The sequence below is a fragment of the Phyllostomus discolor genome, chromosome 12, assembly GCF_004126475.2.
Source record: "Phyllostomus discolor isolate MPI-MPIP mPhyDis1 chromosome 12, mPhyDis1.pri.v3, whole genome shotgun sequence".
NCBI classification, from domain to species: Eukaryota; Metazoa; Chordata; class Mammalia; order Chiroptera; family Phyllostomidae; genus Phyllostomus; species Phyllostomus discolor.
This window is the reverse complement of record NC_040914.2, coordinates 26676402-26820580: the sequence shown is the minus strand read 5'-3', so window position 1 is coordinate 26820580 and position 144179 is coordinate 26676402. Positions and strand designations below refer to the sequence as shown.

Below are 144179 nucleotides of genomic sequence, written 5' to 3'. Positions count from 1 at the left end.
GCTTCACATGTATTCACGTCCCAGCAGAAGCCTGTTGTCATCTGTCATGGAACTGATGTTGGTCCTTCTATTTTTCATGGGCCTAGTGCTGTGACTGGAGGCCCAGACAACATGAAGCTCAGTTCTGTCCAATAGAATGTTCTGGAACAAGGGATTGTTCTGTGTCTGCATGTTCAACATGGCAGCCACTGGCTACAGGTGGCGGTTGAGCACTTGAAGTGCAACCTGTGTGTGGAGCAGTTGAACTTTTCATTTAAAAGCTGTAAGTGCCTTGTAGCTGCCATACCAGACAGTGTGTCTCTAGAATGTCATTAGTTTTCAGTTTCGGCCCATCAGAAGACACCATGTGACTCACAGATTGATGTACATTAAAATGGTCATCACATGGAAGTCCAGGTTTCCATTCATCTGTGAAGGTTTAGATATATCCTCAAAACACAGCATGCCTAAGAAAGATTACTTACTATGCAGTTAACAAGTAGAGTGTGCAGAAATTAACCAAAATGTGATGTAACACCTGAAAGCTGTAAATGGTCAAAAATGCTCCTCACTGGAGCTGGTCCTTGTGCACATCACTTTGGGACCCTTGGTGTGGTTTTTGTTAACCTGGTGAGCATAAGCAGGCACATATGTCTTTACTTTGACAGAAAATGTTTATTGAACACAACATATATCAAATTCCAGTAGGACCCGTACATAATTATAAACTTGTAAAGTACGAGATGTAAACTCTGGTGTTCCACCTTAGAATTCCCCATCTATTGCTCCTCCCAATATTTCCTCCAAGGGTGAAGTGTGTTTCCCTTCACTGTTGGAGCCCTCTCCCTTAGATGAAAACATATATGAAGTTTTTACAATTATGGAATGAAAAATTCTCTAAATAAGACTCAAAGGAATAAAACCATAAAGGAAAACACAAAACTCTTGAATGTCAACCACACGCTCCGGTGACACAAACTCACGTCCATAACTGAACGCAAAGGTGCATAAAAATGTTGACAGAGGAAGGTAACATGTGTCAGTGTTCTTCCGCCAAAGACCCGGAGGAGCACAGGGGGCAGACAGCGGGCTGTGTGCATCGGTCTTGCAAGAGGGAGCGCACCATGGGGAGTGCCAACCTGGGGAGGTGGGCAGCTTCAAGGGACCAGGTGAGACAGGGTGTGTCCAGGATGTGGGCTCTGGTCTGGGACCTTGGGAGGATCTGTGGGTGCAAGGGCCCCTCTAGATTGGCGTCGTTAGGACATGGGGGCAAGCCTGTGATTGGGCATCTTGGGAAATACCTACAGACCCAGCAGACTGGAGCGAGGGTGAGGGGTGATAGGAGAGAGGCTGCCTTCCCTTCTGTTAGCCGGCCCCTGAGCTGCTTGGTAGTGTGTGAGCTGCACTGTGTCTCGTTCCTGTCTGTGCTGAGACAACACGCAGTGTGGTGTAGTGTCTCACGTCACCGATGTCTCGGGATGTCCTTGTCTGATGCAGATGTTCTGTGAGACCACGTGTTTCCCACCGGAGAATAACCTGGCCCAGCAGTGAACACCAGGGTGACTCCAGGCAACACTGGGTCTCGCTCTGAGCACCAGACCAGTTCCAATGTTGAGACTGTGTTTCCTTCCTTCTTAAGTTCCATATTTAAAAATAGTTACAATCCAGTCCAATTAAAGAATACTAGAAAACAATTTGGAAAAGAAGAAATGCAAATGTTAAACAGCTATATTTGTAATAAATACATGTAAACAAAAATGAGAATGTGGATTAAGAAAAATAAGAATAAAAAATAAAGTCTATCATTTGGGCAAAGATGAATGAAAATGAAGAGCCCATCAGCCAGAGGGTGGGGAACACATTCTGTTGTGAAGGTTGAAGGGGTTGAAAACAGGGCTAAAACTCCTGAAGGATGCTTTTATAAAAGGTCTCAGCAATTTAAATGTGTTTACAATGGTCCAGAATTATTCTTCTGGGAATTTATCCTAAGAAGATAATCACAGTGTCCTTGTGTATGTATATTGAAGATGTTTCTTGTGTTTTTACAATAGCAAAAGGATGGAATATCTGTGCTCCAATCAACGGAATGATGGTAACTTTGGACAGAAGAACGCTTATGTGCCTCAGGCAGTGACATCACTGATCTATATAGAGGGTCATGTGCAATCTTCAGAGCAAACCCATGAGGTACACGATATGGGATCCTTGTGGGGCACAGAGGAAAGGAGACAGAGAGGATCGGGGGTGGTGGAGCTGCAGTGAACATGCACGGTGTTTTCTCTGGGGGCCTCGATGACTCATTTTCACTGGGTCCCTTGGCAGCTGTTGTCACCAGACAGTCCTGGGCCTGAGCGGTTCTGCTTCAGGCCAGACTGTGGTGTGTGGTGTGTGGGTGCTTGACTTCTTCTGGATAAGATTTCACAGCCCGAGTCCAGGGGATTTTGAAAGCATGTTTATTAAAGTTGGGACAGTGACACTAAGGAAGGACTTAGGACAGAAGAAGTCACTCGAGACAGCCTAGACAGGGCTGCTCTGGTTCCTGGGAATGTTACAGGAAAGGAGTGAGTCAAAACCAGGTTTCAATAAGCTCACTGGGAAGTAAAACTCCCAGAGACAGAAGTGAGCATAGAAGGGGCAGCTGTCAGCTCACTGGAGAGTCAGGGAAAGAGGGACCTTAAACTCAGGACAGGAGATAAACCTGAGACAAGCTGCCACTGCCCTCTGCTCCCCTGACTGATAATCTCAAGGGCACATTAGAGCTCAGGACAGAAAGAAGTTCATGTGTGACAGGGGGGGTGTGGTGCACTCTAGAACAAGCTTCCCAGGTCTCTGTCTGGAGGGCTTTTATCTCTCTTCTGGGTGAGAATCTAGGGGAGGGTATCAGCAGAATATTTATCAGCTTTCCAGGGGTGTTTTTAATACACTGATGCATGAAAATGGGCACATGGCGGGGAGGGTTGGGGATTATCCTCTGGTCAGCTCCACTGTTTTACTTTTTCATAGGTGTGTCTGGCTCTAATGTTTTTGTTGTTGTTGTTATTTTCTCCCTTGACTTCTTCTGTTCTTAGTTTCATCTGGTACAAAGGGCATTAATTGGGTCTCTCTTGTCTATTTTTCCCTGATCAGGGTGATTTAAGCTGTGTATTCTCTGGTTTAGGTAGAGTGGTACAAACCATTTTTTCTCAAATGTCCTTGGTTAGGGGAGATAAGGTCTTGTGATTCACCAGTGGGCTGTAATTTTTTCAGAGCATTTGGCTTTGCCTAATTTTCTTGCCTCATTTTCCCCATTCTTCTTGCCTAGGACTTTTCCTAGCTTACTATGTTGCCTCACTATGAGTCTGCATGCCATGCAAGTGAACTGTTGCAATGTTACAGAATGTTCTGTGATAGGAGGCTGCTCAGGTCAGTGCTCTGGAGGACATCAAGGGGCTGTGTACCTTAGCCATCCAGACCACAGTCAAGTTCATCACCCAGCATGGGTTCCAAGGCCTCTATTTTGTCAGGATTAGTTTGAGTCTGGAGACAGAATCGATAGCCAGAGTTGGACCCTGGCTCTGTGACTCTGGCCCTGTGGTGGGGGAGATGGGCCATTATAGAGATGGCACAGAGAGATGTAATCATGACCCAGGGTTGTGAGGGATTTTGTTCAGGGTGGAGGAGCTCCATGGCTCCTGCCCTACAAAGCTGCACCCAGGTTGCAAGGGACCAACTTCTTTCTCTCACTAACAGTGACTCCAGGGCACAGGGACCTGCAGGGACCCTCCTGAAACACCTGCTACACTTCCCCCTCAAACTTGCCCAGCCCATGCATGAGGGGCTGCTGAGGACCAGGCAGGCTCAGCACAGTCCCACCCAGGGTGCTGCCCACCCTTAGCTCTGAGTCCCTCTTGGGCTGACCCCTCCTGGTTCTGCCCTGAGAGTGGACACAAGGCAGCCCTCACCTGGCTGGTCTGAGCTCCACAGCTCTGTGCAGGGATTCCTCAGGCAGGGCGGCTCCTGATCCCAGTTACAGGGACAGAGTGTGTGGTCCTGACCTCCTCACACAGATGCCACTATCATGTCATCTGTTCTGTCAGTGACACAGTGTGCATGGGGAAGCTGGGGCATCTCTAAGGTAGAGAAAACTTGCCCCATGCAGATCACCCTCAAGCACATCTAATGACTGGGGACAGTGATGGCCATTACACAGATACCCTCAGGAGCAGCAGAGAGTAGGCTGAGAAAGTGTCCCCTGCTCCCTGGGGAGGAACTGAGTTAGAGTCACATGTCATTGAATACAGGCACATCTGGGCCAGGAGCTCATGTTATGGTCTTTCTCACTGGCCCCTTTCCTTCAGCTCCTACTCTTCTTGGAACCCCGTCCCCAAGTCCCTCTTACTGGTCAACTCAGCACTTTTTTAAAACTTAAAACAATTATTTTAATTTTTTCTTTTTCCGTCACCATTTATCCCCCTATACACTCTCCCACCTCCAACCATCCCTCCCCCACACAATTACCACACTGTTGTCTGTGTCCGTGAGTTAATTCTTTTAAGTTTTCAATTACACTTAACATACAACATTATATTAGTTTTAGCTGTAAAAGAGAGTGATTAAACATACATATTAAGCTTATTAAATAATCTCCCCATTATATCTAGTACCCATCTGACACTGTATGTAGTCACAACAATATTATTCACTATGTTCCCTGTGCTGTACTCTACACCCTACTTATAAGTGTCCAGGGCTGATACAGGACAACCATCATATTTTCACTGACTTGGGTGGAAGTTATAAGATGGGCTAAGGAGGGTGAAGGTAGAAGTGGTGAAGAGCACAGCAGGACAATCTCAGAATATCTCCCCGGAAATTACTAATGAATGACATTAATCAAATGGTGAATTTATAACAAGGAGAACTGGCTGTCACCAACTTGGGAGAGTAATCAAGGTGAATGTCACCACTGTCAGGACAGGGAGGTACAGTGTCCAATCCCTGTTCTTTCCTCTTCCACAGTCCTGGCTCCCTTGTGGCTTCTTCCACACTCACAGATTTAAATGTCATTCTCGTAGCATCACCTCCACATCTATGTCTCCAGCCCAGACATTTCTCCTCAAGGTCCCCACACTCATCTGTCCAACCTGACACCTCACTGGTGTTTCTAACACATATCTCACCTTGACCTCCTCTTCAGGTGAATGCTAGAAATACCCACCCCTCCCCTTCACATGCTCCTGCCAGAGGCTTCCCCCTCTCTGCTAATAAAACCCCATCTTTCTGCTGGCACAGTACAAATGTGGGGTGCCCTTGATTCCTTTCCCACACCCTAGGTTGAATCCGTAGGAAATGCTGTGAAATACATCTTCCAAATGCATTCAGTGTCCAGTCCCTTCTCACTGTGTCCACCACTCACAGCCTTGTCAGAACACCCAGCACCTGCAGCCTGGAACCATGGGAGCTTCCCCACACCTTACCCTCCTGCCTTTCTGGTCCTTTGTCTCCTGATTCTGTTCTCAGCCCAGCAACCAGACTGACCCTGTGACCCGAGGGCTCTCTGTTGGGGAGGAACTCTCAGAGGAAGCCACCAAGGCCATGGGCTCCTTGCCCATGACCTTCCAGGACTCAGCATCTGCAGAATGAGAGCAGTGTCTGCAGTGGACTAAGGACAGTGGATGCTAGAATAGTCCCTGCTTCAGCAGGTGTTCTTCATTTTTGGATTGGTCAGCTGTCTGTACCCTACATGGACACCCCTGAGGACTATAAGAGTGGGTCCTGGGAGCTTGGGGTGGCTCCTAGGCAACAAAGTGGCAATTGGTTAGCATCAGGGGACTAAACCATGAAAGCTAGAGGCTCCAAAAGGTCACATTCAGATGTGCAGGAAGAAACCCTGAATAGTGCATGGAGCACAGGTGGTCCAAAGGGAACATCACTGGGGAGCCGTGAGGTCCCCTTGTCCTGTGTCACACAGTCTGTCTTACCTGGGTCGTCTCCACACCTCATGGTAAGTTTATGAATATAAAGTGACTAGAAAAGCTTAACAAACAGGGTGAAGGCACAGACAGAATAACCACTAGTAGAAACATACAACTTGGCATTTTTAATTCAAATCACTTCTGTTTAGTTTATATATATATATATAGAGAGAGAGAGGGAGAGAGAGAGAGAGCCAATTTTAATATAATGTAGGCATGTTCTGATCCTGGATACCCAAGGGGAGGCTGCAATGACTATTTTAGCAGCAGGTCCCGTAGAAAGCAACTCTGTCACGCTGGGAAAGAAAGTTGTCATGAACAAATGCAGGTCAGCCTCAGAAGTGTCACATTCTCCCACATCCACCACATGCTCAGAATGGAACACCTGAGAATCCTGAAAACCCAGTTTGTCTCTCAACCCAACCCCCCCCCCCCCACAATTCCTGCCCTCAGGGTCTCACCATTAGGAGCTGTGAGAGACACATCAGAGCCCTGGGCACTGTCACTGCCTGGGGAAGATACAACAGCAGAGTTATGGGGTGGGGGAGCCCCCCTCATAGACTCCAGCCCACACAGATAGGGTCCCAGACATCACCTCCCAACACCCCGACTTACAGGCAGCCTGAGCATAGTTCTTCCTGCTTCTGTCTGTGGGAAGAAAACGTTCTATGAGAAGTCAGGGGGAAGGCTGGATTCTGGGACCCTAAAAGAACTCTATATCCCTGAAGTGCAGGGAGATTTCCAGAACTGTGACTAAATACCCAAGTTAGGATCATGAAATATAGGGACAGTACATGCACGGGGACTGTACCAATTGCCCTTCTGGACATCCATCCTGAGCAGTGACCGTCCTTCTGACCTGTGACAGCTGGGAATTAGTCCCCATCACTAGAATCATCAGGTGATAAATGTGTCCCTCACTTTCCCAGGGGCCTCACTAAAGAGTCAGTGTTAGGAAACAGGCCCCAGATATACAAGCACCTGTGTGGGGATACGACGATGCCTATTAAGGAGGCAGAGCAAACTTCCACCTGGGCTTGACCCCCAGGGGGATAGGAAACTCAGTACCACCCCTTGCCCACCTGAGCACTTCCTCTTCCACAGCACAGCTCCAGCAGCCACAGCTCCAAGGAGACCCAGGGCAGCAGAGATGCCCATGATGATGATGGTGGTCTGAGGAGGGGGATCTGGAGGGGAAGGTGAGAGGTCAACCTTAGGCCTGAGTCTTGACCTGCTCAGGGACACCCTGAGGGGAGGCTCTGTGCCCACACCCCCTCCTCACCCCATCTCAGGGTCAGGGGCTCAGGCAGCCCCTGGTGCTGCACATGGCATGTGTATCTCTGCTCCTCTCCCGGGGGCACAGTCAGAGCTGCCCACTTCTGGAAGGTCCCGTCCCCTGCAGGCCTGGTCTCCACAAGCTCCATGTCCTCGGTCAGGTCCTCCCCTTCACGCTGCCAGGTCAGGGTGATGTCCGAAGGGTAGAAGCCCAGGGCCCAGCACTTCAGGGTGACTTCATGGCCAGAGATGGGGTGGTGGGTCAAGTGTGTCTTTGGAGGGTCTGAGGGAGGGTGAGAAAATTCAGGAACTTTGCATGGTCATGGGACACTCCAGCAGTGCTCATGTGACCACCCTGAGAGTGGACAGGACAGCTGGGCTAGGGAAGGAAGAGCAACACCCAGACACCAACCTGGACAGAGGTTTCTGAGATAATCTCTTATTTCTTGGAAAGTTCTAGAAAAAAGCTGAGAACTTAGGGTAGGAGTGTCCAGGTGTCCAAGGGGAGACACAGACTCAGGTGGAGGCTGAAAGTCTCAGAAAAGGAGTCAGGCCTCCAGAGAGGGTCTCAGCCTGAGAACCAGGGAGAGTCCTGGTGCACCAGGTGCTGCAGGGTGTGAGGGAACTGCTGTGGGCTGTTTCAGGGAGAGGCTGAGTCCATTATTGTTTTTTAGAGAGAGCTGGACCTGCGGGTGGGTCACAGAATAAGGAAATCTGGGGAACTCTTCCCTCTCTCGAGGAGGAGGGACATTCTACGGAGTCCCATTTCCCTCCTCTCCTTGTAGGAAGCCACCCCAGCCCACAGATCCTCTCCTTGGGGAGGTCCACATCCTGGTACCTGCTCGCAGCAGGGTCTCCTTCCCCTTCTCCAGGTATATGTGGAGCCAGTGCACGCATTCACCCTCCAGGTAGACCTTCGCATCCTTTGCGTTGGAGACCTGCACCAACTCACGCCAGGTGACCTGGGCCGCTGTGTCCTCCGCGGTCCAGGAGCTCAGGTCCTCGTTCAGGGCGAGGTATTCGGTGCCATCGTAGAGGAACCGACGGTACCCGCTGAGAAAGCGCCCGTCGGACCCCGCGGTGCAGCCCCTCATTTCCTGGAAGGTGTGGGACACTGACCCCGCCCCGAGATCAGCCTCTCTCCGCTGGCCCCAACCCCCGTTCACACCAGGGTGGACCCGACCCGCGCTGATTAAACCTTAACAGAAATTCAAACCCGTCAAAGTACCTACGGGCTCCTCCCGAGTTAGGGGCCGGGAGGGTCCGTAGCCTCGGGGTAGGGCTTGGGCCTGGAGACTCGGGGGATCCGGGCCCCGCTGTTATGATGCGGATCGCGCGCGTGGCTCACCGTCCTCGCTCTGGTTGAAGTGGCCGCGCACGCTGTTCAGTTTCCCTCCATTAATCTGTGCGTAGTGCATGCAATTGCCCGTCCGCCCTTTCCAATACCCCGGCATCTCCTGTTCCACCGACGGGTCCTTCATCCACGGCACCCGCGGCTCCATCCTCGGGTTCGGGGCGTCGCTGTCGAACCGCTCGACCTCCGTGTCGTCCACATAGACGACTCCGATGTACCGGGACTTCCCGTGGCCCGGTCCGGACATGGCGGTGCTGGAATATCTCAGGGTGTGAGAGCCTGGGGGCACGGAGAATGCCTGTCCTGGGTCAGATGTTGGGTGGTTAGGGGCGGGGGTCCGGAGGACGGAAAAAGGGGCGGTGGTTGAGAGGAGGGTCGGGGAATGGGGAGGGGTGTGCCGTGGCGGGAGTGGGGGATCTGGGGTCTGGAGTCTAGGCAGGGGGCGCTGCAGATACGCGCGGTGCTGGGGTCCTGCGCCCCCGCCGGGTCCCCTCGCTCCTGCTCGTAGAGGCCGCTCCCTCCCGACTCCGCACTCACCCGCCCAGGTCTCGGTCAGCGCCAGAGCCCCCGAGAGTAGCAGGAGCAGCGCTCGGGGCCCCATGATCCAGACCCTGAGCATCTGGGGAGAATGGGTTCCGGTTCCTCGTGTGGGCTTATACCCGGAACCACGGTGACGCTGATTGGCTTCAGTGGAATTCTACACCCAATGGGAGTGAGAACCGGGGTAGCGTCGTGAGTATCCAGGCCGAAGGAAGGGAGAGAGGGAAGAGGAAAACCCCCAGGGAGAAGGGGACTCCCAGTCACAGAGTCCTCGCTCCAAATATGGCCCGAGGCTGGGACCTGAGAGCCAGGTCTGGGGACAAATGACTCTGTCCTGAGCCCTCCTCCTGCACGGAGAACTCTGTCCTTCCGTCTCCCTGAGTCCTGGCCCACGGGCTGTTTTATTCAGCGACTCTCAAACATTTTGTATAGAAGATCTATACAGTCTCACAAATTAGGGACGACCCCCTAAATAATTTTGTTTGTGTGTGTTACATCTATCAATATTTACCATGCAAGGAATAAAACAGTTTGAAATTTTTAAAAATTAATTTAGGCTAATATTAATAACATGACATGTTAAGAGAAATAAAGTTTTTATTAAGAATAATTATTTCCAAAAACACTCGGCAAAGTGGGAATAGAGGGAGCATTCCTCAACATAATAAAGGCCATATATGAGAGACCTATAGCCAACATCATACTCAATGGGCAAAAATTAAAATCTTTTCCACTAAGATCAGGAACAAGACAAGGCTGTCCACTTTCACCACTTCTACTCAATATAGTACTGGAAGTTTTAGCCACAGCAATCAGACAAGAAAAAGAAATAAAAGGCATCCAAATCAGAAAGGAGGAAACAAAACTGTCACTGTTTGCAGATGACATGATAGTATACATAGAAAATCCCATAGACTCTACCAAAAAACTGCTTGACCTAATAAGTGAATTTGGCAAAACAGCGGGATACAAAGTCAATATCCAGAAATCAAAGGCATTTCTGTACACCAACAATGAAACAGCAGAAGCAGAGATCAAGGAAAAAATCCCTTTTGAAATAGCAAAAAGAAAAATAAAATATCTAGGAATAAACCTAACCAAAGAGGTAAAAGACCTATATTCAGAAAACTATATAACACTCAGGAAAGAAATCAAGGAAGACACAAACAAATGGAAACATATACCGTGTTCATGGATTGAAAGAATTAATATCATCAAAATGTCCATACTACCCAAAGCAATTTACACATTCAATGCAATTCCTATTAAAGTACCAAATGGCATATTTCACAGACATAGAACAAACACTTCAAAAATTTATATGGAATTATAAACGACCCCAAATAGCTGCTGTAATTTTGAGAAAGAAGAGTAAAGTAGGAGGGATCACAATACCTGACACTAAACTATACTACAAGGCCACTGTAATCAAAACAGCCTGGTACTGGCATAAAGACAGGCACATAGACCAATGGAACAGAACAGAGAGCCCAGAAATAAGCCCAAGTGTCTATGGTCAATTAATATTTGACAAAGGAGGCAGCAACATAAAATGGAGTAAAAATAGCCTCTTCAACAAATGGTGTTGGGAGAACTGGACAGCCACGTGCAAAAAAATGAAACTGGAGCACCAACTTACACCATATACAAAAATAAATTCAAGGTGGATAAAAGACTTAAATATAAAACGTGACACCATTAAAGTTCTAGAGGAGAACGTAGGTAGGAAAATCTCAGATATTTCACGCAGAAACTTTTTTACTGACTTGTCCTCTAGAGCAAGGGACATAAAGGAAAGAATAAACAAATGGGGCCTCATCAAAGTTAAAAGCTTCTGCACAGCTAAAGAAAACAGTATCAAAATTAAAAGAGAACCAACTGTATGGGAAAACATATTTGCCAATGACACCTGAGACAAGGGTTTAATCTCCAAAATATATAAAGAACTTACATGACTGCACTCTAAGAAGACAAGGAATCCAATTAAAAAGTGGGCAAAGGAGTTGAACAGACACTTCTCCAAGGAGGACATACAGAAAATCCAAAGACACATGAAACAATGTTCAATATCGCTAGCTATCAGAGAGATGCAAATTAAAACCACAATGAGATACCACTTCACACCAGACAGAATGGCCATCATAAACAAAGCAACAAACAACAAGTGTTGGAGAGGTTGTGGAGAAAAGGGATCCCTAGTGCACTGTTGGTGGGACTGCAGACTGGTACAACCACTATGGAAAGCAGTATGGAACTTCCTAAGAAAACTAAAAATGGATCTGCCTTTTGACCCTGCAATTCCACTGCTGGGACTCTATCCTAAGAATACTAAAACACCAATTCAAAAGAACCTATGCATCCCAATGTTCATAGCAGCACAATTTACAATAGCTAGATGCTGGAAGCAACCAAGATGCCCATCAGTAAATGAATGGATCCAAAAACTATGGTCCATTTACACAATGGAATTCTATGCAGCAGAAAGAAAGAAGGAGCTCCTACCCTGTGCAACAGCTTGGATGGAGCTGGAAAACATTATGCTAAGGGAAACAAGCCAGGCAGTGAAAGACAAATACCATATGACATCACCTTTAACAGGAACCTAAACAACAAAACAAAGAAACAAGCAAAATATAACCAAAGACACTGAAATAGAGATCAGGCTGACAGTGCCCACAGAAGAGAGTAGAGGGAATTTCAGGGGACAGTGGGAAGGGTTCACGGGAACAAACTTAAAGGACACATGGTCATAAACTAATGGGAGGGTGGTAATGGGAGGGAAGTGGGGAGGGGTGGGAGGGGGGACTGGATTGGGAGTAAAAAGGAGAAAACTGTATTTGAACAATGATTAAAATAAAATAAAAAAAGAATAATTAATTATTTCCCAAATTAAGAAGGCAGTGAGGAGAGTGGATCTGCTCAGATTTTACATTTTTGCAAGTCTCAGTTCTTGTCTGTATCATTAGAAGTCCACTGGATTTTCATATTTGCTTCTACATTTAAGTTGTTTTTTTTTGTTGTTGCAGTATATGAAAATATATACAGCCTCACACAAATACATAGGAGGAACATTCTTAAAACTGTGTTTGTGTGGATATTAATCTTGGATCATACACTAAAGCCTCACAAGTGGTAGTTCCTCAAAATCTCTTTGCAAAGTGGAACCTGAAACACCAACATTGAGTATTTCCTACTCTGGTACATTGCTTGAGTGGCTCTTGTACTGATGCAGGATATCTGAAAGTAATGCATCGTTTCACTAAGTGATAGAGAGCTCCCAGTGTTGATGTATTTAATGACACATCATCAAAAATCACATTTGTTAACATTACCGCAGATCCCTCTGAAAATGGTTGTCAGCTCTGGGAAGCTGTCTGGCTGCCATGGGGAGACACACATTTGCCAGAACCCTGGTTTTCCCTGGAGAGCTTCCATTCCATCCAGACAACAAGTGCTGTCAGGTGTCAACTGCCTGCTGACTCTCCTTGAGGGAGAAGCTCAGTTTCATTTGAGAGAGTGCTCACCAGTTCACCACACTTCAGTCATCACAGGTTCTGTGTCTCTCATTCTCTTCAGTGAACTTGCTGTTCCATGAAGAGGCTGGCCCAGCCCTCACAGGTCACTTTCCTGGGCTCATGACACTTGGGGATGAATGTAGCAGAAGTGTGTTTATGCACTTTCCTGGTCATCATAGGAGACATTTTACATTTTCATTTTCCATTTTCATTAAGGACAGTTCAGAAATTAATCCATTTGTAAATGAATTCAAGATGTATTTATCTTTTCTAAAAATATTTTTTTATTTTTTAATTACAGTTGGTCTACAATATTATATTAGTTTCTGGTGTGTAACTCTGTGATTAGACATGTATATAACTTACAAGGTGATCCCCCCCATAAATCCAGTACCTAGCTGACACCATTTGTAATTATTACAATATTAATGACTGTATTTCCTGTGCTGCACTTTACTTCCTGGTGACTATTCTGTAACGACCAGTGTGTCCTTCTTACTCCCTTCATGTTTTTCACCCAGTCCCCCAACCCCTTTCCCATCTGACAACTATCACTCTCTTCCCTGTATCTATGAGTCTGTTTCTGTCTTGCTTGATGACTTTATTTTTTAGGTTCCGTGTATAAGCACAATCATCTGGCATTTGTCTTTGTCTGCCTGATGTATTTCACTTGGCACCATACCCTCCACCATGGTGCTGCCAATGGCGAGATTTCATTCTCTTTGTGTGTGTGGCTGAGTCAGATTTTGCTGTGCATGTGCACCACTTCTTTATCTCACCATCTGTTGATGGACACAGATAGGGATAGGTTGCTTCCCTATCTGACTTTTGTAAATAATGCTGCAATGAACGGATGGATGTATCTTGTCTCTTTTGTTTAGTGTTTTAGGTTTCTTCAGATAAGCACCCAGAAATGCAATGACTGGGTCCTTCTTTTTCTCTTGTCATGTAGCCTTTGTTCTAAAGTCTATTTTGTCTAGGGTAAGTAGTTTTACCACAGCTCTTTTTGTTTATTTGTTTCCATTTTCATGAAATATCTTTTGTCATCTCTTTACATTCAGTTGGTGTGTCTTTGGATGTGTATTGAGTCTCTTGTAGACAACATGTGTGAGGGTCTTGTTCTCTTGTCTACTCAGCTACCACATGTCTTTTGATTGGAGCAATTAATTCATTTTCATTTAAAGTATTTTTGATAGATATGCATTTATTATCCTTTTATTTTTCATATTATTTCTTTTTTCTTACCCTTTAACATTTCCTGTAATACAGTTTGGTGGTGATAAACTCCTTTAGCTTTTTCTTGTATGGGAAGGTCTTTGTCTGAATTTTGATTCTCAATGATATTTTGCTGGGTGGAGTAATCTTGGCGTGGATCCTTGCTTTTCATCACTTTGAATATTACTTGCCAAAAGAAATTTAAAAAATGAGACTTGCCAATCTCCTTTGACCTGAAGAGTTCATCTTGAGAAATCAGCTGACAGTCTTATGGGAGCTCCCTAGTAGGTAACTAACTGCTTTTATCTTGATGCTTTTAAAATGCTCTCTTTTTCTTTAATCTTTGGCATTTTAATTATGATGTGTCTTGTGTGTGGGCCTTTTTGGGTTCATCAGGTTTGTACTCTGCACTTTCTGGACTTTTATATCTACTACCAGCACCAGGTTAGGGACATTTTCCACAATTATATTTTTTAAATAGGGTTTCAATTCCTTGCTCTCTGTTTTCTCTTTCTGGCATCCCTAAGATGCAAATGTTGGTACACTAGAAGTTGTCCCTGATATTCCTTATACTATCCTCATTTTTTAGGACTCTTTCCCCACCCTGCTGTTCTGATTGGTTGTTTTCTGCTTTTTTATCTTCCCAATCTCTGATTTGATCCTGTGCTTCATCTACTCCACTGTTGATTCCCTGTAATGTATCTTCATTTGAGTTATTGTGTCCTTAATTTACGACTGTTTTCTTTATGTTTTATTTCTACATTTTTATGTTTCTTATACCTTTGTTGACATTCACACTAAGTTCTTCTACTTGTCTCCTTAGCTCATTGAGCATTTTTATAATGTGTTTTGAACTCTGCATCTATTAGATGGCTGGTTTACATTTTGTTTACTTCTTTTTCTGAAGTCTTGTTGTGCTCTTTCATTTTGGTGTGTCCTCATTTTGGTGGCCTTCCTGTGATTGTTTCTATGTGTTAGGTAGAGCTGCTATGTCTCCTGTCCTGGTAGAGTGTCCCTGTGTAGTGGGTGTCATGTAGGGCCCAGTGGTGCAGTTTCCCTGAAGTCCCAACCTGGGTACTCTTGTGTGCCCCCCTTGTGGGCCATGTGCACTCTGCTGTTGTAGTTGAGTCAGGATTGCTCTTGGCAATGGAAGGGATTTATCCCTAGGCTGACCAGCTGTGAGGACTGGCTGCAGCCACTGTGGAGGCTCTGGTGCCCGCTGAGTCTGCCCCGTGAGTGTGCTGCTGTGGGGGTGGTGGGGTGGTGCTTTGTTGTGGGCAGAAGCTATCCACAGGTGTGCTGACTATGGGGCCTCTTGGACTGTGCAGGCCAATTTCAGTCACCACCTGTGTTCTATGCAGAATCACCTGGCATGAGCTACAAAGCAATTTGCACATGGCTGCTTCTTGTGCTGGGCTTGGAGGTGCCTGGGAGAGGCCAAGCTGCAAACCAAGGCCAACTTCCCCTAGTCCTGGGTCTGGGATCACTTAGCAGTAGAAATGAGGTATGTCTCTGCCAGATGAGGCTTGTTTGAGCTATTTAAGGAAAGTCCACAGCTTAAGCCAAGACAGGTTGTTTGCATGGAAAGTCACTGGAAAGGACTTGAGTGGGCCTGCAAGGTGAGTGAAGCAGGGCTTCAACCAGCATGGATGGAAAAGTGCTAACTAGGTAGGTAGAGACTCAGATATGGTGCACACCTGGAAGCTGTGTAGGGGGAGGGCTTCTCAGTGTGCACCATATGATCTCTGCCAGCACTTCTGTCTGAGAGAAAGCCGCCCCCCTCCCAGGTCTTGCCCTGATGCCAGACAATTCAGTTCCTTTCTATATGTCTCTCATGCCTTTTGAGTTGCTGTCTCAGGGTGGGAGTTCAGAGGAATGTGTCTGAGTAAGTCCATGCACTGGCCCTTTCAAAGGAATGTCTGGGACTCCAGAAGCACTTTGCATCACTAGCCTGGGTCCCTGCTAGTTTCTACAACCCAAGTTGTGGAGACCTGTCTTCCTGGTGCTAGAACCAAAGTCTGGGGGTCTTAGTGTCAGGCTGGGATACCACCCTCCTCAGGCAGAACCTCTATAGTAGAGATATCTCTCCAAATTTCTATCTACCTCACATGGTTGTGGGACCAGTCTGTTCAGCATCCTCACCCCTCCTACCAGCCTCAGTGGGGCTTCTTTAATTTTGTAGTTGCAGGACGTCTGTTCAGCTAGATTTTAGGCAGTTCTGAATGATGGGTGTTTGTAGTGTAGCTGTAATTTTCATGTGGTCATGGGGTGATGAGAATACTGCATTTACCTACACAGCCATCTCAACTGGAAGCCAAGATATTTTTTAAATGTCGATATAGAGATGCTGATTTAGTAATGATAATTTTTAATTCTTCTACCATGTCATTCTAAATTGACACTGGTTTTGTTTTCTAGTCTGTGAGTGGGTGGTGGTGAAGAATGCCTGCTGTTGCAATTGGGTGTCCCAGGGTCCATTCTTTTTTTGGAACTGGGAATAGTCTGTGCCCGAAGGCACCAGACCCACAGGAACTTGGTTGTGTTCATTATACACAAGCTTAATATGAATTCACATCCCAACAGAAACCTGGTGTCATCTGTCAGAGAGATGATGTTGTTGCTTTCACTTTTCATGGGTCTAGTGCTGTGACTGGAGGCCCAGACAACCTGAAGAGCAATTCTGTCCAATAGAATGTTCTGGAACAAGGGATTGTTTTGTGTCTGCATGTTTAACATGGCAGCCACAGTGCAGGTGGTTGTTGAGCATTTGAAGTGCGACCTGTGCGTGGAGCAGTTGAACTTTTACTTTTATGTATTTTTAATTTAAAAGCCATACATGTCATGCAGCTGCCATATCAGATGGTGCCTGTCTAGAAAGTACTTAGTTTGTAGGCTGTGCCCACACCCCCAAAGACACCGTATGAGTCATAGAAGAATTTACATTAGAATTATCTTTGTATGGAATAATGGGTCTTCCTCTCTTCTGTGAGAGTCTTAGATATACCCTCAGGATAGAGCTTGTTCAAGAAATCGCACTTCTTATGTAGTTAACAACTAGAGTGTGCAGACATTAACCAAAACGTGATGAAATGCCTTAAGGTTGTAAATGATGAAAAAACTCCTCACTGGAGTTGGTCCTTGTGCACATCACTTTGGGACCCTTGGTGTCGTTTTTGTGAACCTGGTGAGCATAAATGGGCACACATGTCTTTACTTGAAGAGAAAATATTTATTGAACACAGCATATATCAAATACATGCAGGCCTCGTACATACTCATAAAATTGTAAGAGAGAAGAGGTAAACATTGGAATTCTACCTTAGAATTTCTTACAGATTGCTCCTCCCAATATTTCCTCCAGAATTCAAATAATTCTGTTTCCCTTCACCCTTGGATGCTTCTCCTCTAGATGAAAATATCTGGTTTTTTACAACTGTGGAATGAAAATTTTTCATAGCAAGACCCAAAGGAAAAAAACCATGACGGAGAACATTTTACTCTTCTGTGTCAACCAAGCACTCCAGAGATACACACTCACACCCATAACCAAAGGCAGACACATTAAAATGTTGGCAGAGGAAGGTAACGCATGTCAGTGTTCTTCTGCCAAAGACCCAGAGGAGGGCCTGGGGCAGACAGTGGGCTGTGTGCCTTGCTGCTGTTGCGAGGAGAAGTGCACCCCTGGGTCGTGGCCACCTTTGAGGGACAGGGTGAGATAGGATGCGCTGCAGATGTGGGCTCTGGATAGCGATCTCAGGAGGATCTGTGGGTGCAGGGGCCCCTCTAGATTGGTGTCATGAGGACGTGGGGGCAAGTCTGTGATTGGGCATCTCAGGAAATATCCTCAGGAGGGAGCAGACAGGAGCGAGGGTGAGGAGTGATAGGAAAGACACTGCCTTTACTTCTGTTTCCAGGGGCCCGAGAGCTGCTTGGTGGTGTGTGAGCCACACCTGCCTGGTTTCTGTCTGTGCAGAGACAACATGCAGGGTGGCGTTGGTCTGCCTCACGTCGCTGTGTTCTTGGGATGTCCTTGTCTGATGCTGATGTTCTGTGAGACCACGTGTGTCCAACTGTCTCTCTGTTTGGCAAAGATGAAGGAACATGATGAGCGTTTCAGCCCGAGGGTGGGGAACACATTCTGTTCTAAAGGTTGAAGGGATTGAAAACCAGGACAAAATTCCTGAAGGATGCTTTTGTAAAAGGTTTCAGCAATTTAAATGTGCTTATATTTTGACACAGAAATTTCTCCTTTAGGAATTTGTCCTAAGAAGTTAGTCACATATACTTCAAAAAGTATATATTCAGAGATGTTTCTTCTGTTGTGGTTTTTGTAAAAGCAAAAGGATGGAGTGTCTCTAAATATTCCAATCAATAGAATGATGGTAAGTATGGACAGAGGATTGCTTAACGTGTCTCAGCCAGTAACACCATGGGATCTACATAGAAGGTCAAGTGTAAATCCATTAGGCACTTGATCTGGGATCCTTGTGGGGCACAGAGGAAAGGAGACTCAGAGAGGTTCCTGGTGGTGGGGCTGTGGTGAATGCAGGGATTTTTCTCTAGGAGCCTTGATGACTCACTTTCACTAGGCCCCTTGGCAGCTGTTGGTACTGGATGGGCCTAGGCCTGAGCAGTTCTGCCTCAGGCCAGACTGTGGTGTGAAGTGTGTGGGTGCTTGACTTCTTCTGGATAAGATTTCACAGCCCGAGTCCAGGGGATTTTGAAAGCATGTTTATTAAAGTTGGGACAGTGACACTAAGGAAGGACTTAGGACAGAAGAAGTCACTCGAGACAGCCTAGACAGGGCTGCTCTGGTTCTTGGGAATGTTACAAGAAAGCAGTGAGTCAAAACCAGGCTTCAATAAGCTCACTGGGAAGTAAAACTCCCAGAGACAGAAGTGAGCATAGGAGGGGAAGCTGTCAGCTCACTGGAGAGTCAGGGGAAAAGGAACCTTAAAGTCAGGATGGGGGATAAGCCTGAGACAAGCTGCCACTGCCACTGCCCTCTGCTCCCCTGGCTGATAATCACAAGGACAGAAAGAAGTTCATGTCTGACATGGGGGTGTGGGTGAGCTCTAGAACAAGCTGCTCCAGGTTTCTGCCTGGAGGGCTTTTATCTCTCTTCTCTGGGTGAGAATCTTAGGAGAGGGTTTCAGTAGAATATTTATCAGCTTTCCAGGGGTGTTTTTAATACGCCGATGCATGAAAATGGGCACATGGGGGGGGGGGGGTTAGGGATTATCCTCTGGTCAGCTCCACTGTTTTACTTCTTTCTTAGGTGTGTCTGGCTCTAATTTTTTTTTTTTTGGTTGTTATGTTATCCCCTGACTTCTGTCCGTGGGTTCATCTGGTACAAATGATGTGAACTGGGTCTCTCTTGTGTACCTCCCCTGACCAGGGTGATTTAAACTATGTAGTCTCTGGTTTAGGTGGAGTGGTACAAACCATTTGTTCTCTAGTGTCCTTGGTTAGGGGAGATAAGGTCTTATGTTTCATGAATGGGCTGTAATTTTTTCAGACCATTTGGCTTTGCCTAATTTTCTTGCCTCATTTTCCCCATTCTTCTTGCCTAGGACTTTTCCTAGCTTACTATGCTGCCTTGCTATGACTCTGCATGCCATGCAAGTGGACTTTTGCAATGTTACAGAATGTTCTGTGATAGCAGGCTGCCTGGTTCAGAGCTCAGGAGGACATCAAGGGGCAGTGTACCTTAGCCATCCAGACCACAGTCAAGTTCGCCATCCAGCATGGATTTCAAGGCCTCTACTGTGTCAGGATTAGTTAGAGTCTGGAGACAGAATGCAGAGCCAGAGTAGGACCCTGGCTCTGTGACTCTGGCAGTGTCATGGGTGAGATGGGCCATTAGCAGAAAGTCACACAGAGAAATGTAATCATGACCCAGTGCTGTGAGGGAAAGGTTCCTGATATCACAGAAGCAGATGACCAGGAGACCTATGGGTGCCCTTCCACAGGTCTCCATCTTCTCTGAAAGGCATAAAAAGGCCTCTGAAAGAGAACAATTATACACAATCATAGAGCAGGAAAGATCTCTTGTAAATTAAAAATTTCATAGAAATGTATAATCAGTACGTGAGCTGAAAGATTCAAATTGTTCTCCTACTGAGTCATACAAAATGAAAAATGTGTGTGAGCTGGAGAAAAGACCTATTAGTCTGCCAATCATGAGATTCCAAGAAGTTAATAAAGAGAGTTGAAAGATAGTATGGAAATATAAAAGTGAATTTATGATGAGGAGGAAATGATTTTAACATTTTCTAAGAATAGTTTTCAAAGTTTGCAGGTAAAAATTTACATTTTGAACGGCCTAATCAAATTTTCACTATAGCAGATAAAAACAGACCCACATCAGGACACATTGTGGTATGAGTTCAGAAAGAGGGTGGGCAAGACTATGAAAACTTCAAGAGGCAGCAAATACGGGCCTGGAGACTAGAAGATGTTATTGCAATGCCTTCTGATTTCTGGAGACAAAATATTTCCAAAAGAGTTCTGTATCAAGTCATGACGTGAATAAGGGCTAGGATAGCCTACAGTTTCTGCATGTATTTAGAGTTTTCATAGTTAACTTTTCACATTCTCTCTTTGAAAATACTACCAGACAAAGTGAGAAAAATGAGGAAGTAAACCAACAAAGAGGAACATGAGGGATCGAGGTGACAGGGGAGCCAGAACAGGAGAGGCCAGGGCTGCCCAAGATGAGGTACAGGACTCCCAGGGTGTCTTCCCAGCTCCAGGTGTGCCAGGACCCAGTCCCTCTGTGGCAGGACCAAGGGCTGTGAACAGGTGTCTGCAGAGATGAAAGTGGTTGGAAATCTGATGTGTTCAAATACATACTCATGAACATTTAGACTCTGGGGAGAGCAGTAGAATGAATGTCTGAAACCTGACAGAACGATGCCATGGCTGACATTGGACCAGATGCAATGACCAACCACCCCCTACCCTAGTGCTGACCAATCACTGGAGACCTCGACCCTAAGTCCCTCAGTCCCCCATACAACCATCCCCTAGAAGCCACTGGGGAGCCAGGCCTCAGAGTTACAACTCACCTGTGACTCTGGGTTTGGTGCCACTTCCTTAAATAAACATCTATTTACTTTTTATTTCCTTTTCCTTTCTTTTTCATACTCACCTGAACATGTTATTTTTTTATTGCTTACAGAGAAAAAGGAAGGAAGATAGGAAAACATTGATGTGAGAGAGAAACATCAACTGATTTCCTTCCATAGGCACCCGGACTGAGGATCATATGCACAACTTAGGTGTGTGGTTTCTCCAGGAATCTACTTACAACCTTTTGGTTATGGGACGGTGCTCGAACCAACAGAGCCACATCAGCCAGGGCTAAACATTTACTCCCTTTTTTATTTTTAATTTTTTTCAATTACAGTTGACAATATTATTTTGTATTGGTTTCAGGTGTACAGCATATTGGTTGGACAATCATATACTTTACAAAGTATTTCCCCCGATATTTCCAATATCCAACAGACACCACACGTGTTGACTATATTCCCTATGCTGGACTTCACTCCCATGACTGTTTGTGACTGCCAATCTGTACTTCTCAGTCCCTTTACCTTTTGCACACAGTTCCCCAACCCCCTGCTCCCCTGTGACAATGCAGAACGTAATTATCATATTTTTACCTGAGAGACAGGAGGAGGCTGAGGAAGGAGAGGAAGTCTGGGTGGAGCTGGAAGGGCCCCACAGCAGAGAGCCCTGGGAAAGGAAGCTGCTGAGCAGAGCTGGGAAGCAGTGCACACACCAGCGGCCCAGAGCGAGGGAGGCAGAAGGGGTGAGGGTAAAGTCACAGCACAGAGGGAGAAGAACACAATTATGAAGAAAAATTAACTGGTGAAATTAGAATAAGGTCTGTAGTTTGGTTAATAGTGTTGTACTAATGTCAATTTCCTGGTGTTGATCGTTGTCCTGTAACTGAGCAGACAGGGGCTTTTCACATGGTGCCTTGGTGAGTGACCCAATAATTAATGCTGGAGGGACCGGGTCTTCATTTACAATATTCCAACCTTGGGGGGCCTCAGAGCACCTATGCTCAGCGTCCTCCTTTCTCACAAGACCCAGCACTTCCCTTGTCCCCCAAAAGGCTATATATAAGCCAAAAGCAAACCTAATAGTCCCCCAAATTCTTTACAGGCCAGCACTCAGTCCACTGAGCCACACCAGTAGGGCTTCCCATATTCTTTTCTTTCAAATATATTTTATTGATCAATCTATTACAGTTGTCCCACCCCCTCACTTTATTTCCCTCTGCCCTGCACACCCCCTCCCACCTGCATTCTCCCCTTTAGTTCACGTCCATGGGTCATACATATAAGTTCTTTGGCTTCTACATTTCCCATACTATTCTTAACCTCCCCCTGTCTATTTTCTACCTACCATCTATGCTACTTATTCTCTGTTCCCTTTCCCCCACTCTCCTCCTCCCACTCCCTGCTGATAATCTCCATGTGATCTCCATTTCTGTGGTTGTCTTCCTGTTCTACTTGTTTTTGTTCTACTGTACATGTTTTTGATCTTTTTTTTCTTAGATAAGTCCCTTTAACATTTCATATAAGAAGGGCTTGGTGATGATGAACTCCTTTAACTTGACCTTATCTGGGAAGCACTTTATCTGCCCTTCCCTTCTAAATGAGAGCTTTGCTGGATAGAGTAATCTTATCCAAGAGGTCCTGGCCTTTCATGACTTGGAATACTTCTTTCCAGCCCCTTCTTGCCTGTAAGATTTCTTTTGAGAAATCAGCTGATAGTCTTATGGGAACTCCTTTGTAGGTGACTGCCTCCTTTTCTCTTGCTCCTTTTAAGATTCTCTTCTTATCTTTAATCTTGGTTAAGGTAACTATGATGTGCCTTGGTGTGTTCCTCCTTGGGCCCAACTTTTTTGGGACTCTCTGAGTTTCTTGGACTTCCTGGAACTCTTTCTTTCACCAGATTGAGGAATTCTCCTTCATTATTTTTTCAAATAAGTTTTCACTTTCTTGGTCTTCCTTTTCTCCTTCTGGCACCCCTATGATTTGGATGTTGGAATGTTTAAAGATGTCCTGGAGGTTCCTAAGCCTCTCCTCATTTTTTTGAATTCTTGTTTCTTCATTCTTTTCTGGTTGAATATTTCTTTCTTCCTTTTGGTCCACACCATTGATTCGAGTCCCAGTTTCCTTCCTGTCACTGTTGGTTCCCTGTACATTTCCCTTTATTTCACTTAGCATAACCTTCATTTTCTCCTCTAATTTGCAACCATATTCAACCAATTCTGTGAGTATCCTGATTACCAGTGTTTTGAACTGTGCATCTGATAGGTTGGCTATCTCTTCATTGTTTAGTTGTATGTTTTCTGGAGCTTTGATGTGTTCTTCCACTGGGGCCATTTTCTTTTGTCTCGGTGCACCTGTTACATAGTAAGGGACAGAGCCTTAGGTGTTTACCAGGGCGGAGCAAACCACAATGCTGGGTTGTGAAGCTCTATGTGGGGGAAGGGTCTGAGAGGGAGCAATGCCACTTGCTCCAGTCTCTGCCAATTTTCAGTCACTTCCCAAGTTACCCACAATCAAATTGGACACTTCTGGTGCTGATTCCCAGGTGGGTGGGTTTCTATACATCCTAGGACTCTGTGGGTCTCTCCAAGGAACTCTCCTGTGAGACTGGGAGTTTCTCCCACTGCTGCTTCAACCCCACAGGTCTTTTTAGTTAGAGTTTTTGAGGCTTTATTTTCCCCATGCTGGAACCCTGGGCTGTGTGGTCTGTTTCTCTCCCCAGTTGTTCCTCTTGGTTTATCTGTACACAAATGTGGGACTGCCCTCTCTGTCAGCCACCACCTTGCTGGGTTTGCCAGCCACTCCCTGCCTCTGTCCTCTCTGCCCTGCTGCCTGTGCCCATCCCTCCTACATGTCTGGATGAATGTTTCTTCTTTAACTGTTTGGTTGTCAAACTTCCATATGGTTCAATTTTCTTTCATTTCTGGTTGGTTTTTGTTTTTAAATTTGTTGTTGTCCTTCCTTTGGTTGTGTGAGGAGGCACAGTGTGTCTACCTATGCCTCCATCTTGGCCAGAAGTACCCCTAACCTTTACTTTCTTTGCTGCAAACTGTTGTTTGTGTTTGATTGGGCTTTAATTTGCACAGATGAATGAACCCCTTCAGTTTAGTAATATTTGTTATTTGTAACTTTTATTCATAATTTGTTATTTGTAACATAACATTTTATAATTTTTATAGTGAGTATGCATTCATTATATGAATGGCATATTATCTCTACACACATAATTAATTTAGAAAGCTTTGTTGACATGTATAAAAGAAAAGGCAGATGGGGAGGAAAGTGAAGAGCTCAGCACAGGGCTGACATTGCTGGGCTGCATGTCTGGGCTCTGGGCAATGAACTTGCACACCTTTCCCCACTCCTCACTCAGGGCGCTGCCCTCTGTGGAGGCCAAGCTGGGCCTTTCCCTTCTTCTGGGGCATGGTCATTTGTATCTCCTCAATGCTCTGTTGCTTTTAAGAAGTTGGTTTTTTTATTACACATGGCATGTTTAGCTGTTTTCCATGGGAGAATTTGTCCATAGAGTTCAGCCAAGATTTTCAGGAATGGGATTTCTAAGGCAAACAGTTGGTCCTGGAGAAGAGGATCAGAATCTGAATCTTAAATCATGATGTGAGGATGATCCATCAGGAGTTTTATAAGTGAAGGGATTTTATGTGACTTGTTCTTTGAAAACATTACTTATACAAAGGGGAGGTTTCAAAAGACCCTCAAGAATATACAAAATTAAGTGAATCACATTGTCCCCCTGCTCCTTCAGTCACCTAAGTCCTCTCCCAGGGAACCATCTCAGTGACTCACTTCTGATTTCTCCTCCCAGGAAAATCTACCTGTGCACTAGCGTTGCTGTTATGTCTATGAAAAGAGCTCAGGCCACAGGCTGGGAGAAAATGTTTGCAGTTCAATTCTTTTAGAATATACAGAAGAACCCTCAACTCAACAATCAGAAAACAATATCTCAATAAAGATTATCAAAATTCTAAACAGACTACCCCATGAAAGAATTTATGCCTGCCTTGTCCAGGTGGTTCAGTTGGTTAGAGGGTCATGACAAGTACCAAAATGTTATGGGTTTGATGCCTGGTCAGGGTGCCTATGGTGGGGAACTGATCCATGACTCTCTCTTTCTCTCTCTGTCTCACACACACTCTCTCCTTCTCTCTGTCTCTGTGTCTCTCTATGTCAAATCGGTTAACATAGCCTTGGGTGACAGTTTTTTTTAAAAGGCTTCCTGCAGAACGGTAGCTTTGTTGTGGCTGCAGCAGCCTCATATGAGTGTTTACAGGGTTTCCTGATGTCATTTTCTCCTGTGTTGATTTATTGTACAAGTTGTTTTGTACATAATGTGCTGTGCAGACTTGCAGCCCAGAAGCAACAGGCTGAGACCTGCAGTCCAGGTGAGCAGTAGGGAGACCATCCAGGTGTGAGTGCCTATGTGCTGTTTGCACAACCATAGCATCACACAACCACATGTTTCTCAGTGTGGATCACCGCCATTAGGTGGCACATGAGTGAATGTAAGTGCATCGAATAAACACACTGGGCACCTTACACTTACATGTGGTTGTATGTCAGTTATATTTTAATTTAAAAATAAACTTCACTGTGGGTTTTATGTACAGCTCTTACATTCATTGAAGGATCATTAAACAGTGTAATTAGGAATATTGTGAACACTGACATCCACAGATTATATTGTCAAGAGTCACTTCCAACAGCTCATGACCCCAGGAGCTCTAGGATGCCTGAGCATTTACAATCAGGGACGAAGAGCAGGAGAACAAGAAGCCAACTAGGGGAGGTCTGCACCCCCAAAGATGAAGGTCCTCTCACACAGTGATGAAGAAAGAGAAAACCGATTCCAGCATGTATCAGGTGACACAGGTGTCCACCAGCATCAGAACAGTGTGGGTGGCTTGGTGTCTGGAGGGGATTGGTAGTGGCTGCAGGAATGTGAATGTGCTGCAGCCTCTGGTGGTGTCTGTGCAGGTGAAGCACCATTGAGATACTGGGCCAGACCATGAGGACAGTGCACGTGACACAGGACATGACCACAGGGTGGCACCCTCAGGCTGGTCTGGTGACTAAGCATAGAGATGGCAATGACTGAAATGCCCTCAAGAGCACTGGGCAGGAGACAGAGAAAGTGTCCCCTTTTCCCTGGGTGGAGCTTGAACTTAGACAGGTGTCACTGGGGTGAAGGGACATCTGCACCAGGAGCTCCCATCACAATGTTTCCCACTGGACCCTTTCCTTCAGCTCCTTCTCTTGTCAGAGCTTGTCCCAAGTCCCTCACACTGTCATCCCTGTGACCCAGGCTGGTCTCCCTGTGGGTTCTAGTCCCACAGCTCTAGATGCTCATGGCCCCAGGTCTGTCTGTGGCTTTTCTTGAAATAAAATGAGCTCCCAATATTCCACATAGAAATCCTTTTCTACTTAAAGTAGAAATTTCTGGATTCCATTATTTCTTCTAAGAAATCAGTCAGAGGGTTAATTGCATAGAGTCAGCATTTGGAGATTTTCATTATGTTGAACTGAGAGCCACTTTCTAAATACTCTGCTTGAGTTTATCCCACAGTAGAGAAAACAGCACATACCTTCCACCCTCATATGTGAAATTATGAGCTACCTTTCCTTCCTAAGGGTGGGAAGAACACTGAACTGTGGATTCAAGGCCTTTCCCCAAAATGGGTCTTATTGCATCATAGAATTGTGTGCATCCAAATCTCCTCAAGACCAGAATGGCTTGTGGTTATAACTTTTTTAACTTTGAATATTTTTTTACTTTTCAATTACAGTTGACATACAATATTATACCAGTTTCAGCTGGAAAATGCAGTGATTAAACATTTTCATAGCTTATTGACAAATCTCCGTGATAAATCTAGGACCCATCTGACACCATATATATTCACAACAATATATTATTGACTGTATTCCCTGTGCTGTACTGTACATCCTAGTAAACAATACTCAGGGCTAGTACAGGACAGCCATCATATTCCTGTTGACTTGGGTGGAAGTTAATAGAGGGGCAAAAAGCTGAGTGTGGAAGTGGTGACAAGACAGCAGGACAAACTCAGAATATCTCTCTGTAAGTTACTAATGAATGACAATCACCAAATGGTGACTGTATGATGGGGAGACATGGCCATAACCAACCTGGGTGGGTCACCAGGATGAATGTCCCCATTGCTGGGACAGGGAGGTACAGTGTCCAGTCCTTGTTCTTCATCTTCCACAGCCCCAGCTCCCTTGGTGGCCTCATCCACACTCACGGCTTTAATGTCATCATCACCTCCACATCTATGTCTGCAGCCTAGATATTTCTTCTCAAGGTCCACACTCTCATCTGTCCAACCTGACACCAAACTGGTGTGTCTAACAGACATCTCCCCTTGACCTTCTCTTTAGCTGAGTGCTTCAAATGCCCACCCCCACACATGTTCCTGCCAGAGTCTTCCCCTCTCAGCTAATAAACCCCATCTTTCTGCCAGCACAGTGCAAATGTGGAGTGTCCACCTCGACTGTTTCCCCACACCTCAGATTGAATCCTTAGGAAATGCTGTGAAATCCATCTTCCAAATGCATTCAGTGTCCAGCCCCTTCCCCCTGTTTCCACCACTCACAGCTCCATCAGAACACCCAGCACCTGCAGCCTGGAATGCTGGGAGGTTTCCCACACCTTTCCCTCCTGCCTCGCTGGTCCCTTGTCTTCTGATTTTGTCCTCAGCACAGCAGCCAGACTGACCCTGTAGCCCGAGGGCTCTCTGTTGGGAGGAACTCTCAGAGGAAGCCACTAAGGACATGGGCTCCTTGACCATGACCTTCCAGGACTCAGCATCCACAGAATGACAACAGTGTCTGCAGTGGATTAAGGACAGTGGACTCTGGAACAGCTCTTACTTTAAGCAGGTGTTCTCACCTTTTGCTTGGTCAGCTCTCTGAATCCCATGCAGACATTCCGGAGGCCTACAAGAGAGGGGCCTGGAAGCTTGGGGAGACTCCTAGTATACAAAGCAGCACTTGATTAGCATCAGGGGACTCAACCAGCCATGGCCAGAGGGTCCAAAATTTCACATTCAGATGTGAGGGATGGAACCCTGAATAGTGTATGGAGCACTGGTCGTCACAGGGAACATCGGTGGGGAACTGTGGAGTCCCCTTGTCCCATGGCACACAGTCTGCCCCTCCTGGGTTGTCTCCACACCTGATAGTAAGTTTATGAATTTAAAGTAACTTGAAATGGGTTAATAAATGGGGTGAAGGTGGAGATAGAATAACACCTGACAGAAATCATACACCTTGGAGTTTTTAATATCCATCAATAATGTTTACATATATATCCATATATATTGTAGTGTATACACACACACACATATACAAACACACACTAATGTACAAACAAAAGTCAGAGATTCATAATTCCAAAGGATGGCTGGACTGACTATTTAGCACCAAGTACTGTGGAAAGCAGCTGTCATACTGGGAAAGAAAGTTGTCACAAAGAAATTCAGGTCAGTCTCAGAAGTGTCACATTCTCCCACAGCCCACCACACGCTCAGAATGTCCCACTCTGAGAATCGCCCAAACCCAACTGTGCTTCTCATTCCCAATGCCCCCACTTCCTGTTCTTGGGGTCTCACCCTTAGGAGCTGTGAGAGACACATCAGAGCCTTGAGCACTGTCACTGCCTGGGGGAGACAGAACAGCAGAGTTATGGGGTGGGGGAGCCCCCATCACAGACTCTAGCCCACACTCTCCCAAGGGTCCCAGATGTCACCTCCCCAACACCCAGACTTACAGGCAGCCTGAGTGTAGCTCTTCCTGCCTCTGTCTGTGGGAAGAAAATGTTCTGTGAGACGTCAGGGGGAAGGCTGGGTCCTGTGACCCTAAAGGAGCCCCATACTCATGAAGCACAGAGATGTTTCTGGAACTGTGACTGAACACTGGGGTAGGATCAGGAAATACTGGAAAAATACATGTGCAGGAATGGACCAACCACCAGTCTGGACATGCGTCCTCAGAAGAGAACTTTCCCTGTGACCTCGGACAGCTGGGAATCAGTCCCCATTCTTAGAACGATCAGGTGATAAATGTGTCCCTCACTTTCCCAGGGGCCTCCCTAAAGAGTCTGTTAGGAAATAGGCCCCAGATGGACAAGCACCCATGTGGGGATACGATGACCATTAATCAGGCAGAGCACATTTCCACCTGGGCTTGACCCCCAGGGGGACAGGAAACTCAGCCCCACCCCTTACCCACCTGAGCACTTCTTCCTCCACAGCACAGCTCCAGTGACCACAGCTCCAAGGAGACCCAGGGCAGCACTGATGCCCACAATGGTGATGGTGGTTTGAGGAGGGGGTTTTGTGATGGGAGCGGAAGAGGTCAACCTCAGGCCTGAGTCCTGACCTGCTCAGGGACACAGAGGAGAGGCTCTATGCCCACATCCTCTCCTCACCCCATCTCAGGGTCCAGGACTCAGGCAGCCCCTGGTGCTGCACACGGCACGTGTATCTCTGCTCCTCTCCAGGGGGCAGGGCCACAGCCACCCACTTCTGGAGGGTTCCATCCCCTGCAGGCCTGGTCTCCACCAACTCCATGTCCTGGGTCATATCCTCCCCATCACGCTGCCAGGTCAGGGTGATGTCCGCAGGGTAGAAGCCCAGGGCCCAGCACCTCAGGGTGACCTCATAGTCAGAGATGGGGTGGTGGGTCACGTGTGTCTTTGGAGGGTCTGAGGGGAGGGTGAGAAAATTCAGGAACTTTGTATGGTCATAGGACACTCCAGCAGTGCTCATGTGACCACCCTGAGACTGGACAGGACAGCTGGGGTGGGGGAAGGGAGTGCAACACCCAGACACCAGCTTGGACAGAGGCATCTGGGATAATGTCCTGTTTCCTTGGAGTGGTCTAGACTCAGAGTGTGAATTTCAGGTAGGAGTGTGCAGGTCTCTAAGGGGTGACACAGACTCAGGTGGATGCTGATGACTCAGAAAACCCAAATCAGGCTTCCAGAGAAGGTCTCAGCTAGAGAACCAGGGAGAGCATCCTGGTGCACCAGGTGCTGTAGGGTGTGAGGGAACCGCTGTGGGGTGTTTTAGGGAGGGGCTGGGTCCTTAATGGTTCTTTAGAGTGGGGATCCCCAGCCAGGGAGCTACAAACCGGTACTAGTGGGTGGCCTGTTAGGATCTGGTCGGCACAGGAGGAAACAAGCAGCTGAGTGGTGTCTCCTGTCTGCCAGCAGACCCCTCCCTCAGGTTCGTGGGAAACTTGTCTTCCACGAAAAAGGTGTCTGGTGCCAAATGTTTGGGGACCGCTGCTTTAGAGAAAACTAGGCCTGCAGCTGAGTCACAGAATAAGGAAGCCCGGGGGACTCTTCCCTCTCCCGAGCAGGAAGGGGATTCTGACACTGTCCCATTCCCCACCTCTCCTTGTAGGAAGCCGCCTCAGCCCACAGATCCCCTCCTCTGGGAGGCGCGCCCTGGTACCGGCTCTGAGCAGCGTCTCCTTTCCCTTCTCCAGGAGCTGGTTCAGCCAGCACACGCAGATTCTCTCCAGATAGAACCTCTTCTGTCCCGCATCAAGGTCCTGCACCAACTTTCGCCAGGTTATGGGGCCGCGGTGTCCACCGTGGTCCAGGAGCTCAGGTCCTCGTTCAGGGCGAGGTAGTCGGCACCGTCGTAGGCGAACCGACCTAATCCACGGAGGAAGCGTCTGACGGATCCCAAGACGCAGCCGGTCACTTCCTGCCAAGTGTGGGACCCTGACCCCGCCCCAGGGTCAGCCCTGCCCACTTAGCCCTGTCCCGCCTCCAGTAGTCCGAACCTGACCCGTGGTAATTAAAGCTAAATTGAAAATCAAACCAGATCAAAATTCCCGCGCGCTCCTCCCGGGAAGGGGACAGGCGGGTTCTGAAGCCTGGAGGTGACACTCGGACCCAGAGACTTGGGGCGACAAAGGCCCGTGCGTCCGTGGGGATGGGGGTCGTGACCGGGACCCGGGCACTCGTGGCTCACGGTCCTCGCTCTGGTTGTAGTTGGCGCGCAGCTTGTTCAGGTTCGCTTGGTTAATCTGTGCTTCGCGCAGGCAAAACCCTGTCCCCTCGTTCCAATAGTCCGGCCTCTCCTTCTCCATCCAGGGTGCCCGCGGCTCCAGCCTCGGGTTCGGGGCGTCGCTGTCGAACTGACGCCGATGTACCGGGACTTCCTGCCGGCCCGACAGTACACCGCGGTGCTGAAAATTTTCAGGGTGTGCGTACCTGGGGTAGGTGAGGACGAGTGTCCAGGTGTCTGCGGTCGGCCGGAATGGGCAGGGGGCCAGGGGGACGGAAAAGGGGGCGGTGGTCCACAGGAGCGGGGGAAGGGTAGAGTCGGGGCCAAGGAGGGACTCTGGGGTCTGCAGTCTGAGTGGCGACTGCTGGAGACGCGCTTTCCCCGGGTCCTGCGTCCGCACCTAGCCCCCTGGCTCCCGCCCCGCAGAGGCCATCCCTCCCGACCCCGCACTCACCCGCCCAGGTCTCAGTCAAGGCCAGGGCTCTCGAGAGCAGCGGGAGAAGCGGTAGGGTCGCCAGGACCCCTCCTGAGAGTTCTGGTTGTCAGTGAGAACTTTATACCCAGAACCACGGTGACGCTGATTGGCTGCTCTAATGTTCGGACATCCAATGGGAGTGAGAACTGTGGAAGCGTCATGTATATCTGGGATGTAGGACCTGATCCAAGTTGTAAGGAGAAGTGAAACGCCCAGGAGAAGGGGAGCCCTCAGTCCTGTTAGTACCCACCTCACCCCATCGGTCCTCCTGGTCTCTGGCTAAGACCCTGCAGCCAGGTCTGCGGACCCGGGACTTTGTGCTGAGGCCCCTACTACACAGAGAAGTCTCTGTCCCTCGTCTCCCTGAGTCCCGGCCCATGGGCTGTTTTATTCAGTGACTCTCAGACATTTTAGATTCAGAATATTTGTACAGTCTCACAAGATAGAATCCCAAGGATGATTCTGCATGTGCGGGTTATAGCTATCAATATTTACCATACATGGAATAAAACAGTTTGAATTTTTTAACTTCATTGAGAATAATATTAATAACCTATGTTAACAGAAATAATGTTTTTGTGAAAAATAACTATTTCCCAGATAGACGAGATAGTGAGAAGAGTGAATGTATTTACATTTTACATTTTTCGCAAGTCTCAGTGCTTGTCTGTTTCATTAGAAGTCCGGTAGTTTTTCATATTTACTTCTGTTTAATCTACTACTTTAATTGTAGTTTATTTAAAAAAAATACAGCCTCACAAAAATATATAAAAGGAACATTTTAAAAATCTTTTTAAATAAGTGTGGATATTCAGCTTTGATGGTTCACTAAAGCTACGCAAGTGGTAGTTCCTGAAAAGCTCTTTGCAAAGTGGAACCTGAAACATATACATTGAGTATCTCCTATTCTGTTATGTTGTTTCAGTGGCTCTTGTACTGATGCAGGATTATTTAAAGTAACACATTGTTTCAAGTATGATAGTGATCTCCCAATGTTGGTGCATTTAATGACACATCATGAAAAATCACACTTGTTAACATTACCGCAGATCCCTGTGGAAGCAGTTGTCAGCTCTGGGAAGCTGTCTGGCTGTTGTGGTGAGACACACGTTTGACAGAATCCTGGTTTTCCTCTGAGAACTTCCATTCCATCCAGACAACAAGTGCTGTTAGGTGTCAACTGCCCCTTGACTCTCCTTGAGGGACAAGCTCAGGTTCATTTGAGAGAGTGTTCACCAGTTCACCACACCTCAGTCATCACAGCTTCTGTGTCTCTCATTCTCTTAAGTGAACTTGCTGTTCTGTGAAGAAGAGGCTGGCTCAGTCCTGACAGGTCACTTTCCTGGGCTCATGGCACCTGGGGATGTAGCAGAAGTGTGTTTGTGCACTTTTCTGGTCATCCCAGATATTTTATTTTGTATTCTCCATTTTCATTAAGGACAGTTAAGAGATTAATCCATTTGTATAATAAATTCCAGATATATCTTCTTTTTAATATGTTTATTTTAAATTATAGTTGATCTACAATATTATATTACTTTCTGGTGTGTAACTTTGTGATTAGGCATTTATATAACTTATGAAGTGATCCCCCCATAAATCCAGTACCCACCTGACACCATACATAGCTATTACAATATTGACTCTATTCCCTGTGCTGCACTTTACTTCCTGCTGACTATTCTGTAACAACCGGTGTGTCCTTCTGAATCCCTTCTCCTTTCTCACCCAGCCCCCCTAACCCCTGCCATATCTGACAACTATCACTCTGTTCCCTGTGTCTATGAGTCTATTTCTGTTCTGCTTGATTACCTTATTTTTTAGATTCCACTTGTAAGTGCAGTCATCTGGCATTTTTTTTCCTCTGTCTGACTTATTTCACTCAGTACCATACCCTCCACTGTGTTGTTGCCAATGGAGAGATTTCATTCGTTGTGTGTGTGGCTGAGTCAGATTTTGTCTGCTCACCATCATCAGTCTGGCCCTCCATCCAGCTGCTCACCATCATCAGCCTGGCCCTCCACAATGGCTCTTCCGGCTCCCTGAACATCACCAGCTCAGCCCTCCAAAATGGCTCTTGGGGCTCCCTCACCACCCCCAGGTAAGCACTCAACAGTGGCTCCTTGGGCTCCCTCACCACCCTCAGCCTGGCACTCCAGAATGGCTCTTCCTACTCCCTCACCACCCCCAGGTGAACACTCCAGAATGGCTCTTGGGGCTTCCTCACCACCCCCAGGTGAGTACTCCAGAATAGCTCTTTGGGTCCCTCATCACCAGCAGCTCCGTACTGCAGAATGACTCTTCAGGCTCCTCACCACCTCCAGGTGAGCCCTCCAGAATGATTCCTATGGCTCTCTCACCAACCCCAGGTAGGCACTCCAGAATGGATCTTCATGCTTCCTGACTACCCGCAGGTGAGCACTCCAGAATTGCTCCTATGGCTCCCTCACTACCCCCAGGTGAACACTCCAGAATAGCTCTTGGGGCTCCCTCACTACCCCCAAGGTTAGCATTCCAGAATAGCTCTTGGGGCTCCCTCACTACCCCCAAGGTTAGCACTCCAGAATGGTTCCTCAGGCTTCCTCACCACCCCCAGGTCAGCACTCCAGAAGGGCTCTTTGGCTTCCTCAACACCCCCAGTTCAGCACTCCAGAATGGCTCTATAGGGCTCACTCACCACGCCCAGCTCAGCATTCTACAACGGCTCTTCAGACTCCCTCATCACCCCCAGTTCGGCACTCCAGAATGGCTCTTCGGCTACTTCAACATCCCAGTCTTGGCACTCCAGAATGACACTTTGCTTTCCCTCTCCACCCCAAGTAGTAGCACCAGCGCCAGCAGCAGCACAAGCAGCAGCACAGGCGGGAACACCAGCAGGAACACCAGCAATGCCAGCAGCAGCAGGAACACCAGCAGCACCATTTTGCAGTGCCATGAAACTTTTAGACATGCCCATGTTCTAAAGCTGAACCTGAGATAGGGATTCTCATCTCAGTGATTTAGCCCATTTAATACCCTCAGTAAGTAAAGTAGTAAGGCAGCAGGATAAGGTAGGGGAGGACATCCGGGAAGAACGTGTTTTAAGAATTCTGGAGTCTAGTCTGCTCTACCCTGAGGCCCTGGATCAAGAATCGCACCCACAAGGCTGGTCCGCCTGGAGTCCAGGACCACAATCCATGTTTTTGTACCTCTGTGCCAACGCGTGCCAGCGTCTGACATGCTAGGGGCAGTCACACTCTACAAGAGGGTGCCGCTGGACTTGGCAGCCCACAGCACAGAACTCAGGGCTGGGTGCATTACCACCAGTAAAGGGGATCAGCATGGGGCACCAAGAACATCCAATGTGCCTTTTGGATACGAGTTTTTACTTCGTTTTAATTTTTAAAGTTTTCCCCACCCACTCTAGGGTCTTTCTTGTACCTTTTCTTATACGAATTTTTATTCTTCGTACTAAAGTTTTAAAGTTTTCCCCACCCACTCTAGGGTCTACATAGATAACCTGAGGTCAATTTCTCCTGTCATCTCAGTACTTCTTTGTAACTCCACTGCCTGTACCTTCTCCAAAACTTCTCAATGTATTTACCCTTTATGTTTTCCCCTTCCTATATCCATATAGAAAAAGCTTTCTAAAGTTTTTTTTCACTTCTGCTTTCCATTTCATCACTTTCTCTCTCACCTTCAATCTCATCATTTCTCCTCGCTTTTCTTTTAAATAGTTGATTCCTTGAAGCTGTGCAATCTTTGGCCCACCACTTTTTACTAACGAATTGTGGAAAGAATACTTTTGGCGCTCTCTCCATTGAATTATCATGTGTTCATTCCTTACTCATTTTCCTTTTTTTGCCTCTAAAATTGCAATATAACCACACAGATTTGGAAGCAATAAAGACATTTTTTTATGATGATGTTTCAGCCTGATGAAGTTCTCCTGTTTGGTAAACTGATATAAAGACAATGGTATCTTCTCTTGGCTTAGAAATTTTATGGAGAAAATATTATTTCTATTCGGATCTAATGCTTTGCTACACCACAATCAACAGCAATAAAATTTCCTTCAAAGATGAGGACATTCTAGTGATTGTAAGGTTGCTTGTTAGGCAGAAAATTTAGATGGCTGTGATATTCATGTCTGGGTCCAGAGCAAGATTGTTCTGCAGAGGAGTGGAGAGGGAAGGCAGGAAGGAAAGAAGAAAGGGAGGAAGGGAGGGAAAGAAGGCTTAGATGAGACTTACTTCACAATTTCAAAATGTTTGGCTGATATATACACTTGCATATTGAAGTCCCAAATGAAGCAAAGCAAAAGGCTTTTTACAATTTCCTTTTCAGGAGTTAAATGTTGCAAGTATATTGATTGCTGTAGTTCAAATTTTTATCAAAAAAGATTCTTTTTCTCATGAAGACAACACCACATCTTCCACATCTTAGGATTTGGTGTGTGGATAAGGTTGTCCTCACTTTGGCTAAAAATGGAAAAATACGTTAGATGCCTAAAAATGATGCCTTAGGAGTCCAGGCTTGGAAAAGTCACACTTGTTTTCCTCTAACATCCTCACGTGTGCCTATTTATTTACTAACTCCATGTATCTGGTGGTGATTTTTAAGGCAGACTTTAGCTTGCTAACCCCAGTATAACTTTTGCCAACTCCTTGATAAGAAAACCACATGATCTTGAGGCTTGAAAACTTCACAAACCTCCGACAGAAGTCCCTGTGAGGGATAAGTGGCCTCCCATATCCCCGTGCTTACCTGGTCACTTTTACAGGCGTAACAACACTGAACAGTCCACATGGCTGTCACCGATCCATCTTGGCATTTGTACTGATCCTCCACAGAGTCAGTCTTGCTCCTTTAAACCATGAGTATTCCTAGTGTTCGTGTGTCAAGCGACAGGAGGAGGGAGTCAGTATTTCATGGGCTGTCTAGATCAATCATTTTTGAGGGTAAATGAGTCGTGCTTTCATGGATGTCCTTGGCCTACATTAGGAAACACGTGTGTGAGGAGAAAGTTGAAAAATAGTGTAAATTCAGGTTTGGGGCTGGCACATCACACTCTCCTTTAACCAGTCTCTCTTTTCCTTCTAACAGTGACAGATACATAATCGTTTTAATACAAATGCAAAACTGAAACATATAGAAAAAATTTAAAGCATCAAATAACTATACACATTAAAAAGTAAAAAGGACTCTATCATCTCACCTTCCATCTGTAGAAACTATTTGAGCAATTTATCCCAAAGAAAATGTAAGAAATAAAACAAAAATGAGAAAATAAAACAATGAAAAAAAAAGAAATGACAAAGCAAACCAATGAAACTAAAGGCCATGATTCTGAGAAGATCAACAGAGTAGATAAATTTTTAGCCATCAGGATCGGGGGTAAAGGGAGAAGATTCAAATTAATAATATCAAAAACTAGAAAGGTCATGTTGTTCCAGATTCTATATCTAGCAAAGGAGTTAAACTAATAACTTTGAATGATTTTTATGCCAGTAATTGACAACTTAAATGAAATGAAAAATCCCTTGAAAGATATACACAAGCAAAATGTCACTCAAGAAGAGACATGTCACCTGAATAATATCGTAGCTGTTTTTCAAAGTTATTTTGTAGAAAAACAATACATGTAACCAAATAGTATATAAATAGGCCATCACATATATGATAAATTGGCTTGTTACAAAATTGCAGTGCAAATTCCATCAAGAAAGGATGGTCTTTTTCACAAATGTTGCTGGAATAACCGAATGCCTATATGACAAAAATGACCATTGATCCATACTTCATACCATATGAAAAAATATGTCAAAATGCATCAGAGACCTAAATATAAAGTCTAAAATTTAAAACATCTAGTCAAAAATATAGTAGGAAATCTTTTTGACCTTTGGTTAGGCAAAAATTTCTTGGATAAAACACCGAAAGCCTGATTCATGAAAAAAATTGATAAGAAGCCTTGATCAGTAAGTTTGTACAAACTGCTTTCTTTGAGAGATACTGTTAATAGACTCAAGAGACAAAATACACTCTTGAAAAAATATTTGCAAATCACTTATCTGACCAAACCATCCGCACAAATATTTTCCAAAGAGAAATAAATGTATATATTCATACAAGGCTTGCACCTGAATGTTCACAGGAGCTTTATTTATAACAGACAAAGACTTGAAACAACATAAATTCTGTGAACAAGTGACTGGAGAAACAAATTCTGGTATATCTACACAATGAAATACTCCACAATTAGAAATGAATTACTAAGCACTGGCTGGTATAGCCCAGTAGATTGAGCGTGGGCTGTGAACCAAAGTGCTGCCGGTTCAATTCCCAGTCAGGGCACATGCCTGGGTTGCAGGCCAAGTCCCCACTTGGAGGCACACAAGAGGCAACCACACATTGATGTTTCTCTCCTTCCCTTCCTCTCTCTATTTAAATAAAACTAAAAAATCTAAGAAAATAAAAATAAAAATAATAAAATGGATTTAAACAAAAGAAATGAACTACTGACATCCTGTAACATGGACAAATTATAAAATAATCATGTTGAGTCAAAGGAGCCAGATCCCCCCAAAAGCACATACTGGATAATTTCATTTATATACAATTTTAGAATGAGAAATCTACAATGACAGAAAACAGATCAGTTGTTACTCCGTGGCCAGGTGGGAAAGGTCTAGTTTATAAATCAGTACAAGGAGTCTTTTGGATGTGATGGGAATGTTCACAGTTTGGATCATAGTGATAGTTTTACGTGTGTGTGTGTGTGTGTGTGTGTGTGTGTGTGAAAGAGAGACAGAATGTGAATTTGTATACCGTAAACATGTGCAATTTATCATAGATCAATCATAAATTAATAAATCTTTTTAAAAAGATAACTTCATTTTCTCATAGAATTGGGAACTGACAAATTTAATAGAACACCTAAAGAATATGAATGGAAGATCAAAGAAAAATTCCAGAGTGCAATATCTAAAAAAGTGAATAGATACATTTAAGACAGAAAGGAATAATTATGATAGTAATCATTGCAAATGCACATTATTCAGTTAATGTGCAATAGGCACTGTAATAATTACCTTGGCACATGTGGTAAAGGCTTAGGTGGCAATGGTGTTGCCACACTTGGGCCCCTCTCTGGTATTGCCCTCTGTCCAAGGATGCTGCCCACCCAAGGCTCTGCCTCCTTTCTCAGGGGCTACTTGCGTCCTACGACTGGGCCAGGTAGTAGTTCAAAGACCCACCTCTGGCTCTGATCTGCAGACACCCCACTTCCAGAGTCCCCCACGGAATCATGTGCCTCTTCTGTGGGAACTACAGAACAACTCACTTCTTCCTCTGCCCAATTTTTCCTTCTCCTAAAGAAGATGGTTTCCAAGAGTTTCTCTAAACAATCTTCTGTATGCAATCATCAGAGCCACAGAATCTATTTTCCAAGTACCCAAATCTGAGACCACTGATGATCTTTAACCAACCAAACAATTCTCTCAAGTATCTTCTATTAGTACCTGGGTTTTATGAGGGAGGAAAGAGTTAAGCTTAGAAATTTTAAGTAACTTGTCCAAGATCACTAGGACAATGGAGGAGCTGATAAGAAAAGGCCTTTATAATATCAAGCCATACAGCCATCTGGAAGTGTTTTCATCATGAATGAATCATTGAAATCAAACCTAGTATCATTTTTATGGCATGCTCAGGTTGGCAAATTATATAAATGCTGAAGGCATAGTTTATCTTGCAGCATCAAAGTACTTCAAATAACAGCTTTATAAATGTAAGGTGAAATAAGATACAAATGATGGTATAGAGAGATGCATTCACAGTTAACTAACCTAGTAAGTGTCAATTAATAGGCTATGTCAGATAGCCTGTTTATTGTTTTTGAGGGTAACATATTGTTAGTGCCTTCAGAGGCCTCTCACATATTTAGCACTGATAAATGATTGTAGAAATTAATTGCAGCCCTCAGGAGTCCCTGATGGATTGCCATCAAGCCCTATCCTTGACCTTGTCTTTTATGATACTTATATCAGCAAATTGAATGGAGCCTATAATCATATCTACAAAATCTGCTATAAATATTCCATTAAAATAATGCTAAGAAATTACACATTAAAATTCAAAGATATCTTATTCAGCAACATTTATTCAAAAAAATTTATTGAGTAGCCACTACGTACCAGATTCTCTACTATACATCATCTAAAACCACAGAAGTGATTAAAATATTTTTTGTTTTTTTATTTTTATTTTTTAATTAAAATATTTTGATTGCTACAATCTAACCCTTAATAGATACTATAAGTGCTATATTTACTTTCAAAAAAAGGTTTTGCATAATGATAACTGGTTGAGGTATTGGGCTGATTAAACCATTAAGAAAAACGTAACAGCATAGCATTGTCATCAAGTTTATGTGAGTCAGATTTATGCTGGGTTAATAGAAACACAATGACCAGGTAGATAAGAGGCAGAATACCCAGCTCTATTCTGATCTGGTCAGACCCTATCCACAGTTACAATATTCAGTCTGAGTATCATATTGACAACACCACAGCCAACAAACTAGAATACACTGGAAACTGTGCCCTATGGAAAATAAATGAAACCGTATCTGGTGTAGCTCAGTGGAGTGAGCACTGGCCTGCAAAACAAAGGGTGGCCAGTTAGATTCCCAGTCAGGGCACATGGCTGGGTTGCAGGCCAGGTTCCCAGGACCTGGGGCACACAAGAGGCAACCATACATTGATGTTTCTCTTCCTCTATTTCTCCTTCTATGCCCCTCTCTCTGAAATTAAATAAATAAAATCTAAAACAACAACAACAACAAAGTTTTAAAAAATACACTAAAAAGAAAAAGAGATGAAAGGACTAAAATTATTTAATCCTAAGAAACAAAGGGCAACATAAGGCATAACACATTCACTAAGGATTGTTAGGTCAAAGGGAGAGTAGATTTGCTCTTTGATTCCTACAAAAGGAAAGTGAAAGAAAATCAGAAGGAAGCATCTTTTCAATTTACCTAAGGAAGAACTGTTAACAATTATACCAATTTCAAAAGAGGAGTGTTCTCTCTCAGGATATGATGACTTTTCTCTTCCATAAAACATATTTTTAAAAGCATCTGCATATTTGTTGAGCCAAATAACTTCTAAAGTTTCTTCCATTTCTTTTTGTGAAACAGAGAGACTTTTTGCTTTAGGATAAACTATTTAATGGCATAGAATGTCAATGTAGTTTTTCACAAGGCTCATATATCCTAAAAAATAATGCATACATTTTTTCCCTGCAGAGATATATTTCATCCCTGGAGTATGGTCAGATAAACTTACTGGGGAAAACCAAATTCAAAATGCAACAATCCTTGTGGAATAAATTCCAACACATGGATTGTACCTTATACTATTTATTTTAAAAAACAGTGATTAGTAACAATGCCACAAAGATCATTTGCTACAATATATGTTAGTCACTTGTCTTTTTTTACCTCACTGGGCCATATAGTTAAATATGTCATTTCAAATCTTAGGGTAACATCATACACCCTGAATTAAGGGATTATGGATATACTATAGGTACTACTATTGCTGTCAATTTAATAAAATGAAATAGAACAACAAATTCTACATGTATAATAAATACAAGGGTGGGCAAATGTAGATTTACAGTTATAATACAAATAAATACAATAATTTAAAAATAATAAATAAGAATAAACTGTTAGGTATACTCATAACTATAAACCTACTTTTGCTCACCCTTGTATGATTTCTACTTCTTTTTTCTTTTTTGGCTGAAAGGTAGATAATTAAGTTAAAAAATACTACATAAACCCTGGCTGGTGTAGCTCAGTGGATTGAGCGTGGGCTGGGAACCAAAGTGTCCCAGGTTCGATTCCCAGCCAGGGTACATTCCTGGGTTGCAGGCCATAACCCCCAGCAACCACACATTGATGTTTCTCTCTCTCTCTCTCCCTCCCTCCCTCCCTTCCCTCTCTAAAAATAAATAAATAAAAATCTTTAAAAAAATACTACATAAAAATTTAAGTGTTTTCTAACCAGGTAATTAACAACTGTTATGAATATTGGGCATGTTACTGAAACTAGGTAAACATATTTGGGTTATCTGTGCCCTAAAGTGACTTAATATTCTTTCTTTTTGCTAAGATCCAAAGAAAAAGCTCTTATTTCTCTCAAAAGAAAAAATTAAAAGAAATAGTGAGAACCCCTCATGTACCATTGATAGGAAAAAGCAGAATACTAACTAACCACTTATAAAACAGTGAACTTGGTCATAAAGTCATTTTATAAAAATAATTACATGACTTGATGATTTTTATAAAGTTAACCTCTTTAAACAAACTCTCATGTAGCAACTAGTAAAGTCAAACAACACACATTTTTCTAACAATATATGTTAGACGTATTGTTACATCTTATATGTTAGATATATTACAATATATGTTAGATATTAGCTGTAAAACATCTCTTCCCAGTTTGTGAAGAAGCTTACAACTCATTATATGCAAATATCAACTCCAAAAACACTGGTCTTTAAACAAAAATCAAACAATGTGTTACAATTTTAGGACAAGGAATTAACAGAAGAACAGAAAGTTGTGGTTTCTGCTTTGGAATACTGTGATTGAAAAGGCAGATATGAAGAAATGAAGCAGTCAGTTTATAATACCTTTCTGTGGAGTTTAAATCAAGAACTAAAACTTACTCAAAAAATTATTTGGAGGATAATTTGGAGGAAGAATTTTGATAGAAGTGTATAGTAACTTTTACCCTTGAGTAACTTTAAATCATTAACAACATCCTGATAAAAGGAGTTTCAAGAAATGCACCCTGTCCTTACTGAGCTTAGTTTAGCAATTAGGGTTAGGAGGCAGGCTTTACCATGAGAACCACAATTAATTTATAATGGCTTCCTAGAGTGCTATATAGCAAAGGAACCCGTTATAATATCTAAGCTTTACAGGGAAGAAAACCCTTTTTATTTATTGAAGCTTACCACCGGCATGACAGAGAGTAGTGACATCACATGAATAAACAGTGTGCATAATTATTTAAAGCATGGGCTCTGGAACCTGGGTTAAGAAAAAAGTAAGGACTCTCTGTTACACTGTGGAATCTAATGAACAAAATGAACTAACAAGCAAAATAGGGACAGACTCATAGACAGAGAGCAGGCTGACAGCTGTTGGGATTAGGGGAATGGGTGGGGGAGTTGGAAGGATTCAGCAAAAAAAAAAAGAGATAAATATTCATAGACAGGGACACGAACAACAGTGTGGTGATTGCTGGGGGTGGGGGGATAGGGAGAAGAGGGTGCAGGAGGGTAAATGTGATGGAGACTTGATTTGGGGTGGTGAACAGACAATATTGTGGAATTCCAATATTGTAGAATTGTGCATCTGAAACTTGCACAATTTTGTTAACTAGTGTCACCCCCATAAATTCAGTAAAAAGGAAAAGACAAAATTAAGTACTAGCATATTCTAATAATTAGACACATTCACATTAATACACAGATCTATCTATCTGTCTATCCATCCACCCATCCACCCACCCGCCCATCCATCCATCCATCTATCCATCCAGATAGAGAAGGAGAGTTAAATAGAAACTTACAAGGGGGCACTCAAAAAAAAAAAACTGGAATTACCTTCTGGAGGGTGGGCCCCCTGTAGTTCAGGCTTCCCCAGCTAGATGAGTGTCCTAGGAACCCTTCTGTATGGGTGTACCAGCTGGTGTCGTTCAGAGGCGCGTTCGGCTTCAGTGAGTTTTGTTTGAAGACTCAACGCATGTGCCCATTCCATGACGGGTGATTTACAAACACACCTGCCCACACCGCCGCAATGAGTGTTCCACAGTTTTTGATGAAAAACAGCATGATCCCCACTCATCCAGGATCTCTCCCCAAGCGACTTTCTTTTTCTTTGTTTCTCTGGATGAAAAAAGTCCTCAAAAGAAAACATTCTGCCGATCTGCCGATGTGGAAGAGGTGAAACAACAGCAGAAGCACTAAAAAGCATCAAAACTGATGAGCTTGGAACTGTTTTGAGCAGAGGAAGTAAACTCTTGATAGGTGTGTTGTGTCAAATGGAGAGTACTTTGAAGGTGACTGAAATTTAAACACGTAAGAATAAATACACAATTTTTTATAACTATAGTCCTGTTTGGGGGGTTCTCTCTTATATTGTGTTAAGTGTGAGTATATAAATGGATGATATATAAATCACACAAATAACTTAGACTATTCTGTGCCAGATACTAAGGGAAAATTTTATAGAAAAAGTGGAAACTAAACTGGTCTGTAAGTTAAGGCTAGTAACTAAAGACGTAAAGTGGAACATAAAGTTCACCACAAGATAGGCTATGTCACTATTTGTTCCAGAACACAGCTGAAATATCCTTTTTTTCTGGTGGACCTCTTCAGCTGAAGTAAAAGTTTCTTTAAAAAGCCAGTGGAGAACATACTATGCCAAGACAAAGACCAGGCACACTGTTTTACGCTTAGGGAATAACTGCCATTTTTTAAACAAGGAAGTACTGTATTTTAAAAGTAGTAACCCTTAAAACTATGCATGAGTACTTCTAAAGCTCAAGGAAACTTGCAGCCACAAAACTCAGAATTTGCACAAATCCTCCAAAAATCTAGATACGTTGACAAGGCAGTATGCTCTGATAACGTAGAAAGACTGTGTTAAAAATGGCAGCAGGGAAGAGAGGAGCCGGGACCTGGCAGCTCAGAGCTTCCGATTTCACCAGACTCACTGGAACTGGGAACTTCATGAGTCAGCACTGCAAATGGGTCACCACAGGACACCCAACAGTGGCGCATGCCACTGGTTGCCTCCATGAGGGGTCATCAGCTGCTGGCTCTGAGCTGACAACAATCTCCAGGAACTCAAAATGCCTTCACTAGTTCATCAGTCAGGGTGGGGAAGTGTGGAAATCAGGGCTATTTAGAGTCTCATCAGCAGTCCATGTTACACTGAGTCCACTGCACCTGAAAGACCATTATGAGTTTCTATTCCACTGGAAAGAGCACACTTCCTAATTGTCAAAATCTCCATAGGTGTGTGTGTGTGGGGGCTATTGTAACAGGAAAGATCAAGGACAACTGCTTCTCTCTGAAGAAATAGAAGTAGTATGCGTTTCAGGAGGAATACCAAGGATTCACGCTGTGAGTAAAGGAAGACTTGGAAGATGCAGGGGTGTGAGTTCTGTTGTGTCTCTGAATAACTCAACTCAAATACAGGGGCTTAGTCAACCTTGGATGATGACAGTAGATTAGCATTAACTTCATCAGAGTGATGGCAATCACAGCTATCACTGCAAATACGGTATTTTTCTGGTGCAAATCACCGGAGCCCCTTGCACCAGGTATGCATGTGTGCACCTGTTGAGTGAGTGAATATTTTTTCCTCAATTTAAATTCATGAAGACCATGAGAGGGTGATGGCTTCTATCTGGCAGGTGCAGCAGAACACCCTCTCTGTCTTCCCTCAGGCTTCTTTATATTCTCCTCATCTGTGTCTTCATGGAGTCTACAGAGGCCTCTTTGTATCCCAGAGAACATCATGCTAGCATTTAAAGTGATTGCATTATGCTAATTCGACCTGGTAAAGTAGTGTTCCATTAGTAAAACTTAGAAGGACGAACACATGTTGACAGGTGATGGACAACCCCATGAGCGGTCAGGGCCCTGCCATATCAATAAAATTGCCAGGGTTCTCAACCTTGTCAAAATATCCCCTATAAAGTGAGAGAAAAGTAGAGATAGCTTTTTTAGTGTGGCTAAGCAAGCTGCACATGAAAGATTCACTTCAAATTTCCCATCCCACTAACCTTTAGAATATCTTTCTTTACAGCAGAGGTCAGAAACTTTTTCTCCAAAAGTCCAGGTAGTAAATATTTTATATTTGTGCACCATATTCTCTCTTTTGCAACTGTGGTACTCAGCTCCGCTATTGTAGCATAAAGCAGCCATAGGCAAGCAGCGAATGGGCATGGCTGTGCCCTGATAAAACTTTATTGATAGGTAACATCAATAAATGTAACATGCTTTATTTGGCCAGGGGGTGGGCATAGTTTGGTGATCTCTGTTTTACGATATGCCAGGAAGGCCCAGCACTCCAAGCTAACTGACTATAGAATTATAGTTTAAATTAGCCAGGCCCTCCCATTGGAAGAAACTGAAGCCAAATGAATAGCAGGCTAGGTAATGTAGTTCTCAGACCTGCCTCCCTGGTCTAAGCTAAATGTTTTACAGATGGGGCACACTATCAAATGATTTAGAGACCACGTTTTAGTAGTTGATATTCTGTGAGTACTGAGTATTAATTCTTAGGATTTCTGACATATAATGTTCACATAGAGGGGTAGCATGTGTATGCACACACACACACTATTAAGCACTGGGGAACACCCACATCTCAAAGTTTCAATGCTTCTTGCTTTATGGCTAGGTGAAATATTTTAATGAAATGTGCTTTTGGGGGTGACACTGAAATTTGTTGGGAAAACATAATGATTCCCCTTCAGTTTCACATATCTCAGCATGAAATTTCTATGATCCTTCTAGCACTGTTCTCCAAATCAAAGTTTCCATCACTTATAATGTTAATGATTAAATAATCACAGTTCAGTGTGTGTATTTAGCTGACTCTGTTTTCATCACTATCTTGCATATCATTATTGCACATCTTGAATTATCGGTGGATCATACCTGAAGCTCACATCTGTTTGTCTTGCACTGAATACAACTGATGCTTAGAATAATGCTCAGCAAGATTATCAGCACAGATCTAGATGATTGTAATTTTCTGTGTCAGGGACCTCTCAACATGACAAAAGAATACAAGGTCATCATTTTACCTCTAGACAGACCTTACAATACTTCAATCACTCCCAGACAGGTAACAAATTCCTTTTCCCATTTCTGCTGGGATGTTGTAAGTCTTATTACTTCTCTTTTATAGGCCATTGATTTTTCTTACGCACTCCATATCATCATTACTGTCTGAGGAATGTGAATGCACCCTTGTTATTATAAACTATTTTAGTTTTGCTTTAATAAGTTTTCCCCAGCAAATATTAAGAACCAGGAATCCTTAAACTTTCGGCCTGCTCTTCTATTTACTGTTTGTATGGCTTTAGGCAAATCACTTCCCCTTTCTGGGCCTTAGCTTTTCAGCTATAAAAGTAATAAACTGTTACAAATATTCCACAACAACACTCTCTAAATTCATGAAACCCCGTCAGTGGTATTAAACCACTTGCTCTTTCCTATAAAGTTTAACATGTCCATCTAGAAAATGAGAAGTGTTTAAAGATGTGATTAACTTGAAGTTAATCATCATCATATTTTTCTTACAATACTTGAAGACATTTCATTTAGACCTTGCATTGCATTTCATGTTTTAAATAATGTGGGGTGTATTAGATAATGTTGACTACTTCATCCTTTTGCACTCCTTGGGTTTCCACAATTATGCTACATGTCTAACCACTCCTTCTTAGGTCTCTTTTTCTAGCTCCTCGACTAGCCTTCCCCTAAATTCCACAGGGCTCTGCCCTAGATCTTACTACTTTATATAGTCCTCCTGGACAGGCTTATCTGCACATGCTTTCAGGTGCCAGCTATACGTTGATGACTGCTAGTCAACATATCCAACTCATATAGCTCTGGAGTTGTATTGTAACAGGGTGCAGCCAAGAGGGGAGCCTCAAATAGGGATCTGTAATAAGATCCAGAAGAGCCTGGAGATAATTGGCTCCACACCACAGGGCCACACCTGCCCAGAATCTGGCAGCTGTAGCCAATTGTGAGAGGAGCTGGAAATGGGGCTTCAGAGGAAGATTGGCACTGGGATTTAAACCAAGACGTGGCAGCCATTTGAGGAGGGAGAACCATGCGGCTCTGGCAGAGTGGGGACTCCCATGGTGTGGGGAGAGAGGACCATGGGCCTTTGCCAGAGTAGGGACCCCCGCAGCTTTAGGAGATACGGTACTCTGGACTGGGCAAAGGGGGAAGAAAGGAAGGACTGTGTCTGTTTGTGGGTGCTTTAAGGGACTTTAGGATTTTTGGTGAAGACATTAGGTCCCTACTTTAAGTTTGCATAGCATTAATTAAACGTTTCCTTTCCTTTTCACAAATCTCTGGCATTGAGAGACATCTTTCCTCTGGCGGCAGACATAACGGACCTGGGGGCTTCTTTATATCGTCTCAGGCTCCCCCCTTGTTTGTTCTGTAACAGTACCTCCTTGTTCCGCTGCCTATGAGATGAGGACAATCGGGTATAGGACAGGCACCTCAGAGGCTGTACATCTCATGCCAAACTCATTACATTTCCCCAAGATTCTGCTGCTTTTCTGTGTTTCCTGTTCTTATTAAATGTTTCTGTCATTAACCCAATTGCTCAAGCTTCACACCTGGAAGTCATCTTTACATCTCATTATCATTTCCTACATTCAACTGAAGTCTCTGAAGAGTGTGACTGTGAGAAGTTAAAAGTTAAATAGCTTTGCTTTCCATCACCCCAAATAAAACAGTAAGTTTGGTTCACAGAGAACACAAGCTTGTGAATCCCTTTGTAAAGGAAGAGTTAACATTTAAAAAGTATGTTCTTCTCCAAATTTGTAATCTACTTCCAGCCTAAAATTAGTGAGATGACTTAAGTGAATTCTCAACCTTCTTGGCTGCATTTTTAAAAAGGTGGACACACTCCAATTCAACTAGAAATACTCTTACTTTTATACAGGTTAAAACAACAAGCAATATGTATTTTGATCTAATTCTAGTCATTTGAAAGAAACAATCTAAAAAGAGGTCCTCTGAGATTTAGTTTTGTGCCAAATAAGAGGATTATGAAGCAATTCTACTGTGTTAGTTTTAATACTCAATTTCCTTCGTACATATAAGGTCAATGATTTGTCACCTATATTGATCTATTTTGTGCCAAATGACTGCAAAAATTCAAAAACACAAATACAGTCTCCCTTTCCCTTGCCTCAAGTTTGGTTTCCTTTTACTGTATGGGACCCCATCAGAAAAATATTTACATAAGAATATACATAAAAATCCTACAAATTCCAGCCACGATGAACAGAGTTATAAAGTTTTCTTCAAATTTTTACATAGTGTTTACTATGAGCTAGGCACTCTTCTAAGTATTTAATAAATATTAATATATTTAATTCTAAAAATGAGCCTATAAAATAGATGTCTATAAAGAGGGACAGTGCCCATTTTAAGAGATTAAAAAAACTGGTGTGCAGAGAGGTACATTGCCTAAGATCATATAACCAGCAAGTAGTCCAGGTGGGATTCAAACCCAGGCTCTCTGGCTGGCTCTAAGCCCATGCTTAGTTATAATGCCAAAGTCACATTTCTTAACCTGACTTTGATCAAACTCAAATGGCACACACTATACTTCAGAATTTTTCAGGATAGTCCATTGTTTTATATGAATTTTCAGATGCATAATCACTATAAAAATCTTCACAACCCCTATACAAATTACTCCTGCATAGTCTCCTTCCTTCTACTAGGCATGAGAGAAATGGTTTCCCTGAGTTCCAACTATCTGTCAGAAATTAGTTCCTGCAAGATATACTTCTGTCTTAAATTTACCTTCCACAAGATCAAGGTGATATTCAAAATGAGATTATTTAGAAGTGGCTCAGGACACAGCACTAGAATGAAATGTAGGGTTCTGAAAAGACTCACAAAGAACAGAAATTTTGTCCTAAAAAAAGAAATGCTGGGAAATGCAGAACACATGCATTAACAACTTCCAAAGAAATCTGTAGCACTGCATAAAATGTTCAGAGCCAGAATCTGACCTTGTGGCTTTAAACGCGTTTGCAGTATATTTTTATAAACATGAGGTGTGTCTGGTCTGTGAAAGGAAGCCACGCAAGAGCATTTACACGAAAGCAATTATTCTAACATATGTTCTAAATGGTGACATATACAGAAAAACAAAAATCAATCTTGGGGACAATGTTTCAATTTTGGACATTATTTCTGATTCTTAAACAATTATTTTCTATCTCCCTAGGCCACTGTACAGGAGCTCATGCCATTCTGTAAAATTTAAGCAAGGCCATTTATATAATTTAACTCATAATAAGCAGGGGAAAGCAAATTGGTAGAATGTAAGTCGACATACGTACTTAAAACAGACAAAACAAATCCTAATATATTATCTTAAAATACTGTGATTATAACAAGGTGCTGCCAAGAGGGGAGCCCCAAATAGGGATTTGTAATAGGGTCCAGACGAGCTTGGAGATAATTGACTTCACACCACAGGACACACCTGCCCAGAATGCGGGCAGCTGTGGCCAATTGTGGGAGGAGCCGGAAATGGGGATGCAGAGGAAGATTGGCGCTGGGATTAAAACCCAGCAAGGCAGCCATTTGGCATCTCTCTTTTGGGACCGCGTGTCTGTTTAGGACCACACGGCTTTGGTGTCTTGGTTGGGACCATGAGGCTTGGGTGAGAGTCAGGACCATGAAACTTCGGAAATGTTCCCTTTTGCCACGTGGAGGGAGGATGCTGGGAGGAATGTGTGTATTTGTGGGGAACTTTAGTTTGTGTTATTTCAAATGAATAATAAATTCTTTTCCTTGTCACGAATCTCTGACATTGAGAGACGTCTTTGCTCTAGCTGCGGACATAACGAACCTGGGGGGTTTCCCTTCGGGTAGTAGTATATTGCCTTTGAGGCCCCCCCTTGTTGCTCTGTAACTTGATGTCACTACTATTTAGCCTATCAGGTTTACACAACTTAAAGAGGGAAAATAATATGACTTTTGTTCACCTTCCTTGTAGCCAACGTTTTGGCTAAACACTTTATACGTAGCTCTTCTCTATCAAACAGATTTTTAAAGAGTCAAAATCAGAGTCCGAACGTTAACGGTCAAGGCTGAGTGACTAACGGCCAGCAGGAACGAAGGTCATCCTGCCTGGCGGCCTCACCAGCGTGGAGGTGTGGGAGGAAGGGATGAGTCACTACCCGCGCTAGAGGGAGCAGTCCTGGAGAGATTTCATCGTGACGCGGAGCGGCGGGCATCTTACAGAGTATGTCTTGCAAAGGAGCCTTGTGACCGAAGTATCGGCTGAACCTGCTATGCCTGCTGCCTGCCCAGCGAGGGCCATTAGCGCCTCTTAAATGTCACTACCCCGAAAAGGCTAGACATTTTTTCCCTATGTATGAGGGCTTCAGAATAGTGAAACAGGCCCCCCATGGAGTCAGCACTGTGTGCTTCACAAAATATTACAGTACAAAATTAATACATCCCATACGCTCCGACAAAACTCAGCACTGAGTTTCACTCGAACACCTCAGCGGAGAGCATCTTCCAATAAATATTTAATTTTAAGGCACTCTTCTTGACCATCAAGAATTATCTGGATCATCATTGAACAAGTCTGCACTCGGTGACCTTGCTGGTTCCTTATCCAGACTTCTCCTACAGCGCTGGTCAATGAAAGCAAACTCTCCTGTTCTCTACCCACACATTCTCTGGCCGTCCCTGCCAGCACCCCTGGCATAGAGGAGACGCCTGATGGACCCCTGCTTGTTCCAGCCAGCGCTCGCTAACTGTGCGCTCTACACCCAACCTTCTTCACAACGAATGTTAAGACCACAAAAAATAGCCCTGTCTTCAAAAAGCTTACAAGCAAGCAGAGGGTATTACCACAATGTAGAGTAGTCCCCCCTCGCTCTCCAGGGGCCGTTCCAAGCCCCTGGAAATGCCTGAAATCTCAGATAGTTCCAAGTCCTGTATATACTATGTTTTTTTCCCCCCTCCGTATACGCATACCCATGATCAAGTTTAATTTACCAGTTAGGCACGGTAAGAGATGAACAGCAATAATAAGGAAACAGCAATTATAACAATATACTATAATAAAAGTTAGGTGAATATGAGTCTCTCTCTCTCTCAAAACATCTTACTATCTGTATTTACCTTTTCACTGAAAGCAAATACTTGACAGCTTTTCTTCTGCATATCCGAGTTGTCAACATCCCTGCTGACGCACTTAGGAGCCACACACATGGCGGTACCGAGACAGAGGATGTGGTCACGGACAAGGCTGAGGGACTAACGGCCGACTAACGGCCGGCAGGGACGGCGGTTATCAGGTTATCGGGCGGGGCTGCGTCACATTCTGTTCCGGAGCGTGGAGGTGAGGGAGGAAGGGACGAGTCACCACCCGGGCGAGAGGGAGCAGTCCTCGCGAGACTTCATCACGATGCCGAGCAGCGCGTAGTGCAAGGCCTTCTCGAGTTATTTCGGGGACTTTCCATTCGATATTTGCAGACCGCGCTGACCAACCGAAAGTAGTTGAATTTGTGGTAAGTGGAATCAGAGATAAGGTGGGGGGTTGGGGGGGGGGTAACTGTTCTAGATTTTTGTGCCAGAGCCTGCGTAAAATCCTGAGAGGGTACGGACAAGGCACATCTACCACAGGTGGCAGGAAAGGAGGCGCCTCAAAGTGCTTATGCCTGACGGGCAGTGGGGCAGAGAAGGGAGTGGCAGGTGCAGCATTACCGAGGCGTGCGAGAGAAGAGCGTTCAGGGTTTCAAGTAATTTCATTTCGTTTTGAGTTTTTTAATAGTTCATTTGTGTTATGTTTTTTTTTCATTACCCTTTATCCCCCTGTTCCACCGCCCCCTCCCCGCCCCATGCAGTCACCACACTGTTGTCTGTTTCCATGTGTTCTTTTCCTTCTTTTTTGCTCAAGTAATTTAACAAGAGAGGATAAATGGGGCAAGGGTGGTAGGATAAAAGGAATGAGTAAAGGACAGGAGTGGCGACCCAGGGAAATTTTGAGCAAAGTTGAAGTGTTTGGATTTTATCAGGAACGCTGCAGGAAGGGGCTGAGAGTTATTAAGGAGTGGAGGCCTCCCTGGGGCTTCAGGAGGAACAAGAACGTATAGATCAGAGGGACCTAAAAATTGCTACAGTGACTTGCAGTGGGGGAGCAACAATGGCCTGAGTGGCAGCGAGAAGGGGGAAATAAATCATTGTGAGAGGGACTATGAAGATGGAATAAATAAGACGTGAAACGGGTTAATCACTAAAGAATGAAGAGCCAGTTTTGTCGCCTAGGATTCTGATCCGCTCCACTGAGTGGATCCCGGGTGCCCAGCACCAGGAAGAAGGGTAGGAGGAGAGGGGGGCATTTAGTAGGTTATGAAAGAGGAAAAAGATTGATGATATCTGAATGTGCTGCGTTTGGTTACATTTTTGGATTATTTGGAAAGGAGGGACAGGACAGAACAATGGAGAATGCATGCTTTTCATAAAAGGGGGTGGTTGTAATTGTGTTTGTCCCATTGTGTTCCTGAGAGTGGTACAGAGTTAATACATGCAAGTTCCTACAACAGGGCCTGATAGGCAAATGTTATTTAGTAATATTATTTGTTGTTATATTTTTTATCCAACTGGAGGCACCCAAGTTTGAAATGGATGTCAAAGCGCATTGGACAATGCTTCTCAACCCTGATTGTGATAGGAATCATCCAGGAGCCTGATTGTCCATGCCAAGCCCTATCCCTGGTGGTCCCCACGCACAGCTAACAGTGAGAGCACGGGTAGGTGGAGGTTGTAGGTGGGATCATGTGCTGGATGAGGTCCCCCCTAATGACTGGACAGAATGGGAAGAGTTTTTAACCCTCAAGGCTCCTGGACCAGATTCATCATCATTCTAACATGACTAGCTCTTTCTTCAGATTCTGTCATTTTACTTCTCATAATGGGACTATGGATAAATGTGAACCCCAGCATCCTGGAAAAATGTAAAGATGCTGGAGTCTTTTGTTTTATATTACCTGTTATGAGTCATGGGAAATGTAGGCAGACAGTAGCTATCAGTCATGCTGAGGCAGAATTCAAGCAGGCTTTGAGAATCCTGTAAACTGGAGAAGATTCAGATTGGGATCCTTCTGTTGAGGGTGAACCACAGTAGGACATGTGTCAGGGAGCTGAAAATTCTATAAGCACCATCAAGCTGGTAACTGCAGTAGTGATAGAGCCTTCAGCCTCAAAATAATGTATTTAATTCCTGGGCTCACTGGCAAAAGATAGAAGAATGATGACTAGCTCTTTGGATGTGAAAATAACTAAGCATCTTCCTTACATTTTGAAAAGAGGTGTTGGCTCCAAGTGAATGAGACAGCTATCCTTACAGTATTTTTTTTTGACCTGGCCCGTTAGATGGCCCATAGGACATGACATAACTGTTTTTCTTGAAGAACATTGCTGTGAAGACCTACTATGACATGGACTCACCTGAGCTGAGAATAATAGCAGCAAAAAGGGACTTCCTCTTTAGTTTCTACCTTCTTATACGTGTACGTGAGATTATAGGCTATGCGTGGGTGGCAGTACCTGCTTTGGAGGTCAGAGAGATCCCTATAAATGTCATATGGAGTACACCATACCTCAGGCCCACATATTGTCAACTTAATGGAAAAGCATTAGCAAAGAACACTGTTCCTTAGGCAGCTCTATGTAACTATGCCTTGTTCTGTTATTAGTAGGAAAAAACAAGGCTCAACTAGGCAGAACTAAATTTGAAATTCATTTAAATCTAAAACCAGTATTTTCCCCACTATACTATGGTATACATTTAAAAACCACAATTACAGCAGTCCAGTTTGGCTAGTTATAGAGTAAATACAGGAAATAAACCAAAAAGAATGCTGAGGGAGATGGTTTAGAAGACTACTCTTTATACCGTGAGTCTCAAGGAAAAGAGTTAAAACTACATTCAGTAAACAACGGAGAGATTGGTATTGCCCAGCATCAATGATTTTTTAATAACTCATCTACTCTCTTCCACTAATATTTCATAAGCCCTTATGATGTACCAGACCCTACTGTGGGCTCTGAGTATATGAGTCAATAAAAGTGATGAAGTATTTGCCATGATCAAACCTAAATTCTAGTAGAGGGAGGCAGAAAGTAAACCATGTTAAATTTGTACATCTAGTACTGGTAATTGCTATAAAGTAATATAAAGTAAGACAAGGAGGGAAGAAGATACAGTGAAGGAGGAGGTGTCCTGTTGAGTATGGTACTACTTTATACAGATGGCTTGTCCCACAAGGGGACATTGGAACCTGATGCCAAGTAAGGGAGTGAGCTATGGGGACTTGCCAGGGGAAAGCAGGAAGAGTGACAAGTGCACAGTTCCCTAGAAGAGAAAGAAGGCACCCACTTATTTCCCTAATTTTGTGATTCTGGCTGCCTACCTATTTCCTTACACAAATGTCTACATTATTGATACAGGATTGCATGTGTGCATGTGTGTGTTTTGTTTTGGATAGATATGATATTTCACAACATAGGTTCTTTTGCAAGAAGAAGGAAAAAAATTAAAAGATATTCTCTATCCTCTTTGTCCTCTAGGAAGATTAGGGTTAAAATAACTGTTTAACAAATCTACTGCTACCATCCCTATCTCCTAAGCTCTACTATTACTTTTTTAGTAGACCAATTTTCTCTTTTATTGTCTGTTGACTAAAGATCTATGGGAGCAGCCCTTTATTGTTATAAGAAACAGTTGCTGCAATTTGGGAAGGCTGCGTTTTCTTTTTGCGCACCTAATTATGAAAGGGACCCTGGATGCAGAATGATCAAGGATACCAAACTGCTGTGACGAACACTTCTCTGAGACGTTCAATTCATTAAAAAGCATAACTCACACCTTTCTGAGTAATAGCTCCTTAGAATTTCTGTAAGACAATTATATTCTGCCAATGTTGATAGTTTCATAGGTGCACAACTTTATGTTTTCATTTCTTTATGTTTCTTTGCTTTTGAATAAAAGCAAAGAGTTATATGACTTTCTGGACATTTTAAAGGACACAAAGCACCTCAGAGGAAATTGTATATTGGTTATAGCTTCTCTGAAGCTAGCAAGAGTTTCAGGTTTATTAGTGTCTCTTCAAATTTGGGATATTGTGAATTTGACTTTTTTTAATCGTCATATCATTGTAGGTCTTACTCTCTTTGTTCTCTTGATACTTTCTCTATTGAATCTAAGTTCAGTGCAAGAGCAACACTTCCTAATTTACAACTCTCCTGGAAACAAAGGGCAAGGGAAATCTGGCAGCAAGTACTGCGGCACAGCATTCTTTCTTGCCTCTGATACAGTAACTTTCAGAAAGATATAAAAATGAATCAAAGAGGAGAAATGCCTTAAATTCAGCCTTGACCCAACTGTTGAACTTGAAACAGGACCAGTTTTATAACACGGTAATGTTGGTAGTATAAGACAGTATGATATGACATTATCCACAAGACACAGGAAACTTCCCTGCTTAAATTACTAACCTTTTCACAGATGCTTCATTAGTAACCCATGCCATTGAACTACTAAATGTCTCTTTATCCTTACAGTTTTCTTAAAGCACCATTATGGAAGGGCACACATGTGAAACATGGGTTCCTTTGACTTATGTTTATGTGGCACTTCTCTCTCGGGTACTAGGGTTATGAGATCATGGCAATAGAAAGGAAATAGTAAGAAGGGATAGTTAAAGGTCAGAAAATGATGGCTAAATCACAGTAAATCCATTTCTACAAAGTTTGTCCTAGAGGTAGCCCTATATTTGACAGCAGATGGTTAAAATTCTTGCCATTCCACAATACAACCACCAAGGACAGGAGAAGGCAATCAGGCATCCAGCAAACAGGCTCCTCTCCTTTAGAAATACAAACAGAGCACCGCCTGTTCCAGCCATTTTCATCAAATTACATCTGAATGGAACAGCCACCTGGATGGTTTCCGTCCATAGTAATTCTAAGTGCATGTTTTATGTCTTCTCTGAGAGCACTGTAATAACAAGGTGACAATCTGAATGCAAGTGAAAAGTAGCAAATTAGTCCAACCCAGAAGAATAGGTGTTTTGAAAATAATATTAGGATAGCTGTCTTAAAGGAGGCAACAATTTGAGGGTCTAAGTCCCAAAGAATAAAAGATAGCCTGTATAATGGAAAGACTGTGAAATAATTGCACATGACCATAAAAGTTTCCACAGCATAAAAAAAATTTGTTCCTTCACTTTTTCCCTTGCTCACACCATGTGTCAGTGAAAGATTATTTTCACCATTATTTCTGTAGCCTTGTTCATTATCCACATGTTTTATTGACATTGATTAGTTAACTGTATGATCCCTGCCAGAGAGGTCAGTGTGATTAACCTCAAGGCAGAGCCAGAGTGCCCAAGGTTAAGTGATTTATCCTTTCCTCCAAGGAGATCAGTGGAGGACAAGATCTCAACTCTAGACTTCTGTCTAAAGCTGTTCCTATTCTGGCTGACATATGTAACAATGAAAACAGTTTTTCTTCCCTAGTATGAGGGATTTCAGAAAAAGCTGGAAATTATACATACTTATTGGTAAAAAATGAAATGTTTCCTTGGTGAGATTCTCTGTTCATTTAGAATGAGTACACTTGGATAAACTTTCTAATGTGTGGCCAGTGGAGGAATTTCAGGTTAGAGATCATGTATCTTTCTACAACATTTCCTACAGTACTTTCAGTATTTATTGAGATCCCATTATGCCCTCACAGGAATTTACTAGGCTGCAGGGATACTGATGTGAATTTGGGAGCCAAGGTCTGGTGCTCAGGAAGCTTCCTTTTCAGTTGGGTGACACCAGCAATAAAAACATTAAAGAAACAAGAATGTCAAATAGTGGTAAGAACAAGGAGAGAATTAACACACTTGTAACTGTGCCTGAGTGATTTTTTTGATGGATCATTAGGGAAGGTGTCTCTGGGAAGGTGGCATTAAGAATGAATGACAAGAAGTAGCTAGCTAGCCATGGGAAGAGAAAACCACAGAGCATTCCAGAAAGACATAAAAGCTAAAGGAAAAGCCTGAAAGTAGAAATAAACTAAGCATGACCAGGGACCTGAAAGCAATTCAGTGTGTCTGGAGTTTCTTCCAGGTGCCTTGCAAAACCCTTGGAGAGCTTCAGTGGTGATGTGACAAAATCTTACTCCTATTTGCAAAACATTACTTTGGCTGTTGGGGAAAGAGTGGAAGAAGGGAAGCCAGTTAGCAAGCTATTGCAGTGGTTCAGGTGACACTTTGATGTGGACCCCAGCTCATGGGGTCCACGTCATTATGGGTGAAAATGAGACATTCACACAGATTACCGAATCCGATGGAGGAAAAGGGATGGCATGGCTTTTCTCTCAAGGGGAGCAAAAGCCTTGGCCCTTGCTGCAATGACCTTTTATTGTTTTACTGGGCACATTACCAGAAGGTCCTCATTAACTATGCACAGGATCACTTTAGGTGGTTACCTTTTACAGAAAACAAAGGAGAAGATGCTGGTAATCACATCACAGAAGAAGGATATTTGCAAATGAAAGGGCAAAAGTAGTTGGACCAGTTACACTCATCCTTGGAAGGATTAGCATGGTTTTGGGAAGTTGCTTTGCAGTAAATGTCCTCAATTCAGGGTGAGGGAGTTTTTGCAAAAAGCAAGACTCATAGTGGCCTAGGCACATTGCAGGCCTGATTCCCCACGGGAAAACCTATCTGTGGGCATGGGTCCTGTGCATCTCCGAGTGGGAGCTGGGCCCATGTCACGCAGAGCAGTCTCCCACAACACATGACAGTGACCTGAACTAGGATGGTTGCAGTAGAGATGAAGAGTTAATTGGATGGATTTATATAAGTTATCATGGTAATATTGACAGGATTTGCTAATAGATATGGACAAATAGATATGAAAATATAGACAGTGTAGAATTAAAGACAACTGCTATATCTTCAGTTTGAAAAATGGAAGAGAATTACTAATAAGTGTTTGAAATCTAAGGCTTGTCACAATGCATTGTAACTTAGGGAATGCATAGCACCAGAAAAATAAAATATCAGGAGCTTCTAACATTGTCTAGGATGTCAGCAAAGGCTTCTTTAGGGAGGAACATGTAAACTAAGATATGAAGGGATTAGCTGGAATGGTGCTGTGACAATCAGTGGGATATAAAGCCATAGTTCATATCATCATTACACCACAATTTACTGACTACAGTCATTACGTCTCTTTCAGATTCTGGAGAGGGAGCAGTTTGATCAATTGATTGTCCTTCAGGCAGGTGTCCAGCTCTCAGCCATTCACTTGTGGGCGGGGGGAGTGGGTCATGGAGCCTGTAGTTCCCTGGACTGAGAGCGAGACTGTTATGCTAGAAGAGAAGTTGAGTATGACAGCACATTGACTTATGTGTCTAATATAATCCTCCATTTACTTTTGCATTCCCAGAGCTTAACAGACTACTACCAGGCATATAGGAAACTTTCAATGTCAAGTGATTCAATGAATAGAGGCAATTAAAGAGACTGGAGGTAATCTGGGGCTTCTCGTCAGTAGTGAGGAAATGTTTCCCAAAGCAACTACAGCCATCTTCCAAATATTCGACTCCCCTAACTCCATAATCTTTGGAACTGTCTCTCACTACCAGACAGGAACAATATTAGGTTGTAAATAATTTGGTTATTGTTGACACCAGAAATTGTTCATATATGAATCCAGTGCTTCTGAAACTTTACAGAATCTAAGAATCATGTGGGCCATATACAAGTATGTTAAGATACAAATTCCTAGATCTCACCTATGTCAAGACAGCCAAAGTAGAACCTAATGATATAAAATTTTATATAATCTAGCAATTCCACTTTGGGGTGTATATCCAAAATTGAAAGTAGAATCTTAAAAACTTATTTGTACATCTCTGTTCATAGCAGCATTATTCACAAAAGCCAAAAGGTGGAAGAAACTCAAATGTCCATTAAAGATAAATGGATAAATGGATAAAGCTAAATGTGGTATATACTTGCAAAATATAGAAAGGATATTATTTAGCCTTAGAAAGGAAGAAAATTCTGACCTAAATCACAACAAGGATAAAGACCTTGAGGACATTATGCTAATCAGCTGGTCACAGAATGGCAAACAGTGTATGACTCAATGAACAATTACTTGGGGTCTCTAGAGTAGTCAAATTCAAGACACAGAACGTAGAATGGTGGTAGCCAGGGGTGGGGTTAGCAAGAAATTAAAAGTTGCTGTTCATGGGTATAGAGATTCAGTTTCAAAAATTGAAAAAGTTCTGTAGATGGCTTACACAACGCTAAGTATGTTTAATGGTACTGAACTGTACACTTAAAATGGTAAGTATGGTAAATTTTATGTTATGTGTATTTTACCACAATTAAAAATAAAACAATATCCCAAGTGATTAAGATGCAAATGAGGGAATTTACTTTGAGAAACACCACGCTATAGTCAGTCTCTTCCCCAGTCCAGCCCATTGCGTATCTAAATAGTCTCATGGATCATTGTCACTGACTTCATTTGGACTTCATCACTTATCTTTTGGATTCCAACAGCCACACACCTATTTTTTGGCTCCAGTCTCATTCCTGTCCCAATCAATGTCCCAACTTTAAAATTACATTCCCCAAACAATGATTTCTGTTTAATAAAGATGGATGATGATTCTGATAGAAGAGCAGAATAGAATGAGTAAACAAAAAACTGCGGAAAATTGTCAAGCGACTACAAAAAGTAGCAGAATTTAGTGTGCTCATATTGGAATGAGAGATTTGAATTTTATCTTTTCTATATTTTAATCTCCTCAGACTTGAAGTCCGCTGTTTAACGTGACCTACAAAGTAATTCTACTTATCCGCTTCACCTTCTGTACTGAAATACAAATGCCGGTGCCTCTCACAAACATGCTTCATGTCCTCTACTCACCTAACTCACACTTTCAGTCCCCTGTTTCATGTGACATGATACCCCACCCCCCCAAAAAAGGAAGTCAAATATGAGAAGAGTCAGGAAGCCTGGTTTCAGTCCAGTCTTCCCCACAAACTAGCTGTGAGAATATAAGCGATTTTCTTAATTTTTCTGGGATCCATGTTTTCCTTCTGTAAAGAGAGAGAACTAACTTAGACCAGCAGCTTTCAAACATGACTACCCACAATCAAAAAGAGGTTTTGCATAACAAAGAAGTTTCATAAAACACCTTTAGTGCATGTGATGAACTCTGACACTTTAATTTCCAATTTGTTCTATCCCATATTGTTTCTTAAAAAAAAAATCATGGGGGTCCTTGCTGGGTAGTTCAGTTGGTTAAGTGTCATCCCAGTGCTCCAAGATCATGGGTTCAATCCCTGGTCAGGGCACATACAAGAATCAGCCAATGAACTGAATGTATAAATAAATGGAACAGCAGATTGATGTTTCTCTCTCCCCTTTTTCCTTTCCCTCTCCCCCTTACCCCCTTCCCGCCTCCTCTCTTTCTAAAATCAGTAAATACAATTTTTTAAAAATGCTGGTCACAACCCCCTAAGTTGCTTTCACAGCACTCTACTAAGTTATAGCTAAACTTGAAAACCACTAACATAGGTGACATTTCTGGTCTGCTCCAGCCCTAATGCTCTGTGGTAATGAATAAATATGGAACTTCTCTTGCATGTTTGTGTTATTACTGTTATAGATAAATGCTTGGGGAGGAGGTAGGTTGCTAAAGTGCCCTAGCAACTCTGATAAAGTAGCATAGGTTCGTATTAAAATTAATATAAAAATTTATTCATATTAATTAGGAATATTAAAATTTTATAAATTAATAATCCATGCATTAAAAAATGTATTTAAAGATAATACAACCCAATAGAAAAGAAACTGTAGCCCTGGCTGGCATAGCTCAGTGGATTGAGCGCGGGCTGTGAACCAAAGCATCACAGGTTCGATTCCCAGTCAGTGTACATGCCTGGGTTGCAGGCCATGACCCCAGCAACAGCACATTGATGTATCTCTCTCTCTATCTCCCTCCCTTCTCTCTCTAAGAATAAATAAATAAAATCTTAAGAAAAAGAAACAACCTAAAATAAAACTGTGCTTAAAAAAAAAGAAAAAAAGAGAAATTGTATTCCTTTTCTCATTTTGCTACTGAGCTGAGAATGAAGTACATCTCAAATATTTTTCCCATGAAGAAGAGGAGATACCATGATCGAAGTGATGTCCCCTCCTATCTTGGTTAAATCGCTGGTTCCCAAACCTGACTTGACTTGAATATCACCTGAAGAAGTAAAACAAACATCTGCCCACATTCTAGAAGTATTAATTCAGAATATGAAAGGGAAGAACTGAATCACCGATATTTTTCATCTCTCCAGTAGAGGACTGTGAACAATTAGACTAGTTGCTGCAACATGAAAGTTACCACCCTGTGGGTATCTGGTTTCGTGAGTGGCAGAAAAGAACTAGGCCACTGTTGATTTAGCTTTCTGCTTTAATTCTCTTGCCCCTCCCTTCTTTCCTGTTCTGGACTGAATGTTTATATCTCCTCCAAAATTTATATGCTGACGCCCTAACCTGCAATGTGATGGTATATGGAGGCGGGGGCCTTTGGCCCGTACTTAGGTTTAGATAAGCTCCATAGGGTGGAGGCCAGGTGATCAGGTCAATGCCCTTGTAAGAAGGAAAAGAGACTGAAGCTAGAGTCAGTCGGCAGGTGGGAGCGGGGAAGAGAGCCCTCCCCGGACCCCATCCTGTGGGCAGCCGACTTCCAGCCTCCAGAACTAGGAGGATTGAATTTCGTTGGTTCTAGCCATTCGTCTGTGGTGTTTTGTGTTGCAGACCGGGTTCACTTAGATACTCCCCTGTGCCTCACACCTTAATCTTCTCCCTTATCCTCATAATCCGTAGTTGAGAACTGCTATCCAATGAAGTTTCTGAGTGCAAAGGCAGATGAGAAAGGTGACTCTGTCAAAAGTTGATCTAGTTCTGTCAACTCACTGGGTGGGGTAGACTTGTGAACAGCTTGTAGGGGTGTGGGTGTCTCTTTGAAGAACTGATAGCAGAAAGTGGGGGAGGAGGAGGAGTAATAGCCACGTCTCATCACACAGGTAGTGTAGTGAAAGGCGAGCTAAAAAATATAGGGACTTCAGCAAACAAACAAGCAGACAAAAATAGCGATGGGCTCAAAAACCAAAGGGAATTAGAAGTTACAATTTGACTTTAACATCAAAAAAACCTAACTCTGGGATAAATTAGACATTTTTAAAAAACCGTTGGAGGGGGACTATGGAGAGGAGGGGAAAATATACCAAATAATTAAACAAAAAACTTTAACAGACGTTGAAGGGTTATGTTGTTTTTGCTGTTTTGCTCTGTAGATGTGATTTTGTTATGGTGATTAACTTTTCTTAATAATCACATTAATTGAATTTTGAGACACAGGAGGGTTTTTTTAAATTCATGAATTCTCTTTTCAGATGAAAGCTGCTACCTTTTATGTGCTTCCTTACCGCCACCTGGTGCCTGTTAATATATTGTAAGAGAAAGACAACAGGGTACTACTTAACCAATGTAAGATCAAAGCTAGCAGCTAGCTAATCAGTTTATTAACGAACAACTTGGATGTAGCTCGTTGAGTTGCAAATAAAATTGGGAGCATCTTCATTCACTAACATGGCTTTCTCTAGTTTTCAAAAACTGGAAAAAGGGTTTCCTTTTGTTTTAAGATTAAGATTTTTATGATGTTAAAACATAGTTATATTTTATTATATTTTAATTACCTTACTTGGCAAAAAGGAAGAAGATGGGACAGGTGATCAGCCTTTCTGGAGAAGGCTAAGCCAGCTGTTCAGAGACCCCCAGACACTGTCTCTTACGTTTGTCCCTCCCCACCGAGAGGAGGGAGTGGGCTCATGCTCCGTTGGTTCAAACTGTGGACAGTCAGTACATCAGAAGTAAACACTCTTTAATGGCAGTGATGGATAATTACAGTAGCTGCTCCTCGAATGGTGATAAAAATGCCATGAAGGGCTTATGGTAAAGCAAGAATCAGGCCTCATTCTCAATTGTGGCAGGTTCCGACCAGCCAGAAAGCCTCACGAGGCAGCCTGTGTCCAGGCAGATAGACACAGATGCTTCATGAGAAAAAGGGTTAGGGAAATGCCACCCTGAAACGTGCTGCGCCCGTTCCTGCCCTGGGTAGGTTGCTCATATCCACTAGTTTCCATACCATTGGGTAAATGCATTGGATTTTATAGCACATGCGTGTGTGCATGTTAGCACACATGTCCTCACATTCTCTTCCTATTAGTCCCAAAACACCAACCTGATAGTTCTGTTTTACTGCCTCCCCCACATTCCCATCTTTGTTATTGTTGACATTTTACTGGACTATAAAATCCACATGTCTAGAAACCATTGATAAAATGATGAAAATAGCAGGATATAAAAAGAATGAGCTGTTTTGGAGCCTTGTTCCCTTTGGTCTCTTACCAATATGAGTGCAATCTGTTAATTATGAAACACAGACGATAGGCCAGCAGATCCTGCTGAAAAGCCAGTTTGGGAAACAGCGTGGCTGGTAAGGGAGGTTGGTTCATGTGAAGACTGGGGAGGGAACATTACCGGTACTTGAAGTTGGAAAGAGAGGCTAAAATGGGAAACCAAGACTGAGCCTGATTCACAGTTTTGCTGAGAAACAGGTCTGTACATTGCCTTTTACTGTGCAATGATCTGTGAGAATGGGTTTATGGACACACTTCTTCAGCAAGAGACAAATGCTGGAAAGGTAAACCTTAGCAAAGGCGTAAGTCACTGATTGGGCTCCCACTTTTCTTACCTCTCAGGTTTTATGTAATTGTGGCATCAATGGCTAGGTGTTTTTTCTCTTCTTCACACCTTTTTTCTTTATTTTTCTCTCCCCACCATGTTGAAGATTTATTGATTATAGTGTTTTTTCATTATTGTTTTTTTATATTTTAAAAATTACAGTTGGCATATAATATTATATTAATTTCAGGTGTACACCCTAGTGCTTAAACATTCTATAACTAAGTGATCATCCCAATAAGTCTAGTGTCCATCTGACACCATGCGTAGTTATTATAATACTATTGACTATATTCCCTATGTTGTACTTTATATCCCCATGACTATAGTTTTCAATTAGTCAACATTTAATATTATTTTGTCTTAGTTTCAGCTGTACAGCATAGTGGTTAGACAATCATATACTTACAAAGCTCACACCCCTATTTAATCAAAATGATAATAAAGGCTAAGGAGAAAAAATAAGAAAAACATTTTATCAAACTCTAAATATTTGCCAAGCCATTAAAATAAATACATATTAAAGTTCTTAGACATGAATAATTCTTAAAGCAGAGCCTGATTATTCAAGAGATGCTAACTCTTCCCTCTTCGAATACTTCAAGTATCTATTATTGGCAGAATTCTGACAGCCTCCAAAGCTCTAGCAAAGCTCCCTAAATTGGTGTAATTGAGGAGAAGCCTCATTAACTTAACTAGATCAGAGAGAGTGTCTCTGCCAAAAAATTAACCTCTGTAGCATGGAAATAGGTCCTCTACCTGTAGCTGTCATTTCTCCCAGATCACTGGAGTCAGAATGTCACTTGCTTTTTCCTCCACCCACGAAGACTGAGACTCCTGCAGCTTATAGAATGATCTTGCATTTACAGTATTTGGATAATTTTAGTGTCCGTGTACATATTTCCCCAATTATAATCTACACTGTCCCAAGTAGAGCTTTTGATGGATGGATTTTATAGAAATTATCTGTCTCTAAAAATCTGACTTTTTCCACTAATGCTAAAGTGCAATCAGTAACATTTATTTTAGGTCTTTCCTTCAAAACAAGTAGTTACTGCTATTTGGATAAAACAGAGAGGCAAGTTGCTAACTTACTCTTTCAAAGGGGACTTATTTTTTGTGTTACTGATTCATACAGTGATTGGAAAGAGAAATGTAGCATGCATGAAAAGCTGTAATTGTACTTTCTTATTTGGGAATCTTTGGAGAGTGGCGAATTGTACAGCATTTGATTCTTTATTAATACTTATAAAGGGAATATGTCAAATTTGAATACTTTTGTTCACTTCCATCAAATTGGATTCTCATTGCTTTTTTTTTCACCAGCACTGGCTTTAAAAGCCTACATTATATTTATAAAATGGTCACTTAAGTGTTTTACTGATGAGAAAATTTTAAGTTGAAATGAAGATATGTTACTAATAATTATAGAATGATTGCACTGGAAGGCAGTTTAGAGAAAATGTAATCAAATGCTCATTCTGACTCTTCATTTTATTGTTTCACAGATGAGGAAACTGAGTCCCAATGAATTGTTTAATTCCACAGAACTGATCAGTAGGCACAAGCATGGACTTCTTTTTTAAAGAAGCCAGTAATGCACATTGCCTTAGATGGCTTGTATATGCTTTCATGCTACAAAAGCATAGTTTATTTTTAGCCTATCAAAAATGGGTATACTCAGTATATGTCTGGGGTTTAATAAGTACTATTTGCTAAGGTCTTATGATTACAACATTCTTCATAAATAAAATGGATAGTAAATGAAGCCATTTACATTATTGAGTTCCTTATAGATATTAATACTAGAAATGAAACCAATATTTTAAAATTATTATTGAATTGATTTAATGTTGCTAAGTAGCTTTTTAATAAGTAATTGACACTTGAGATGGAATTATATTTTTAAAAGCAGGAATTATTGCAGAAGTACACAGGAGCCTTCACAACCAAAGAGAAGACCTGTCAGACTTGAATCCCAGAGGCCAGTCAAAGGCAGAGCGAAGCACTTATGGTGACCTGCCTCTTTTTGAGAAGAGAAATACCCTAACCCCTAGCTCACTCCTTGCAAGAGAAATGTTGTATCTGTGTCATTCTTGAACAAACTGCTTCTTTCTGTAGCTTCAGGGTTTATTACCCTGGGAATGGCCCTTGAGAACTATCGCAGCATTTATTATGTGGCCTTATTCCTAGAAGTTTCAGATCCCTTACACTTCATCACGCAGCATGATTTGGTGTGTGTTTTCCTATAGATAAAATAGACTTTACTAGCTTGGATTAATATAACAGGGTTGAGATGAATTCTGGCCTTTTGTTTTAGAAATAAAATTTCCCCTTAGAGGACAGAGAAATAAATTCAGAGAAAAGTCATAGTAGTGTTCAAAAGCACAATATACAAACTGTAGAACATGGTACGTATAGTCGACAGCAATGTACTGTACACTTAAATATTTCTTGAGAGTTGATCTCATGTTATATGTTCCTCCCACCATCAAATAAAATTCAAATAAAGGAAAAAAAGAAACATTCTTTAAAATTGCTCCAACAAGTTAACAGCATACACCAAATGAAAACCCCTTCATATTTTCCCTTTCCTTCCTCTCTTCCTGGAGCTGTCTCTGGTGTATTGCAAACCAAGTTGCTTGCAAATGTTCCCTCCAGCTTCTATGCTTAGAAAAATCTCTGTCTCAAGAGCAGGGAGAAGGTCCAAGATGCCTTCCTACAAGCAACTGAGACGTTGTTTTCTCATAGAGCACACATTAACACCTTGCTGTATTTAGATCTTCCAAGTCCAATTTCATCAAGTAAGGCCATAGACTCCCCATCACCAACAGTGTTCCATAAGAAAAATTAGAGTGTACCCTTTTTCTCAAGAGAGACGCTTGCTGAAGTAATTGAGCCCAAACCAGATAAGATGCATTTGGTTTACCTGGAATGACCTGAGTTTCCTCACCTGACATGGAACAACCAGAAGACTGAGTCACAGTCATTTGGTTGGTCAATATCAGTTTGTATCTGAAGTTATGGTCACTTTCAGTGAAAGATAAATTCCAAGGAAAATTCTTACATAAGAGATTTTTTTTAAATTTGTAAAAAATGTTTAATAGTATTGAGGATACCTTTGGAGAATATATTTCATAGGAATGACCCTAATGATTTCTTTTTTCCTAAAAAAGTCTAATTATCCTAAAAATTAAATTAAAATTAATAAGACCTTAACATTTACTTTCATGGGTTGGGTTTTGTGTTTTCAGGTACTTGAGTTCTCCTGTCTGCCATTAAATTTTAGCTCACAATTGCATAGTGTTAAATACCATTTCTAATGATTGAGTAAAAAGAAAAGGAAATTAGAGGTCAGTGTGAAAAAATGTAAACTGTATGATGAAACAGTTTAGTTTTTCTTAAAAATTCTCAGATGGATTTGTGTATTTGATCAATTCAAGGCTGTTACATGTTCTAAAAATATTGTCTGAGTGTTCATGCCTGGCAGTGTTCTAGGCTCTGAGACTAGGCAGCAGGGATCCAAACGGACAGTATGCTTTCCTTCATGCACTGTGCATACACTGGAACAGGAGCAAACGTGAGCATCAAATTAATAATAATCAGATAGCGAGGTGATTAATACTACATAATTCAAAATACAGGTCTGACAGAGAGGCCCCTAGGTGGAAACAGTTACGTATATCCAGAAACGGAAAGCACAGATTTAACAAAATAGTGAAGTTGAGGGAGAAAGATATAAAATGAAGTGTAAAAGGCTTCCATTGCACAGAAGGATTTTGTTTTTTATCCTGAATGTAACAGGAAGTCATAAAAGGGATTTTACAGAGCAGAGAAACTCAGTCCTGTCTGTGTGTTTTAAAATGGACGTTGTTTTATCCAGGTCTGTATTGCCTCTGTGGGCTCTAGGCACCCATGCCTTTGTGGATCCCTTGCTCCGTGTTATAGATATACTTTATTTTATATCAGTAAAATACATATATATGTATGTATTTATAGGCTTTATGTAATCACTGTTGGCATAAATATGAATATAATTTAGGATGGACTATATTTGTTTTTTCTTTTTTTTGTAAAATCCAGGGTAGACTGTATTTGTTTATTTGTATATATATACACATATAAATAATATATCCCTGTGTTGGCATAGAGATGAATACAATCTAAGCTGCAGTATATTTGTTTTTTATCTCTGATATTAAAACATTTTCATGAGCCCCTAAAATTTTCATGTCCTCAGGGCCCTGTGTCTTCTGTACCCAATCCACAAGGCAGCCCTGGTCTTACCAGGAGAGAACAAAGTTTAGTCCAGGTGAACTAGAAAGCTATCCCATGATGACTGGCAAGAGAAGGTGGCAGACACAGGCAAGAAAAATCAATAATACATTAATTTAGTGTTTAAGTAAAAAAAATATAACATCAACTCAAACACTTTAAAATATATATCAAGAAACCTAAGCCAATATTTGCTGCTAAAGCAAAACAAACAAACAAACAAACAAACAAACAAAATTTCACTGTTGTGTGTTTAAAAAGTAACAGGAGGGAAAAGATAAAATGATGAGGAAGCTCAGAAAGGTGTGTAGGGTGAAAAAGATGACACGCTTACTCTTTGAAAAAAAGAGGTTCTCCAGCTACCCCCTGAGCAATTGGGAATTCAATTGTGCAGGGTGTAGCCCAGAGGAGGGTAAAAGGCAGGACAGTGGAAGGAGAGGAGGGAGAAACACACGGGAAACAGAACAGGAGAGGGTGAGGGATATTGAGTGGGAACAGGTGTGCAAGTCCTTTGAAAGGTAAGTGTGTTGGGCAAACCTAGGAAGCGTAATAGGAACCCAGGGAAAAAGTTCTTCAGGAGCCTGGAGCCAATGTATTAAAAATCTTCTAACGATTACCCATAGATAGTCCTTCAGAAGAAACCAACAGAATGTGGGCTATCATCGAGATACTCATGTTAGGGTGGAGCTTGAAAAAGCAGCATGTGTAGGGTGGTAGACCCCAACTTTGCAGAAGGGTGGGTTAGCAGGAAGCCAGAAGGAGTTTTTAGCTGGAATCACATGTGTGCTTGCTGGAGAAGCTACTCATGGTGGGGAGCGGTTTTTTTTTTTCCTGTTTTTTTTTTTTTTTTCCTGTAAGTCCTCTGCAAGGTTATGTGAAAAACATTCCAAAGAATGTTTTATAAGAAAAAAGTCAAAGTATTCTCACAGCCACTCTCTTCTTCCCTCTCAAGAGAGTTTGGTGACCTCTGTGCTCTGTTGGGAGAGTACCTTTTTATGACCTGTCCTTCTTGGAATAGGATTGACCCCCTGTGAGCACAGCAGGAGATGTGGCTGGCTGCGGTGGGGGCCCTTTCTTCTCTTGACACCTCTGTCTCTACTCTGCAACTGTGGTTCCTCTGATGTGGCAAGTGGGCCAGGCCATAGTATCCAGGGATTCAGTCTACCGCTAAGCTAGCTGTGGTTAACACGTACAACCATTGAACTTTAAATAAAGATTATTTTTGATAGTCAGAGTGGGCTTCCACCAATCAGTCGGGGGAACATCAAAGCAAAAAATGAAGCTTCCCTGAGAAAAAAGAAATTCTGCCTTAAGATTGAGATGCCAAGTCTTGCCTAAGACTTTCCATCCTGTCGGCCTGCCCTGCAATTTTCAAACTTGCCATTTCCTACGATTCTGCAAACCGGTTCCTTGAAATAAACCTCTTAACGTACACATCCTAGTGATGCCATTTTTCTGGAGAATCCTGCCTGATACAGATCTTGGTACTGGGGATGGTTTTAGAGGAACAAAATCTCAAGGATGAGTTTTCTGAGTTGGTTCCGGGGATTTGGGAATTGGTTCCCTAAGCTAATCGTATTGAAAGGCACTAGAGTTAAGCAGGGTGCTGCTAGTCCACGGAATGACGTGTGCATAAAGGTAATGCAAAATGCCACCGCTGCACACCACTAATCAGGTGTCTATAAAAGGTGAGGTTCTGGGTGGTCATGTATTGGGTATCTTAGCACGTTTTTGTTGAACTAATCAATATAGTAATGAAGGTGACACATTGCTCCTAACTGTGCTGGAGGAAGTGGGAAAGGATAAGTTCAGTGCTTCAAATTCCCAGCTCATCTGCAGCATAAATGACCTGAAAGGTTCAGTGTATGACCTGAAATGTTCAATGTGTGCCCTGAAAGGAATTTTTACCTCCTGTAGCTAAGGGGCTGAGATTTCTGAAAACCAAACCCAAAGACCCATCCTACAAGTGGCTAAATTACAACACATATTGAACTCCCAATCTTGCAGGGTGTAGCTGGAGAACGTTGTAGCTGGAAAGAATCAGCTTGTTGTCAGTGAATTCAACCAACCATCTCAACAGAAGCCAAGAATAAAAACAGGCTTGTCCAGGGATGATTTCTGGAAGGCTCTCGTCTGATGGCTTCTATCCCATTCACTGCATAAAAAAATGAACACGGTTTTTGAGAATTTTATATCAGCAAAATCACTGCCAGTCTGGACTGAAAGGTGCCCACACTCAGAAGGCACACTGGGAAGAAGAACATATGATGCGAGTCAGAGGTCGGGGTGATGCAGCGACAAACTGGGAACACCAGGGGTTGCTGGTAGCTGCCAGTGGCCAGGAAAGGACAAGGAAAGATTCTTCCCAAGAGCCTTCAGAGGGAGCATGACCCTGCAGATGCCTAAATGTCAGACTTTCAGCCTCCAGAACTGTGACAAAATAAATTTTTGTTGTTTTAATCCAGACTATGGTCTTTTGTTTGAGCTGCCCAAGGAAACCATTTTAGCGACCATAGCTATCGAGTAACGTGCTTGTATTGTTATCCCCATTGTGGGGGGAAACTCAGAAATACATAGAACTTATTCTTTTTGGAGTATTTTGGACTTCAGAGGGGATATGGTTGAAGAAAAGGCTTAAACTTTACTCACATTTTCTCAAATTTGCCAAGACTCATAATGAAGCCTGGTGTATCAAAAGACTGATTTGTATAAACATGGCCTGAAAAGATAGATACCAGCTTTCTTTCTCTTGACTCCAGTAGTATTACTATTATTAATTATCGCCAAGGGAATAGACAGAACTCGTAGAGAAAAGGTTTAGGAGAGGAAGTGAGGAAGGTTTTTATAAATGACCTTAATAGTCTAGAGACAGAGTATTTATCCAGATACACGATACGGAACAACATTTCAGCATGCTCAGCACATGAGCAAATGTAGATCAGGCCCCTGGGGAATAGAAACTACTGCGACAGATGTGCAGCCCTGATGTCCACACCCATCAAGCTGGAGGACAGCCTGGTGGAGGCAGCAGGGTTCTCAGTCAGTGGTGTGGCTCTCTTCAACTTAGGCCACCACAGTTTTTGTCTCACTGGGTTGTGATGATACTGTTTCAGAGACACCTTTCATATGGAAAGCTGAGCTGAGCAAGCTCTGTACCGTGAATTAGAGCTATCTAAAGCTACATGTTTCAAAGAAAGGGCTCTTTTTTACCGTAATGTGATCAAGTATGAATGAGCTTGGTAAAGGCAATGAACAGTTCCAAAGAAAACAACGCAGTGATGATGTGTTTAAATGGGTCCAAGATAACAGAGAGAGAATTGTTGGCTTTTTGTAAGATGTCATAACGAAGTACTATTTATGTTGTAATTAAACCTAATCTTTCAGATTATTTCAGGAGACTACCAATAAGTTAGCATACGCTGCTAAAATTTGTAAGATTTCAAAAATGTTGAGAGCTACTTCAATAAGATCTTTGAACATACTTTCAGACTCATGGTGTGAAGTACCACCAACCCTGGTTAGCTGTGCTGTCAAATTGTCATTGATTGAAAACATGCAATTAGAGGTGGGAGGACGAAAAGGCACAGCCACACTAACAGCTGACAGCCTGGCAATAGGGAAGTAGGCATCTAAACCACTGTTTAGCTACCCAGTAGAAAGCTAATTTGTAGTAATAATAGCAACTCTTGGGTGTTTCTCTAGTGCCTTGAGTCTAAATGGTGTTCCCACTGAGATTCAGCCATGTGTGGGCATACCAGAGGGGCTCGGGAAGCACACACAGGTGATCTATTTGAAAGAACAACCTTAAAACACCCTGGAGAAAAGATAATTTGGGGAACTCCATAGTGTCTGTTCCTTGTATTATCCTTTAGCCAAGTCGCCACTCATCTATTCCAAGGAACAATAAGGCTGTAAATAAAAAGTGAGAGACCTGTTTCTGCTTAAAATCTCCAAGTTCTTATAATAAAAGGACTCAAAAGTGTGGGCAAATATCTTCCTCATGTCTAAAATGCAGCTTCAGAGATACAACCCTGCCCTAGAAGGAGCCTGCAGATATCACAGAGAGTGGTACTGGAGTTAGTGTGTCACCCAGGGGAACAGCACAATGGCCTTCACTTCTTCATTGGTGGCAGAAGCAGTGGCCAATTATGAAGTATCAGTGGGCAATGGTCATTGTAGTGATATCTTACCTCACTACAACAGGGCAGTATGAAAGTTACAGCTGGCAATGCCTGGGGGGCAGGCAGCAGGGCCAGCAGCAATGGCTGAGTTGCAGAGACTTGGAGTGTCCACATCATCTAAGAGATCAGGGGCAGAAAAAGGCACCATAGAGAATTTGAAAGGAATTACCCCTTTACTCTTAGAACATGGGTCATACCCTTGAGGTACTTGCAGAAATCATTGAGGAAGAAAAATCCTTCAATAACAGATGGGGATCTAAGTAAAAGTACAAGTATGTATTACTGTTACTGTAACTATTTTTTTCCCTGCACCAGTCTTGGCCCCATCTGGTAGTTCCAGGGAAATATTGACTACATTAAGAAAAAGTGTTAATTATTTGGCGTATGCTATTTAAGACACCAGGTGTTACAGAATACATTTTACAAGTGTTTTCATCAAAATTGTTCAATACTATGCTGCCATAAAAAATAAGGAAATCTTATCTTTTGCGAGAGCATGGATGGGCCTGGAGATTATTATGCTAAGTGAAATAAGCCAGTCAGGAAAAGACAAAATACCATATGATCTCATTTATATGTGGAATCTAATGAACAGAATAAACTAACAAAATAGAAACAGGCGTGGATACATGGAACAGACTGACAGCTGTCAGAGGGAAGGGGGATGGGAGGACTAGATGAAAGAAGTTGAAGGGATGAGCCAAAGAACATAAATGCACAACCCATAGACAGACAAGAGCGTGGTGATGGCCAGGGGGAAGAAGGGGCAGGGCTTGGTGGAGGTGGACAAACAAGGAGAAATTTGGGGGCATCAGTAATAGTGTCAACAATAAAAATAAAGCTTTTGCACTTGAGATTGTATGCTTGTTATTGTATACTTGATGTAGGGAAATAACAGTGAGTTTCCCTAACAGATTCAGATAAATAAGGTATTGCATAATAATAGAACAAATTCAGTTCAAGATGGATTTAAGAACACGTATTAAGAAATACTCTTGGCTTATTTATTTTTAAAAATATTTTATTTATTTATTTTTAGAGAGGGAAAGGAGGAAGAGAGAGAGAGAAACATCAATGTGGGGTTGCTGGGGGTCATGGCCTGCAACCCAGGCATGTACCCTAACTGGGAATCGAATCTGCAACACTTTGGTTCGTAGCCCACGCTCAATTCACTGAGCCATGCCAACCAGGGCTTGAAATACTCTTGGTTTAATTAAGAGCAAAGGGACTTCTATTTTCAATAATTATTTATTAAAGTTGGGCCAGATTTAGTGAATGATACATTTTATTGCTCAATGCCTTTTCAAAATTGTTATTCTTCTTTTCATCCCTGCTATAGACTAGATGTTAAAAATGTATGTTTATGTACATCAACATAAGAAAGGCCATATATGACAAACCAAAAGTCAGCGTTATACTCAAGGTGCAGAAGTAAAAGTATTTCCTTTAAGATCAGGAACAAGACGGATGTCTGCTTTCACCACTCTTACTTAATATAGTACTGGCCATAGCAATCAGACAGAAAAAGAAATAAAAGGCATCCAAATTGAAAAGGAAAAGTAAAACTGCCATTATTTCCTGATGACATGATACTATATAGAGAGAACCATAAAGATTCTATCAAAAACTGCTAACACTGATAAATGAAATCAGGAAAGTAGCAAGATACAAAATAAATATCCAGAAATCAGTTGCATTTTTATATACCAATAATAAACTATCAGAAAGGAAAACTAAAAAAAAATCCCATTTACAAGTTCATAAAAATAAATAAAACAAAATACCTAGGAATAAATTTAACTAAAAACATAAAAAACCTATCCTATACTTGGAAAAATGATAAGGCACTGAAGAGTGAAATTGAAGAAGATATAAATAAGTGGAACCATACACCGTGTTCTTATACAGAAAGAACTAACATCATTAAAATGTCCATACTACATAAAGCAGTCTATAAATTCAATACAATTCCTATCAAGATACCAATGGCATATTTAACAGGACTGGAGCAAATATTCCAAAAATATATATGGAATCACAAAAAGAAAACCCAAAGAGTATCAGCATTCTTGAGAAAGAACAACAAAGTTGGAGGAATCACCCTACCTGATATCAAACTATACTACAAGGCCATAGTAACCAAAGCAGTATAGTACTAGTATAAAAACAGACATATAAATCAACACAGCAGAATAGAGAACACAGAAATAAGCAAAACCTTTATGATCAATTAATTTCTGACAAAGGAGGCAAAAACATACAATGGAGTAAAGATAGGCTATTCAAGAGTATGGAGAAAATTGGACAGATAACATGCAAAAAAAATGAAGCTAGACCATCTTTTTACAACACACACAATAAAAACACTCATAATGGATTAAAGACTTAAATGTTAGACTCAAAACCATAAAAATCTTAGAAGAAAACATAGGCAGTAAAATATTGGACATTCCTCTTAGCAATATTTTTTCTGATATATCTCCTTGGGTAAGAGGAACAGAAGAAAAAAAAATAAACAAATGGGAGTACATCAAACTTAAAAGTTTTTGCACAGCAAAGGAAGTGATCAACAAAATAAAAAGACAATCCACTGAATGAGAGAACATATTTGCCAATGAAACATGTGATAAGGGGTTAATTTCTAAAATGTGTAAAGAATTTATACAACTAAGCACCAGGAAGACAATCCAATTAAAAAATTGACAAAGGGTTTGAATAGATACTTCTCCACAGAGGACAGAGAGATCACCAACAGACGTATGAGAAGATGCTCAACATCACTAATCATCAGAGGAATGCAAATTAAAACCACGACGAGACATCACCTCACACCTGTCAGAATGACCATCATCTATAAATCAAGAGTTAAGTGCTGGTGAGGATGTGGAGGAGGAGGGACCCTAGTGCCCTGTTGGTGGGAATGCAGACTGGCACAGCCGCTGTGGAAAGCAGCATGGAGATCCCTCAAAAAATTAAAAATGGAACTACCTTATGACCCAGCAAAACCACTTCTGGGAATATATCCTAAGAAACCTGTAACACTAATTTGAAAGAATATATGCACCTCTATGTTCATTGCAGCAATATTTGCAATAGCCAAGATTCGGAAGTACCCAAGTGCCCATCAGTAGATGAATGTATAAAAAAGCTGTGGTACATTTACACAATGGAATACTACTTGGCTGTAAAAAAAAAGAAAGAAAGAAAAGAAAGAAAGAAAAGAAAAGAAATCTTGCCTTTTGCAACAACATGGAGCAAGCCAGTCAGAGAAAGTCAAGACATGACCTCACTCATGTGGAATCTAATGAACAAAATAAACTTACAAAGAAAACAGAGATTCATACATACAGAGAACAGACTGAGAGCTGTCAGAGGGGAGGGAGATTGAGCAACTAGGTGAAAAAGGTGAAGGGATTAAGCAAAAAAAAAAAAAGCTCATAGACACAGACACAGATGTCAGTATGGTGATTACCAGAGGAAAATGGGGGTGAGGGAGGTGAAGGAGGGTAAAAGGGGGATAAACGGTGATGGAAGGAAAGTTGACTTGAGGCGATAAACACACAGTACAATATACAGATGATGTATTATAGAATTGTACCCTGAAACCTATGTATTTTATTAATCAGTATCACCCCAATGAATTCAATATACAATAAAAAACATTTAAAAAGAAAAAAAGTAAACTTACGAATGATTGCCCCTATAGCATAACTTTTTAAGTTCTGAAGTCAGTGTAATTGCCTCAGAACAACTTCCGTTCCCTTTCACAGGGGAAGACAAACATTTAACTGCCTCACAGCTGGCGGCCGTCTGCCGTGTACTGCCTCACCAGACTGTAAAATGAACAATGGAGGGGTACGACACTCTGCAGAGCGCCGTGCATCTGGCCCAAGGAAGCATGTTGGAGAGCAGTGACATGGGTAAGTGACTACAGATCAAGATCAGATTCCCAAATTAGATTGACCTTGTTTTTTTTTATTTTTTTTGCAACGACAGCTCTCCTATCTAATTTGCATACTGTACATTATCGACCTAAATGCTAATAAAATGTGCCCTGAGCAAATGATTGCTTTGAATAGCCAAATGATGTCTGTGAAAAAAACAAAAAACAGAGAAAGTAGTAGTGGGGAGAGCTTGCTTATATGTACACTTATTGTAGAATAAATATGTTTGCATGTTTTCCCATGAAAATATTGGGTTTTCCTTAGGATTTTTTTTAATGATAAAGAGCTGTTTATATTTAGACTTCAGACTGGCTGTCTCACATCTGAGGTCACAGCAGAAGGTAGAAGACATGCTGACTGAATCACCCCACGGGTCTCAGCCTTGGATAGGATCACTAATGAGTCCTTCTTGAAAAACTGCTTCATAGAGAAATACATCCTCCTAAATATAGACAGGCAGTATATCATTTCCCAAAAATGATGTGGACATCTCATGCCATGCTTGAGGAGAAGATTGCATGTAAACACACACACACACACACACACACACACACATATTAGATATAAATGCTTAGTATGGTACAAGCTCAGGGTACATATTTTGTTTGTTTTACAAGGAACAAAAATCAGCGGTAAACGAAAGTCCTGGAAAGTTTCCATGTCTCAGAAAAGAGAGAGGAGGGTTCAAACACCATTTCTGTTCTCTGTTGGTCGGCAAGAGGTTTTCTGGTGTCATCTACTTTCCCCTACGAAATAGATTGCAATCTTAATCCAAAAGCTATCTTCAAGGGAGTTAAAAATTCTGTATTTTTGCCTCAAGTCCAGATGTTTTGTGAAAAAATAGAGCTTAGGCAAAAATAATGTGTCTGTTAAATGGTTCTCCCTTCTGATGTCTAGAACTAACAAATGGCCCATGCTGTGCGAATGAAAATTAAAAGTTCCAAAACATACTCATTTCTTCTGTCACCTTCATCAGTGACTATGACGGTGCCAAAACAGGCATCACCTGTTTTCCTGGGACCCTTCAACGAGAAGAAGGGTCTTAGGAATCTACAGAAGGGCTGATCATATTTCCCCAAGGCTTCTTCAGAGATCGAAAGAGTAGAGAGAATAAAGAGAAGAAAATAATGAAGGGAAATACCAACGTCCCTTCTGTCTGGTGGGATGAGACCAACTTCTCTAAGCAATGGGTCATGATTTCAAAGTTACTAATGCCACTCTATGCTTTATCAAACTAACTTTAATAGGTTAAAAATACAACTATCAAATATAGTATAAAAGTATGTCAAGGATATATTTGACTCATTAATGAGAAAACCAGCAAGATGGTAAAGATGGTTCAAAGCAAAATTTAAAAGATTATATGTATATAGGCCCCCCAAAAGAGCTGAAATCAGTTTTCTAGGTTACATGAAGAATGATGTTATGTCCTGCCCAGCAACAAAGCCATAAGTTTCAGAGTCATCTTTCTGTGGAACAGAAATCTTGTGCATCTTTACAGAATAAAATCTGAATGTTAACCACATGTAATTTCACACAGGCTTGTCCCTAATATATAGTAAATAGTAAATCAAAACAAAAGTACATTTGCAAAAGAATTAGATAAAAATTCAGACAATGTCCTGTTACAACACTGAGAATACAACCTGTTGGGTTTTTTTTTTTTTTTTTTGCCTAGTTTCAGGATAATTTTAATAGCATCTAAGTTCTGTAGATAACTTGGATTTCCCCTCAAGAAATATTCTTTTGCTGTCTTCAAAGATGATTTAGGAAAGAAGTACTGATTTAAATCTCTTTCATACTCTGAGATATGCCTTCTGTCTTTGAAAACCGAGTTCAAGAATCCCAAGAACTCCTCATATGAAAGTGAATTGCTACCCATGGTGTGCTCTCTGCACTTTTCGATTATAACAACAGTGATCATAACTCATTTCTGTGTCTGTCTCCCTGCAAGACTGTGAGTTCTCTGATAGAGATTACATCTTGACGATTTCAGTATCCCCAAAGCTCCTCTCATACACTATACTGAAGAACAAACTTCCTAAAATCATCAACATTGGTTGTAAACAGAGGCCAGATTCCAATGATTTTATATAATAATTCTTTATTGTAGGCTACACTAACCTGCCCAAATGATGATTAGTTAGTAGTAGATTATCCAGTGGACTGAAATAATTAGCAAAGAATTACCAGGAACTAATGCCACATAGTTCCTTCTAATACATATTAAAATGCACAGTCCATAGTCACCTCATTTCATTTATAATATTCATAATTACACATACATAATTGGTTTAGATTTATTCTTCATTTTGCAGAAAAGGGCTGTTGTCAGCCACGACTGGATGTGGCAAATAGGCACTCATCTAGGATTTACAAGGCACTCATGCCTTAATTAACAGGCCTTCTATCCAATGAGTAGTAAACTCATTTAAATTTCAATAAAATTAAATGTCCATGTTTATGCAGCCCTTTATCTAAATGCTGCCATTTGAATAGCAACATCCATTTCATTTTTCCCTTGGTTTCCCTTGATTAATCTTGTAGTAGATTGCATTGAGGCTGAATTATCCAAAAAAGAGCTCCAATGTCAAGTTCTTGGCATTTATTCAGTGTAGCAGTACAGAAATACTAAAGTTTTAGTGGTAATGACATCTGAGCTTCTGCAAGACTTCAGATTTCCCCAAGATGGAAAACAGGAGCAGTTAGACTGAGCTCTCCTCTACAAGCTCGTATCCACCCAAAAATGTATGTGATGTGCTTATCAAATTGCATGAACTTTTTAGGCTGTAGACACTAGATTTAAGCTATGCCCAGTAAGCCAAAGACTGGCTTTTAAGTGGAGCATTTAATCCATGTGCATGATTAATATGGGTCATTGTAAACAAGCGGTCTAGTGGCCCAAATTTTTAGAAGAAACAAAGAAGAAGAAAAAAGTGTTAAGGTGTTATTGTTGAAAAATATCATGGTAGGTTTTTGCATATGTATGGTTAGAAAATTATTTAGCATCCAAAAGTGAATATTAGTATGTAAGAAGGGGAACCCACTATGTCAAGGAAGCATAATGAGATAAGCAGATGACTCTGACCTGAGTCCAAGTTCTGTCATTGACTCAGCATTGGCCGTGGAGAGGGACACCTCGCTGTAGTACTCTGGGCAGTGTCGGCTTCTCTGCAGTTACAGAGAAATTTGCACCAGATATTTCCTGATGTCTTTTTCAGTTTTAGTAATCGACCTGCATCTAGGTAGGGCCACGTAAGTATAGTTTGGGGGTATTCTTTAAAAAAAAGAGTGCTTCCTGACCTCCATCAAGCACTAAACCCTGAGGATTTTCCTTTCTAGATATTTATCTCAAATCCTTTCACTTCTCTCCAACCTACTGCCTCCTTACTGGTTTAAGGTACGATGGATTGCTGCCTTAATTTGAGAAACGACCCCTGCTCTGACTCATAAATGCATTGTTTTGCCCAGCTCCTGCACACGTGCACACACACGCTCAATTCTTTGCCCCACTGTAGCCAAATTATATTTTTAGTAAACAATTATTCTTTCAAATTAAATTCTTTCAAATGTAGAAGGGTCACTCCTTTCCACTTCTCTTTGGATGCAGCCCAAAATCCATAACATGGCTTTCCAGCTGTAACTCACTGCCTTTCTCTTCCTACTCTAGAAACCCATGACTTTTCTTAAACCCTCAGGGTCATCGGCAGTGTCCCCACATCTTCACCGAACTAATTCCATCACCTCGCTTCCTCAGGAAATCTTCGCCCGATTTACACACACCGCACTGGATACCCGGCAACCCATGTTTTTCTCCCTTACAATTTAGTACCATTATTATAATTGAATTCTTTAATATACTATCTCCTCATATGTGCGTGCACTAGTGGATGATATGAGAGAATTAAAACAGGTCTCCAATCAGTTCCTCTCCCCTGAACACTAGTTTGCTGGGGTGGGGGGCACGAAGACTTGCCCACGGCCTGTGCCTGTGCGTGGAGTCCCACTCACCACACCTGGGCCCTCTCACGCGCACGGTGCTGGGCAGCTTCCCTCTGCTCACATACAATATTTTCTCTGCAGTCTCAGCCAGCCTTCGTGTCCGATCTGCAGGCCGCCTTTTGTTAACTGGCGCAAGCAGAACCGGAGTTTGCAGGCCTATGTGCTATACTGCCAAGCTGGCTGGTATCGTTATTCCTCATCTTTCTTAAGATTATACTGGTTTCATTTAAATTCACCTCATTTCCAAAACCCTCCCTCCAGGCCAGGAGGCTGGGTTGGAGGGGCTTCCTGCCCTCCTGACAGGTGTTTGGATGGCAGTGGCCAGACACCAGTGCAGAAGAGGCTGTGCCCCAGAATCAGCCTGGGGCCCAGTCTTCTGTGCATCAGTGGGAAATGCAGTGGGTGTCAGAAAAGGACGACCAGAGGGCTCAGTTCTCTTCCTTTTAAGCCAAATTGGCTTACTTTACTTCAAAGGAGAAACTTTATATACAGTCATATGTCACTGGCAGGGATACATTCTGAGAAGTGCGTCCTTAAGCAATTTCCTTGTTGTGCGAACATCATAAAATGCACTTACACACACCTCAGTGGTCTCGACCACTACACACCTAAGCTGTGACGTGGTCAGCCTGTTCCTCCTGGGCTACAAGCCTGTATGTACAGCAGGCCACTGTACTGAGTCTTGCAGGCAGGCGACACACACTTGTAAATATTCGTGCAGAGAAGCATAGGAAAGGTGCATTAAAAATACAGTACAAAGTGTGTGTGTGCACATCAGTCCATCACAGGTGCAGGGAGAAGGTGGTGGGGAGATAGTGGTGGCCTGGAGGGGGGGGGGGGGCAAAAGGGAGAGAGGAAAGGAAGGGAAGGGGGAAGCAAGGAAGAGCTGAGTTCAGAAGAGACCCAGAGAGATAAACAGTGGGGAAGTGTGGGGGGAGAGAGAGAGAATGAGAATTGAGAACTCAGGAATGAACTGGGAGGAGAGGAAGATAAAGAGAAATAAAGGAATGAGAAGTGTTTGTGTGCATGCAGGTGCAGGCCAGGTGGTGGGAGGCTCCCAGGCTCCCCTCCTTCCCGGCTCACCCCTTTTGCCACCTGCCAGCTGTGGGCCCAGCCTCCAGTGGGAGCCCTTGGTGTGCAGCGTGCTGAGCCCCACCACCTATGTACATCACCTTGAGCTGGCAGTAAATTAAACACCATCTTAGTCCGGTCCAGCCCTTTCTTTCAACATCACAAACAAACGTTTTATTTATAATCTATTGTAATCTTATGGGACCACCATCATATGTGTGCTCCATCCTCAATGAAAAAGTCTTTACTGTAGGTAAGGCTACTGGGAAGGGCAGTAAGTGTGCAAGTCGAAACAAAAAGGTGATACCTCATCAGTCTTTCAAAGTGACCAGTGGTTCTTTCCTGATGCCTGCATAACTAAGAGGGGCCTTTCAAGGGACTCTGCCCAGAACAGAGGAATCCGACTCCAAAATGACTTCTTCTAATAAAAGAAACAGCAGCAATAATGCTAGCAATGATGACAGCAAAGATGAATTTAACTTCTGTCCACCCCACAATGCAAGTCCAAATCTTTCCTAATAGTTTGTCTAGGAGTCACTGGTATTAAAGATAAGAAAGATGTCCTATTATAAATGAGTAAATAGATCATTGTACGGGGGAGCAAGGGGAGAATGTACATGTATTATGTTAAGAACAAAAATGCCAAGAATGATTCCAGGTGATCAAATAGAAGATCCAGAGGAAGAGTTGCCCCTTTCCTCCCTATAATTCATGTTTGAAGTTTATCTTTAAAAGACTCTTATTTGTTCATTTCTTCAACAAACAGCAGTAAGCGCTCACTGTGTTGCAAGAACTGGACTAGATCCTGGTTCAAGGATCAAAAGCCATAGCACATGTGAAAGTGTTTTGTAATGTATTATATGAATATTAGTTATTGTTTCTATGGTCAAAGAACAAAATTCAGCAGAGTAAATTTTAAAGATCATCTTGGTTTTATTCAGTGACTCATGAGTCAGGCAGCAGCCAACCTGGCAGATAGAAATGAGCTCCAAGAGCTGTAGAAGTTGAGAGACTTTGACAGCCCAAAGGGGGCAGGAACAAGGAGGCCATACTGGGCATTTGCTGATTGGCTGGAGCAGGGTTACTTCCCTTATATGGACCAAAGGGAAGACTTGGAGCAGATCAGGTAACTTGTGCTGAGTGAGCAAGCACAGACTGGATGACATATGCCTTCCTTTCCTGGGAGACTTACTTAAGTTTTGCCTTGCTGACGTGGGGCTTCGTGTGAACGACTCCAACTTGGGGCCTGAGCCGGTGACGTTACACTCCAGGGATGTCCGTGACAGTGTATGTTCTGTTGTTGTAAGGGCTTATGGCTAAGGAGAAAGAAGGGTGGGGACCTTTTGTCCTATAATGGCACCACTGAGACCTTCTTTAGTGTGGAACAGTTCACTGTAGCCCACCCTCTGTGACAGTCCCAGACCCCAGTCAGCTCCCCCACAGTGAAGGCTGGCAGATGCCCCATGTGCAAGGTGCAGCTGTGTCTGAGCCGGCAGCACAGCTGCTGCAGCGGGCAGTGCCCCTGGAGGGGGATTAGCCTGCTTAAGGTGACTGCAGGGTGAGCCTCCCAGTAAAACTCCGCGCTGCCGTTTTGATGGAATTTCATACCTATTGTTTGGATTTCACCTATGCATATAACACTGCAAGGGGGAATTGGGGTTTGCTTCAAGAGATCATCTAATTTGAAGCATGAAATTTTCTTTGATGCTTACTTGTGGTTAGTGCACAAACGCAAGTTCCGTGGCCCATTCTACACCATTCTATCTATACTGTGATGATAGATGGGTTTTTTTTTATTTTATGAAAGGACGAGGTGAAGAAAGCCAAAATTATCTGTGGAGTCCCTCATGCCCCATGTTCATTGCAAATATTCTAATCACCTCCAAAAGACTACATGAAGTGAATCAAATAACTACATGAAGTGAAACTATATGAGCAAGGAGAAAAGAAAGATACTTAGAGCTTTTTCAGAGCATGGATGAAAAATGCAAAACTCACATTTTTCTAGCTCATCCATTCATTCTACAAACACATACTGAGTGTCTGCTACTTGTGAGGCCCTGATCTGGCCCTCAGGATAAATTAGTGAACGAAAAATACACTCATACAAAAGGCACTTACGTACCAGCTGAGAAGGAAAGACAATAAAAAATAAACAATAAATATGTTACAGAATTGTATTAATATGTGTAATTAATACTAGCAGTTTCAAAGTAAACACCTCACTATCTCAATGGCTGAACCAGGAAAATTTTCCTTTCCCTCTCATCACAGTCTGTTAGGTACTGGGTGGCCACTCCAACTATGAAAGTGACATCTGCAGTCACTGTGCTGAGACACCGAAGAAGAGGGACAGAGAGGAGGCAAAGGCTGTGTTGGCTAAGAAATGACACATGTGGATCTACTTATGTTTGGCCAAGTTGGTCGTATGTCCTTACACTAATTGCTTTGGAAGCTGGGAAATTTAGAGTAGTGCGGACTTATCTGATGAGCGCTACAAGTACGTCTCTGCCAGAATATGAGAAGGTTAAACAAATGCGATGAAAAAAAGAAGGGACAGTGAAAGGGAGCATTGGGGGTGTGGGAGATCTGAGAAGGGAGTAGGTTGCAATTTTAGGTGGGACTGTTAGGGAAGACCTCAGTCAGCAGGTGACTTGCAAAAAAAGATTTGTAAGGTGGGGAACTTTCCATGTACCCTTTTGAGAGAAGAGATTTTTAGGTAGAGGAAATAGCCAAAGCAACAGTCAAGGCAAGAGTGAATTTCCTTGTTGAAGGAGCATCCAAGAGGTTCCTGTGGTCAGAACAGACTGAGTGAGGGGATGCAGGGGAGGGGACCAGGTTCTAGAAGGGCTTGTAGTGTACTCTAGGAAATTTACACTTTACTCCAGAATGGGGAGCTTTAGCAGGACACTAAACAAAGGAGTAACATGATTTACATTTTAAATAATCGCTCTGTCTGGTGTGTTGAGAATAGGCTGTACTGCGTAAGAAGGGTTGGGAGTAGGAGGAGCACTGGGAGAATCCAAGATAAGCAGTGATGTCTCCAACCAGGGCGGGAGCAATGAGGATTCTGTGTATATGTTGGAGATAAAGCAGCAGAATTTCCTAGCAGATAGGGTGCCGCATGTAAGAGATGGAGAAGAGCTGAGGGCTGATGCCAAGATTCTGACCTGAGCGCCTGGCAGGACAGAGTTGCTATGAAGCCAGATAACGAATGGCAGTCTGGATCTCACCTAATGAAAACATGAAGCTCATATATTCAAGTTTGGATATATAAGGACTGAGTTAATTACAGAGATCTAGGTTTAAGATATAGCCTGGAAAATTAATGCCATACCGATGGCATTTAAGCAATGAGATTGGATGACCAGAGAAGTGAGCATAAAGATGAGAGATTGAGCCGGAGGCATTTCAGTATTAAGAGGTGAGGCAGAAACGGAAGGAAAAAAAAACCCAGAGGAGGGTCAGTCAGTGGTGTGGAAAAGAAACAAAGAGGCTGTGGTATTCTGGAATTCCAGAAATGCAGTAAACAAAAAAATAAAACAAGGAGGGGGAGTAATTAACTGTGTCAAATGCTGTTAATTATGTCAAGTAAGGCAGGAACTGGTTACTGGCCATTGAATTTATCAATAAGGAAGCAATCGGAGACCTTGGAGAGAGAATTTTCAGTGAGAAGAAACAGAACTTTTAGTGAAGATATGGGGCCAAAGGCTACTTTGAGTTAGGAGAGAACAGAGGTGGGAGGAAGAAATTGGACAAAGTGGGAATAAGAACTCATAGGAGAATTTTTCTTGCCAATTGTAGCAAACAAAGGAATGGGGCATTTGAAAAGAGACATTGGGGTGAAGGGAAGTACTTTAAAGAGAAGAAATTAACTTCATTTTTATATGTTGATTTGAATGTTCCAATAAACAGAAAAATAATGTGAGAAAGAGAGGTGAAAATAGAAAGTGTCCATAAGCAAGAAGGATGGGGTCCAGGGTAGAAGCTGAAGGATTAGGCTTAGAAAGGAACCCGGATTGGGAAAGGAAAATGTGTAAACAGCTCTGTAAGGCAGAATAACGAGAGAGGATGAACTAGTTGTCTAGGGGAGGACCCGGCCCCCTCCCATCTGCGTCGGGCAGCGTCCTAGTCACTCCTTCTCCCGAAGTTCTGGAACTTCTCAGAATGGACAATGCCACCGCCCCCTTCAATTCTCCTTCCTACGACCTCCGCAGCCCCTCCACTGTGCCGAGGGGTGCTGCTCCCCAGGCCTTGCTTTGCACCACTACCCAGGCAGCATGGAAGCTGAAAGCTAAAGAACAACAGCAACAGCAAAGCAAGCCACCTTGCGAAGGTTAGGGAGGAGTGTCCTTGGTTAAGAAGACACCTGCAAAAGCTCAGGAGCCAAGGACTATCTGACACCATAAGTGACTGAATCACACTGTGCTAACTAACCACAGCACACATCTGAGGGTCACTGCTCTCAGTGCCCCTCAATCTTTTTCATTGCCCGTCAATCACTCTTTAATAACTGGTCCCTAAAGTTGCATAGAATCTATAATCTTACTCTTTTAGATCCCAGAATTCACCATCTAATGTTCTCCTCTTTGAAAAGTAGACATTTGCAGTATTGTGAGTTCCTCAGATAACCTACATGGGACTCAACTTTACTTACAAAATACTTCTGATTTCTACAACACCATTGCTCCAGGTCCTGAACTCATTTAAAATGCTAAGAATCCTGTTAATATTTTATTTAATTATTAATAAACTTATAACTACCAAAAATAAATAAATAAAGATGGACCCAATATGTAACCAAAGTCTATTCAAATTCAAAGTTCATGTTTCTCCCACTAAAAAACCATAGGTTCTCATTGAGCAATAGAAATGATTTAATTTCACCCAGACTTTGATACAATTCCCCCTGACATTGAATTCTTTAGTTCCCAAAACGTATAAAAACTGCCAAACTATTCAGCCTCATCTACTGAAATATAGAGTAAATTTTTCCCTAAAATTATTCCCTAGAAAAGCAGTCACCTTACATTTGAGTTTTAACACAATCTATTACATTGCAGAGTACACTGTCAGTTACGTTATTCTGAATAGTAAAAGTACTGCTTGGAGGAAGGACCTTAGCCTGAAACAAGCTTTTAGTTTTGAGTGCTTATGGCCATCTGGTAGAATCTGTGGTTTAAAAGAGACAGAAAAAGCTAGCACAGAAATATAATACTCATTTAGAAATCATTTTTGTGGGGATGTCTCCATATTCCATTCTGGATTTTGCATTAACTAGGGCAATGCTAGATTCTGTATACTTCCCAAATAACTTCCCAAATCCCAAAATTCTCATTGTTTCACACAATGCCAGTTTAGTGTTAGATTAATAACAAAGTGGAGTCTTTCTCAGGTGACCAGAGACCTTCCCCCAGCAGTAGTTCCAGTACCCACCTTCCTCCTGTTTGATACCTCCAGCAACCTCTGGGGCCCGGGCAGCAGAGCCCAGCCCTTGGCACACGCCCTTGTGGATGTGTTGTCTGTCTGCTTTCCTAACACAGCAGCAAGATGGAGCAGTTGCAACAGAGACCACAGAGCCAAAAATGCCCAAAATATCACCATCTGGCCCTTTACACCAACGAGTCCACACCTGGGGAGAGTGTGGTCCAGGTGCTTCCCTTCCTGAGTCCCACCCAGGTGCAGGTGGCCCCTGCTGGTATTTGGGTGCCAAGACCTAGTCACAAGGCACTGACTGCCTCATTAGGAGGGGCTTGGAAATTGTGATTTTGGCCAGAAAGCTACTTTCTAGTGATAATTCTAAACAGTGCAAGGTAAAGCACAAATTTGGGGTGGATACCTTGCTGTTTTTGCTGCAGTTGTCACTTTAAACAAGCCTTTTAAAGCTCTATTGAAAAAGCAATAGAAATCACATACATGCACCCTCAGGATGAATAAAAACCAAATGTCCTAAAGCTGGGACTTGAGATAACATTTCTGGCGACAGCACCATACCCAGATATAAAAAGTGCAATATCACACACTGGACAGCAAGATGAAGTGGTATGAAAAAAAAGAAACTGGATTAGATGGTTCAAAATGTTTTAGTGCCAGTAAAGGCACTGATATAAAAGCACATGTGCAGAGTTTGATTAAAAATATTTTATAGCTCTGGCTGGGAGGTTCAGTTGGTTGGAGTGTTGTTCCATACACCAAAAGTTTGTGGGTTTGATTCCCAGTCAGGGCACATACCTAGGATGTGGGTTCAATCGCACATATAGAGGCAACCGATGGGTGTTTCACTCTCACATCAGTGTATCTCTGTCTCTCTTTCTCTCTCTCTCTCTCTCTTCCCCTCTCTCTAAAAACATATCCCTGGGTGAGGATTAAAATAATATTTTACAAACATAAGTGTAAAAGTACACTTTTATACCTCATGTACCTTAAATGTTCAATTAAATTTTTAAAAATGAAATATATAGATATTTGACTATGCCATCCACGTACCTAAAACTTGACCTATTTGTCATGATGGTATATATTGACTGACAGTACCAATGCCACGTGGTGCAGCAATACGATCTCCTGATGGAACACACAAGTGGGGAGGAGCAGGAGGGAGGACGGGACCCCCTAAACTCCCATGTCATGGGATTCTCCCGAACTCCTCGTGCAGGGTATGTGCCTTCATGCACAGAGCTGAGTGTCCATGAAAAGCTCTTCAAATACTGACTCCATAGAGCTTCAAATATTATAGGCTAACCAGAGAAGGGGACTATTGAGTCTTCTTTGAAGCCAGACAATGAGGGCTCTCCAGGCCAGGAAATACCCCTGGGTTGCCTCCCGAGATCACCTAAAGGGATGAGCATGTTATTGGTGAAATATCAGCCCTAGCTTTGATGCCAGATGACGAAAGTGGTGATGGGGGAGGCATCCCAGGGCCTTATCTCAGAACCCAAAGCGGTGCCTTTCCTCAGGGCTCGTGTTAACCAAAAGCTTTTGTTGGGTGATAATGTCGTTGAGAAAATAGAAGGTTTACCATATACTTGAGTTTGTATGGTCTGTATACAATGGAGATTTTCTTACCAATGCAGGAATTTGGAAATTAAAAAATTTTTTATGAAAGTTGAGGTCAGAATTTTGGTGAAAAGGATTACCGTACCTTATTATTCGAAAAGTTCTGACTGCTGTCTTTAATTTACACTAACTTGTTTTCCTGTCATTTCAAGTGCAAGTTAGAATGGTGGCTAGTTTTTTATTTTTTTACCTTCTCTTTTAATATTTTTGCTGTAATTCTGTGCCCACGTGACTTCTTTTCTTAGGTGATGGTGGCTCCACTTTCAGGAATTACGAGGAAAGGGAGTCAGAGCAGCAGTTTATTAACCCAGGCATTTGTTCTCCGGGCCTAAAACAGGGTATCGTGCTCTGATTTTTATATTCCAGTGAAATAAATTACAGACATGGTTGTTTCCCAGTGGCGTCTAAGACTGATGCGAAGGACTCTCTAGGCCCCACTTGACCCCCTGGATCCTGTGCCATCACAAAGCACTTCACAAACAGAGGCCATCACGTTTTTCATCTTCCGTAATGGCTCTTTCTCCCTTCCGAGTCCTCTCTTCAGTTGCAAGACAAAGTTAGTGCAGCTGCTAAAATTCTTTGCAATATCTTACTTTTTTTTATGATACGAAAAGATTCTTATTGGCTTCGACTGTCATCAAGATCTCAAATTCCAGAATGATTTCAGAAACTTCTGGAACCACTGCTCTTATAATAAGAATGTAGACTGAAAGCAAACCAGCACTCACTGAGCACCCACCACTGTCATTTCCTCACCTGAGCATTTATATACATTGGATTCCTTTCCTTATGACACAAAAGGTATATTGTTATTGTCACTTACAAATAGGAAATGTCAGACTCGTGTTGGTAAAGTATATACCAGAGGTAGGATTTGAACCCAGGACAAGAGTACTTTTCAGAACATAGCCACAATGTGGGTGATTTCTGTCCTCATGCCCTCGGGTCCTACTGCAGACTCCTAGGATTAAAAATCTGGTTGACCTACACGGTGAGCTGTGGTCAAGGGGACAAGTCTCATAGGACAGCCACAGATGCTGGGGCTGCCCCCTGCCTGTCCACAGCAGTCCAGAAGGATTGAGGGGGGTGGCCCTCCAGGAAGTCACCAAGAGGAGCCTGCTACATCGGCTTCAGTATGCTCCCTCGGGCTGCTAAGAATAACCTGCAATACTGATCAGCCTGGTCCAGAGCTTCTGTCTTTTCTCCAGCGCTCAGTACATCACGTGTCACTCTCCTCCTCCACTGCTTCCCGACACAGAGCGAGTTCTCTCTCCGCTTCTCTGTCCTTCCTGGACCCCACTGCTAAACTCAGTCACTGTCCTGGGACTAGCCAAGGGCATTTCATCTAGCTGTGGCTATTAATGAATCTTTTAAAGGGCTCTTCCCTTCCTTAACCTGGGGGCAGCCTTGTCATCAAGCCATAGTAGCCTTTACACCAGTGACATCCTAAAACAAAAAGAAATTTGGATCTTTACAAGAAGTCAGTAAGTTATACTTAGTTTACCCATTAAAAATTGCCTCCTCAAAATGATTTACTGAGTAGTCATGAACAGCCCGTCAGCAGGAGTTCACGACACAAGCTTGCCGCCCAAGAGTCCCAGCTAGGAGCCTCCAAATAGGAAGCACTCTCACATGACACCGATGTCCCCCATTATTTTCTTATTATATAAAGTGGTATAAAGTGATCTAATACATAACACATAAAGCACTGAAGAAATATCTGTGGGTTTGATTTGAGGTCCTCTGGAGGAGATAATATATTATTGAAAATAACAGCATAAAATAACATTGCTTAAAAATTACATCACTTCTTTACAAAGTATTTTTTATTTATGTATGTGTGTATACATATGCATATATACATATACAAAACACGTTCAAATATAATGTTCCTTTGTGTTTATATATTTCATTTATATATACACACAAACATATATGCCATCCCTTCTCTAGCCTTATATAAAACTAACCTCCATGATTTACCTTTAACAAATTTATTTTGTATTCATATCCATGTTATTTATTTTAATGCCTTGGAAGTCTTCTGAGATTTCAAGTAGTAACTCTGAAACACCCTTTACTTCAAAATAAAAAGCATATCTTTGGAGCTCAAATATCAGGAATATAATCATATGCAAATTTCAAGTTGGGAACAAGTTTAAATAAATCTTCCACCACATTTAGCCAGTTTACAGAATGATAACAGCACTATCAGGGTCGGGGAGGGCAAGCATGCAGGTAGAAGTTGTTCACAGTCTTTGAAATACAGCTGCCCAAACAGATCGCTCATTCACAGCCCAGGACGGACGGAATGCTTGCACTTGTGAAAAGGAAAGTGCTTTGGATGGCAGGAGGGAGGCTAAGCGCATGCCACAGACAGAACATGCTCCTATTCAAGGCTGTCTACCCCACTGAAGGGCCCAGGACGTACTGTAGCCTGAGTTAGGCCTTTGCGGAGAATTTGACATGCTTGTTGACAAATTAGATAGCACAACCGAGCTATGACTGATAATTTTTCCTTAACGATGAAGCATTTTCTCTTTGTACATTCATGCCCCACCAGAAGGATTTACAATAGCATTTATTGCCAACTCTTTTGAATTTGAATCCTCTTCAAATTTGCTTTCTGGAACGTTTAGCTTTGTCTTGAAGACCAAATAACATGAAGGACATAACAACAGAAAGGACTTAGGGAAGAAAGCTGGCCCGAGGTGAGGCAGTAGATTGCTTGGACATCGTATGATGTGAAATAAAAGTTTCGTCCATCATTTCTGGCTTTAATCAACCCTTAGAGCCTCCCCTCTGCACCCACACACAGGTCTCCTGTGTACTCAGGAAGTCTGCAATTAAAGGGACTCAACTAATTTAAAAAGTAATGCTAGAATTTGGAAGATAATAAAAGCAAACCTAAACCTGTTTATTCCCTTTCAAAGAGTTTTCCTATGTTCTCCAGCCCTGTTGCTAGACAGCATCTTAGCTTCACCTTTATCGATATACTATTTAGACTGATTGTAGCAGGTTTCTAACTCTTCTCTCTTTTTCAAGTTTCTTTTGTCAGAATCTTCCATGCTTCCAGCTGTTACCTTTCCCAGATCACTATGCTTAGCCCATCACTGCCAGGACATGAACCAATTATTTAATATGTAAACTCAAATTCCTTTTTTTCCATGTAGTCTCTGTTTTCATGAACTTATGACATTTCTTTTCCATAGAAGAAATTCTCTTATCTAGTCCAGCAGGTCCTACTGTTTGTCACAATCCATTTGCTCAGGAGTTGGTGTTGTCACCTCCGCCCAGAACACTCTTTTTCTCTTGACTTTTCCCATCTAAATCCTACATATTCTCCAAGGCTAGGTTCACTTCTCATCCTCTCTATAATGTTTGATCCTAATTTGACTGATGATTCCAGTTCCTAAATTGTTAACCTACTTAAGACACAGGGAAGAAGGTTTCTTGCCTAGGACCTTAAGCTCTAGATGTTCTGTGTATCACACACGTGTTCACATGCACATTCACACATACACAGACACACACACTCCATTCACCAAAGAACACATGAATACCTCTGTTCTCAGAACCCAGGCGTCAGCACCAGTGCACGCCGACCTGTAACCGAAACATCTGCTTTGGTAACTGACACTGTTCAGGCCCTAGAGACATTCTTTGCCGTTTTTTCTTTACAGTGCACTCGGCTATTGATGAATATTTTAAATGATTCAAGTTTTGCGGCAGCCAGTGTATGATATGAACACTGCGTTAGAGCACAGGAGCGGGATGTGCTTTGATAAGAGACGGGAGAAGCGAACTTGCCAAACTGTCTCGATTTTCATGCTTTCAGTGAAGTCGTGCGTATCGAACGTCATTTCCCAGGACGACCACGTGTCTGTTTCTTTGTTTCAGGTACTGAGCGGATGTGTAGTTGTGCAAGTATTCATGATTGAGAATAGCTCCTGCTACAATTACCAAGAGTGACTAGAGACATTGTGCAATGTTAAAAGTTTATATTCTTCTTTTTTTTAAAGATATTATTTATTTATTTTTAGAGAGGGAAGGGAGGGAGATAGAGAGAGAAACATCAATGTGCAGTTGCTGGGGGTCATGGCCTGCAACCCAGGCACGTACCCTGACTGAGAATCGAACCTGCGACACTTTGGTTTGCAGCCCGCGTGCTCAATCCACTGAGCTATGCCAGCCAGGGCTAAAAGTTTATATTCTTCTTAAACGTGTTTTTTTAAATTATATTTTTATAGAATGTATAAAATAAGAGACATTCTTTCCATGGACAACTAGGCGAACACTATATACTTTAATTAAAAGTATTCAACAAAATTTAGTATCTAAAATATATATTAAAATTTTAGCTTTACTTAAATGCTGATATTTTTGTATTTATTAATGACAATTTGTAAAAATTTGTGTTATCCATCATTAAAATAGATAATTTTGAATGTGTTAGGATAAAATATCTTATTGAAAAAATTGACATATATTCTACTTTAATAAAAATATTTTTTAATTCATTATCCTAATACAATTATATTTATTTGTGTTTTAAGTAATTATTTTAACAAGAAAAAATTTTGTGAAAATATTAACTGTGAATTTTAGTAGTTTTTATTCATTTTGCTGAGGGAAATAAAGGTAAATCTTATAAAATAAGTATATAATGGATTATAAATTACAGGCATATTTATTTTATTATCCTGTAAATATTAACCAGACTATCCAAAGGACACTTAGAGACACTCACTAATAACTTAAATTAGTCATCATTGGTATTTTGTCAACTTTCAATCATGTGAAAACTGAAAGCTTGACACAAATGTTTTGATTCCATCATTATAAAAAAATTTTGCCAATGAAGGTGGAAAAATGCATCCTATTAAATTGTTTGTTTGGTTATTGCTCTTTTAAAAAATTTAACCTATAAATACGTAGAACTTTATTTGTAATTCCTGCTTTAAAACTTACAGTTATTGTACCTGGCCATAAAACTATGAACCCAAACCAAAATCTCATACTGCTTCCTTCCCTGTTATCGCTCCCCCTTGAGGTGTGTGTGCTGTTCTCCTTCCCACTGAATGGTCAGTTAAAGTGCAGAGTCCATATGTTACAGGGTGCAGCCAAGAGGGGGGACCCCAAATAGGCATTTGAAATGGGGTCCAGAACTCAAGGTGTCCAGGAGATTTTAAGGTGTCTTCACCCCTTCCCCCACAGGTGTGAGTTGGGGGAAGGGGCACACAGAGCAAGAACATGCAGGGTAGCTAACCCATGGCATGGTCATTTAGCATGCCTATAGCCTTTGGTTGGTCACTTAGATATGCTAAATAGCTATGGCCATGCTCAAGGCCAGGGGGATGGAAAGGGATCTCCCCCCCCGGCCCCCCTCCCCCAAGATGTGACTGGGGGGCAGGTCCCCTGAGTTACAGCGCCTGCGTGGGAGCTGGGAGAAGATTGGCTCCATGACATGGGGTGACACCTGTCTAGGCCCACGATGGCGACCAGAAAAGCTGAAGAAGACAGCAGATTGAGGGCAAGTGTGCCCAAGTGTAGGAGGAGTCGGAAATGGGGCTGCAGAAGAAGATTGGTGCAGGGGATTTAAACCCAGACACGGCAGCTATTGGGGGAGAACCATGCGCAGCCCTGAGAGGAGAGAGCCATGTGGCTGTGGAGGTGCAGAGAGGATCACGGCCATTGGAGAGAGAGCCACACAGCTTTAGCAGAGTGAAGACTCCCGCAGCCCTGAGAGAGGAGAGAACCACGCAGCAGCCCTGGAGGAGAGAACCATGCAGTTTTGGCAGAGTGGGGACTCTCCCTTCCTGCAGCCCTGAGAGAGAGAGAAGCACACGGTAGCCCTGGAGGAGAGAACCACGCGGCCTTGACAGAGTGGAGACTCCCGTGGCCCTGGGAGAGAGGACCACGTGCCTGTGCCAGAGTGGGGACCCCCACAGCTTTAGAAAGGGGAATCACCACCTGGTTTTAGCAGAGATCCTGGCGACTCAGCCGAGGGTGCTGGGAACCCAGGGAGGTCTCCCAGTCAAGAGGAATTACTAACTGAGAAGAACCAGAGGACTGCCTGAGCCATGGACTTCTATTTCCTTTCCTGAGATACGGTACTCTAGACTGGGCAAAGGGGGAAGGAAGGAAGGAAGGACTGTGTGTTCGTGGGTGTTTTTAGGGACTTTAGGATTTTTTTGAAAAAGACATTAAGTCACTACTTTAAGTTAGTATAGCATTAAATAAACATTTCCTTTCCTTTTCACGAATCTTTGGCATTGAGAGACGTCTTTCCTAGGGCAGCAGACATAATGGCCCCGGGGCCTTCTTTCAATAATAGTATATTGTCCTAGGCTCCCCCTTGTTGTGTTCTGTAACACATGCCCCTCTCCCTTCTCTGTCTCTCCTGGTGCCCATCACTATGGTGACCAATAAGCTGACTCTTAAGTCACTGCCAGTTGAGAAGAAAGAAGATGAGAGAAAAGAAATGGTAAATAACCAGTGTTCCCAAGCTGAGTCCTGGGTGCAGGTTGGAGGCAATGGCAAGCAGGTTGTGTCCACCCAAGAGGACGACAGCTTCCCGTGGAGCATAAAAACAGCATGCAGAGAAACAGGAGGCTGCTTTAGTGAGGTTTTCTGTAGTTCCCGCCTGGCAGAAAGCTGCCGAGCAAAAGACTTCCTGATGCAGAGGCAGAGGTTTACAGCCGCCCAGCCACACTCAGTGATGTTGAATTTGGAAATGAGGGGAACATGAAGTGAATTCTTAGAAAGCAAGTCTGCAGTCAGTCTTTTTTGTTGGCCGACTTTGCAACCATGTCAAAACCTTTCATCTCAGACCTTCAGTGAGTTCGCTCAGAATCAATTTTTGTGAAATCAAAATTAAAAAACTGCCCCCTACCTACTTTCACTGAAGAGAAGGGGCATGATATTTAAAAGTACACTGACATTTAATGAAAGCCAGTTTGCTATTAACTAATGGCTTTCGTTGTTAAAAATTTAAGCAAATACTGAAATCATCATTTTACAAAGACATTTTGGTTTCATTGTTTGAAAATTATCATTGATCACCCGCAAAATAGTTCAGTTAACAAGATTCCATGAGTGTGGAGAGCCAACCACTGCAGAGTATGTATTGCGAAATTCCTGAATGAAAACTGGCTTATTGCTCTAGTTGGGCATTTTATTTTCTTTATCCTCACCCAAGGACATGCTTATTGACTTTTTAATAGTTCATTCTTATTATATTTTTTCATTACATTTATCCCCCTTATACTCTCTTTTACCATGCTTGTTGAGTTTAGAGAGAGGGAGAGAAACATCCATGTGAGAAAGAAACATTGATTGGTTGTGTTTCACTTGCACCCTGACTGGGGATGAAAACCGCAACCTGACCGTGTGCTCTGACCGGGAATTGAACCCATGACCTTTCAGTTTATGGAATGATGCTCCAACCAACTGAGCCACACCAGTAAGGGCATCTCCTTGTAGTTTTGATTTGTATTTTCCTGTTGATTAATGATGTTGAGCATCTTTTGATGAGTCTGTTGGCCATTTTGATGTCCTCTTTGGAGAAATGTCTATTTAGTTACCCTCTTGATTTTGAATCAATTTTTTTCTTTTCTGATTTTCAGTTGTTTGAGCTTTTTATATATTTTGGATAACTTCTGCAAACTATCTAATATATAGCTTGCAAAATTTTTATCCCATGCTGTAGGTTGTCTTTTATTTGTTTCTTTGGCTGTGCAGAAGCTTTTGAGTTTGATGTAGCCCATCTGCTGATATTTTCTTTTGTTGTTTGCTTTTAGCATCACACCCAAAAAGTTATTTCCAAAACCATTTCAATGAGCTTCTTCTCTGTGTTTTTTCCTAAGAACTTTTTTGGTATCAAGTCTTATGTTATGTTTAAGTCTTTGATCCATTTCAAGTTAGTTCTTGTGAGTGGTGTGAGTTACAGGTACAATTCCATTATTCTGTAGGTATTTCTCCAGTTTCCTCCACTTGTTAAAGAGACTGTCCTTTCGTCATTGGGTATTCTTGGCTCCCTCGTCAAATATTAGTTGACCATATGCTGGGGTTTAATCTGGTTCCTGTCTTCTGCTCCATTGGTCAGTGTGTCTGTTACTGTGCCAGTACTATACTATTTCTATTACTATGACTGTAGTGTAGTATGCTCAAGATTGCTTTGACTATTCAAGGTCTTTCGTGGTTCTATACACATTTTAGGATTATTTCTTCTATTTCTGTGAAGAATGCCTTTGGTATTCTTATAGGGATTGTGTTGAATTTGTAGATGGCTTTGAATAGTATGGTCATTTTTACAGATTAGTTCTTACAATTCATGACTGTGGAATGTCTTCCCATTTCTTTGTGTCTTCTTTGGTTTTTATTTTCAGCAAAGTTTTGTATTTTTTATTGTACAGGTCTTTTGCTTCCTTGATTACATTGATTTCTGCGTGTTTTTTGATGCTACTATGAATAAAATGGTTTTCTTTCTTTTTTAGATGTTTCATTATGGGTATAAAGGAGTGCAATTGATTTCTGCACATTGGTTTTGTATCCTGCCACTTTACTGAAATCCATGATTAATTCCAGCAGAAATTTTGGGGGATTTTCCTTTAGGGTCAAATCATCAGCAAATAAGGGCAAGTTTATGTCTTTCTTTTCAGTTTGGATGCCTTGTAGTTCTTTGTCTTGCCTAATTGCTCTAGCTGGGACTTTCAGTACTACATCGAATAAGAGTGGTTAGAGGGTGCATCTTCACCTTGTTCCTAATCTTAAGAAAACACGGTTGATTTTTTTTCTTCTATTGAGTAGAATGTTGGTGGGAAGTTTGTCATATAGACCCTTTCTTATGTTGTGGCATGTTCCTTCTGTCTCCAGCCTGTTAAGTGTTTTTATCGTGAAAGTATGTATTTTGTCACATGCTTTCTCTGTAACTACAGAGATGATGTTATTTTTATATTTCATTTTATTGGTGTGATATATTACATTTATTGATATATGTATATTGAACCATCTCGGCATCCTGGGAATAAATCCCCATTGGTCATGGTATATAATCTTCTTAATGTGTTTTTGTATTTAGATTGCTAATATTGTGTTGAGAATTTTTGCAGCTGTATTCATTAGGGATCATAGTCTGTAACTTTTATAGTTTCTGTAGTTTTCTTGTGGTATCCTTATCTGATTTTAGTATCAAAATAATGCTGATCTCATAGAATAAGTTTGAAAGTGTTCCCTTCTCCTCAACATTTTGTAAGACTTTGAAGAGAGTTGACACTAACTGTTTTTTAAATGTTTGGTAGAATTCTTCAGTGAAGCAATCTAGTCCTGGAGTTTTCTGTGTTGGAAGTTTTTGATTACTGATTCAATCTCTTTCCTCACTATTGAGCTCTTCAAATTTTCTAATTTTTTGTCTGTCTTGGTACGTTGTATGTTTCTAGAAATGTATGCGTTTCTTCTAGGTAATATAATTTGTTGGTATATAATTATTCATAGCAGTCTTTTATGATTCTTTGCATTTCTGTAGTATTGACTATAACATCTCCTCTTTCCTTTCTAATTTTATTTGTCTTCTCTCTTTTTTCTCAATTAATATAGCTTAGCTTTTGTCAATTTCATTTATATTTTCAAAGAACCATCTCTAAATTTTGTTATCCTATTGTTTTACTGGTCTCTATTACATATATTTCTGAGCTGATCCTTATTATTTTCTTCCATTTATTAACCTTGGGCATAATTTATTATTTTTGTAGTTCCTTGAGGTATAAAGTTACATTGTTTATTTGAGATCTAATTTCTTAATATATGTGTTGTTATAAACTTTCCTCTCAGAAGTGCTTTTACTGCATCCCATAATATTTTATACTATGTGTTTCCATCTTCGTTTGTTTTGAGATTTCATACTATTTTTGTTTGATCCAATGGTTGTTTAGAAATGTGTTGTTTAGTTTCCACATATTTGTAGAAACTCTCACTTTCCTCTTGTTGTTGATTTGTAATTTCATTCCATTGCGATCAGAGAACATAGTTGATATCATTTTAATCTTCCTAAATTTGCTACATTTTTTATGGCCTAACATATAATCTATCCTAGAAAAATTTCTCTGTGCACTTGAGAATAATGTATATTCTGCTGCTGATGCATGGGATGTTCTTTGAAAAGGACAGCAGGGGAAGCCTAGCCCAGGGTGTCAGAGCCCGAGTAGAGTGGTGAGGGCAGTCCCAAGGGGGGAGAGGCAGCGGCAATGGCAGAAGACTGGTTATGGGAAGTGGGGAGCAGTTTCAACCAAAAAAGTAAACACATTAAGTATAATAGGAGATAGTTTCTCACCATCAAAGTGGAATAGACACAAGGCAAAAGGAAAAAGAGTCAAATAAACTCTGTGGCATTGGGTTAAAATGGAAGATATTTCTGTGAGTACATACTTTTCAATATACAGATGGAAACATACAGAAATGAACCTAGATATAAATGTATCTGGGCATGCATGCATACAGATTCATACGCATATTCCTTAGTCTATCCAACAACGTCCCAAGTGAACGTTGTTGGACATAGCAGTGAACATACCCAGTACTCAGATCTGTCTCGGAGTACAATTCTCCCACCATCCACCAAGGAACCAGCTCTCCTTGGGGAAATGGTTGATTCCAGAGCTTGTGCAGGGAAAATGTAAGATGAGGCTTGAAATTCTGGCTGTGCTGGAAGTAAGGAACTGCTCGGAGAGAGATGGATACATACCAGAAGGGCACAGAAGGCTGCTTGAAGAGACTATTAACAGACAACTCTGGGAATTTAAACATGAAAATAAGTGATAATATCGAATTAGAACACATTCCCAAAATTGGAAACTGAATTTACACTGATAGATGTAAATAATGGAAGGTTTGTGGGGAACAGGATATTTTCATTCTCAAAGTAACTTCTCACGAAATACTACTTCGTTACAAATGAAGGAGAGTATTTTTACAGAGAAGTGTGGCAGACGCCACCTAAATCAAGCGATCCCATGTATGAAAGGTAATGAGACAAATCAGAATTGTATGCTCCTTAATAGGGAAAGAACACAGTATCACCTCTGGGATATCATTGCCAAAGATGCATACACCAACCACAATCGTGTGAAGCATCAGGAAAACCCAAATTAAAATAATTCTCCTATAATCTCTGAAGTGTCAGATTACAATATGGAGGAAAACGTTCATATTTAAAGAGAGTGAGGAAACATAAAGCCGATCCTGGGATGTTGTTACAAAGGATGTGGTTGGGATGGTTGGCAAGGTTCCTGTGGACCGAGGAGAAGGTGGTCCTAGCACATTCTTCATAACTGCACCCCAGCGGCATTCATATGGTGCGTATACAGGAGGATTTCCTGCTCTGTAGGAAAAATACTCTAAAAGTTTTAGGAGTGATGGGTCATCAATACAGCAATTGACTCTCAAGTGATTTAAGAATGAAAATATGCTTTCTTTGTAGTATCCCTGCCTCTTTTTTCTTAGCCTGGAATTGTCCAAAAAATAAAATCCGAGCCTGAGCATATAAAGTTCTCCTTAAGAGATAAATACAAAATAATCTGAGAGAAGCCCTGAACTAATTTATCAGAATTCTATTCCCTCACCTGGTTTTATTCCCATTTTTCATTTAGATAATGTGATCAGAGACCACCTCGTGAATTTATATAGTAAGTTATTACTGATACGATATGGAAAAGTCAGGCAGACTCAGTGACACCAGCCTTCTGGTGAGAAGGAAGGAAATGAAGGAAGGAAGGAAACATCAATGGGAAATTTCTCTAAGTGGAAAGTCTTTCCCATGGGCTAAGATAAGCTTTTAACAGGGCGGTGATAAGATATAATTTCCTGGATGCCACATGAAGAACTACTGAGAGGAAAGCACACATAAAAGCATATAGGCAAGATGGACTCATGTAATCCTTTTCTTTGTCCAAATTTACTTTGAGGATATGAGGAACTAAAAGGAAATGTCACATCCCAGGAGAGAAACTGAGCCACAGTGTGGCTAGGCCAAAGTCTGTGAACAGAATAGAGCCAGCAGTACAGCCAGAGACCCATTCAATCAGCTTGGTCCAGGTGAACCACTGGTCTGGGACCAAGTGGGTCTGAATCACCCACAGCCATAAATTGATTTTACCTAAGAAATAAAATAAACCGTAAAGTGGGTGATAAGCATGAAGATCAGCCAGCCAAATGCAGTTCAAAAGCCAGAGAACCAAAAGTAGAAAAATGGATTTCAAAAGCAAGTACATAGATGAAGCTACTATGAAAAAATTAAAAATAGAGCTATCATATGATCCAGCAATTCCACTTCTGGATGTTTATCCAGAAGAAATTAAAGCAGTATAGCAGAGAGATACCTGCACTCCCATGTTCATTGCAACATTGTGCACAGTAGCCAGACATGGAAACACCCTAAATGCCTGTGGGCGAATGACTAGATGAAGAGAACATGTGTGTACACATACACCATGGGATATTATCGGGCCTTAAAAATAAAGTGAATTCTGCCATTTGTAATAATGTGGGTAAACCTGGAGGACATTACGCTAAGTGAAATGAGCCAAACATAGTCAAGTATGGCATGATCTCACTTATATGTTTAATCAAAAATAATCAAACTCAGCCCTGGCTGGTGTAGCTAAGTGGATTGAGCGCGGGCTGGGAACCAAAGTGTCCCAGGTTCGATTCCCAGCCAGGGTACATTCCTGGGTTGCAGGCCATAACCCCCAGCAACTGCACATTGATGTTTCTCTCTCTCTCCCTCCCTCCCTTCCTTCTCTCTCTAAAAATAAATAAATAAAATCTTTAAAAAAATTTTTAAAAAGGTTATTTAAAAATGTGCCTCTCTGAAAAGGCTCTGTTTAAAAAAAATAATAAATAATCAAACTCATAGAAACAGAGAGCAGAATAGTGGTTATCAGGAGCCGGGGAGAGGAGGAAATGAGGAGATGTTGGTTCAAGTATACAAAGTTTCAGTTATTAAATGACTCTGTTCTGGAGATCTAATGTGCGGCAATATGACTGCAGTTAACAGTACTTTATAGTATACTTAAAATTTGCTAAGAGAGTAGATCTTTGTTGTCACTAGAAAGTAGGGAGGGAGGGAGGAAGGAAAGAAAGAGGGGAAGGAAGGAAATGAGGGAGGGAAGGAAATGAAGGAAAGAAGGAAATATCAAGTTCTTAAATAAGTCTTTGGAGAAAAATGATATAACTGAGTGAATCAAATATCATTCTGGGTGAACCATACATGAGTTTTCTTTGCCTGGGTAACTGAGTGATGGGTATACGCGGAAGTGATTTCAGTTTTAAATTCACAATAACATCTCTGTAGGTAGGTAGCCTTCTGATAATCACATGTAATTAGAGTTAGATTTTTCGACTGTTCTAAAGCAGCCTCTTCTGTTCCAAGTTATGTTTTTCTTTTATTGAGTTCCACCCTGGCTTGCTCCATCTGTCGGGTCACTCTTCTGTGATATAAATGATCTAAACTCTCAGATCCCTTCCAGACTTATCTTGAGTCCTGTCATAAACATCCACATTTTATCTACTCTAAACCCCAAAAGATTGGTGCTTGTATTTCTCTTAATTATTTTCCCTTTTGACCTGTGTATCTTTTTTCTTTGCATCAATGTCAAAATTCTTCTGCATGACACAGAGGAGGAGAATATTTCTTCTCTCTGAAAATGGGAAATGTCATGTATTTTCCCATTGTGGAAGCTCCAGTACCCAAAATTATCTTCCAGAAAACCCATACACATTTACCATGTATCTGAATAAAAGAAAAAGAATAACATTTGGTAAATGTGTTTCATATTATGATAAAGTCTGTTGGTTGAATTGTCTTTCTAATGCATTCCCTGAAGAAACTCATATAGATCATATGAGGACATACTGACTGAATGACTTCATTGCCCTTTCCCAAACTTGCAAGCGGAGACAAACGTATGTAGGAAGATACCTGTGCCATGTGCTCCACTCCGATGCAGTCACCACACCTGCAGAACAATTCTTCCTGGAAATGGCTGTGTGAGAAAGGGTCACGTCATCAGAATGGGCTTAACCCATGTGCTAGAAATAGATCTCTGACAGGATTTTTAAGCTCTACACGCTGTCAGAGGAAAATCTTTTGAGCTATTAGCTGTTCATATTCTGACAGTAAAAAAATATTCTCTTGAGACAGAGGCTACTCCCTGTGAGCCTGACATCACGGCACTGGCTTTATCCCTTAATGGATGCTTTCTGTCCTCTGTGCGATGTCAGTCCCTAAGATTCAGGAGGGGAACGGGAAGAATTGTGATTCTTTTTTTTAAATATATTTTATTGATGATGCTATTACAGTTGTCCCATTTTCCTCCCTTCACTCCCCTCTGCCCTGCACACCCCCTCCCACCCACATTCCCCGAGTTTAGTTCATACCCATGGGTCGTACATATAAGTTGTTTGGCTTCTAGATTTCCTATACTATTCTTACCCTCCCCTGTCTGTTTTCTACCTACCATTTATGCTCCTTATTCTCTGTACCTTTTCCCCCTCTCTCCCTGTCCCACTTCCCTGCTGATAACCCTCTGTGTGATTTCCATTTCTGTGATTCTGTTCCTGTTCTAGTTGTTTGCTTAGTTTCTTTTTCATTTAGGTTCAGTTGTTAATAACTGTGAGTTTGTTGTCATTTTACTGTTCATATTTTTTATCTTCTTTTCCTTAGATAAGTCCCTTTAACATTTCATATAAGAAGGGCTTGGTGATGATGAACTCCTTTAACTTGACCTTATCTGAGAAGCACTTTATCTGCCCTTCCCTTCTAAATGAGAGCTTTGCTGGATAGAGCAATCTTGGATGTAGGTCCTTACCTTTCATGACTTGGAATACTTCTTTCCAGCCCTTTCTTGCTGGCAAGGTTTCTTTTGAGAAATCAGCTGATAGTCTTATGGGAACTCCTTTGTAGGTAACTGTCTCCTTTTCTCTTGCTGCTTTTAAGATTCTCTTATCTTTAATCTTGGCTAAGGTAATTATGATGTGCCTTGGTGTGTTCCATCTCAGGTCCAATTTCTTTGGGACTCTTTGAGCTTCTTGGACTTCCTGGAAGTCTATTTCTTTTGCCAGATTGGGGAATTCTCCTTCATTATTTGTTCAAATAAGTTTTCAATTTCTTGGTCTTACTCATCTCCTTCTGGCTCCCCTATGATTTGGATGTTGGAATGTTTAAAGATGTCCTGGAGGTTCCTAAGCCTCTCCTCATTTTTTTTGAATTCTTGTTTCTTCATTCTTTTCTGGTTGAATATTTCTTTCTTCCTTCTGGTCCGCACCATTGATTTGAGTCCCAGTTTCCTTCCCATCACTGTTGGTTTCCTGTACATTTTCCTTTATTTCACTTAGTATAGCCCTCATTTTCCCCTCTAATTTGCAACTATATTTAACCAATTCTGTGAGCATCCTGATGACCAGTGCTTTGAACTGTGCATCTGATAGGTTGGGTATCTCTTCATTGCTTAGTCATATTTTTTCTGGAGCTTTGATCTGTTCTTTCATTGGGGTCATTTTTTTTGTCTCAGTGCACCTGTTACATAATAAGGGACAGAGCCTTAGGTGTTTACCAGGGCAGAGCAAACCACATTGCTGGGTTGTGAAGCTCTATGTGGGGGAGGGGTCTGAGAGGGAGCAATGCCACTTGCTCCACTCTCTGCCAATTTTCAGTCACTTCCTGAGCTACCCACAATCAAATTGGGCCCATCTGGTGCTGATTCCCAGGTGGGTGGGGTTCTGTACATCCTAGGACTCTGTGGGTCTCTCCAAGGAACTCTCCTGTGAGGCTGGGAGTTTCTCCCACTGCTGCCTCAACTGCAGAAGTTTTTTCAGGCAGAGGCTTTGAGGCTTTATTTCCCTGTGCTGGAACCTTGTGTTGCATAGTCTGTTTCTCTCCCAAGTTGTTCCTCCTGGTTTATCTGCACACAAATGTGGACTGCCCTCTCTGCCAGCCACTACCTTGCTAGGTTCGCCAGCCACTCCCCGCCTCTGTTCTCTCTGCCCTGCTGCCCCTCACTGCTCCTCCTACTGGTCTGGATGAATGTTTCTTCTTTAACTCCTTGGTTGTTGGACTTCCATACAGTTCAATTTTCTGTCATTTCTGGTTGCTTTTGTTTTTAAATTTGTTGTTGTCCTTCTTTTGGTTGTGTGAGTAGGCACAGTGTGTCTATCTACACCTCCATCTTGGCCAGAAGTATCCCTAAACCTTTACTTTCTTTGCTGCAAACTGTTGTTTGTGTTTGATTGGGCTTTAATTTGCACAGATGAATGAACCCCTTCAGTTTAGTAATATTTGTTATTTGTAACTTTTATTCACAATTTGTTATTTGTAATTTATAAAATTATATAATTTGTATGGTGAATATACATTCACCATGTAAACTGCAGATTATCTAAATACATATAATTAGTTTTAAAAGCGTTGTTTGTAAGTATAGAAGGGAAGGGAGATGAGGAGGAAAGTCAAGAGCTCAGCACAGGGCTGACAGTGCTGGGCTCCATGTCTGGACTCTGGGCAATGAACTTGCACACCTTCCCCCACTCCTCACTCAGGGCGCTGCCCTCTGTGGAGGCCAAGTTGGGTCTTCCCCTTCTTCTGGGGTGTGGTCATTCGTATTTCCTCAATGCTCTGTTGCTTTTAAGAAGTTGGTTTTTGTATTACACATGCCATTTTTAGCTAATTTCAGTGGGAGGATTTGTCTATAGACTCTATCCAAGTTTGTCAGGAATGGACTTTCTAAGGCAAATGGTTGGTCTTAGAGAAGAGGATCGGAGTCTGAATCTTAAATCGTGATGTGAGGATGGTCTGTCACGAGTTTTCTAAGTGAAGAGATTTTATGTGACTTGTTCTTTGAAAACATTATTCATGCACATACAAGCGGTTTCAAAATAGACTCAAGAATATACAAAATTAAGTGAGTCACGTTGTCCCCCTGCTCCCTCAGTCACCTGAGTCCTCTCCCAGGAAACCATCCCAGTGAGTCACTTCTGATTCTTCCTCCCAGGAAAATCTACCTATTCATTAATGTTGCTGTTATGTGTGTAAGAAGAGCTCAGGCCACAGACTGGGAGAAAATGTTTGCAATTCAGTCCTTTTAGAATATACATAAGAACCCTCAACTCAACAATCAGAAAACTGTATCTCAATAAAGATGATCAAAATTCCAAACAGACTACTCGATGAAAGAATTTATGCTTGCCTTGTCCAGGTGGTTTAGTTGGTTAGAGGGTCATGAGTACCAGAATGTTTGGCTTTGATGCCTGGTCAGGGTGCCTATGATGGGGAACTGATGAATAACTCTCTCTCTCTCTCTCCCCCTTCCTCTTTCTCTCTCTCAAATCAGTTAACATGGCCTTGGGTGACATTTTCTTTTTTAAAGCTTACTGCAGAATGAACAGTATGCTTTATAATGGCTATAGCAGCCTCATATGCATCTCTTTACTGAGTCTCTTGATGTCGTTTTCTCCTGTGCTGATTTATTGTACAAGTTGTTTTGTGCAGTAATGTGCTTGCAGGCTTGCAGCCCAGGAGCAACAGGCTAAGGCATGCAGTCCAGGTGAGCAGGAGGGAGACCATCCAGGTGTGAGTGCCTCTGTGTTGTTCGCACAACCACAACATCGCACAACCACACATTTCTCAGGGTGGATCACCACAGTTAGGTGGCACATGAATGAATGTAAGTGCATCAAATAAACACACTGGGCACCTTACACTTACATGAGAAAGTGTGTCAATTCTATTTTAACTTAAAAATAATGTTCATGGTGGATTTTGTGGACAAACCTGGCATTCAGTGAAGGATCCCTAAACAGTGGAATTAAGAATATTGTGAACACTGACACCCACAGATTAGATTGTCAAGAGTCACTTCCAACAGTTCATGACCCCAGGAGCTCTAGGATCCCTGAGCAGCCACAGTGAGGGGCAAAGAGCAGGAGAACAGGAAGCCAACTAGGGGAGGTCTACACCCACCAGAGATGAGGGCCCACTCACACAGTGATGTAAAAAGTGAAAGCGGATTCCAGTATGCAGGAGGTGACACATGTGACCACCAGTGTCAGGATGGTGTGGGTGGCTCTGGTCACTGGAGGGCATTGGTGGTGGCTGCAGGGGTGTGAATGTGCTGTTGCCTCTGGAGGTGTCTGTGTAGTTGAAGTACCAGGGAGATGCTGCACCAGACCGTTAGGACAGTGAATGTGACACAGGACATAACCACAGGATGGCACCCTCAGGCAGGTCTGGTGACCATGGATAGAGATGGCAATGACTGAGATGCCTTCAGGAGCAGTGGGCAGGAGACACAGAAAGTGTCCCCTGTTCCCTGGGTGGAGCTTGAGCTTAGAGTCACATGTCATTGGGGTGCAGGGACATCTGCACTGGCAGCTCCCATCACAATGTTTCCCACCGGGCCCTTTCCTTCAGCTCCTTCTCTTGTCTGAACTCTGTCCTCAAGTCCCTCACACTGTCCCCCTGTGACCAGGGCTGGTCTTCCTGTGCATTCAAGTCCCACAGTTCTCGCTGCTCACGGCCTCAGGTCTGTTATGTGGCTTTTCTTGGAATAAAATAAGCTCCCAATATCCCACATAAAAATGTTTTTATGAGTAAGTAGAATTTTTTGGATTCTATTATTTCTTCCAAGGAATCAGTCAGAGGGTTAATCGCAGAGAGCGAGCATTCTGAGATTTTCATTATGTTGACTGAGAGCCACTTTCTAAATCCTCTGCTTGACTTTACCCCACAGTAGAGAAAACAGCATGTACCTTCCACCCTCGTATGACAAATTATGAACTACCTTCCCTTCCCAAGGGTGGGAAGAACATTGAAATGTGGATTCAAGGCCTTTCCCAACCCGGGTCTTACTGCATCACAGAATTGTGTGCATCCAAGTCTACTCGAGACCAGGGTAGCTCGTGGGCTTGTCACAAAATACTCAAATTTCTCCCCAAAACTGCTCTCAGAATATTGGGCATGAAGTCCAAGTTATAACTTTTTTAGCTTTGAATATTTTTTTATTTTTCCATTACAATTGCTGTACAATATTATACCAGTTTCAGCTGGAAAGTACAGTGATTAAACATTTACGTAGCTTATTGAGTAATCTCCGTGATAAATCTAGGACCCATCTGACACCATAAATATTCACAACAATACTACTGACTGTACTACCTGTGCTGCACTGTACATCCTAGTAATAAGTACTCAGGGCTGATACAGGACAACCATCATATTCTTGTTGACTGGGTGGAAGTTATGAGAGGGGGAAAGGAAGGTGAGTGTAGAAGTGGTGAAGAGCACAGCAGGACAATCTCAGAATATGTGCCCGTAAGTTACAAGTGAATGACAATCACCAAATGCTGAATGTGTGACAGGGACACCTGACTGTCACCAACCTGGGTGAGTCACCAGGATGAACGTCCCCACTGTTGGGACAGGGGGGTGCAGTGTCCAGTCCTTGTTCTTTCCTCTTCCACAGTCCTGGCTCCCTTGGTGGCCCTATCCATGCTCACAGATTTAAATGTCATTTTTGTAGTATCACCTTCTAGTCTATGTCTCCAGATCAGACATTTCTCTTCAAGGTCCCCACACTCATCTGTCCAACCTGACACCTCACTGGTGTTTCTAACACACATCTCACCTTGACCTCTTCACCCCTCCCCCAAACATGCTCCTGCCAGAGTCTTCCCCCTTTCTGGTGATATAAGCCCATCTTTCTGCTGGCACAGTGCACCTGTGGGGTGCTCTTCTTGACTCCTTTCCCACACCCCAGATTGAATCCTTAGGAAATGCTGTGAAATCCATCTTCCAAATGCCTTCAGGGTCCAGTCCCTTCCCTCTGTTTCCACCACTCACAGCCCCATCAGAACACCCAGCACCTGCAGCCTGGAACCATGGGAGCTTCCCCACACCTTTCCCTGCTGCCTTGCTGGTCCCTTGTCTCCTGATTCTGTTCTCAGCTCAGCAGCCAGACTGACTCTGTGGCCCAAAGGCTCTCCCTTGAGGAACTCTCAGAGGAAGCCACTAAAGGACATGGGCTCCTTGGCCATGACCTTCCAGGACTCGGCATCCACAGAATGAGAGCAGTGTCTGCAGTGGATTAGGGACAGTGGACACTGGAACAGTTCCTGCTTTAAGCAGGTGTACTACCCTTTAGATTGGTCAGCTCTCTGACCACCACATGGACACCCCTCAAGTCTACAGTAAGGGGCCTTGGAAGCTTGGGGAGACTCCTAGGCAAGAAAGCGGCGCTAGATTATAATTAGGGGACTCAACCAGCCATGGCCAGAGGCTCTAAAAGGTCACATTCAGATGTGCGGAAGGAAACCCTTAATTACACATGGAGCACAGGTAGTCCCAGGGAACATAGGTGGGGAGCTAGGCGGTCCCCTTGTCCCATGGCACACAGTCTGTCCCTCCCGGGTTGTCTCCACACCTGATTGTAAGTTTATGAAGGTAAAGTGACTTAGAACAGCTTAACAAATGGGCTGAAGGTGTAGATAGAATAACACCTACCAGAAACTATTCCCCTTGGAGTTTGTAATCTAATTCACTTATAATATATATACATGGTACTAATTTTAGAATAAATCTTTCTATAGCTGAAAAAAGTTAAATAAAGGGAAAGTCACACTGTATCTATGTTTGCTCAAAAGTAACTCACTCAACATCCTCCATCGTCCCCCAGGCCTGCATGATGTGGCTGCAACTTGACCTCTCTCAACGACTCTGCTGCAGCCACAGGGGCCTCCCGGCTGTTTCAAGACCACACAGGCAGGCTCCCTCCCTAGGGTGCCCACAAAATAAGCAAAATAAGTCAGTCAGAAAAAGCTAAGAACCGTATGATTTCACTCACACGTGGGATATAAACCTGAAACTCGTGGACACAGAGAGCAGTGTGCTGGTTCCCAGAGGGAAGAGGGTTGGGGGAGGAGGGGCCTCATACCTGGTGAGGGAAGGTGGTTTGACTCTGGGTGGTGGGCACCCAGTGCAATGTACAGATCCTGTATCGTAGAAATGTGTACCTGAACCCTATACCATCCTATTATCCAGTGTACCCCAATACATTTAATAAAGACACACCCCAATAACTTTATTTTATTTTTTAAAGATTTCATTTATTTTCCCTGGCTGGTGTAGCTCAGTCAATTGAGCATGGTTGTGAATTAAAGGGTTGCCTGTTTGATTCCCTGAAGGGCACATGCCTGGGTTGTGGGCCAGGTTCCCAGTGGTGGCCACATGAGAGGCAACCACACACTGATGTTTCTGTTTATTTATATTTAGTGAGGGGGAAGGGAGAAAGAGAGGGAGAGAAACATCAATGTGTGGTCTCCTCTCACACGCCCCCAACCAGGGACCTGGCCTGCAACCCAAGTATGTGCCTTAGACTGGGAATTAAACAAGAACCCTTTGGTTTGTGGCTGGTGCTTAATCCACTTAGCCAGGGCCCAAAATATATTTTTTAAAAATCAATAATAGGCAAAACACTTACAAAACAAACAAATAACAAATGTCCAAAAGATAAAGGCTTAGGAGTAGATGCAGGTCACTGACATGGGAGTCAGGGATTCTGCAAGTCCCAAGCGGAGGCTGCAGTGACTGTTTAGCACCAAACCGGGCAAGGCAGCTGTGTGACAGTGGGAAAGAAAGTTGTCAGGAACAAATTCAGGTTGGTCTCAGAAGTGTCACATTCTCCCACAGTCTACTACATGCTCAGAATGTCCCACCCTGAGAATCCCCAAAACCCAGCTGTGACCCAAGGTCCATATGCCCCCACTTCCTGCCCTGAGGGTCTCACCGTTGAGAGCTGTGAGAGACACATCAGAGCCCTGGGCACTGTCGCTGTCTGGGGAAGACACAACAGCAGAGTTACAGGGTGGGGGAGCCCCCCTCACAGACTCCAGTCCACACTCTCCCAAGGGTCCCAGATGTCACCTCCCCAACACCCAGACTTATAGGCAGTCTTAGTGTAGCTCTTCCTGCCTCTGTCTGTGGAAAGAAAATGTTCTGTGAGACATCAGGGGGAAGGCTGGGTCCTGTGACCCTAAAGGAACCCCACACTCCTGAAACACTGAGATGTTTCTGGAACTGTGACTGAACACCAGGGTAGGATCAGGAAATACTGGAAAAATACATGTGCAGGAATGGACCAACCACCAGTCTGGACACGCGTCCTCAGCAGGGAACTTTCTCTGTGATCTCTGACAGCTGGGAATCAGTCCCCATCACTAGAATCATCAGGTGATAAATTTGTCCCTCACTTTCCCATGGCCCTCACTAAAGAGTCTCTTAGGAAATAGGCCCCAGATGGACAAGCACCCATGTGGGGATACGATGCCCATTAAGGAGGCAGAGCACACTTCCACCTGGGCTCGACCCCCAGGGAAACAGGAAACTCAGCCCCACTCCTTGTCCACCTGAGCACTTCCTCCTCCACAGCACAGCTCCAGTGACCACAGCTCCAAGGAGACCCAGGGCAGCAGCGATGACCATGATGGTGATGGTGGTCTGAGGAGGGGGGTCTGCGAGGGGAAGGTGAGAGGTCAACCTCAGGCCTGAGTCCTAACCCTGCTCGGGGACACCCTGAGGAGAGGCTCTGAGCCCAGGCCCCCTCCTCACCCCATCTCAGGGTCAGGGGCTCGGGCAGCCCCTGGTGCTGCACATGGCACGTGTATCTCTGCTCCTCTCCAGGGGGCACGACCACAGCTGCCCACTTCTGGAAGGTTCCATCCCCTGCAGGCCTGGTCTCCACAAGCTCCATGTTCTGGGTCAGGTCCTCCCCATCACGGTGCCAGGTCAGGGTGATGTCCGCAGGATAGAAGCCCAGAGCCCAGCACCTCAGGGTGACCTCATGTTCAGAGATGGGGTGGTGGGTCACGTGTGTCTTTGGAGGGTCTGAGGGGAGGGTGAGAAAATTCAGGAATTTTGCATGGTCATCAGACGCTCCAGCAGCATTTATGTGACCACCCTGAGAGCAGACAGGACAGGGGGGTGGGGGAAGGGAGAGTGCCACCCAGACACCAGCCTGGACAGAGGCACCTGGGATAATCTATTTCTTGGAAAGTTCTAGAATCAGGGTGAGAACCTAGGGTAGGAGTGTCCAGGTCTCTAAGGGGAGATACAGACTCAGATGGAGGCTGAATGACTCAGAAAACCCTGAGTGAGGTCTCCAGAGGTCTCAGGAGGAGAACGAGGGAGAGTGTCCTGATGCACCAGGTGCTGCAGGGTGTGAGGGAACCGCTGTGGGGTGTTTCAGGGAGAGGCTGGGTCCCTTACTGTCCTTCAGAGAAAGCGGGGCCTGTGGGTGAGCCACAGAAAAGGACACCTGGTGGACTCTTTCACCTCTGAGCAGGAGGGACATTCTGACACTGCCCCATTTTCCTCCTCTCCTTGTAGGAAACTGCCCCAGCCCATAGGTCCCCTCCTCCTGGACACCCCCGCCCTGGTACCTGCTCTGAGCAGGGTCTCCTTCCCCTTCTCCAGGATAAGGTGGAGCCAGTGCACAAATGTGTCCTCCAGGGTGCCCCTCTGTCGCTCCGCAGCAGGGAGGTGCACTAACCTGCGCCTGGGGCGCGTTAGGATCTTTGCGTCCTTTTCAGTGACCGTGGTCCAGGAGCGCATGTCCTTGTTCAGGGGGACGTAGTCGGAGCCGTCGTAGGCGAACCGGCTGAAACCGCGGAGGAAGTTCCTGTGCGACCCCACCACGCAGCCGGTCATTTCCTGGAAGGTGTGGGACTCTGACCCCACACGACGTTGGTCCCCAGTTACTTAAACCCGCTGGGAGAACAGGTGTGTCCCCGACCCAACCCGCCCGGATCCCACCCACCCTCCGTGACTGAACCTAACTGGAAAATGAAACCGGCCACGTCCTCGCAGGGTACTCTGACGATGGGGCCGTGGCAGATCCAGCAGCCTGGCGCGGACGCTCGGACTCGGAGAGTCGGGGCGACCCTGGCTAGTCCGTGGCGACGGGGGTGGTGCCTGGACCTGGGTGCGCGGGGCTCACCGTCGTCGCTCTGGCCGGTCCTGGGCGCGCAGCTTGTTCAGGTTCGCTCTGCTCATCTGTTCGTGCTGCTGGATTTTCCGCGTGAAGTTGTCCCTCTGCGGGTCATCTAAGATCTCTCCCTCCAGCTTCAGGCTCGGACTCGCAGCGTCGCTGTCGAACCGCGCGACCTCTTTGTCGTCCACAAAGCCTACGGCGGTGTACCGAGCCGTCCAGGTGACAGGTTCCGACACGGAGCTGGTGACAATTCTCAGGCTGTGGGGCCCTGGGGGCGGGGAGGACGTGCGTTCTCTGTCCGAGGTGGTTCCTGTAGGGGCCGGGGGCCCTGGAGACCGAAAAGAGGGTGGTGGTTGAGAGGGGGTGCGGGGAAGGGGGAGGGGGGCGACTCCGGAATCTGGGGTCGGGGGTCTGGGCCGGGGTGCTGGAGACATGCTTTTCCCGGGTCCCGCGCCGCAGCTGGGTCCCCTCGCTCCTGCCCCGCAGAGGCCGTTCCCTCCCGACCCCGCACTCACAGGCCCAGGTCTCGGTCAGGAGCATGGCATGCAAGAGCAGCAGGAGCAGCGTTCCGGGACCCATAAAGGACCAAGACAGTAGGCATGTAACGAGTTCTTCTCGCCCTAGCGGATTTAAACCACCAAACTGACGCTGATTGGCTGCTCTATAGTCCGCTCTCACCCAATGGGAGTGGGAACTACGGAATTGTTATGAATATTCAGGACCTGGGACCCGACTCCACCCTGACCCTTTCCCCTAGGGGGAGACCTCTCTGTCCCGCAGTCCCCGCCCACGTGCTGTTTTATGGAGCGACTCTCAAAACATTTTGTATCAGAACATCTATACACTCCCACAGAATAGGGAGAACCTCCAAAATGATTTTGTTAGTGTAGGTTATAGCTATCAATATTTAGCATACAAAGAATAAAACAGTTTGAAAATTATTAATTCATTCAGAATAATATTAAAGACCCCTCACATGTTAACAGAACTAATGTTTTTATGAAAAAAAAAAAAAAACAAACTATGCCCCAAATAAACAAGGTGGTGAGAAGAGTGGATCTGCTTACATTTGACATTTTTGCAAGTCTAGTACTTGTCTGTATCACTAGAAGACCACTGGATTTTCAGATGTTTCTCCTTTAATGTGTTATTTTGGCTGTGGTATATGAAAAAGTATATAGCCTCACACAGATATGTAGGAGGAGCATTTTTAATAACCTTTTCAGATAAGTGTGGATATTCATGTTGGATCGTACACTAAAGCCACACAAATGGTAGTTCCTGAAAAGCTCTTTGCAAAGTGGAACCTGAAACAAATCCATTGAGTATTTCCTCTTCTGTTATGTTGCTTGAGTAGCTCTTGTACTGATGCAGGATTATTTAAAGTAATGCATCATTTCACCAATGATAGAGATTTCCCAGTGTTCATGCATTTAATGACACATCACCAAAAATCACATTTGTTAACATTACCACAGATCCCAGTGGAAACGGTTGTCAGCTCTGGGAAGCTGTCTGGCTGCCATGGGGAGACACATGTTTGCCAGAATCCTGGTTTTCCTCTGAGAGCTTCCATTCCATCCAGACAACAAGTGCTGTCAGGGGTCAACTGCCTGTTGACTCTCCTTGAGGGAGAAGCTCAGGTTCATGTGAGAGAGTGTTTGCCAGTTCACCACACCTCAGTCATCATAGGTTCTGTGTCTCTCATTCTCTTAAGCGAACTTGCTGTTCTGTGAAGAAGAGGCTGACTCAGCCTTCACAGGTCACTTTCCTGGGCCCATGATACTTGGGAATGAATGTAGCAGAAGTGTGTTTGTGCACTTTCCCAGTCACCATAGGAGATATGTTGTTTTTTATTCTCCATTTTCATTAAGGACAGTTAAAAAAATTAATTCATTTGTAAATGAATTCAAGATATGTTTATCTTCTTTTTATTTATTTTTTATTTTTCAATTATCTTTGATGTATAATATTAAAATGGGTTCTGTACAACTCTGTTTACATGTTTATGTAACGTACAAACTGATCACCCCAATAAACCCAGTGCCCACCTGATACCATTTGTAGTTATTACAATATTAATGACTGTATTCCCTGTGATGCATTTTATATCCCCATGACTATTCTGTAACTACCAGTGTGTCCTTCTTAATCCCTTCTCTTTTTTCTCCCAGTCCCTTCAGTCCCGTACCATCTGGCAACCAGCATCTGTTCCATGAATCTGTGAGTCTGTTTCTGTTCTGTTTGATTACTTCATTTTTCACATTCCACATAGATGTGCAGTCACCTGGTGTTTGTCTTTCTCTGTCTCACTTATTTCACTCAGCACCACACCTTCCATTCATCTAGTTGCCAATGGCAAGATTTCATTCTTTTTATGGCTGAGTCATATTCCGTTGTACACGTGCACCACTTCTCGATCAAATCATCTGTTGATGGACACTGACTTAGGTTGCTTTCATATGTTGGCTTTTGTAAGTGATATTACAAGGAACACAGGGACGTGTATGTCTTTTTCATTTAGTGTTTCAGGTTTTTCAGATAAATACTCAGAAGTGGAATGGCTGGGTCCTTCCTTGTCTCTTGCTATAGCCTTTGTTTTAAAGTCTGTGTTTTCTGGTATAAGTATTGCTACTCCAGCTTTAATTATTTGTTCCCATTTTCATGAAATATCTTTTTCCATCCCTGCGCTTTCAGTCTGTGTGTGTCTTCCTATCTGAAGTGGGTCCCCTATAGGCAGCATAAGTGAGGGTCTTATTTTCTTATCCATTCAGTCACCATATATCTTTTGATTAGAGCAATTAATTCATTTGTATTTATACTAATTTTTATTTTTATTTTTTAATTTCTGATACATATATAGTTATTTCTATTTTATTATTCATATTTCTTCTTCTTTTTCTTCTTCTTCATGAAGACCCTTTACATTTCTTGTACTACTGGTTTGGTGGTGATAAACTCTATTAGCTTTTTCTTGCCTGAAATGCTCTTTATTTGTCTCTTGATTAAAAATGATAGCTCCTTGGTTTTCATTACTTTGAATATTTCTTGTCATTCTCTTTTGAACTGAAAAGTTTTTGCTGATAGATCATCCTACCATCTTATGTGAGCTGCCTTGTTGATAATTAAGTGCTTGTATCTTGGTGCTTTTAAGATTCTCTCTTTGTCTTTAGCCTTTGTCATTTTCTTTTATTGTTTTTAATTTTTTTTCATTTTACCCATTGTCATTTTCATTACATATCTTGGAGTGGGCTTCTTTAGATTTATCTTGTTTGCGACTCTGCACTCTGGAACTCAAGAGTTGACAAATTTTAGGTTAGGTAATAGTTAATAAGCTTAGTAATGAACACCTGTAAAACACTATTGTTTCAGGCACTGAAGGAACCACCCACCTGAACCCAGGTAACAGAGGGATTCCATTTTTGTGCCCCAGGGGGACTGCAAAAGATCAAGATCATATCTGAGCCTTGTGCTGCAGGGAGGCACAGCCACCAACCAGGACACAGACAAAAAAAATCACAGGTCAACAGATGAAAGAATGCTAGGAATATTGCTTTTATGTGATTAACATTTTCCCTGAAGGCAACAGTGTGGCCTGGCTTCTGTGCCCTGAGGAGCAAATTCAAGGTCAAACTAGAATTTCCTTGTAGCATTCCAGCAAGGCAGATTTAAGAAAGCCTATATGGTCAATTACTATTTTTTAAAAGGTCTTATTTATTTATTGTTAGAAAGAAGGGAAGGGAGGAAGAGATGGAGAGAAACAACCATGTGTGGTTGCCTCTCCCTTACTTCCTAATGCGGACCTGGCTCACAACCCAGGTATGTGTCCTGAGTGGGATTTACCAGCAACCCTTCAGTTCATAGATCAGCACTCAATTCTGTGAACCACACCAGCCAGGACTCAATTACTATTGTTGTGTTTGTGCAAATAAGTAGGCCAAATTAACTCTAGAGTTAATGCAATCTCTTTGATAAAAAAGAGGGCATTTTAGGGAGGGAAATTGTGTTTCTATGGAAATCATAACATTCAATTGTGGGTCTTGGGCTCCAGTTACATTTTTATTTTTCACCTACAAACTGAATTGGATCCTGAATTTTTCTAGTTTTCTTTCAACCAAATATTTCATTTTTCTTTCATCTTTTGACTTGGGATTCTTGAGAACCACTGATGCAGTGCCAGCCATACAGAATTCACCTGTGCACCTGACGACATCACCAGACATTTAAACTGCACACAGAAAGGATCTGTCACACTGTCACTGCTCACTGTCATTCCAGCAAAGGCCTTGCTTTGGAAGTCTCCTCTAACAGCCTTGCACACTCAGAAACTGGAGAGGATTTTCTGTGTTCATTAACCCCTGTGTTCTTCCTGTTTTCATGGGGTGCATGCCAATGACCTTGTTTACTTGGTTGCTTGTGCCCACACTAGAGGCCTTTCTAGAAAAGCCTGTCTGCATCTCCACCTCCTGAAATGAGACTCGGTGGTTTGACTGAATGGGCTTGTTGTCAGGACTAGATGTGAGACAGGAGAGTAAGGAGGTAGGATAATTCTTGGACAAGTGAGATGAGGAAACTGACACAAGAAAGTTAAACAAGGCCAAAGAATGTGAGCAATTCACACCCAGCTAGTGATTTACAGGAACTACCTCCCTAACCAAGAACACTGAGAGCAAAGGGTTTATGTTCTCTTCCCTGGCCATAAACCACAGGACTCAGGGGAATACAGGAGGAGGAGTCTGTTACAGAGAGGCAGCAGTGGCACAAAGGACAGGGAGCTTGGGGAGACACTGAGGACTCCCCTTTTAGCTCCTCCTCCCCTTAGTGCCAAGAGAAACACCACCTTACCCACTCCACAGCCCCCAGGAATTTCCCCGTTCCAATTCCCATTTTTCCCCCATATATACTTACTTCTGAAAGCTCAAGATAAGGTGGATGTTAAGGTTTAAACCCACCCCCTTCTCAGACTGTTGGCCTCTGACATTAAAAGCACAATTATAAATAATCCCTGTCTCTTCTTTTTGGCTGAGTGGTGACAGACAGCACAAGCCCGACCTCGGTTGCCTTATGGTTTCAATTCTGGTGACCCAGATGTTGAAGAGTTTTCCTTGGGGCAGCCTCTCACCATTTAAAGACCCCACCAAGTGTTGAGCCTGCTGGAGGAAAAAGGGAAATTTGCAGCCGAGTGCTGGAAGAATGGGCAGGTACCAGGCTATTCCTCTCGACCACCCCAATGTCTCCCTCAAAACAGTGACTAAGTTAAACCCTGCCTCTCTTCTCCCAGGGCCTGACTTGCCTGCACTAATACATGACTGAGCTGAGATCACTGATGAAGTATCTTCTAGCAGAATTGATGTACAGGACAATCCTCCAGAAGATGCAGACTAGACTCTGTGCAGATGGAAGCATTTACATGGACACAGGAAACACAGAGGCTGGTTATGCAGTAGTGAGGTTTGAAGGAGGAGTGGAGGCCCAGGACTCACTTCCAGGAACCTCTGCTCAGAAAGCTGCACTGATTGCATTGAGGAAGATACTGGAATTGTCACAAGAAAATAGTTTGAATGGGTGTGCCTCCTCGAGGTACACTTTCCTGATTTGGCTTGCACATGGTTCCATCTGGAAGGAAAGATGACTATTAACCTCTAGTCAAAAGGAGATTAAGCATGCAGCAAAAATTTTAAAATTTTTAGGGGCTGCTCAGGTACCTTTATAGGTGGCAGTCATGCACTGTCCAGGACATTAGAAAGAGGACACTGGAGTGGCTAGAGGAAGCATTCTGGCTGATGGAGCAGCAAAAGAGGCAGCTAAAGGAACACTTATAATGCTTTTGGTACCTCTTGTAGACTTGTCAGAATTTGACTATGAATATTTGACTGCAGACTTAGAGAAGACAAGAGCTGGGATTTTGATGAAGAAGGTCCTGACAGGAGATGGAGAGAGACTAAGGAAGGAGTCATACTGCTTCATGAACATTTAGTAGAGCCAGTCATGAAGCATTTGCACGAGGCCACTCACTATGGAAGAGACTCATTAACCACCTATGGCAAGGTGTGACTCATAGGTCCTGGACTTTCTAAGGCCACACAAAAAGTAATTGTTGGGTGTGTTGTGTGCCAGAAGTATAGCCCCAAGACAGATCCCCAGTAAATGATACAAGGAAACCATACCAAGGACAGAGCCCATTGGAGAACAGGAAATAGACTTTACCCAGACACCAAGGGTCCAAGGGTGGAAATATTTGCTAGTCTTTGTTGACACCTTTTCAGGATGGGTAGAAGCTATCCTACTAGAAAGAGAAATCCTCAAAGCAGTAAAAGCCTTACTGAGGGAAATAATCCCTTGCTTTGTCCTCCGTGGCAGCATCCAGAGTGATAATGGACCTGCATTCATTTCATAAATTACACAGAAGGTTAGTAAATTTTTAGGAATCTAGTGGAGACTCCACACAGCATGGAGAGCTCAGGCTTCTGGGAAAGTAGAAAAGGTGAATCACACCTTGAAGAAAAATGTAGCCACGCTGTGTCAAGAAACTCATGTCCATTGGGATCAAGCTTTGCCTCTTGCCCTGCTCAGGATAATGGTGGCTCCTTGAAGTGGGATTCGGCTGAGTCTTTATGAGAGTGTTTAAGGGTGACCATTTCAGGCTATGATTGGGGTGGAAGATATGAATATTGATCCAGAAGTGAAGGTAAAGAAATAAGTACAACATTTAAGTCAGAATTTAGCTGTAACTAATGAGCTTGCTTCTATTAGGGACCTCTGCCCCACAGGTTCCCTACATTCCTCTGAGTCTGGAAGTAAGGTTCTACTTAGACCTTGGATGACAGGATCACCAGACTGCTGCATAAAGGAAAAGTGGGCTGGACTTTGGGACATGCTCCTCACCAGCCCCACCTCAGTGATGTCAGCAGGAATGAACCTTGGACTCTTGACACCTCAGTAAAGAAAGCACCGGAATAACGATGGACCAGTGACGACAGGGAGACCTAAAGGTCATTTTTCAAAAGCCGTGGCTTATATTCTTTTCATTACTTTTTATTTAACCCATGTTATGGAAAACAGTCCTTTCAAACAAGATTAAAATATTTGGGTATACTTAGCAAAAAATAGCTCTAAATGTCTCCGACTTCTGTCTTGCAGGAGGAACCTGTGTCAAACAGACCTTCACTTCAGGTCTTGTAGGTGTTTGTACCCCATTGGAGAGCCATGGAAATCATCCTTTGTTTCAGCATATCAGTAACAAAATAGCCTATTCTGATATTTATAATCAGGGACCTGCTATCACTCTAAAGGACAAGAAAATGTTTTCCTTAAAAGTCACTAATGCAGCCCCAGCAGAAGAGGGTGCAGCTTCTGTCAGCTGTACCAAAAACCATTTTGTGCTTCCACAGACGTGAAGATGAGTTGCATCACCACCACTACTGTGTCTTATGGGTTTGGCCATATCAAATTGCCTGCAGGGTGGTTTCTATCGATAATATGCAGAAGGACTGTTACTCCCATGTTCCTGCAAATAGCTTTGGGGGCCACGCTCTCTGGGAGAAGGATGGTGTTTATGCCTCAGAAGCCCCACCCCACCTGGGATCAGTGGGAACTCTCCCTGGCACCTGATTGTGACAGTGATTTGCACCTTTTCAGCTCCACTGAATATATGTCTTTGACTGTATTTCTAATGCCAGCCATGGCAACCTCACTGAATACAGAAATACGTAGATTAGCCTGTGCTGTGGCAAAGGCTTTGAGTGCCACCTGTCAGGCCATAAGGGTCCTCAGTGAAGAACTAGGACAAGTTGGAGAAGCAGCATTAGAGAATCGTGCCAATATGGACTTCCTCCTTTTAAACATAATCATGGATGGGAAGAATTTAAAGGGCTCTGCTCTTTGAAACTGCCTGATAATTCACAGCCCATGGAGCATAAAGTAAAGCAAGTAAAGGAAGTGGTGTCTGGGATAAAACAACCAGAGGGGCTCTTTGGTACTGATTTGTCTAAACTAACCTCATGGCTACTAGAAACACTGGTCTTAGTGAGGCACTCATTGTTTTTACTCTTGTCATTGTTTCAGTACTGTAGGTTGTTGTGACTTACAATGCATTCCCTTATATAGACCTGTGATTAAGTGTTTTCCTGAACGGGGCGGGGGTTGGGGAAGCACAGAAAGAATCACAGGTCAGCACATGAAAACATGCTGCAGCTTTTATGTTTTTAACCGTATAATAATGTTGACAGGGGAAGGTAACGGGTGTCAGTGTTCTTCCGGCAAAGATCCAGAGGAATGCCTGGGGCAGAGGGCTGTGTGCATCGCTGGGGCAGGGGGAGCACACCCTTGGGGCCTGAGACAGGACCTGCCCAGAATGTGGATGGCTATCTCAGGAGGATCTGTGGGCGCAGGGGCCTCTCTAGATTAGTGTCATCAGGGCGTGGGAGCAAGTCTGTGACTGGGCATCTCAAGAAATACCTCAGGACGCAGGAGACAGGAGCGAGGGTGAGGGGTGATAGGAAAGAGGCTGCCTTCCCTTCTGTTAGCCAGCCCGGGAGCTGCTTGTTAGTGTGTGAGCTGTACCGTGTCTCGTTTCTCTCTGTGCTGAGACAACACGCAGTATGGTGTTGGTCTGTTTCATGTCCCCATGGCCTCGGGACAGTCTTGTCTGATGCTGATGTTCTGTGAGACCATGTACAGTCCAACCTGGAAATAACCCAACCTAGCAGTGAGCACCAGGCTGACTCCTGGCAACACTGGGCCTCGCTCTAAGCACCAGACCCGTTCTGATGTTGGGGCTGCTGTCCCTTCCTTCTTAAATTCAGTCTTTAAACATATCTGCAACCAATCACTTTCATTGGGTCCCTTGGCAGCTGATGTCCCAGGATGTGCTCCAGCTTGAGTGTCCTCCCTGGGGTGGGGGGATGTGATACCAAGGAAGAACTTAGGGTAGAAAAAGCAATAGGAGAGACTCGGTGCTGCTGTACTTGGGCTCCCCAAGGAAGATAACGAAAAGGAGTGAGCCAAGGTGGGGCTGCTGTTACCTCCCAGGAACAAAGGTCACAAAGAAAAAAGGGCTGGACTGCTTTTGCTTCTCAGAAATCAGAGAAAAGGGGACATTGGAGCTGGATGGGCGGGTTAGCCTGGGAGGAACTGTCCCTGCTCTCCTGATTGCATGTCCCCACTAGGGGGCGGTAGAGTGAAGGAGGAAGTAAGGAGCTCACACCCAGGAAGGGGCAGGGGTGCTCTAGAGTGAGGGGGCCCTGAGTCTTTGTCCTGAAGGTTGTACAGCTCTTCTGTGGGTGAGACCCTTAGGGGAGGGTTTCAGCAGAATATTCACCAGCTTTCCAGGTGCATTTTTAATATGATAATGTGTGGGAATGAGCACATAGTGGGGTTTGGGGAATATTCTTGGTCCATTATATTGTAATTTTATCTTGAGTCTGTCTGGTTCCAATGACATTTATTTTGTATTTGTTCCCCTGACTTCATGTGTCCTTGGGTTTGTGTGGCACAAATGGCATTAATTGGGTCTGTTCTTTGTTTTTCCCTATCAGGGTGAATTAAGTTATGTATTCTTTGCTTAGGGAGCAGAGCTACAAACCATTTGTTCTCAAGTGCCCTTGGTTAGGGCAGATAATGTCTGGAAATTCACCAGCTGGCTGTAAGTTCAAATTGTTTTGGCTTGCTTAATTTTCTTGTCTTAGCTTCCCCATTCCTCTTGCCTAGGAATTTTTTTTTAGCTTCTTACTATCCTGTCTCACTATGGTTGTGCACTCCATGCAAGTGGACTGTTGCAAAGTTCCAGAATCTTCTGTGATAGGAGGCTGCTGAGCTCAGAGCTCAGGAGAACATCAAGGGGCAGTGTACCTCAGCTTATTAGACTACAGTCAAGTTCATCATCCAGATGGATTTCAAGGCCCCCAATGTACAATGGTACCTAGGTAGTTGTCAGCTTCAGAACTTGTCAAACCTGGTACTGAATAGAGTGATTACAACTGATGGGTTCCTAGGAATGATTTACAGGAAACTCCTATTGATGATGCTGATTAAATTTGGTTACAGAGGGATCTCATCTGAAGGATGAACAGGGACATTACTGAGAGGGATATGCAGTAACTTCCCTGGTGGACATAATTGAGAGCTCTCAGCGACTGGAAGTAAAACCTTCCTGGCAAGCTGAATTCATTGCTCTAACTGGGGCTTGTCACCTGTCCAAAGGTCAGTAGCCAATGTTTACACTGAGAATTGTGTGCACTTGGTGTAGCCATGACTATGGGATGATATGGAAATAGGGAGGCCTCTTTACTACCTCAGAGCAGCCAATATACATGGAAAACTGGTTGTGGAATTATTAGATTCTGCACAGAAACCAAAAACAATAGGTAACTATCAAAAACTCCAGGGCATTCTAAAGCTGCCACCATGGGAGTGAAAGGAAGTCATTTTGCCGACAGTGAAACTAGACAAGCAGCATTGAACAGAAAAATTATCCAGACCTAAGAATGTACCTTCTTTGTATTAAATCAATAAAAAATTATCTTTTACAGTTTCAACAGACAGCTAAGGAGGGAGAAAAGAGAATCTGCAAGAAAAAGGGGGAAGCTTTGACCCAGGCAGAGAGAGGTGGCTCAGGGTGGATCACCACCATTAGGCGGCACATGAGTGAATGTAAGTGCATCAAATAAACACACTGGGCACCTTACACTTACACAAGGTTGTGTGTCAATTATATTTGAATTTAAAAATAAAGGTCATGGTGGATTTTATGTACAACATTGGCATTCAGTGAAAGATCACTAAACAGTGTAACTAAGAATATTACAAACGCTGACACCCACAGATTAGATTGTTGAGTCACTTCCAACAGTTCATGACCCCAGGAGCTCTAGGATCTCTGAGCATCTGCAGTGAGGGGTGAAGGGCAGGAGAACAGGAAGTCATCTAGGAGAGGTCTGCACCCACCAGAGGCAAGGACCCACTCACACAGTGAGGTAAAAAGTGAAAAAGGAATTGAGCACATAGGAGCTGACACAGGTGTCCACCAGCATCAGGATGGTGTGGGTGGCTCTGGTCTCTGGAGGGCACTGGTGGCGGCTGCCAGGGTGTGATTGTGCTGCAGCCTCTAGTGGTGTCTGTGCAGGTGAAGCACCAGGGAGAGGCTGGATCACACCACGGGGACAATGAACATGACACAGGACATAACCACAAGATGGCAGCCTCAGGCACATCTGGATGCGGGGCCAGAGATGGTCGTTACTGGAACACCCTCAGGAGCATGGGGCAGGAGGCAAAGAAAGTGTCCCCAGTTCCCTGTGGAGGAGCTGACTTAGAGTCACCTTGTCAGCCGGGGGCTCCAGTCACAGCATTTCCCACTGGACCATTTCCTTCAGCTCCTTCTCTTCTCTGGGCTCTGTCCCCAGGTCCCTCACATGGTCATCCCCTGTGACCTGAGGCTGGTCTTCCTGTGCATTCAAGTGTCACAGCTCTTGCTGCTCACAGTCTCAGGTGTGTTTAGTCTGGAAAATACCCCCAATTGAAGCCAATGTCTTCCTGCTCAGGGCCTGGGGTCTCCTTCTGTCCATGGGACCCTAAAGCACACAGTAATACCTGTCCATCACCTATGGTGTCCTGTGCTGGAGTCTCTCACTGGACCAGCCTATCCTGGTGTTCTGGATGATGGCTGTGGAGAGAAGCCTTCCTGGTCATACACACTGGGATTAGGACAAACCAGTAATGTGGACGTACAGGGGGATAACATTAAAATTGATCACTGCAATATTCAATTAATAGTAGGAAAGGTCAGTTGATAATAGATTTTAGAAACCAGCCCCACCCACCAGCACACTGGCCCAAAGTCCTTCTGAGACACCACAGGGAACAAGGGGCACAGTCCACTGTTTCTGCCACTCCTTCTGCTGTGAGGTAGCGCACTGGTTACATGGACCTGTCACTTTATGGACAGGGGCCGTTCAAGCTGAGACAGGCAGGTGGGACATCTAGGGCTTCTGTGCAGTATCCAGCTATGGTCCCTCCCGGGGAAATAAAAATGCTCTGCACCTGACCTCTGGTCTCCTTCCGTCCCCACGTATGTGACCCTCTTCCCTCTCTTCTGCCACCACCTCTCCCCTTCTGGTGACCACCATCCTGTTGTCTGTGTCTGTGAGTTTCTTTCTATTTGCTGTGTTTATTTGCTTTGTTAATGGGCACCTGGGCTGCTGCCAGAGCTTGGCTATTGTAAATAATGCTGCAGTGGACATACGGGCACATATCACTTCAAATTAGTGTTCAGGATCTCTTCAGATAAATACCCAAAAGTGGGATCACTGGTCAAAAGACACTTCCATATTTAATATTTTGAGGAAACTCCACACGGTTTCCCACAGGGGCTGCACCAGTCTGCATTCCCGCCGACAGTGCAAGAGGTCCCTTCTCTCCACATCCTGGCCAGCACTGGTTTGTTGCTTTATTGAAGGAAGATTTTCCCACAAGCATGAACTGATACCTCATTGTGGTTTTAATTTGCATGTCTCTGATGATTAGTGACGTTGAGCATTTTTTCATATGTCTGTTTACCATCTGTAAGTCCTGCTAGGAGAAGTGTCTGTTCCAGTCCTCTGCCCATTTTTTTTCAGTCCTCACCTGAGGACATGTTTATTGATTTTAGAGACAGAGGAAGTGGGAGGAGAGAGATAGAAATGTTGATGTGAGAGTGAAACACCAATCGGTTGCCTCTGGTCCAAGCCTCCAATCAAACCCTCAGCCACCTCAGGTGGACTGGAAGATGCTCCTACCCACTGACTCTCCAGGTGGGGGCTGCCCATTGTAAAATCGGATTGTTTCATCTCCCACTTCCCTGTGAGCACCCGCGTCCTTGGATTAAGATGGGTCTTCTATGGGCAGCATAGAGTTGGGCCTTGTTTTCAACCCACTCAGCTTGTCTGTGCACCAGCTTTCGGTTGGTGAGTTTGTCCGTGTCCATTCAGGTGATTATTGACCTATGAGGACTCTCTGCAGTGAGTTTACCTTTGGTTTCTCCTCGCTTTGTGTCTCCAGTGTTTACTCTCCCGGAGTTCCTGTCTGTTAGTTCAGTTCGGCGGCTCTCTGAGCCGCCTGTACCTGTAGCTGCCAGCCCCGCCAAGCTATTGGTCATCCTTGACTCTGTCCCTGGTTTTAGCCACAACATTGGGGCAGCAGCTCCCCAGGCCTAGGTGTCACTTCTGCCCTTGGGCCCTCTGCGGGTTGTCAGGAGCACTGCAGGGGGAATCCCAGGCAGCAGAACCTGGAGTCCACCCCTGGGCCCCTCCCCTGCCCGTTCTGATTCGTGGTGGGTCTTGCAGACGGGTTTGTGCGGGGAGCATCACAGGGTCTGCCTTGTCACTCTCAGGGGAGTTCTCCTCCGCCAGGGTGCTGACGTCCCACCCTCTGTCTGCCACTGGGCACTTCAGTGAGCCCGCTGCACCTGCAGCCCCATCATAGCCCCGCCCCTTCAAGAATCTGTGAGTCTTACTCCAAGGAGGACCCAGAGCCTCTGGTGGGAGCTGAGCAAGCAGCTGTGGAGCTGGTAGGGGAAACCCTGCTGTGAGGGTGGGGGAGGAACCTGTAGTAGAAGTGGGGATGGGGGGAACTGTGACAGAGTCACCCCTGGGTCACCTGAGGAATGTTCTCTGTGACCTTGTCAGTTCTTATCACTCCAAGCCGAGAGCTAATGAAGCCTCACTAACCCTGGACATTGTAAATGAAAATGACGATTAATTGGGCTTATGAGCCTCCTGCATCCAGCTGCTCCTGAAGTCCTCCTGCCTTCCTCCAGGGTCTCGGGGACGTTCGCTGGGCACCAGAACAAATGTGTGTTTCTGTTGCTGCATGAAATGGCACACACACACATCTCAGAGGCGGGAAGAGGGTCTTCTGGTTTGAGTGCTCATTTTAAATCCTCATCCAAGGCTGTGTTTATTGATTTGAGAAACATCGATTTGAGAGAGAAACATTGATCAGTTGCCAGTGATACATTGACCAGGCATCAAAAACCTGAAACCTTTTGGTGCAGGGACCAATGCTCCAATCAGCTGAGCCATTGAGGCCAGGGTGCATCTGTGTTTGATCTGCTTCTATAGGTCTGGTTTCTGATCACAGAGGAAATCAGTCGGTCTGTTAGTCACATACAAATTCTTATTTCCTCTCAGGCCTCTAACCACACCCAGTAAACCTTTTACAAAATAAAATGGAAAACACTTGGAATTGATGTGAATGTTCAAAACATATTTATGGACAATTATACAAGGAAGTTCCCCCAAAACAACCATAACAAGACTTAATATGGGAAGTGGAATTTCCCCATAATTTGTGTTTGGGATTCACAGCTGTCTCATGTTTTTCAGGGCTCTGGGTCAGCGGTGGAGGAGCTGGTGTCCATGGCTGTGGGCACCCAGGGTGCGTCTGTACCTCCTGTGCTCAGAGCCCTGTGGCCTTGCCCAGCTTTACTGGCCACGCTAGAATGAACCTGGGACAGAGAGTCATGAAGCTCCCGTCATCCTTCGCCGGAATTCCAGGAGCGAAAGATGGACTCGGGCTCTGCCACAGAAATCAGGAGGAAAGTAAAAATGTGGGAGCCACCGCCCATATCATAAAAGGAAATGGTCCCCATTTCCAAGTCCAGGAAAATGCCAATGCGGTGTAAGCAGGAAATGACCATGAGCTCCATCACCGGCCTGGTGCTGGCCTGGAAGGTGTCCTTCTCCCTGCAGCTCACGATCCAGAAGCCACGTTCTGAAGAGAGGACGACCTTCTCCTGCTGAAGAACAGACTCCTTGCAGATGCCCAGGTTCCACTCTGTGCTGGTGCCCACGTCCACCTCCCAGTAGTGCTGGCCGGATGTGAGCCGAAGGGTGCCCAGCACACAGAGGGAGGGACTGAACCTCTCAGGACAGACACTGTGCTTCTGCTCCACATACACGCAGCGGACTTGCTGCCGGTCCTCGGAGATGTAGAGGTGGTTGTTGGCCGTGTCCACATCCAAGGTCATGTCCACTGTGGAAAGAGAAATAATCCATCAACTCTGTCCCCACCCCTCAGGGCCACCTCAGGGGCCCACGTGACTCATTCACTATCTCATCTTTAACTCCACACCTCGGGTTTTCCTGGGGGAACTTCCCGGGTCCCTGATTTCATCAGATTTCATGGACACAAGGAACAGTCATCATTGGAATTGGCTCTTGGTCATGACAGGCATTCTCTCTACATTAAGCTCTTTGCTTAGTTGATGAAGGAGGTTTTTTCCCTTTAGTGTGGACTCTGCATGGAAAAAGAGACCGTGACTGCTGCATGTTTTCAAAATTAGCATACAGATTATCACAGATTCTGTCCACACGTACACCGGAACTAGGCATTTCAAAGGATGGAGAATATTGTACTTATTGCAGAGTAAAATTGACATGAAAGCTTTGTTTCCTCTCTCTGTCTCTAAATTATATTAAAATTATACATACACACATATACTATATTTATATGTAAATCTACAAATATATGAATCTGTACATATCTTTGTAAATATATGTGTATATATGTATTTTTTTCTAAGAGTCCTGACATTAGGACGCGTGGACACCTTAGCAGGAACCGGGACCGCAGCTCAATGGGGCAGTGCCTGGAGGGGTCTCATATGCCTGAACTCGGAGCATTGGACCAGGAGCTCCAAGCCTAAGGTGACCCCTTGATGGGGTTGGCCCGGCCTTAGAAAGAAACCTTCCAGAATAATGATTCCTCGCTTCCCGTTTTTGTTTATCTCGTTTTTTCTTTTTTAATTTAATTTTTATTTTTTTAATCCTTCCCTGAGGATATGTTTTTAGTGATTTTGCACAGGGAGGAAAGGAGGTGTTGGGAAGGAGAGAGACATTCATCACTTCTGCCTCACTCATGAGCCCCCTGGTGGGAATCGAACCTGCAACCTTGTGGTGGACAGGAATCTCTCCAACTAAATGAGCCACCTCCAGGGCTCTTTAATTTTTAAAACAATGTGTTAAGTTTCAGTTACAGTTGATGTACAATACAAAATAATATTGAATGCAACTAGAGTTGAAAACATTAAAAAATCACTGATGTTTGCCAGATGGGAGGGGTTTGGGGCATGCGGTAAAACAGGGGAAGGGGTTGGGAAGTACAGATGGGCAGTGACAGAATAGGCCCAGGGTGGTAGTGGGAAGCACAGGGAATACAGTCAGTAATACTGGGGTGATGTGCATGGTGCCAGGTGGGGACTAGGCTGATCAGGGGAATCACTTCTGGAGGTATATGAATATCTAATTACTATGCTATAATTTTAAGCTACTGTAATGTGTGACAACTGTAGTTCAAAGATCAACTTCAAACATATTTAAAACTGAAAATGGTTTACAAACACATTAAAAATATTTAAGAATCAGGAAGGATGGATTTTAGGGATACAGGCTATGGAACACCCAGACTTGGATTTCTACTCAATCAATCAAATTTCTACTCCATCAACCCCCAGTTCCAAATGACCACCAGCTACTTGTGTGGCTACCGAAAATACTGGATAGTACAGGTAAAGGGTATAATTACGCACTTTTTCTTTTCTTTTTTTTTAAGATTACCTTTGTTTATTGTTTTTAGAGAGAGGAGAAGGGATGGAGAAAGAGGGTGAGAAACATCAATATGTGGTTGCCTCTCCCAGGCCCCCTACTGGGAACCTGGCCCACACCCCAGGAATATGCCCTGACTGGGAATAGAACCGGCAACCCTTTGGTTCCTAAGGCTGGCACTGAGTCCACTGAGTCACACCAGGCAGGGCTAAGTCTTATATTTTCTTGGATACCGACAGATGGCTCTGACTGTGGGGCTTGGTTGAGAGACCTTCTGCCAAGCAACAGGACACTGGTTTTATTCCTGGTCAGGACATGGGGGTGATTGTGGATTGGGTTCCGGGTCAGGGTCCTTACCAGAGGTAATCCATCAATGTTTCTCTCTTGTGTCAGTGTTTCTGACCATCTCTCACTCCCTTCCCCCCTCTCTTAAAGTAAATAAATAAAATCTTACAAAAAGAAAGAAAACCTACAGATGGTTTTAATGCAGACTTCTAGGTTGGCACATTGGGAAAGAACGAACATTTCAGGTGCCAAACCCAGGTAAAGCACCTTGACTGAGGGCTTTGACAAGTGGCTGTTTCCCACAGGGTGGGGGCTGGTGGCCCCAGACCTCACCTTGGAACCTGCGCATCCTCGGGTTCATCCTCAGGATGGCTCTCAGCTGGGGCTCCAGTGCCCTGACCTCTGACACAAGCCTGGCCAGCTGGTGTTTGGGCCTGATGTCACTCTTCTGAGAAACTTCAGGGCAGATGAAGCACACAATCCCTTGTCCCCCTGGGCCCCTCGACAGTGAGTTGACACACTTGAGGCAGCAGATGAACCCACATTTCAGGCTCCTGGTGTCTTCCAGGTAGGTCAGGCAGACATAGCAACTGCTTATGTCTTTAAAATGTTTGGCCATGGCTGCTTTCTGGTGGAGGGGACAGGTGGTTAGAACATCGTAAGTGACAAGGACTGATGGGTCCTGGGACTCCACCCTGTTTCTGTGAATAGCGACCTGTACTCCCTGCTCCCAGGCAATGAAGATGCAATCCAAGTGCAAACACACTAGCTCACGTCCTGGAATTTCTGATTTTAAAATGCTAGTTAACATGAAGACAAGATTCATCCTGGGGCTGTAAGTTAGGGGGTGAGATGGTCTCTACCCTACTTGTGAAATTTTTTTTTCAATCCTCACCTAAGGACAGGTTTTTATTGGTTTTAGAGACAGAGAGGAAGAGGGGTGAGGGAGAGAGGGAGACACACACACACACACACACACACACACAGAGAGAGAGGAAAAAAGAGAGAGAGAGAGATTGTTTGCTTCTTGTACACACCCTGAGTGGAGCTCAACCATCAACCCTCAGTAATACAGGATGATGATCAAGTCAACCGACCCACCTGGCCAGTGCGACCTGTATGTCTTATGTCACATCTTCTAGTCTGGAGTGGCTATTGAGCCGGTGGGATGGGGCTTACCCACCTTGAAAAGTGTTGAGCATAAGCTATACCCTCGAATTTGAAGACATCACAGGACAGGAGAATATAAGCCACCTCCCAAAGAACTTCTGACATTGATGAAATGTTGAAATGACTGCCTTCTGCCAGTGATAATGAAAGGCTTGTTTTTTGTTTTTGTTTTCTTTTTTACTTGGTATATGTGTCTTGTAGAAAATAAGGTTAGCCCTGGCTGGGGAACTCACTTGGTTAGAGCATTGTCCTGATACCCCAAGGTTCAGGTTCAGTCTCAGATCAGGGCTCAGAGAAGAAACAACCAGTGAATTCATCAATGAGATCATAACAAATTCATGGTTCTTTCTCCCTCACATCAGTAAGTTAAACAAAACTAAACAAAACAAAAACCCCTCATTTATGATGATGTCTCTGTGTGACTTGATATATCCAGTGGACAGGGCTGGTTGAGACCCAGAAATCCTACAACTGCCTCAGCTGAGTGTGGCTGAGACCCACAGCAGAACCTGAGAGGTGGAGTAAGTCAGTGGCTGACACTCCACTCACCACCTGGCAGGGTCCACCCATCTCGGATCTGACTCAGCATAAAGACGACCATGTTATTTCTGCCACCTGCTCCCATCAAAGGCATTCGTCCCTAGAGGTCCACCCCATGCCTGGGACTGAGCTGGCCTCAGTCAGCACTTGATGAACCTTTTGTAGAAACAGGAAAGTCAAAACCATGGACTCACCTCTGGTGCACTGGGTCCTCTTCTGGTCTCCAGCTGCTTCCTCTGCTGGCTCAGCTCTGGAGTGAGGTGGACCAGCAAGCCCCTTTTATCAGGCAGGCCCCTCCTCCCACCTCACCCACTTTCTGTTTGTCACACTCAATCAAATCAGATTTCTACCAAGGTAATGAGATTTTCTCACCCCACAGAGAGAACTTACCAGGAACAAAGGACATAGTTGTGTATGAAAGTTATTTGTAAATGAATGTGAACAAAATACCACCATGTAATCATTGCAGATTAGATCCTGAATATCATTTCTGGTCCTGTCTTGGGAAATGAGTATCAAAAATGAGAAAATTTTCTCCCTCAATTATAAAATGTGATCCTTTGGAATGTTGGTGACTGATCTGCCTAAAAATGTTTGGAATCACTGGATTGGGGATTGTAGTTGCATCATATGAGAAACACCAGGCCTCACACTACCTTGTTTTTTTTTTAATTGTTTATTTTTTAACTATTTTTATTTTTGACATTATTACCAGTGTCCCATTTCCCCCTTTTGCTCACTTTGCCCCTGGCCTCACCTCCCTGCCCTCTGGGTGCCAGCAAGCAGCTGTCCCAGTCTCTGGGCTAATCTCTTTACCTTGTTCCATCTCCTCCCCTCCTCCCCTCTTCCAGCTGTCAGTCTGTTCCGTGTGTCCATACCTCTGTCCATTTCAGGGGTGTCAAACTCATTTCACCGGGGGCCACCTCAGCATTGTGGTTTCCTACAAAGAGCTGATAACGTTTTTCAGACTGTACAGATGTAACTACTCCTTAACTAGGGGCAAGGACCTCAGTGCTGCTGCCAGGTGGAAACAAGGTACCGGGCCACATAAAAGAAGGTGCAGCGCCAGATTTGGCCCCAGAGCCTGGTGTTTGCTGCCTGTGGTCTATTTTGTTTATTAGATTCCACAGATAAGTGAGATTAGATCGTGTTTGTAGCCCCCAACTGGCCCTTTAATCCTCTTTTGTGCCCTGACTGGTGAGGCTCAGTTGGTTTGGCGTCATCCTGCAAAGGAAGAGGATGCCGGTTGGATCCCTGGTCACAGAGAGAGAGGCAACTGATGGATGTGTCTCTCTCACATCGATATTTCTCTCCCTTTCTCCCTCCCTTGCCCTCTCTCTGAAAACTAAAAGCAGAAATATAAGCATCCCTCTTTTCTTATGTACATAGTATTTTAAGAATGTTATGTTGATTTTATTTTGTTAATTTTTAAAAATATATTTTATTGATTATGCTATTAGAGTTGTCCCATTTTTTCTCCCCTTTATTCCTCTCCACCCATATCTGCCCCACCATCATTCCCCTTCCTTAGTTCACGTCCATGGGTCACATATAGAAATTCTTTGGCTTCTCCATTTCCTGTACTATTCTTAACCTCCCCCTGTCTATTTTGTACCTACCATTTATGCTACTTATATCCTGTGCCTTTTCCCCCACTCTCCCTCCACACCGATAAACCTCCATGTCATCTCCATTTCTGTGATTCTGTTCCTGTTGTAGTTGTTTGCTTAGTTTGTTTTTGTTTTTGTTTTTAGGTTCAATTGTTGATAGCTGTGAATTTCTTATCATTTTACTGTTCATATTTTTGATCATTTTCTTTTTCTTCAATTAGTCTGTTTAACATTTCATATAATAAGGGCTTGGTGATGATGAACTCCTTTAACTTGAGCTTATCTGGGAAGCACTTTATCTGCCCTTCCATTCTAAATGGTAGCTTTGCTGGATAGAGCAATCTTGGGTTTAGGTCCCTGCCTTTAGTGACTTCCAATACTTCTTTCCAGCCCCTTATTGTCTGTAAGGTTTTTTTTTTCCAGAGAGATCAGCTGATAGTCTTATGGGAACTCCTTTGTAGTTAACAGTCTGCTTTCTCTAGTGGTATTTAAGCTGATCTCCTTATCTTTAATCTGGGTAATGTAATTATGCTGTGCCTTGGTCAGGGCTTCTTTGGCTCCTGTGTCTATGAGACTCTCTGAGCTTCCTGGACTTCCCGAAAGTCCATCTCCTTTGCCAGATTAGGGAAGTCATCCTTCATTATGTTTTTAAATAAGTTTTCAGTTTCTTTCTCTTCCTCTTCTCCTTGTGGCACCATTATTCATTGGATGTTGGGATGGTTAAAGTTGCCCCGGAGGTTCCTATGCCTGTCCTCATTTTTTGAATTCTTGTTTCTTTCTTCTGCTTCATGGTTGAATGTTTATGTCTTCCCTCTGCTGCAAATCATTGATTTCTTTCCCTATTGTCTTCTCTTCATTATTGGTGACCTGTACACCTTCCTTTATTTCACTTTTCATAACCTTCAGTTCTTCCTCTATTTTACAACCATACTCAATCATTTCTGTGAGCATACTGATTACCAATGCTATGTCTTCATTGCTTAGTTCTATTTTTGGAGTTTGATCTTTTTGTTCCTTTGGGCCATATATTTTCATCTGGGCTCACTTGTTACATAGTAAAGGGTGGAGCCTTGGGTACTTGCTAGGGTGGGGAACCCCGTCACTGTGTTGTGGCCCTGTATGTGGGGGAGGGGTCTGAGAGGGAACAGTGCTGTTTGCTCAGCTCTCCCCCCACATTCAGTCACTTCCCCCGCTTCCCATAAGCAAATCGGGTCCTTCTGGTGCTGATTCCCAGGTTGGGGGGTTGTATACATTCTGTGACCCCATCAGTCTTCCCCGAGAACTGTCCTGTGAGGCTGGGAGTTTCTCCCACCGTTACCACAACCCTCACAGGTTTTAGAGTCAGAGGTTTTGAGGCTTTATTTCCCCACACTGGAATCCTGGGTTGCTTGGTCTGTCTTGCTCCCAGTCATTCCTCCTGCTGTATCTACATGCAAATGTGGGACTCCTGCTCCACCAGTCCCCGCCCCACATGGTCTACTTGCAGCTTCCTCTCCCGCTCAGGTCCTTCAGCCCCTGCCTTGCAGTGAGTCCTCTCTGCCAGGCTGCCCATCTCTGCCCCTCACTAAGGTCTGGATGGATATTTCCTCCTTACCTCCTTGGTTGTTGGAATTCCACACAGTTCAATTTTCTGGCAGTTATGGTTATTTTTTGTTTTTAAATTTGTTGTTTTCCTTCTTCTGATTGTGGGAGGAGGCAAACTGTATCTACCTATGCCTCCATCTTGGCCAGATGACTCTTTTCTCCATTAGCTGATTCTTTTTTAAAAAACTGATTTCAGAGAAAGGCAGAGGGAGGGAGAGAAAGAGAGATTTGTTATTCCACTCACTGACATTCATTGGTTGATTCTTGTACATGCCCTGACCTGGGATGAAATCCACAACCTTGGCGCATGGGGACGACACTCTAAACAATTGAACTTCCTGGCCAGGGCCTAAAGCATTTTTTAATAAACATATCCTGGCATTTTTTTCTTTTCGTTTTTATAGTAGTCACACAATATTAAATGAGTGTTAGGCATATAGCAGTAATTAGATATTTATATAATTTACAAAGCGATCCCCCCATTAGGTCTAATTACCACCTGGCACCAGGCATAGCTATTACAATGTTACTGAGTATATTCCCTAGGTTGTCCTTCACATCCCCGTGACTGCTCTGTAACTACCAATCTGTACTTTTTAATCCCTTCATCTTTTCCACCCAGCCCCACAAACCTCTTCCCATCCAGGGATCAGCAATTTGTGTAATACCTGACAGAATCCTGTCTTTTTCTTTTCTTTTCTTCAACTGGTGGGGAAAAAGAAAAAACAACTCCGTAATTCTAATTTCTGGCCAACCGGTTCATTTGGAAGATGGTGATTTGTCCTGGCAGATGGAGGGAGAAGCCCGAAGTTTCTTTATTTTCGATATAATATAAAATATCCTCATATTTGTATTGCTTCCTTTCATTGTTTTTACATTTTGTCCTCACCTGGGAACATGTTTTGTTGGCTTTAGAGAGAGGGAAGAGGAGAGAGAGAATGAGACATGGAGAAAATGTGGAAAGTTGATCGTTTGCTTCCCGCACATGCCTGACAGGGGGTCAAACCAGCAACCTGGCTGTGTGCCCTGGCCAGAGATCCAACACCCCAACTTTTGCTTTGAGGGACAATGCTCCAACTGAGCCACCCCACCAGGGCTGTAAGTATTCTTTATGATTATTTTAATTCCATTTTCCTAGAAGGTGAGGGGAAATGACAACATTTATAGCCAAGAACCTAACGGTGTTCCTGTCTTTGGGAGGACAGAAAAGTCTGGCTACAGAGTCTGTCCTGTGCCCAGGGCAACAGACGCAGGAGGCGGGCCCTGGACGGAGGGGCAGCATCAGAGCCGGCAGATGGGGAAGGACTGTGCTCTAGTGTGGACCTGCACGACCCTTCCCTCCTGTCCCCCATGGTGACCTCTGAGGGAGCCCTGGACTTGGGCCTCAAGCCCCTTTCAGTATTGGCCTGGCTTGGTCCCTCTGGGTCACTGTAACAAAATACCACTGAGCAGGGGACTTGGAGGCAGAACTGTGTGTGGCTCACAGTTCTGGACGCTGTGAGTCCTGGATCAAGGCTCCTGCATGGCCACATACAGGTGGGGTCCTTCCTGTGTTGTCACTTCACAGGAGGGGAAGGGACAAGACGTCTCTCTGGAGCCTCTTCTCTAAGAAACACATCCCACTCACAACCACTCCACCCTCATGATCTGAGCACCTGCCAGTGCCCCACCTCTTAGAATATGTGTGAGGTTTGTCACTTATCTTTTAAAAAGCAATTTATTAATTGATTTTACAGAAAGAGAGGGAAGGAACGAGACACAGACAGGAAGAGAGAAAGAGAGACACACAGACAGACAGAGAGACACTGATTGGTTGCTGAACTTATCCATGCATCCAGGATCCAGCCAGCATCCATCTGAGCTATGGACCAGGGCAGGGGGTTATAAATTCTGCACATGGGTTTATGGACACAAACATGCAGACCACAGCATGGCCCAAGGTGCATTCATTGCACTGTATTTCCAAATGTGATGCAGCCTGTTGAATTACTGAGGAAGGAATTGTCTGATTCATGACTGTATTTTTAAAAAGCCCATATATTAGTTATTTTCATAACATGTACCCATTCTGGCAGACTTGGAAGATAATGGGACTTCATCTCATTCCTAATTCTTTTTCCTTCCCTGCTGCCTCGGATTATGAGAGGTCAGAGAGGCATCCCCATTCAATGAGAGAGAGAAATGTGAGTGACACTCACACACACAGTAACCACATGGGCGGGTGACAAAGCCCTGGAAGAATTTCCTCAGAGGCCAGCACCTCCTGCAGGGGGATTTGAAACAGGAAAAGTGTGTGTGGGGGGTCACTGAAGGGCAGACACTTCTCTGTGTCCTTCTGTCTGTAGCTGTGTGTGTGTCTGTCATTGGATTTCATTTCATGATCCGGGATTTTTAAGTCACAACTGAATACCTCATGGAAATTCACACTCCTGTCCTCACACCCAACTCTAAACCCAGGAAATCTCAGAAAAGTGGAACTTTGTTCAGGGTGGAGGAGCTCCATGGCTCCTGCCATACAAGGCTGCACTTAGGTTGCAATGGACCAACCCCTTACCCTCACTAACTGGGACTCTGGGGCATAAAGACCTGCAGGGACCCTCCTGAGACTGGCCCCACTTGAAACACCCCCAGCACTTCCCCATCTCCTCCCTGCCCAGCCCAGGCAGGAGGGGCAGTTCAGGACCAGGCAGGCTCAGCACAGTCCCACCCAGGGTGCTGCCCACCTGTAGGTCCCAGTCTCTCCTGGGATGACCCCTCCTGGTTCTGCCCTGAGAGTGGACACAAGGCAGCCCTCACTTGGCTGGTCTGAGCTCCACAGCTCTGTGCAGGGATTCCTCAGGCAGGGCGGCTCTTGAACCCAGTTACAGGGACAGAGTGTGCGGTCCTGACCTCCCCACACAGATGCCACTATCATGTCATCCGTTCTGCCAGTGACATCTTCTGTGTGAGGAGCCTGGGGTGTCTCTAAATTACAGCAACTTGTCCCATGCAGATCCCCCTCAGACACATCTGGTGACTGGGGACAGTGATGGTCAGTACTGAGATGCCCTGAGGAGCAGCAGGGAGAAGGCAGAGAAAGTGTCCCCTGTTCCCTGGGGAGGAGCTGAGTTAGAGTCACATGTCATTTAGGTGCAGAGACATGTGGACCAGGAGCTCATGTCATTGTGTTTCTCACTGGCCCCTTCCCTTCAGCTCCTTCTCTTCTCAGAACCCTGTCCCCAAGTCCCTCACACTGTCATCCCTGTGACCCAGGCTGGTCTTCCTGTGGGTTCTAGTCCCACAGCTCTCACTGCTCATACCTCAGATCTGGTCTGTGGCTTTTCCTGAAACAGAGTGAGCCCCCAAATCCCACATAGAAATCCTTTTATGTTTTGATTAGAAAATATTGGGGACCACTAAGCTCCAGGAATCACTCAGGGGGTAATCCCAGAGAGAGCGCATTCTGAGATTTTCATTATGTTGACCTGAGAGCCACTTTCTCAATCTTCTGCTTGACTTTACCCCACAGTAGAGAAAACGCTGTGCCTTTCATATCATGTGACAACATGTGAATGACCTTTCCCCACCCACAAAAAAACAAAAACCAAAAAAACCTGAAACATGCATTTAAGTCCTTTCCCCACCCTGGGCCCTACCACATCACAGAATGCATGATTCAAAATCTGTCTGAGATCAGGATGGCTTGTGGGCTTATCAAGATCTACTCGAATTTCTCCTCAAAGAGTGCTATCAGAATGTTGGGCATGATGTCCAAGTTAGTACCTTTTTCAACTTAAAATATTTTTCTTTTTTTCTTTTTATCTTCCCATCAATATTTATCCCCACATTCCCTCTCCCACCTGCACCAACCCCTGCCCCCATATTATTACAAGTTGTCTGTGTCCATGAGTTAAATATATACATATTAAACATGTATATGGCTTATTCAGTAATATCCCTGGTAATTCTAGGTCCCATCTGACACCACACATAATTATGATGATATTATTGACTATATTCCCTAAGCTGTGCTTCACACCCTTCTAAAATGTGTTGAAGGCTAATATAGGACAACCAGCACATTGTCATTGACTTGGGTGGAAGTTATGAGAGGGGCTAAGGAGGGTGAGTGTAGAAGTGGTAAACGGCACATCAGGACAATCTCAGAATACCTTCCTGTAAATAACTAATGAATGACAAACACCAAATGGTGAATCTGTGATGGGGAAACATGGCCATCACAGGCTGGGGAGTCACCAGATTGAATGTCTCCACTTCTGGGACAGGTGGGTGCAGTATCCAGTCCTTATTCCTCCTCTTCCACAGTCCTGATTCCCTCGGTGGCCTCATCCACACTCACAGATTTAAATGTCATTTTTGTAGCATCACCTCCACACCTATGTCTCGAGTGCAGACATTTCTCCTCAAGGTCCCCACACTCATCTGTCCAACCTGACACCTCACTGGTGTTTCTAACACACATCTCACCTTGATCTTCTCTTCAGCTGAAAGCTTGAAATGCCCACCCCTCTCCCACACATGCTCTGCCAGAGTCTTCCCCATCTCTGCTGATGTAACCCCATCTTTCTGCTGGCACAGTACACATGTGGGGTGCCCTCCTTGATTCTTTCCCCAGACCCTAGATTGAATCCTTAGGAAATGCTGTGAAATCCGTCTTCCAAATGCATTCAGTGTCCAGTCCCTTCCCACTGTTTCCACCACTCACAGCCCCGTCAGAACACCCAGCACCTGCAGCCTGGAGCCCTGGGAGCTTCCCCACACCTTTCCCTCCTGCCTCGCTGGCCCCTTGTCTCCTGATTCTGTTCTCAGCTCAGCAGCCAGACTGACCCTGTGGCCTAAGGGCTCTCTCTTGGGGAGGAACTCTCAGAGGAAGCCACTAAAGACATGGGCTCCTTGACCATGACCTTCCAGGACTCAGCATCTGCAGAATGAGAGCAGTGTCTGCGGTGGATTAAGGATCCTGGACGATGAAACAGTTCCTGCTTTAAGCAGGTGTTTCTCACGTTCTGATTGGTCAGCTCTCTGCACCCCACATGGACACCCCTGAGGTCTACAAGATGGGGCCCTGGAAGTTTGGAATAACTCCTAAGCAACAAAGCGGCACTTGGTTAGCATCAGGGAAGTAAAAACATTAAAGCCAGAGGCTCAAAAAGGTATATTTGGAGGTGCAGGAAGAAACTATGAATAGTGCATGGAGCACAGGTGGTCACAGGGAACATCACTGGGGACCCATGAGGTTCCCTTGTCCCATGGCACACAGTCTGTCCCACCTGGGTTGTCTCCATACCTCACAGTGAATTTATAAACGTAAAGTTTATTAAAACAGCTTAATAAACAGGATGAAGGTATAGATAGAATAAGACCCACTGGAAACAATACACCTTGGAGCTTTGAATCTACATCTCTTTTGATCTATTTACATATATATCATTAATATTAAAATAATTCAGGGACACTGAGATGATTAAATAAGGCTCTGATGCTGCGTGCAGAAACAGACAGTGAAGCTTCAAGTCTCAAGGGGAGGCTGTAGTAAGTATTTTAGCACGAAGTCCTGTGGAAAGCAGATCTGTCACCCTGGAAAGAAAGTTATCATAAGAAATTCAGGTCAGTCTCAGAAGGGTCACATTCTCCCACAGCCACCACATGCTCAGAATGTCCCACTCTGAGAATCCCCAAAACCCAGCTGGGTCCCTGGGTCCCAAGGTCCCCCACTTCCTGCCCTCACCGTCTCACCATCAGGAGCTGTGAGAGACACATCAGAGCCCTGGGCACTGTTGCTGCCTGGGGAAGACACAACAGCAGAGTTATGGGTGGGGGAGCTCCTCTGACAGATCCAACACACACTCTCCCCAACACCCAGACTTACAGACAGCCTTAGCGTAGCTCTCTCTACCTCTGCCTGTGGGAAGAAAATGTTCTGTGAGAAGTCAGGGAGAAGGCTGGGTCCCGTGACCCTAAAGGAGCCCCATACTCTGAAGTACAGGGAAGGTCCAGAAGTGTGACTAAACACTCATGTTAGAATCCAGAAACACAGGGAAAGTACATGTGTGGGGACTGGACCTACCACCACTCTGGACATCTGTCCTCAGCAGGGGCCTTTCCCTCTGGACTCTGGCAGATGGGGATCAGTCCCCATCGCTAGAACCATCAGGCGATAAATGTGTCCCTCACTTTCACCTCAATAAAGAGTCAGTGTTAGCAAACAGGCCCCAGATGGACAAGCACCCATGTGGGGACATGATGCCCATAACAAGGCAGAGCACACTTCCACCTGGGCTTGACCCCCAGGGGGACAGGAAACTCAGCCCCACCACTTGCTCACCTGAGCACTTCTTCCTCCACAGCACAGCTCCAGTGACCACAGCTCCAAGGAGACCCAGGGCAGCAGCAATGCCTACGATGGTGATGGTGGTCTGAAGAGGGGGGTCTGTGAGGGGAAGTTGAGAGGCCAACCTCAGGCCTGAGTCCTGACCCTGCTCAGGGACACCCTGAGGAGAGGCTCTGTGCCCATGCCCCCTCCTCACCCCATCTCAGGGTCAGGGGCTCGGGCAGTCCCTGATGCTGCACACGGCATGTGTATCTCTGCTCCTCTCCAGGGGGCATGGCCACAGCTGCCCACTTCTGGAAGGTCCCATCCCCTGCAGGCCTGGTCTCCACCAGCTCCATGTCCTGGGTCAGGTCCTCCCCATCACGCTGCCAGGTCAGGGTGATGTCAGCAGGGTAGAAGCCCAGGGCCCAGCACTTCAGGGTGACCTCATGGTCAGAGATGGGGTGGTGGGTCAGGTGTGTCTTTGGAGGGTCTGAGGAGAGGGTGAGAAAATTCAGAAACTTTGTATGGTCATGGTACACTTCAGCAGTGCTCATGTGACCACCCTGAGAGTGGACAGGACAGCAGGGTGGCGGAAGGGGGAGCAACACCCAGACACCAGCCTGGACAGAGGCACCTGGGATAATCTCTTGTGGGGTTCTTTTTTTTTTTTCATAGTATCCTATTTCCTAGGAAAGTTCCAGACTCATGGTGAGAACCTAGGGTAGGAGTGTCCAGGTCTCTGTGTGGAGACACAGACTCAGGTGGAGGCTGATGACTAAGAAAAGCCCAAATCAGGCCTCCAGAGGTCTCAGTGGGAGAACCAGGGAGAGGGTTCTGTGCACCAGGAGCTGCAGGGTGTGAGGGAACAGCTGTGAGTTCCTTTAGGGAGGGGCTGGGTTTCTTACTGCCCTTTAGCAAAGCTGGGCCCATGGGTGAGTCACAGAATAGGGGAACCTGGGGGACTCTTCCCTGTCCTGAGCAGAAGCGACATTCTGTCACTGCCTGGTTTTCCTCCTCTTCTTGTAAGAAGCCGCTTCAGCCCACAGATCCCCTCTCCCGGGAGGCCCGCACCCTGGTACCGGCTCGGAGCAGAGTGCCCTTCCCCTTCTTTAGGAACAGGCGGAGCCAGTGCACGCAGGTGTCCTCCAGGATGACTCTCTGTCGCTCGGCAGCAGGGAGGTGCACTAATGTGTCCCTGGGGCAGGTTCGGGTCTTTGCGTCCGTCAGGTCCACCATGGTCCAGGAGCGCAGGTCCTCGTTCAGGGCGATGTAGTCGGCGCCGTCGTAGGCGAACCGACTGAACCCTCGAAGGAAGTTCCCGTCCGATCCCAGGACGCAGCCGGTCATTTCCTGAAAGGTGTGGGACCCTGACCCCGCACCAGGTTGGCCCCCAGTTACTTAACCCCGCCCGAGAACAGGTGTGTCCCCGATCCAACCCGTCTGGATCCCACCCTCAGTGACTGAACCTAACAAGAAAATGAAACCGGGCACCGTCCTCGCGGGTCCTCTGACGATGGGGCCCGGCGGGTCCCGCAGTCTCCGGGGGACTCTCGGACACTGATACTGGGGGCGACCCCGGACGGTCGGTGGGGACGGGTGTGGTGCGCAGACCCGGGCACGCGATGCTCACCGTCCTCGCTCTGGTTGTCGTGGGCGCGCAGCTTGTTCAGATTCGCTCTGCTCATCTGTTCGTGTTGCTGGATTTTCCGCGTGAGGCGGTCGCTCTGCGGATCAACTAACATCTCTACCTCCAGCTTCAGCCTCGGACTCGCAGCGTCGCCGTCGAACCACGCGACCTCTGTGTCGTCCACGTAGCCGACGCCGATGTACTTGGACCTCCAGGTGCCCGGTTCAGACACGGAGCTGGTGACGATTCTCAGGCTGTGGGGCCCTGCGGGCGGCGAGGGCGCTCGTCTTGGGTCTGCGGTCATTCCGGTAGGGGCCAGGGGTCCTGAACACCGAAAACGGGGTGGTAGTTGAGGGGAGAAGGGGGAGAGGGGTGGAGACGGGAGTCGGGGTCTGGGGTCTGGACCGGGGTGCTGGAGACGCGCTGTAATTGGGTCCTGCGCCCCCGCCGGGTCCCCTCACTCCTGCCCCGCAGAGGCCGTTCCCTTCCGACCCCGCACTCACCCGCCCAGATCTCTGTCAGGGCTAGGGCTCTGGAGAACAGCAGGAGGAGAGTTCCCGACCTCATAACCAACCATGATCATCAGCATTATAAAGACTGGTGTTCACTCCTGAGGACCTCACCCACCACACTGACGCTGATTGGCTGCTCTAGAGTCTGCTCTCACCCAATGGGAGTGGGAACTGAGGAAATGTAAGTATTCAGGATTGGGGACCGGGCTGCGCCCTGATCCTTTCCCCAGCACAGAGACTTCTGTTCCGCAGTCCCCGCCCATGGGCTGTTTCACTGAGAGACTCTCAAAACATCTATACACTCCCACAGGATAGGGAGAACCCCCAAAATGATTTTGTTAGTGTGGGTTATAGCTGTCAATATTTACCATACAAAGACTAAAACAGATTGAAAATTATTCATTCATTCAGAATAATATTAAAAACCCCTCACATGTTAACAGAACTAATGTTTTTAAGAAAAATAACTATTCCCCCAAATAAACAAGGCAGTGAGGAGAGTGGATCTGCTTACATTTGACATTTTTGCAAGTCTCAGTGCTTGTCTGTATCACTAGAAGACCACTGGATTTTCAGATGTTTCTGCTTTTAATGTGTTATTTTGGCTGTGGTTTATGAAAAAGTATACAGCCTCACACAGATATGTAGGAGGAGCATTTTTAATAACCTTTTCACATAAGTGTGGATATTCATCTTGGATCGTACACTAAAGCCACACAAATGGTAGTTCCTGAAAAGCTCTTTGCAAAGTGGAAACTGAAACAAATCCATTGAGTATTTCCTATTCTGTTACGTTGCTTGAGTGGCTCTTGTACTGATGCAGGATTATTAAAAAAATAATGCATTGTTTCACCAAGTGATAGAGATTTCCCAGTGTTGATGCAGTTAATGACACATCATCGAAAGTCACATTTGCTAACGTTACTGCAGATCCCACTGGAAATGGTTGTCAGCTCTGGGAAGCTGTCTGGCTGCCATGGGGAGACACACATTTGCCAGAATCCTGGTTTTCCTCTGAGGGCTTCCATTCCATCCAGACAACAAGTGCTGTCAGGTATCAACTGCCCATTGACTCTCCTTGAGGGAGAAGCTCACGTTCATTTGAGAGAGTGTTCGCCAGTTCACCACACCTCAGTCATCACAGCTTCTGTGTCTCTCATTCTCTTAAGTGAACTTGCTGTTCTGTGAAGAAGAGGCCGACTCAGCCCTCACAGGTCACTTTCCTGGGCTCATGGCACTTGGGAATGAGTGTAGAAGAAGTGTGTTTG

At 43.6% G+C, this 144179-nt stretch overlaps 1 protein-coding gene and 1 pseudogene across 1 annotated transcript; both read right to left on the bottom strand.

Annotated features, from left to right (window-relative positions):
* LOC114510743 overlaps positions 1-9216 on the bottom strand; it is a 19479-nt pseudogene extending 10263 nt beyond the window's left edge.
* Positions 9217-28441: 19225 nt separating this feature from the next.
* Positions 28442-142718, bottom strand: LOC114510739 (patr class I histocompatibility antigen, A-2 alpha chain-like). Its single transcript, XM_036013531.1, has 6 exons — positions 142403-142718; positions 141852-142145; positions 140987-141262; positions 140785-140889; positions 28713-28745; positions 28442-28602 (listed from the first exon to the last, which is right to left on the bottom strand). The coding sequence occupies exons 1-6, from the start codon at positions 142701-142703 to the stop codon at positions 28442-28444; spliced, it is 1170 nt and encodes a 389-aa protein (XP_035869424.1). The 5' UTR covers positions 142704-142718.
* Between the last annotated feature and the right edge of the window lie 1461 nt (positions 142719-144179).

What these genes read in the sequence shown, in the direction of transcription:
- LOC114510739 (XM_036013531.1), bottom strand. Translation starts at nt 142,703, where the DNA reads ATGACCGCAGACCCAAGACGAGCGCCCTCGCCGCCCGCAGGGCCCCAC. An exon ending in GGGCACTCTGCTCCGAGCCG is followed by an intron (nt 141,263 to 141,851) that starts GTACCAGGGTGC and finishes CCCTCTCCTCAG; the next exon opens with ACCCTCCAAAGACACACCTG. An exon ending in GTGGAGGAAGAAGTGCTCAG is followed by an intron (nt 28,746 to 140,784) that starts GTGAGCAAGTGG and finishes TTCTTCCCACAG; the next exon opens with ACAGAGGCAGGAAGAGCTAC.